This window comes from Sphaeramia orbicularis, chromosome 7 (assembly GCF_902148855.1).
Source record: "Sphaeramia orbicularis chromosome 7, fSphaOr1.1, whole genome shotgun sequence".
NCBI lineage: Eukaryota > Metazoa > Chordata > Actinopteri > Kurtiformes > Apogonidae > Sphaeramia > Sphaeramia orbicularis.
The window spans coordinates 1244015-1388193 of NC_043963.1; the positions used below are offsets into that span (position 1 = coordinate 1244015).

A 144179-nucleotide genomic window follows, 5' to 3' on the forward strand; every position below is an offset into this window, starting at 1 on the left:
AAACCGGGTGTAGTTTTCTGTAGTTTGACATTTGTCATAAATATTAACTTCAGGTGAATCAACACCAGCTCCAGTGGGTTCAAAGTGGACATACAGTGGACATACAGTGGACAGACAGTGGACCACAGTGGACAGACAGTGGACCACAGTGGACAGACAGTGGACAGACAGTGGACAACAGTGGACCACAGTGGACAGACAGTGGACAACAGTGGACCACAGTGGACAGACAGTGGACAGACAGTGGACAACAGTGGACCACAGTGGACAGACAGTGGACAGACAGTGGACCACAGTGGACAGACAGTGGACCACAGTGGACCACAGTGGACAGACAGTGGACCACAGTGGACCACAGTGGACAGACAGTGGACCACAGTGGACCACAGTGGACAGACAGTGGACAGACAGTGGACCACAGTGGACCACAGTGGACAGACAGTGGACAACAGTGGACAACAGTGGACAGACAGTGGACCACAGTGGACCACAGTGGACAGACAGTGGACAACAGTGGACCACAGTGGACAGACAGTGGACAGACAGTGGTCCTGACAAATGAGACGTGGATCAGTGAAGGGAGTGTGTGTCTGACCAGTGTTTACTAAACGTGTGTGTGTGTGTGTGTGTGTGTGTCCTCCCATGATGCACTGGGGCTGCTGACTGACGGCCTTCACACTGAGAACTGTCTTCATGTAGTTCTGGGTCCAGATCTGGTAGAAACCACTTCAGTCCTTTAGGATGAATTAGTGTCTGACACAGCGCCCCCTGGGGGATGGACTTCTGCTACTGGTCCTGCTGGTTCTACTGGTCCTACTGGTTCTACTGGTGCTACTGGTCCTACTGGTTCTACTGGTCCTGCTGGTTCTACTGGTCCTACTGGTTCTACTGGTCCTACTGGTTCTACTTTTAGGTCCAGGAGCCACAGATGCAGGCTCAGACCTTATATGGGAGTGAAAGTCCATGGAAAACTGTGAAACAACAGAGCGTGAAATCCCTCCTTTCACTTCAATCCGATGTAAATCTGTCAGAGTCGACGCTTCTGTTTGGTTTGGATTCAAAGCCCCGAGTCTGGACCGGAACGGAAAAACACACTAAGACTGGACACACGTGGTCCACATCCAGAGACAAGGACAGGACGACAGCTGATGAGGACGACGCTGGACACTGGAGTGTTTTGAATGTGTGTGTGTTTGGAGTGTGTTCAGGAAACGGCCTCAGAGTTAATGACACAGGTGTGGACTCAGACATAGTACATCCCATAATATCCATCTGTTACCAAGACCTCATTCTGCATCAGTTTGACAACATCTGATCACATCATCCACTAGAACCTCAGAGACGTGTGTTCTACTGGAGGATGATGGACAGGTCACATGTACGGTGGCATTTTAGTTAGCGCAACTGTGGCTAACGTTAGCTAGCATCCTGCATACAGTGGACTGTACCTAGAAGCCCAGGTCTAGATGTTCAAGTTTACCTAGAACCCCAGGTCCAGATGTTTAAGTTTACCTAGAAGCCCAGGTTCTTGTGAGTATAAGAATAAACCCTTTCCAAAAGGAAATCATGTCCTTATTTCCTCATGTGACTCTTCTGTTCAGATGAGTTTCATTAAATGTAGAACATGTTCCAGTTCCGTTCAGATCCAGGTTCTATTAAACCCAGAAGACGGACACTGTCTAAACCCTGGTGGGACTGGACTCAAACAGGTGAACACGACTGTAAATCCAGTCTGTTGACCTTTGACCCCTGAGGCTCCACCCCCTCTTGGTTCCACTTCACTGCTCTGTGGTGGATGTGTTCAGGTTCAGATGGAAAATCTGCCGTTTTTAGATCTTCTCCCTTTTTAGACACAAGTCCTCAACTAAATCTGTCCATCCACAGCCTCTGACCCACATCGTTACACACACACACTAACACACACACACACACACACACACACATACACACACACACACACACACACACACACACATACACACACACACAAACACACATATACACACACACACACAGTTGTGGTTAGCATGGTACAGCTTGGCTCTGAGGTAAAGTTAGCTTAGCACCAACTTTAGCTTGGCCTAGCCTAGGATGGTGGGGTCCAGCCAGGGGGCGGAGCCAGTTCGGCCCCGTCAGACCGCTCCTCTGTGTTGGTCTGGATCCAAACACTCAGAACCAGGTCCACCATGAATCCCCGTAGGACAGCTGAGTCTGCGGACGACAGACTGGAATCATCCCTTAACAGCAGCTAAGACTAGCTAGCAAACTAAAGGCACCTAACATTAGCTACCAAACTGAAGGCAGCTAACATTAGCTAGCAAACTAAAGGCACCTAACATTAGCTACCAAACTGAAGGCAGCTAACATTAGCTAGCAAACTAAAGGCACCTAACATTAGCTACCAAACTGAAGGCAGCTAACATTAGCTAGCAAACTAAAGGCAGCTAACATTAGCTACCAAACTAAAGGCACCTAACATTAGCTACCAAACTGAAGGCAGCTAACATTAGCTAGCAAACTAAAGGCAGCTAACATTACCTGCCAAACTGAAGGCAGCTAACATTAGCGACCAAACTAAAGGCAGCTAACATTAGCGACCAAACTAAAGGCAGCTAACATTAGCTACCAAACTAAAGACAGCTAACATTAGCGACCAAACTAAAGTCAGCTAACATTAGCTACCAAACTAAAGGCACCTAACATTACCTGCCAAACTGAAGGTAGCTAACATTAGCGACCAAACTAAAGGCAGCTAACATTAGCGACCAAACTAAAGGCAGCTAACATTAGCTACCAAACTAAAGGCAGCTAACATTACCTGCCAAACTGAAGGCAGCTAACATTAGCTACCAAACTAAAGGCAGCTGACATTACCTGCCAAACTGAAGGCAGCTAACATTAGCTACCAAACTAAAGGCAGCTAACATTAGCAACCAAACTAAAGGCAGTTAACATTAGCGACCAAATTAAAGGCAGTTAATATTAGCGACCAAACTAATGGCAGCTAACATTAGCTACCAAACTAAAGGAAGCTAACATTAGCTAGCAAACTAAGCTAATATTAGCTTGGAAACTAACAGTAGTTGACATTGAATGAATGAATTAATTTATTTTAGGTTTGGTTTGTACATCAATCTTTGCACTTAGTACAATAATTATAACACAATAGAATAATAATAATAAACAGAAAAACCAAAAAAGGAATATTCTAGAAGCAAAAGTTTATTTTTGTGCCTCTCCTTTTCACCTGATCCACTGCTTACATTAAATTAAATGTGTTCAGCATCGAGCATTCACAACATAAACAGGAAAAAAACAAAAAAAAAACCCAACACAAACATATCTACCATCTCAGTTCAATATTCCTAAATAATTTTAAACTGAAGGCATTTTGGTTTTAGTTTTTGTTAAACTTTATTAAACATTAGCTGAAGAGTTATGTTCTGCTACCTTTAGCTAGCAAACATAGTTCAAATTATCTAGTGAGTTATATGCAGCCAACATTAACTAGCAAAATAATAACAGTCAAATTTAGCTAACAAGCTGCATCTAACATTAGCTATGAATTAATGAATATTAGCTACTGTGTTACATTAGGCTAATGTTAGCTTAATAGTAAGTGCAGCTAATATTAGCTACAGATGCTACTGTAAACAGCTGTGGCTAACAGATCCGTTTGTCTTTAAATCAGTGGTTTATTTCCCTCCTTCAGAACTGTGAGGCTTTGGTGGTTTTGGTTCCTGAGCTTCAGTCGACACCTCATGCCGTATTTTTTCTTCTTTCACTGACTTTAACTTTTTGTTTTTGTGTAAAACAAAACGTACACATTCATCTGGATTCATCAAGGAAACAGTCACACCATTGGCCTTGTCTCTGCATCGCCACGGAGACCACAGAGGCGCTAACTACCAGCGGTTACCATGGAAACCACACAACAGATGACACGTGCAGTGATCAGACTACTAATGGACTGGAGAACCCTCAGACCAGAACCAGAACCAGAGCCAGTATTCATCTAGACCCAATAGAACCACACAGGTCTGGAATGTTGTGAACGGGTGAACGTGGTGAACGGGTGAATGTAGTGAATGTGGTGAACGGGTGAATGTGGTGAACAGGAGAACGGGTGAATGTAGTGAACGGGTGAATGTGGTGAACAGGAGAACGGGTGAATGTAGTGAACGGGTGAATGTAGTGAACGGGTGAATGTGGTGAACAGGAGAACGGGCGAATGTAGTGAACGGGTGAATGTAGTGAACGGGTGAATGTGGTGAACAGGAGAACGGGTGAATGTAGTGAACGGGTGAATGTGGTGAACAGGAGAACGGGCGAATGTAGTGAACGGGTGAATGTAGTGAACGGGTGAATGTGGTGAACAGGAGAACGGGTGAATGTAGTGAACGGGTGAATGTAGTGAACGGGTGAATGTGGTGAACAGGAGAACGGGTGAATGTAGTGAACGGGTGAATGTGGTGAACAGGAGAACGGGCGAATGTAGTGAACGGGTGAATGTAGTGAACGGGTGAATGTGGTGAACAGGAGAACGGGTGAATGTAGTGAACGGGTGAATGTGGTGAACAGGAGAACGGGCGAATGTAGTGAATGTAGTGAACGGGTGAATGTGGTGAACAGGAGAACGGGTGAATGTAGTGAACGGGTGAATGTGGTGAACAGGAGAACGGGTGAATGTAGTGAATGGGTGAATGTGGTGAACAGGAGAACGGGTGAATGTAGTGAACGGGTGAATGTAGTGAACGGGTGAACATGTGAATGTGGTGAACAGGAGAACGGGTGAATATAGTGAACAGGTGAACGGGTGAATGTAGTGAACGGGTGAACGTGTGAATGTGGTGAACAGGAGAACGGGTGAATGTTGTGAACAGGAGAACGGGTGAATGTAGTGAACGGGTGAACGTGTGAATGTGGTGAACAGGAGAACGGGTGAATGTAGTGAACAGGAGAACGTGTAAATGTGGTGAACGGGTGAATGTAGTGAACAGGTGAACGGGTGAATGTGGTGAACGGGTGAATGTGGTGAATGGGTGAATATAGTGAACAGGTGAATGGGTGAACAGGTGAATGTGGTGAACGGGTGAATGTGGTGAATGTGGTGAATGGGTGAATGTGATGAATGTGGTGAACAGGTGAATGTGGTGAATGGGTGAATGTGGTGAATGTAGTGAATGGGTGAATGTGGTGAATGTGGTGAACGAGTGAATGTGGTGAACGGCTGAACTAGTGAATGTGGTGAATGTGGTGAACGGGTGAATGTGGTGAATGTGGTGAACGGGTGAATGTGGTGAATGTGGTGAACGGGTGAATGTGGTGAACGAGTGAATGTGGTGAACGGCTGAACTAGTGAATGTGGTGAATGTGGTGAACGGGTGAATGTGGTGAATGTGGTGAACGGGTGAATGTGGTGAATGTGGTGAACGGGTGAATGTGGTGAACAGATGAATGTGGTGAACGGCTGAACGGGTGAATGTGGTGAACAGATGAATGTGGTGAACAGGTGAATGTAGTGAACAGGTGAATATGGTGAATGTGGAGAACGGGTGAATATGTCAGTAAAATATGTGGTGTTCCTATTGTCGACACTGAAGTAAAGGTCAAAGGTCAGTGTGATGTCACTGCTCTGTGTTTGTGTTTTGTTCTCAGGTTGTGGTTCTGTTTTCACTTCCTGTTGCTGACACTTTATTTCCTGCTTTTATTTCGTGGTCAAACTCTCCACCTGAGTCTCTGGTCTTCACCCTGCCCTGTTGCATGATGGGTATCTGATAACAGCCAATCACAAACAGGTCTTTCCAGTCAGACAGTGAAGCCAGGTGTGTGTGTTTGTGTAATTGTTTATTTTTTACAGTGTTTTTCTGCTGTGGAGTCGACGTTGGCCTCGGGCGTCCCCTGTGAGGCCACGCCCTAACCCCGCCCCCTCCTATGGATCCGGTCCAGAGTGTGCTTGTTCCTCATTGGTCGCTGTAATGTTGACTGAACCCTGTGTTAGTGTCAGATGTGGTCTGGATCCGGAGGTAAAACCCGGGACAGGTGTGATGGGCGTGGCTCTGGTGCTGTTTCCTGTGGTTGACTGGTTTGATTGACAGGTGGCGTTGGTGCGTTTACAGTCTGTGCAGAATGTGAACGCAGATCCTGTCAGTTTGTTCTTTAAACTCGCCTGTTTGGACTCGTCCTGGTTAGTGACACATGTAAACACTTGCACGGACTCACCGGTCCTTAAACGCCACATATGAGTGATTCAGGGACTCCAAACACTGGGGACTTTTCCACTAAATGGATGAAAGTGTCATGATTTCTGGAGCCTGTCCACATCACTAACAGAAGGTCAAAGGTCAGATGTGAATGTGTCCACTGTAAAAAAATGAATGTTCCTGATAGAGTCAGAGGAAACATGTGCATGTGAACGACAGGATTTTCATGTGTTTTTCTCACAGAGAAACAGTGGTGAGTTCACTGACACTGTCTCTGTCAGTCAGTTGTGGTTTTTCATAAAAAGCCACAACTTCCGCATCATTGACTTTGAAATGAGCTGCAACAACTTTAGAGACAAAAAAAACAACAACTTTAGAAACAACACAGGAACGAGTTTTAACGACACAAACAACACCCAACACCCCTAACCCCTTTAACCCTAACCCCCCTAACCCTAACCCCTTTAAACTTAACCCCCCTAATCCAACCCCCCTAAACCTAACCCTTTTAAACTTAACCCCCCTAACCCTAACCCCCCTAAACCTAACCCCCCAACCCAACCCCCCTAAACCTAACTCCTTTAACCCTAACCCCCTATCCCTAACCCCCTTAAACCTAACCTCTTTAACCATAACCCCCTTAAACCTAACCTCTTTAACCATAACCCCCTAACCCCCTTAAACCTAACCCCTTTAACCCTAACCCCCCTAACCCTAACCCCCCTAAACCTAACCCCTTTAACACTAACCCCCCTAACCCCCCCAAACCTAACCCCTCTAACCCTAATCACATAAGTTTCCATGTGTTCTGTGGAGTGAACCTGGTCCAGACCAGGCTAAGTTCAGGGTTTTTTTAATCTGATCCCTTATCTTAGTCTCCACAAATAGAACCACATTAACTAGACCCACAGTGGAACCACATTAACTAGACCGACAATAGAACCACATTAACTAGATACTCAATAGAACCACATTAACTAGACCCACAGTGGAACCACATTAACTAGACCCACAATGGAACCTCATTAACTAGACCCACAATAGAACCACATTAACTAGACCCACAATGGAACCTCATTAACTAGACCCACAGTGGAACCACATTAACTAGACCCACAATAGAACCACATTAACTAGACCCACAATAGGACCACATTAACTAGACCCACAGTGGAACCACATTAACTAGACCCACAATAGGACCACATTAACTAGACCCTGTAATGAGACTAGTACAAAGGCTGAACCCAAATGCAAGACCAGAACACAGATGACCAATTGAGAGTGTTTATTAAACACAATCCCGGTAGTAAAAACACAGCACAAAATAGTTAACACGTCTGTGAAGGCGTGTGATACTGGACTCTTCGTCCGGGCTGTGAGCGGAGAATATGGATGGTCAGCACGGCTGAGCCGGAGGATTCCCGTCAACACCCCGACTAGGGCAAAACAGAGGATAGTCAAAAAACAAGCCAGGTCATACACAGGAGGGCAATTCAGGAGGCAACGGGACATGAGGGAAAGGCTACTCACGGTCAAGGTCCAGGCGAGGGTCGAAACACAAGGTAACACGTTGGAGGCTGAGGTAGTCAGGGAACAGGCAGAATCAGAAGTCGAAGTACGAACCAGGTCAGAACCAGACGAGCAGGCAGACAAGGAACAGGCAGAATCGGTGGTCGGAAGGCAAAACGGGTCAAGAACGGGCAGACAGACTGACAGGTATCCAAAAACGCTGGTAAGTGAGCACACAAAGGTAGAACACAAACTGGCAAAGGAACAGGGGAAAACACAGGGTTTAAATACACAAGAGGGCGGGAAGACAATTGGACACAGGTGGAGATAATCAGGGAGGAGTCAGGTAATCAGGAGCAGGTGAAACAATCAAGGAGGGGAAGTAAAGACACCAGACATGACACAAGAGGGAAACTGAACAAAATAAAACAGGAAATGACAGAGAAAACAGAAAAGACAGACACAGTCTGGGAGCAGACATGACAGTACCCCCCCCTCTAGGGGACGGCACCGGACGGCCCAGGAACCTCCGGGTGGCGGCGATGAAAGTCCCGGATCAGGTCCGGGTCCAGGATGTAAGAGGCGGGCACCCAGGAACGCTCTTCAGGGCCGTATCCTTCCCAATCCACCAAGTATTGAAATCCTCTTCCCCGGCGACGGGCCACTAGGAGCCGGCGTACAGTGTAGGCTGGACCTCCATCAATGATCCGGGGTGGCGGTGGTGGCTGGGTGGGAGGAACTAACCGGCTCTCCTTAGCCGGTTTAACTTGACTCACGTGGAAGGTAGGATGAATCCTCATGGTCCTAGGTAGCTTCAGACGGACAGAGACAGGATTAATAATTTTTGAGATAGGAAATGGGCCCACGAACCTGGGTGCCAATTTGCGGCTCTCTACCCTCAAGGGAAGATGACGGGTTGACAGCCACACACGTTGGTCGCGCTGGTAGACCGGGGCTGGAGTCCTGTGCCGGTCTGCAGCTGCCTTGTAGACCCCCAAGGCCTTTAACAGAGCTTGTCTGGCGCGAATCCAGGTCCTCTTGCATCTCCTTATCAGCGCCAGAGCTGAGGGGACACTGGCGTCCTTCTCCAGGGCCGGGAACAGAGGAGGTTGATAACCACAAACTACATGAAAAGGAGACAGACCAGAAGAAGCGCAGGGCAGCGAGTTGTGGGCATATTCAACCCAGATCAGCTGGCGGCTCCAGGAAGCAGGGTTCTGGGAGGCCAAAACTCTAAGACCGGCCTCCAGCACCTGATTGAGCCGCTCAGTCTGACCGTTGGACTGTGGGTGATAGCCCGAGGACAGACTAACAGATGCCCCAATAAGGGAACAAAAAGCACGCCAAAAACGTGCGACAAACTGAGGACCTCTGTCCGAAACAATGTCTCTGGGAAAACCATGTAATCGACAGACATGATATAACATGGCCTCTGCTGTCTCCTTAGCAGAGGGGAGCTTAGGTAGTGGAACAAAGTGAGCCATCTTCGAAAAACGGTCTACAATGGTCAACACAGTGGTATTTCCATCAGACGGGGGCAGCCCCGTCACAAAGTCTAGTGACACATTAGACCAGGGTCTACTGGGAACAGGTAGAGGGTGTAATTGACCAACCGGAGGTTTATTGGAGGTCTTACACGCAGCACAGACGGGACAGGCAGCGACATACTCCGCCACTTCTTTCTCCAAAGCGGGCCACCAGAAACGCTGTTTAATAACGAAAACAGTCCGCTGAACTCCCGGGTGACATGTCAGCCTGGATGTGTGAGCCCAGTGGATGACCTGTGGGTGGAGGTGATCAGGGACAGACGGTCTGGCAGAACACCAGCCGGGATATCACAGTCTTGTAAAGCATCAATAACAGATTTCTCAATCTCCCACTGCACCGCCCCCACCACACAGGTCTCAGGGAGGATAGGTCCCGGTTCAGAATCAGAGTTGACGGGCATGAAGAGTCTAGACAGAGCGTCAGGTTTCACATTTTTAGAACCAGGCCGATATGACAGTGAAAAGTTGAATCGTGTAAAGAACAGAGCCCACCTGGCCTGACGGGAGTTGAGTCTCTTAGCCGACCGCAGATACTCTAGGTTTTTGTGATCCGTCCAGATCATGAATGGTATTTCGGTCCCCTCCAGCCAGTGGCGCCATTCCTCCAGGGCCACCTTGATGGCTAGCAACTCCCTGTTGCCGATGTCATAATTACTCTCCGCTTTCGACAGTCTCCTGGAGAGGAAAGCGCACGGGTGAAGCCTGTTGTCCTTTGGAGAGCGTTGCGAAATGACTGCCCCAACCCCCAGATCAGAGGCGTCCACCTCCACAACGAACTGACGAGCTGGATCCGGAACCGACAGAATGGGGGCCGAAGTGAACGCCCTCTTCAGCTTCACAAACGGTGCGTCAGCTTCGGGATTCCATCTGAAAACGGACTTGGGAGAGGTTAGAGCATGCAAAGGGGCAGCCACACTGCTGAACCCCCTAATGAACTTCCTGTAGAAATTAGCAAATCCAAGGAACCTCTGGACATCCTTACGACTGGTGGGCGTGGGCCAATCCCTGACAGCACTGACCTTGTCTGGGTCCATCTGGACACTCCCCTCCGCGATGATGAAACCCAGAAAGGAAACAGACGGGCGGTGAAACTCACACTTCTCAGCTTTTACAAACAGTTGATTCTGGAGCAGTTTTTGGAGCACCTGGCGGACATGCTGGACATGTGACCTCTCATCCGAAGAAAAAATAAGAATGTCATCCAGACACACAAATACAAAAACATTGAGCATGTCACGTAACACATCATTGACTAATGCTTGAAAAACAGCGGGGGCGTTAGTGAGACCAAACGGCATCACTAAGTACTCATAGTGTCCACTTGGGGTGTTAAAGGCAGTCTTCCACTCGTCCCCTTCTCTGATTCTCACCAAGTGATATGCGTTACGGAGGTCTAACTTGGTGAATACTTTGGCCCCGTGTAATAGTTCGAAGGCTGAAGACATGAGGGGTAACGGATATCTATTACGGATGGTAATGTCATTAAGGCCACGATAGTCAATACAAGGGCGTAGCGTCTTATCGACGAAGAAAAACCCTGCCCCAGCTGGAGATGAGGATGGTCGAATCAGGCCGGCCGCCAGGGACTCATCAATATATTTTTTCATAGCGGCCGTCTCCGGACCAGACAGAGAATACAGCCTCCCCTTAGGGGGGCAGGTACCAGGACGCAAATCAATGGCACAGTCATACGGTCTGTGAGGGGGCAGCGCAGTAGCGCGTGACTTATTAAATACCTCTTTAAGGTCGTGATAACACTCAGGTACCTTACTAAGAGCAGGAAACACTGTCTACTGCTCCTCCGGAGAAATGACAGGAGCCACAGTGACCTGGACTGGCTTGGACAGAGGGTCAGGATCCCGGACCCCCTCACGACAGGAACCACACCTCTCTCCCCAAGCTTGGACCTCCCCCGTTTGCCAGTTAATACAGGGGTTATGGAAAGAAAGCCAGGGGTGACCTAATATAAGAGGGTGAGAGTCAGAACGATAAACATGAAAACTGATTTCCTCAGAGTGACCATCTTTGAACCGGACAGTAACTGGTTGAGTCCGTTGAGTCACTCTACAGATAATGTGATTGTCTAAAGCCCGCGCCTCCAGGGGCTTCAGAACCGGGAGCAGACTGAGGTGGAGCTGCTTAGCTAATTCTTCGTCCATAAGATTAGCGTCTGACCCGGAGTCTATCAGGACTGGAAGCTGCAGAGACACAGAGTTAGAGCACACACAGACCAAGGGCTGAACACGAGAGGCGCTGGACACACAGAACGTTCTGCTCAAAAGAGAGTCCTCACCTGCCGTCATTCTAGGCTTCACTGGGCAGTTGCTGACTCGGTGCCCCTCCTGACCACAGTAAAGACACAGACCAGCCACCAGACGGCGATGACGCTCCTCTGCTGACAGACGAGTCCGACCCACTTGCATCGGTTCCACCTTCGAACCCCCGCTGGACTCAGGTACTGGGTGAGGGGGTTCTGAGTGGGGCTTACTCACAGAAGGCTGGCGGTTCCATGATGGTTCTGGCTGCCAAAACGCCGACTGGTCAGAGACCCGAATAGCTGCCTCGATGACCTCATCCAGTGAATGGAGTTCCTGCCGGAGCGCCATCTCACGACCGATAGTGCGGTTAAGACCGCTCTGGAACGCAGAGATCAAAGACTTCTCGTTCCATTCAGATTCTGCTGCCAACGAACGAAACTCACTGATATACTGCCTAATGGGGCGATCTCCCAGCCTCAGCCTCATGAGTCTTTGACCGGCCTGTGGTCCACGGATAGGATGGTCAAAAATCCTTTTTAGCTCAGCCATCAAACTCGAGGCTGACTGAGTGATGGGAGACCTTTGTTCATAGGCTGCGTTGAAAAGGCTTAAAGGAGGGCCTTCCAACAGGCTAGCAATATATGCAACCTTAGCTGACTCATTAGCAAAACGGCGGGGCTGGGAATCAAAAATGAGCTGCAGTTGCGTACAAAAATTACGGCAAGTATCAGGGTTACCTGTGTACTTAGATGGAGGTGGGATGTTGGGTTCCTCCAAGGCTTTAACGGGTGAGACAGAGTTAATATTCTCGACTGGCGGGACCGGAGCAGAAGCCTGGTTACCAGAATACTGGGAAAACTGAACGGACAGCTGATTCATCTTATCCATTAGGGAGTGCAAAATCTGTTCATGTCCCCCTAAGCGTTGCCCCTGGGACCGAACTGCCTCCCGGACCTGGTCTAGGTCTGCTGGGTTCATCTTATTGGCCAGTTTGTACTGTAATGGGACTAGTACAAAGGCTGAACCCAAATGCAAGACCAGAACACAGATGACCAATTGAGAGTGTTTATTAAACACAATCACGGTAGTAAAAACACAGCACAAAATTGTTAACACGTCTATGAAGGCGTGTGATACTGGACTCTTCGTCCGGGCTGTGAGCGGAGAATATGGATGGTCAGCACGGCCGAGCCGGAGGATTCCCGTCAACACCCCGACTAGGGCAAAACAGAGGATAGTCAAAAAACAAGCCAGGTCATACACAGGAGGGCAATTCAGGAGGCAACGGGACATGAGGGAAAGGCTACTCACGGTCAAGGTCCAGGCGAGGGTCGAAACACAAGGTAACACGTTGGAGGCTGAGGTAGTCAGGGAATAGGCAGAATCAGAAGTCGATGTACGAACCAGGTCAGAACCAGACGAGCAGGCAGACAAGGAACAGGCAGGATCGGTGGTCGGAAGGCAAAAACGGGTCAAGAACGGGCAGACAGACTGACAGGTATCCAAAAACGCTGGTAAGTGAGCACACAAAGGTAGAACACAAACTGGCAAAGGAACAGGGGAAAACACAGGGTTTAAATACACAAGAGGGAGGGAAGACAATTGGACACAGGTGGAGATAATCAGGGAGGAGTCAGGTAATCAGGAGCAGGTGAAACAATCAAGGAGGGGAAGTAAAAACACCAGACATGACACAAGAGGGAAACTGAACAAAATAAAACAGGAAATGACAGAGAAAACAGAAAAGACAGACACAGTCTGGGAGCAGACATGACAGACCCACAATGGAACCACATTAACCAGGCCCACAATAGGACCACATTAACTAGACCCACAATGGAACCTCATTAACTAGATCCACGGTCACTATGTAAACGTGTGTGATCAGTAATATAAATGAGTTTACACTCAGTACATCAGTGACAGTTTCCCTCAGACTATATATTAAATATAAATATACAAATACACACACAGTAACAGGATATTCCTTTATTGAATAAGGATCAATCAAACCAGATAAAACCATCAGCTCTTTTAAAACTGAAGTCACACAGTAACTGTAAAAGATAGAAAGAACAGAACCAAAGCATATGATAGAACAGAAGAATAAATACACATTCAAAGGAGGAATACAGCCCACATGTCTGTACACTGAAAGAAATACACTGAAAGAAATACACGTCTTTACACTGAAAGAAATACACTGAAAGAAATACACACGTCTGTACACTGAAAGAAATACACGTCTGTACACCGAAAGAAATACACATATCTGTACACTGAAAGAAATACACTGAAAGAAATACACACGTCTGTACACTGAAAGAAATACACGTCTGCACACTGAAAGAAATACACATGTTTGTACACTGAAATAAATACACGTCTGCACACTGAAAGAAATACACATGTCTGTACACTGAAAGAAATACACATGTCTGTACACTGAAAGAAATACACGTCTGTACACCGAAAGAAATACACATGTCTGTACACTGAAAGAAATACACTGAAAGAAATACACACGTCTGTACACTGAAAGAAATACACATCTGCACACTGAAAGAAATACACATGTTTGTACACTGAAAGAAATACACGTCTGCACACTGAAAGAAATACACGTCTGTACACTGAAAGAAATACACATGTCCGTACACTGAAAGAAATACAATGAAAGAAATAAACATGTCTGTATACTGAAAGAAATACACATGTCTGTACACTGAAAGAAATACAATGACAGAAATACACGTCTGTACACTGAAAGAAATACACATGTCTGTACACTGAAAGAAATACACACGTCTGTACACTGAAAGAAATACACGTCTGTACACTGAAAGAAATACACGTCCGTACACTGAAAGAAATACACTGAAAGAAATACACATGTCTGTACACTGAAAGAAATACAGGACAAATCCATACATAACAAATGAATGGATGCAGTAGTGTATACACACTGTATATACACATTTTGTAGTGTTTGTAGTTCTTGTACTTTTTGTAGTGTTTCTACTTTTTGTAGTTCTTGTACTTTTTATAGTGTTTGTTCAAGTTTTCTTCTGTTTTTTATTGGTCATTTATCTCATACTTCATCTGTTCTGCTGTGTGTGTGTGTGTGTGTGTGTGTGTGTGTGTGTGTGTGTGTGTGTGTGTGTGTGTGTGTGTGGTGCCTTCGAGGCTTGCCCGTGCACGCCCGGTTCGCGCGCTCCCTTATCGACACCTCCACTTACTTCCTGGTTTGTGTTTGTTCCACCGGTGCGTTCGGAGCGCGCGCACGGCATCGTCCCGCACAGAGGCGCGTGCCGGAGTCAGAGGGAGGACCGGGAACCTGTGAGTCCGGCTCTCACTGACCCCGGACCCGGACACGGTGCTGACTGAAGCGGTCCGGACTCTGAGGACCCGGTTCTAGACTCGGTGTGTGCGCACTGACTGAAGCGGCTCTGCCTCACACACCACCCGGATCACAGTCCACACCCGGACCCGGACCCGGACCCCCTCAGCCGCGGACCCCCTGAGGACCCAGGACCGGCCCAAGGATGTCGGACTCCGCATCCAGTTTCCTCCACATCGGGGACATAGTGTCTCTGTACGCGGAGGGTTCAGTCAACGGCTTCATCAGCACCCTGGGGTGAGTACCAAGGACTACTAGGACCAGGACTAGGACTACCAGGACCAGGACTAGGACTACCAAGTACTACCAGGACCAGGACTAGGACTACCAAGTACTACCAGGACCAGGACTAGGACTACCAGGACCAGGACTAGGACTACCAAGTACTACCAGGACCAGGACTAGGACTACCAGGACCAGGACTAGGACTACCAAGTACTACCAGGACCAGGACTAGGACTACCAGGACTACTAGGACTAGGACTAGTACTAATACTAGAACTACTAGGACTAGTACTTGTACTAACTACTACTACAAGTACTAGTAATAGTACTACTACTAGTGCTACCAGTAGTTCTAGTACTACTACAAGTACTAACTACTACTACTATGTCCAGGTGTTTTCTGTCTCCATCTCTGGTGCTCTCGTCCTCCATCCCACTGTCTCTGGGATTGTGGTCGTCTTTTGGGTCTTGTTGGACATGGACACACAGTGTGGTCTTGTTAGACATGGTCTGGTCTTGTTGGACGTGGTCTGGTCTTGTTGGACATGATCTGGTCTTGTTGGACGTGGTCTGGTCTTGTTGGACACAGTGTGGTCTTGTTGGACGTGGTCTGGTCTTGTTGGACATGGTCTGGTCTTGTTGGACACAGTGTGGTCTTGTTGGACGTGGTCTGGTCTTGTTGGACATGGTCTGGTCTTGTTGGACACAGTGTGGTCTTGTTGGACATGGTCTGGTCTTGTTGGACACAGTGTGGTCTTGTCAGACATGGTCTGGTCTTGTTGGACATGGTGTGGTCTTGTTGGACATGGTGTGGTCTTGTTGGACATGGTCTGGTCTTGTTGGACGTGGCGTGGTCTTGTTGGACATGGTCTGGTCTTGTTGGACACGGTGTGGTCTTGTTGGACATGGTCTGGTCTTGTTGGACACGGTGTGGTCTTGTTGGACATGGTCTGGTCTTGTTGGACACAGTGTGGTCTTGTTGGACATGGTCTGGTCTTGTTGGACACAGCGTGGTCTTGTTGGACATGGTCTGGTCTTGTTGGACACAGTGTGGTCTTGTTGGACATGGTCTGGTCTTGTTGGACATGGTCTGGTCTTGTTGGACACGGTGTGGTCTTGTTGGACATGGTCTGGTCTTGTTGGACACAGTGTGGTCTTGTTGGACATGGTCTGGTCTTGTTGGACACGGTGTGGTCTTGTTGGACATGGTCTGGTCTTGTTGGACACAGTGTGGTCTTGTTGGACATGGTCTGGTCTTGTTGGACACAGTGTGGTCTTGTTGGACATGGTCTGGTCTTGTTGGACACAGTGTGGTCTTGTTGGACATGGTCTGGTCTTGTTGGACATGGTGTGGTCTTGTTGGACATGGTCTGGTCTTGTTGGACACGGTGTGGTCTTGTTGGACATGGTCTGGTCTTGTTGGACACAGTGTGGTCTTGTTGGACATGGTCTGGTCTTGTTGGACTTGGTGTGGTCCACTGATCCGTCTTTGTCCTTTTCTTGCGTTCATTAAAGCGCTCTGACGTTGTCGTCCTCAGTATTTATAGATTGTGGTGGTGGATATTTCCTGGTGTGTGTGGCCTTCTTGAACCTGTCTATGTACTGGTTTTACTGTTTTTTCAATAGGACCAGTTTAGCTCTTGTCATAAACTCTGCATCAGTGTCTCCTCCGTTACTTTCATGGGTTTTTCAGACATTTCCGTCCAGTTGTTCATTCTCCATTTCAGCTCAAATGGACTTGAATCCAGTTCCGGATGTGGACACACACCTGCAGTGTCTGGGTTTGTTCCATGGAACCAGTACAAGTGGTTTCATTTCATCCTGTGAATTTATCACTGATGACATTTGAGTTTGAACCAGATGGAAGTGTTTGGACCCACAGACCCTTTAAATGACTCTGAACTGAGGGGGTCCAGTCCAAGCTCGTCCAGGAACGGACTTGGACCGTTGAGTCCCGTCCTCTTTGGGTTCGGTTTATTTCACTCATGTTCACTTTTAGTTCCATTTAATGACCTAAATGAACATTAGCATTAAATATATCATTTTAACACCAACACTTATTAGACCAGCTGGATCACAAAGACCTGACCCGTGAACCTGGACCAGGCCCTCGTGGTCTAAACAGTCTAAACTGTGAACTCATGGACTGGTGCAGATCTCTCTTGGACACTTGGTGCCACTTCCTTTTCCTGTCATAGAAGGCGCCGGCGCCGCCTCCAACGCTTCCTGAGCCCTGGTGGACTCTGCCCCGTTTGGCTCCACCCTGACCTTTACAGAGTCTGGGACCTGTAGACCCACCCAGGTCTGAGCCCACCAGGGTCTGAACCCACCCAGGTCTGAGCCCACCAGGGTCTGAGCCCACCAGGGTTTGAGCCCACCAGGGTCTGAGCCCACCAGGGTACTTTCTGTCCAGTTTCCTCGGGTGTGTGAAGTGGACCTGATGGACTTCCCACCCAGTCAGAAGGTCTGGTTCAGGTCCGGTTCAGTCCACAGTAGGAAAGTCCACATATGTGACTGAAGCACAGATGCAGGAGCTGAGGAGGTCTGGGAAGAACTGCAACCCAAGGACTACTGGGCCTTTTTCTAGATGGATTCTGGTGGTCTGGTCCTGATGGTCTGATCCTGGTGGTCTGATCCTGATTGCCTGATCCTGATCTTGGTGGTCTGATCCTGATTCTCTGATCCTGATCCTGGTGGTCTGGTCCTGGTGGTCTGACCCTTGTGGTCTGGTCCTGGTGGTCTTTCATAGTTAATACATTAAAGCAGAGGTGTCAAAGTCCTGTTAGTTCAGGATCCACATTCAGCCAAATGTGGATCAGAACCAGGAAAATAAGAACAGAATAATATATAAAATAACACTAATATATAAAATAACAGAATAATGTATAAAATAACACGATAATATATAAATAATGTCAACTTTCCACCATGTTAATATAGAGGACCAAACCTGTCACACAAATATAAAAATACTTTGGCTGATTCAGTGTTTAGTCGTTTTAGTCGATGTTTGGTTGATTCGGTTAAATGCTTTTGGTTTGTGGTTGGTTTCCAGCGCAGATCTGTTGTGTTTGTGTTTATTTATTTAGTCATTGTTTGTTTTTCGTGACATCTCTACATTTGTAGATCATCGACTGCACACTTCACCAGGTTTTCTCGGTTCCTGGTCCTGGTTTGGGGATGAGGGTGGGACTTGTTCTTTGAACCCAAACCCAGACCTGAATCAAGGCTCAGATGGATTCAGTCCCAGGTAACAGGTGTGTTTTCTGTGACCCTGGACCAACGTCTGCGTCCACCGTGGATCAAATGGATGCAGTGAGTTTAGTCCCAACGAACGCCGGCGCTTTGAGCCTGAAGGTTTTGCATAAGAAGAAGACTGTGGATCTGAGACGGGACTGGTTTACCTACAGGCAAATGACCCGGCAGGAAAACCACCAGGACCCAAACAGGACCAGGGCTAGGGTTAGGACCAAGGCTAGGACCAGGGTTAGGACCAGAGTTAGGGTTAAGGTTAGGACCAGGGCTAGGGTTAGGGTTAAGACCAGGGCTAGGGTTAGGGTTAGGACCAGGCTTAGGACCAGGGTTAGGACCAAATAATCAATAAAATGACCAGAATAATCAATAAATCCACCTAATAGGGCCAGATACTCAGGTCAGATGTTTGTTTCTTGTCATGGGATCAAAGGTCAAACTAAATAGTAGGATCCAGACCAAGATAGGGTTCAGATCAGTTTTTGTTGACCTGGGTCCAGACCAGTTTTTCAGTGTCAGTTGAAACTGGAAGCGGCTCAGGTTGAATCTGTTGATGTTTTTTCAGTTGATGGAAGTCATCAGCGTTTATTCAAATCCTGGATCCACAGTCAAATGAGAGAAGGACAACAGCACTGATTAGTACACACTCACCTGGACCTGGACCTGGACCTGGACCTGGACCTGGACCTGGACCTGGACCTGGACCTGGATCTGGATCTGCACCCGGACCTGGGTCTGGATCTGGACCGGGACCTGGGTCTGGATCTGGACCTGGATCTGGGTCTGGATCTGGGTCAGTCCCGTGAACTGGTTTCTGTGAGGTGGGTCAGGCCCGCAGCAGAAACACCTGGGACACACCTGACAGGAGAACAAAAGGACTGATTGGCTGTCGTCATAGCGATGGGATCTTCGTGGGCGGTCAAGACGTGATGTCAGACGGAAAAGAAAAGAGAGAAAGAGGGTGAAAGCAAACAAGACGGAGAAGAAAAGAGGAAAAGGAGACCAAGGATTGAAAATAGAAGATAGAAGACAAATGTTTGAGTGGTTTCAGTCCGACTCCAACTCAGACTCAAGTGGTCTCAGACTCAGACGGTCTCAGTCTCAGACTCAGATTCAGACTCAGGTGGTCTCAGACACATGTTGGACACTCCAGTCCATGTGTGGTTGGATTCCTCTGCTTCTCTGGTCCATGTCTCTGAACCACATGGACAACCCAGAGTGGATGGAGACTGGACCGGGTGGACCAGGGTTCATGTGTCTGAGGACGGTTGTGCAGCTTCAGGGGGGTCCTTCCAGACCTAATCCTGTTCAGGTCTGAACAAACCTGGACTCAGACGAAGAAATGAGTCCCATGAATGGACGTTAATCCAGTCTGTCAACGACCGAGGAGACGTTTACCTGAAGGATTTACCTACTGTCTATGAGAAGAAAGAGGGGGGAGGGGGATGGATGGATGGACGGATGGATGTGTCCATCTGTTGTGTCTTAGGGTCTGTCTGTCTGTCCATCGGTGGGTGTTGACAGTAATCCTCTGCTCTAATAACCTGTCTGTCTGTGTCTCTTCTCCGTGTCTGTGTCTGTTTTTGTCTCTTTTTTTGTCTCTGTCTGTGTCTGTGTCTTTGTCTTTTTCTCTGTCTTCGTCTCCCTCTGTGGACCTTACATAGTCACATGGATGAACAGCTGCTCCTTTATTTGGTCTTCAGTGGGTTCTGCTCCGTCTCCTTGTGTTTTCTTATTCTTTATAAATGTCCTCTCCACCTTATTGGTCCATATTCAGAGGGAAGCCTCTTGACCCGGTCACATACCTTCAACATCTCCTCCTCCTCCTCCTCCTCCTCCTCCTCCTCCTCCTCCTCCTCCTCCTCCTCCTCCTCCCCCTCCTTCTCCTCCTCCTCCTCCTCCTCCTCCTCATCCATGTTTAACTGTGTCTTTTCATGTAGATGACAGACTCATCTCTGACATGTGTGGAAACGTTCATCTGCAAAACTGCACATGAAAGAGTCACTGAGCCATTATACACTGACCAGGACATATATGGACATATATGAACAGATATGGACACATATGGACAGATATGGACATATAAGGACATATATGGACAGATAAGGGCAGATATGGAGTTTAAAATATCTACAGAATATTTCTTAACTAAAATATTTCGCCCATAGGTGTGAATGTGACAGTGTGTTTGTCTCTATATGTTCAGTCGGTGATGAACTGGTCACATGTTCAGGGTGAACCCCGCCTTCACCCATTAGTAGCTGGGATAGGCTCCAAGCGACCCCCGTGACCCTACTGAGGGTAAAGCGGGTTCAGAAAATGAATTAATGAATAAATGAATGAATGAATAAAATATTTCGGGAAAAAAAATGTGTCAGAGGGAGGTTTTGTGTCCAAAGACATGAACACCTGGAGGACAGACTGGTTCAGCAGTGGAACGGTCCTCTCCTCTGTCCGTCCTCTTCTTCTTCTTCTGTTTGTTGTGCCAGAGGTTTTGACGTCTCGTCTTTTGTCCCGTCGTCTCAGGTTGGTGGATGATCGCTGTGTGGTGGAACCGGCTGCTGGAGACCTGGACAATCCTCCAAAGAAGTTCAGAGGTAACGCCTCAACCGTTCATCACACATTTAAACCTGCAGCTTCACTTTCACAGCATCATGGGACACCAACGGTCCGACCCACGTCCACTCATCAACCAGGACGGGTCCAGTCCGGCTGCAAACGTGTCCACGGAACTGTTCTCGGTCCATTTACTCACTGGGAAGAGACACTGATGGACACCACAGACCTCCTCCTATTGAGGACCAGTGTCTGTTTTCCACTACTCGGCTCTGGTACCAGGTCCAAGTCCTGGTCCAGATGCAGTACGTTCCCTCTGTGTCGTCTGGTCTAAGTCCTGCTGAATGTTTTGGTGTGGACCTCCTGGACCGACCATGGTGTGGACGTCCTGGACCGACCATGGTGTGGATCTCCTGGACCGACCATGGTGTGGACCTCCTGGACCGACCATGGTGTGGACGTCCTGGACCGACCATGGTGTGGATCTCCTGGACCGACCATGGTGTGGACCTCCTGGACCGACCATGGTGTGGACGTCCTGGACCGACCATGGTGTGGATCTCCTGGACCGACCATGGTGTGGACCTCCTGGACCGACCATGGTGTGGACCTCCTGGACCGACCATGGTGTGGACGTCCTGGACCGACCATGGTGTGGATCTCCTGGACCGACCATGGTGTGGACCTCCTGGACCGACCATGGTGTGGACGTCCTGGACCGACCATGGTGTGGATCTCCTGGACCGACCATGGTGTGGACCTCCTGGACCGACCATGGTGTGGACGTCCTGGACCGACCATGGTGTGGATCTCCTGGACCGACCATGGTGTAGACCTCCTGGACCGACCATGGTGTGGACCTCCTGGGCCGACCATGGTGTGGTTTTCCAGTTTTCTGTCCTCATGTGGATTCCCCCACAGACATGTTTACTGTCAACATCTGCCTCTGGGTTTGGAAAAGGGCGGGGCACACACAGCTCTGACCAATCAGTGGTCTGCAGTGTTTACACAGCACCTTTTAGTATCTGTTCCCCAGTCTGGGAACCACAGCGGAAATGATACCAAAAAACTAGTACCGGGTACCGGGTACCTGGTCCTTTTACGTAACAGAAATGCAAAAAGGTCGAGTTGAGTCGAGTCGGTTCCAGGTAGTGAAAATGTATGGAAGTAAATCTGTCTCATCAGATTTTGAATTTTAAAAGCCATTGAATCTTAAGTCAAACTGCCAATCGAGTTATGTTAGGTTGGTCATGTGATGCTGATGCAGGGAGATGGTCAACACGGATGTGTGATCTTAATTTTTTGCATCTGAATATTTTTTTTTCTAAATTTATGAACATAGGTGAATTCAGAGACAAAAAATTCAGATACTTAATTTCAGTGCAAAAAAAAATTCAATGGCTTTTATAATTCAAAATCTGATGAGACAGATTTACTTCCATAGAAACGCGGTATAATGCAGGAAGTCCACGGTCCAGCTGAGACCAGACACAGACTCAGTGGATTTGATGCCAGGGTTTGGACTTAGGGCCCAGGTCCAGGTCCAGGTCCAGGTCCAGGTCCAGGTTCTCCTACATTTACTCCAGGCGTCCATGTCGTCGTCACAGTTAATAAAAGTAGATGTTCACGATGGAATCTTTTCGCCTGTTCTGCTTAAGAACATTTTCAGTGGGTGACAGAAGGTCCAAGACCAGCTAATGAATACGCAGACAGTCTCAGTTCTGTGGGTCCACATCAGACCTTCAGGATGTGGACCGCAGAAACCCAGCTTCAACCCAAAACCAGATCAAGCAGAAGATCCATGAAACTCTGCAGACAGAGACAACAAGAGGACCCTGGAAAACCCAGACGGACCAGACCGCCAGTCCACTCAGTCCACATCGGTCCACATCAGCCAGTCCACTTCAGTCCACATCAGTCAGTCCACATCAGCTGGTCCACATCAGTCCACATTAGCCGGTCCACATGGGTCCCCATGGGTCCCCATGGGTTCAGAACAGGACGTGTTGTAAATCCTCTGAAGACGTTTTCAGATTCTGATGGTACAGAAGGTTTTAAACCAGTGAAAAACAGCTGATTGGTAGAGCTGTCACTCAGACCATACATGTGCTTTCACAGACTCTATATGTTCTAGTTCTATTATTAGAGAACCATCTTAAATCCTCCTCCTAGTGTTTCTAATCCACATGTGCTGATGTAATATTTGTAGATCTGAGGTGGATTTATGTCCACTGAGGATGAGAACTATAAAGAAACAACTGTTTCATCCACTGCACTCAGCTTTTAATATAGGGAATGGAAATGGAGTCTGAGGCATGTGAAGGCACACAGATATTATGGGATGTTCTTATCATTGCTCAGTTTCCGTTTATCCGTGGTTCAGACTAAACTGTGACAGTTCAGACTGTGTTTGTTGGATTTAAACAGATCTGTAGTTCAGTTATTGATGACACAAACCAGCAGAAAACAGAGCTAAGCTAACAGAGCTAAGCTAACAGAGGGGATTAGTGGTTTTACTGGGGCTGTTTTGGTTTAAAAACAGAGCTAAGCTAACAGAGGGGATTAGTGGTTTTACTAGGGCTGTTTTGGTTTAAAAACAGAGCTAAGCTAACAGAGGGGATTAGTGGTTTTACTAGGGCTGTTTTAGTTGAAAAACAGAGCTAAGTTAACAGAGCTAAGCTAACAGAGCTAAACTAACAGAGCTAAGTTAACAGAGCTAAGATAACGGATGGGATTAGTGGTTTTACTGTAGCTGTTTTAGTCTGAAAACAGAGCTAAGCTAACAGAGCTAAACTAACAAAAGGGATTAGTAGTTTTACTGGGGCTGTTTTGGTCTAAAAACAGAACTAAGCTAACAGAGCTAAGCTAACAGGGCTAAGATAACAGAGGGGATTAGTGGTTTTACTGTGGCTGTTTTAGTCTAAAAACAGAGCTAAGCTAACAGAACTAAGCTCAAAGAACTAAGCTAACAGAGCTAAGCTAACAGGGCTGAGATAACAGAACTAAGCTAACAGAGCTAAGCTAACAAGGCTAAGCTAACAGAACTAAGCTAATAGGGCTAAGCTAACAGAGAGAATTAGTGGTTTTACTGTGGCTGTTTTAGTCTAAAAACAGAGCTAAGCTAACAGGGCTAAGCAAACAGAACTAAGCTAACAGGGCTAATCTAACAGAACTAAGCTAACAGAGCTAAGCAAAGAGAACTAAGCTAACAGAGCGAAGCTAATAGCTATAATGTAAACTATCAGACCCAGTGTTATTTTATCTGCTTTTAAAATAAACGTCTGTGAGTTTGAGTTTAAACTTGTTGACTCCATAAAACTGATGAAACTATGACCTTTAACCTTTATTCACTTACTGATCCAGTCTGTGGATCTATAGGGTCGGTTCTGTGGTGGTTCTGGTTCTGAGTGTGTTCTGGTACCAGACGGACTCCTGCTGGTCAGTTCCCAGGTCTGGTTAGTGTGAACGTGTTCTGGTTTCAGTATCTGTTGGTGAACGGGGTTGGTCTTTGGTTCATGGTCATGTGACCCAGTCTGACATTCAGCTGTTGGGACGCTGATGTTGAATAAACACTGAGTTCACATGAGTCGGCTGGTCTGGACCTGTGCCAGGCTGTAGTAGAACTTCTATTTATTCGTATTTTTCTAGTTTTAGTAGATCTTGTATTATTCATATTTGTCTGGTTTTGTTAGATCTTGTATTTCGTTGTTTTAAATGTGCTCTAGATATAAATGTGGTCTTGACCTTGTGGTGGAGGAGGATTCTGATTGGTTTCACTGAACTGATGGGTTTCAGAAGGGGGTGTGGCCTCTGCTCCGCCCCGCCCCACCCACTCCCACACTCACAGGGTCATGTATGGAGCACAAACTGGTTCATGAGTTCGTCATCATCTCAGAGGAAACACAGTCTCCGTCTGAGAGTCTGGGTCACGGTGTACCGATGGTCCAGGATCCGGTCCAGCTGGAGTCCACGTCATATTTTTATTTATGCCGCAGATATTTGAGTTTTTACCCTGAAGAGGTCACATGACTCTGGAAGGAGGTGGAATCAGGACGGATATAAATACAGATGTGTGAAGTGGGTCCAGACCATCTGCCCAGTTGAACCAGTTTAGAAGTAGACCAGGGTCCCAAGGATCCCACCCTGGTACCACAGGATGGCGTTGGTGCCACTGAAGCCACCACGCTTCCACAGCAACGCTGTCAATTATTGATGAGAATCCAACTCAGTCAGAGATGAGGAAGAGGATGAAGGTCTGATGAAGGTCTGTCCTCCTTAACAACTACGGTCCAGGATCAGGACTGGGTCTTGGATTCTAAGACACGAAAGGACCACAGCAGTCTCCTAGAGGAAGTACAGAAGAACTGATTCAAAGTGTGAACTTCCACTGCAGTGAATGAGACGGAGCTAGAGCTGAGTGGAAAATATTTCCAGCCTTATTTCTGTTCATGTTGATGTTTATGTCGTACAGAGAATGAAAACCTAAAATTCAGTGTCTCAGAAAATTAGAATATTATATAAGATCAATAAAAAAGGATATTTTAAACATAAATGTAAGTCCTCTGTAAAGTCTGATACATACATATATATATATATATATATATATATATATATATATATATATATATATATATATATATATATATATATATATATAATATTATTGTATTATATATATAATATATAATATTATATACAGTAAAACTCCTGTGTTTGTTTTCATCTCAGATTCTTTTTGTCGTTCTCTTCTGTTGGATCACTTCCTGTTGTTTCCATCATGTCATGTTTTTATGACACCCCCCCCCCCCCAAAAGGAAAGGCAAGGGCTGTTGTTTATGGTTCACTTTGTTTGATTGTTTGTTTACACTCCTACAGTAAAGCTATTGGTTCAGTTCATACCAGGTTGGGTTTATAGATGTGACCCACAATAGATATGGTTCTGTTGAAGGAAAAGTAGGTCTTTAGTTTGTGTCCCAGTAAAAACAGAACCATTGATCTGATCAGATCTGATTCAGCTGATCGATTAGCTGATCAATCAGCTGGTTGATCAGCTGATTTCACAGTGAAGTGAATCCAGATCAGAGGACGGTTCAACTGAAACACATACATCAACTCACACTGGGTTCATTCTGCTCTGACCTGTGGTTGTTGTAGTTGTTGTTGTCCTTGTTGTCATTGTTGTTGTTGTGGTGTGTCCTCTCAGATTGCCTGTTCAAGGTGTGTCCGATGAGCCGCTACTCTGCTCAGAAACAGTTCTGGAAGGCCAAACAGGCCAAACACGAGAAGGACAAGATCGCTGACGTGGTTCTGCTGCAGAAGCTCCAGGTGATGGAGACACACACACACCTGGGCCTGGACCCAGGACCTGAACCCGAACCCAGGACCTGGACTCAGGACCTGAACCCAGGGCCTGGACTCAGGACCTGGACCCAGTAGATCCCCCAGACTCTGAACATGTATCAGATTCAACTCTTCGTCTTCATGATCTTAAATATTCGTCATCGTTGTGGTGTTTTTTTCCAGCATGCGTCGAATCTGGAGCAGAAACAGAACGAGACAGAAAACAAGAAAGTCCATGGAGACGTGGTCAAATATGGGACAGTCATACAGGTAACGCCCACAGGACACGCCCACAGGACACACCCAGGTTATGATGTAACAGGAAGGACACGTTGACATTAGACACAAATGTCCTCATTATTTATGTGTGTGTGTGTGTATATATATATATATATATATATATATATATATATATATATATATATATATATATATATATACACGTGTGTATGTATGGCTTAAGAAGCTGAACCCCTGTCAGTTCAGTCCATCTGAATCAGCTGTTCATGTGTTGAACTCAGGGTCAGACAGTCCACAGAAGGAACCAGTACCATCAGCTAGTGAACTAGAACCTGCATCAGAACCACATGGAAGCTCTTATCAGGAACCATATATATATATATATAAATATATAAATATATAAATATATATATATATATATATATATATATACATTTACATATACAGTACAGGCCAAAAGTTTGGACACACCTTCTCATTCTTTGCATTTTCTTTATTTTCATGACTATTTTCATTGTAGATTCTCACTGAAGGCATCAAAACTATGAATGAACACATGTGGAATTATGTACTTAACAAAAAAGTGTGAAATAACTGAAAACATCTCTTATATTCTAGTTTCTTCAAAGTAGCCACCCTTAGCTCTGATGACTGCCTTGCACACTCTTGGCATTCTCTTGATGAGCTTCCAGAGGTAGTCACCTGAAATGGTTTCCTAACAGTCTTGAAGAAGTTCCCACAGATGCTTAGCACTTGTTGGTCCTTTTGCCTTCACTCTGCGGTCCAGCTCACCCCAAACCATCTCGGTCGGGTTCAGGTCCGGTGACTGTGGAGGCCAGGTCATCTGGCGCAGCACTCCATCACTCTCCTTCTTGGTCAAATATCCCTCACACAGCCTGGAGGTGTGTTTGGGGGTCATTGTCCTGTTGAAACATAAATGATGGTCCAACTAAACGCAGACCGGATGGAATGGCATGTCACTGCAGGATGCTGTGGTAGCCATGCTGATTCAGGTTGCCTTCAATCTTGAATAAATCCCCAACAGCATCACCAGCAAAGCACCCCCACACCATCACACCTCCCCCTCCATGCTTCACGGTGGGAACCAGGCATGTAGCATCCATCCGTTCACCTTTTCTGCGTCGCACAAAGACACGGCGGTTGGATCCAAAGATCTCAAATTTGGACTCATCAGACCAAAGCACAGATTTCCACTGGTCTAATGTCCATTCCTTGGGTTTCTTGGCCCAAATAAATCTCTTGTGTTTGTTGCCTCTCCTGAGCAGTGGTTTCCTAGCAGCTGTTTGACCATGAAGGCCTGATTCACGCAGTCTCCTCTTAACAGTTGTTGTAGAGATGTGTCTGCTGCTAGAGCTCTGTGTGGTATTCATCTGGTCTCGAATCTGAGCTGCTGTTAATTTGCGATTTCTGAGGCTGGTGACTCAGATGAACTTATCTTCAGCATCAGAGGTGACTCTTGGTCTTCCTTTCCTGGGGCGGTCCTCATGTGAGCCAGTTTCGTTGGAGCGCTTGATGGTTTTTGCGACTGCACTTGGGGACACATTCAAAGTTTTTGAAATGTTCTAGACTGACTGACCTTCATTTCTTAAAGTAATGATGGCCACTCGTTTGTCTTTACTTAGCTGATTGGTTCTCGCCATAATATGCATTCTAACAGTTGTCCAATAGGGCTGTCAGCTGTGCATCAACCTGACTTCTGCACAACACAACTGATGGTCCCAACCCCATCAATAAGGCAAGAAATTCCACTAAGTAACCCTGACAAGGCACAGCTATGAAGTGGAAACCATTTCAGGTGACTACCTCTGGAAGCTCATCAAGAGAATGCCAAGAGTGTGCAAGGCAGTCATCAGAGCTAAGGGTGGATACTTTGAAGAAACTAGAATATAAGAGATGTTTTCAGTTATTTCACACTTTTTTGTTAAGTACATAATTCCACATGTGTTCATTCATAGTTTTGATGCCTTCAGTGAGAATCTACAATGAAAATAGTCATGAAAATAAAGAAAATGCAAGGAATGAGAAGGTGTGTCCAAACTTTTGGCCTGTACTGTGTATATATATATATATATATATATATATATATATATATATATATATATATATATATATATATGTGTGTGTGTGTGTGTCTGTGTGTGTATGTGTCTGTGTGTGTGTGTGTTTGTGTGTGTGTCTATACATAGTTGGAACATCTTTTGAAACACAGTAGGATAATATCAGTAAAGTCAATATGACCATGTTTCAGCTCCATAGACACACACACACACACACACACACATACACACATACAGACACACACACACACACAGACAGACACATACACACATACAGACAGACACATACGCACATACAGACACACACACACACACACACACAGACACATACACACATACAGACACACACACACACACACACACACAGACACATACAGACACACACACGCACGTACACACACAGACACACCCAGTGGGCGTGTCATAGGTGAACATTCCTCAGTGCTGGTGTGTGTTTAAGGTGTGGACGTTCCGTGTGTTGAACTGGTTCAACACTTTAAATAAACAGTGGAAACACATTTAACATTTGTTTTAGGTTCATGAATAAAAAAAAGTACAAACTGAGACTAAGAGTCCAACTAAAGAACTAACACACACACATATGCACACACACACATATGCACACACACACACACAGACACACACACACACACACACACACACACATCATCTTTAATACCAACTGGAATCTGGGCTTTAATCTGTGGTTTAATCAACCCCCCCCCCCCCTCCCCCCTTTTACCAAACTGTCCACTGGGCCCAGTGGGCTCAGTACCATTGACGTAGAGCCTCTAAACCAGGACCAGTCCAGTGGACAGTGGACATTGGTCCAGAGGATAGTGGACACATAGAACATCAGAAGGTAGAACATCAGTAGATCCGACACCGTGTCAGATGGATGTTGATATTGTGTGTTTCAGTTGCTCCACATGAAGAGCAATAAATACCTGACGGTCAACAAACGGCTTCCTGCTCTGTTGGAGAAGAACGCCATGAGGGTAACGCTGGACGGGACGGGCAACGAAGGCTCCTGGCTCTTCATCCAGCCCTTCTGGAAACTCAGAGCCAACGGGGACAACGTGAGCAACGCAACTAACACAGCAACGCAAACACACAGCAACGCAAACACAGAACCACGCAAACACACAGCAATGCAAACACACAGCAACGCAAAAATGCAGCAACGCAAACACACAGCAACACAAACACAGAACCACGCAAACACACAGCAACGCAAACACACAGCAACACTAACACACAGCAACGCAAACACACAGCAACGCAAAAACACAGCAACACAAACACACAGCAACACAAACACACAGCAACGCAAACGCACAGCACAATACGATGCAATAACACAGCATGATAACGTATTCCACTGAAAAAGTTACAATGAGATACGTCATACAACATGACGATTCATCGTGATGTGACTCGTCGTAACTCATCGTGACTCATCTTAACTCATGGTGACTTGTCATGTTGTGACTCGTTGTGACTCATTGTGACTTGTCATGACTTGTCCCGACTCCTTGTGACTCGTCGTGACTTGTCGTGACTCGCTGTGACTCCTTGTGACTCCTTGTGACTCCTTGTGACTTGTGACAGGTTGTGACTCGTCGTGACTCGTGATTTGTTGTGACTCCTTGTGACTTGTGACATGTTGTGACTTATCGTGACTTGTGACTTGTTGTGACTCATCGTGACTCGTTATAACTTGTGACTTGTTGTGACTTGTGACTCGTCATGACTCGTTGTGACTTGTCATGACTTGTTGTGACTTGTCGGGACTTGTCGGGACTCGTTGTGACTAGTGTCTTGTTACTCCTTGTGACTCATGACTCGTGACTTGTGACTCATTGTGACTTGTCATGACTTGTTGTGACTCATCTTGACTCATGACTTGTGACTCCTTGTGACTCGCTGTGACTTGTCATGACTCGTTGTGACTCGTGACTCGTCATGACTCAGCTCATGAGCGTCTTCTTTTGCTGCAGGTGGTGGTTGGAGACAAAGTGATCCTGAACCCAGTGAATGCTGGTCAACCGCTGCACGCCTCCAACTACGAGTTGACCGACCACCCAGGATGTAAAGAGGTGACACACGCACACACGCACACGCACACACACGCACACACACACACACACACACACACACACACCTTCTGTCTTGTCCTGTTTCCGTGTGGTTTGTCCAGTTAGGACACGCCCACCTCCTCCTCAGGTTTGGACCTGGTTTAAGGAGGTGGATCACACCATGACACGGGTCAGTTGTTTTCCTGTGGGCGTGTCTTTCAGTGGTGTCGCTGCATTAGATGTGGGTTGGGGTTAGATGATGACGATGGTGATGATGATGACGATGATGGTGATGATGACGATGATGATGATGATGATGGTGATGATGGTCCAGACTCTAGCTCCTGAACTGTTCTGTGTTCTGTGTAAGTCCGTCTCGTCCAGAAGGTCGTCTAACAGGAAGTGGTTTGTTGAATTTAATTGGACAGAAAGAGTCAGGTGATGTGATGGTGGTTTTTGAAGAGTCCTCCCGGTGTCACAGAGCATCAAGGGTTCCAGTTCATGGACTAATTCGTGTCCATGTTTGACACATGTTCTCAGACTCTGGAGGCGTTTGAATCAAAGCGGGTGTTTCCTGTAGAACTGTGTCAGGTAGATCTGCACTGACTCCTGTCATCCTTCTCAAAACAAATAGAAAATATTTCCATCAGTGAACGTGTCCTTTTTTCTATATCAGGGCTGTCAAACTCATTTTGGTTCAGTTCCATATTCAGCCCAATTTGATCTCAAGCGGGCCAAACCAGTGAAATAATGACTTAATAACCTATAAAATAATGACAAATCCAAGTTTTTCTTTTTGTTTTAGTGCAAAAAAACCCAATTAAATTATGAAAATATTTACATTTTACCAAAAAAGATGTGAATACACTGAAAAACAGAAATTTCATTTGAAAAATTAGTGCAATTTTAACAATATTCTGCCTCGACTTATTATTTCTACATGTAGATTTCCACACAGTGTTCCATAAACATTTGGGAACAGGCAGAATATTGTGAAAATTTTGGAGTTTGGAACTAAAATTTGAACAATTTCTCCAATATTCCATCTGTTATTATGAACACAACTGTAGATCCCAGTGGATCCATAAATGCACCAAACATTTAGGAACAGGCAGAATATTGTTCAAACTGCACAGTTCAGGTTGTTCATCTGTGTTGTTATTTATGTATTTATTTGCATTTTATTGTGAAAGAATAGTTTTTTAAATGTAAATATTTTCACAGTATAATGTTATTTTTTCGCTTAAATTTTTTCTACATAATTTTTCACAAAGAAAATTTGTAGTTGTCATTGTTTTTTTATGGGTTCTTGTATTGTTCTTTTGACTGTAGATCACATTGGTCTGTATGTGGAACCTGAACCAAAAGGATTTGGACAGCCTGGACTGTTCAGGTTCATTTTTACACTTTCATCCTGCAGGGTCAGAATGGAACCTTTGGCGGGGGGGGCCAGATTTGGCCCCTGGGCCGCATGTTTGACACCTGTGTTCTAGATGATCCAACAGGTGATCGTAGATCAGCGGTGGCAGCTGTGGACTCAGGGGACACATGAAAGGGACGGACCGTGTCTGTCATTGACTGAGTGTCTCCCTCTGCAGGTGAACTCTGTCAACTGCAACACCAGCTGGAAGATCAACCTGTTCATGATGTTCAGCGACCACAGGGAGGAGGTCCTCAAAGGAGTGAGTCACACACGGGCTACACCTGTTCAACATGGCTGGGATCGGTCCTGGACCTGGCCCTGATCCTGGTCCTGGTCATTTTCATTTGATTTAATTTATTTATTTAGACAGGGACAATGCACATTATACATTAACCTTAAAAAGGACAGATGTAGTGGACCAGGTTCTAGCACGAGTGCTAATTTTCACCTGCATTAAAAAAAACAGACATTAATTAAAACTAAAACATTAAAAAACAGTAAAAAAATGCTTATTTATAACTCCATCTGTATAAAATATTCATTCCCATCCAACTATTCACTCTTGTGTCCCACTGTAGTCTGTCACACACTCTGAACGTGTTTACATTCCATTAGAACTACAGGTTTGGTTTGACAGCAGCTGTTTTTTCACCATGCAGGAGAATGTGTGATCGTTTGTAATTGTTCATAGTTCTGTTGGTCATGTGATCCACTGTCGCATGGCCACACATGAGAACGCTGAATTCGCAAATGCTGTTTTGTGTCTCTGAATCCTGCTCTCGCCGCATGCTGTTGATCGAGTAGTTGGAGATGTTTTTCCAGAACTCAAAGAAATAAACCTTTTTAAGGGAGGAGCAGCAGAATTATAGAGAACCTGAAACAACAGACACACAGTTGTATACATGACGACATTTTCAAAGCTTAAGATCTTATATTTGGACAAAATGGAGCAGTGATGGAATGCTTGTCCTTTCTTGTCATGGATCTTGGTCCTGGTCCTGGTCCTGGTCCTAGTCCTCATGTAAACCTGAATCCTCTTGCTGTCTCAGGGAGACGTGGTGCGTCTGTTTCACGCTGAGCAGGAGAAGTTTCTGACGTGTGACGAGTACAAAAGCAAACTGCACGTTTTCCTGCGAACGACGCTGCGACAGTCGGCCACGTCTGCCACCAGCTCCAATGCATTATGGGAGGTCGAGGTACGTGTACGGACACATGCAGTCGGAAACGGGTCTGATTGTCTGATTGGTACTGACACGTGTCCGTGTCCAGGTTGTCCATCATGACCCGTGTCGCGGGGGGGCGGGGCACTGGAACAGCCTGTACCGCTTCAAACACCTGGCCACAGGAAACTACCTGGCTGCTGAGGTAACCATGGCAACGCTGGACAACAACACCACTGTTCTCACACTGTGGTGAAGGAACGTGTGTTCCATTTTTCTGAGATCTAATGTTCACAAATGTCCGTCCTATTCAGGAGAACCCTGGTTACAAAGGAGACAACGTGGATCTGTCCTCATCGGTGAGTCCTGTATGTGGTCTGTCCTCTAGGTGGTCTGTCCTCTAGGTGGTCTGTCTTCCATGTGGTCTGTCCTCCACATACCTTTGACCCCTCTGACCTTTGACCTCTGTGCAGATGGACGGTAGCCGTAGTAACAAGCGTTCCCATGGTGAGAGGATCAAGTACAAGCTGGTGGCGGTGCCTCATGGGAACGACATTGCGTCTCTGTTCGAGCTGGACCCGACCACGCTGCAGAAAACCGACTCCTTCGTCCCACGGTACGAAGACTGAACCCAACTTCCTGTAAGTTTTCACAATAAAAGACCCGAGAGGTGATCCGTAGTCAGAGGCTTTTATTGTGAAATAATACAGTTAAAAAACAGTTACAGTTACAATACACAAACAGTAGAAGTAGTAGCAGTAGTAATAGTAGTAGTAAAGTAGTAGTAATAGTAATAGTAGTAGTAGTAGTAGGAGTAGTAGTAGTAGGAGTAGTGTTAGTAGTAGTAATAGTAGTAGTTGTAGTAGTAGTAGTAGAAGTAGTGTTAGTAGTAGTAATAGTAGTAGTAGTAGTAGTAATAGTAGTAGTAGTAGTAGTAGTAGTAGTAATAGTAGTCATAGTAGTAGTAGGAGTAGTAGTAATAGTAGTAGTACTATTAGTAGTAAAGCTCTAAATGGAACCGGACCAAGTTACATTGCAAACTCACTGATCAATTATGTACAAACTAGAACACTGAGGTCATCAAACGCAGGGTTACTAGCGACTCCCAGAAATATTACAAAGAAAATGGGGGACGCAGCCTTTACTAACTATGCACCAAAGTTATGGAATACAATTCCAAAAGACATTAGAGAAGCCAGTTCACTGAATATATTTAAAACCAAATTAAAAACATTTTTATTCTCATTAGCCTTTGAAAGGAGATAAAAATGGGGTCACAATTCAGGAACCAGGAATGTGTGGTTTTTATTTTCATTTTATTTTATTGTATTTCTGTTTTTATTTTTTATTTTATTGTATTTCAAATTTCATCTTATTTCTTGCACTTCACAAATTCTATGCATAATCAAATATTTTAATGTGCGCTGTTTTTATATTTATTTTTATTTCATTGTATTTCTCTCAAATTTCATTTTATTTCTTGATGTATAATCAAATCTTAATGTATTTTAATATTGTATTTTTTCAATCAATGTGAAGCACTTTGGGCTACAATTTCTGTATGAAAGGTGCTATACAAATAAAGTTTATTATTATTATTATTATTATTATTATTATTATTAGTAGTAGTAGTAGTAGTAGTAGTAGTAGTAGTAGTAGAAGTAGTGTTACTAGTAGTAATAGTTGTAGGAGTAGTAGTAATAGTAGTAGTAGTAGTAGTAGTATTAGTAGTAATTGTAGTCATAGTAGTAGTAGTAGAAGTCGTGTTAGTAGTAGTAATAGTAGTAGGAGTAGTAGTAGGAGTAGTAGTAATAGTAGTAGTAGTAGTATTAGGAGTAGTAGTAGTAGTAATAGTAGTTATAGTAGTAGTAGTAGGAGTAGTAGAAGTAGTGTTAGTAGTAGTAATAGTAGTAGTAATACGAGTAGTAGTAATTGTAATATTAGTAGTAGTAATAGTTGTAGTAGTAGTAGTACTATTAGTAGTAATAATAATAGTAGTAGTAGTAGTAGTAGTAGTAGAAGTAGTGTTACTAGTAGTAATAGTAGTAGTAGTAGTATTAGTAGTAGCAGTAATAGTAGTCATAGTATTAGTAGTAGTAGTAGAAGTAGTGTTACTAGTAGTAATAGTAGTAGTAGTAGTAGTAGGAGTAGTAGTAATAGTAGTAGTAGTAGTAGTAGGAGTAGTAGTAATAATAGTCATAGTAGTAGTAGGAGTAGTAGTAATAGTAGTAGTAGGAGTAGTAGTAATAGTAGTAGTAGTAGTATTAGGAGTAGTAGTAATAATAGTCATAGTAGTAGTAGGAGTAGTAGTAATAGTAGTAGTAGTAGTATTAGGAGTAGTAGTAATAATAGTCATAGTAGTAGTAGTAGTAGTAATAGTAGTAGAAGTAGTATTAGTAGTAGTGTTAGTAATAATAATAATGGACTGGCTTTATATAGCGCTTTTCTAGACACCCAAAGCGCTTTACATTATTAACCCATTATTCATTCATTCATAGTAGTAGTAGTTATAGTAGTGATAGTAGTAGTAGTAGTAGTAGTAGTAGTAATAGTGATAGTAGTAGTGGTAGTATTGTGAATACTCACTGGATGTCCTTCCAGGAACTCGTATGTCCGGCTCAGACACCTGTGCACCAACACCTGGATCCAGAGCACCAACGTCCCCATCGACATCGACGAGGAGAGACCCATCAGGCTCATGGTGAGGCCCAGGTCCAGACCCTAACCCCCAATGGGACCCGGGGTCTGGACTCAAAACCCCATCAGGACCCAGGGTCTGGACCCAAACCCATAGATTAGATTGGGTGAATTAGATCAGATAGGAGGTCCTCAGGGAAATAAAGGTTCCAGCAGCAACAGGAGTAAGAAAAAAAAGAAGAAAAAAGGAAGAAAGAAAAGTAACAACAATAATTATAGAAATAGAAAAATATAATTGAAATAAATAAATAATAACAATAGTTCTGTATATTTAGTCGCATTAATGCGTGGACTTGACGGTCCTCACATGCGTCCATATGTTTGAACCCTGTGTCTTCCCTCGTCCTTCAGTTGGGGACCTGTCCCACTAAAGAGGACAAGGAGGCCTTCGCCATCGTCTCTGTCCCAGTGATGGAGATCCGAGACCTGGACTTCGCTAATGACGCCAGCGCCATGTTGAGCACCGTGGTGGACCAGTTTAACCAGGGCTTCATCAGCCAGAACGACCGGCGGTATGCCACCATCAGGACGGACACAGATACATTTGGACATTTGGACCGTCCATGCAGTCCATGTGTCTGTACACCCCAGATCCATTTATGAAATATTCAGGTTGATCTGGTCAAACCTGGTTCTTCCCAAACACCTGACATCACCAAAACCTTCTTACCATCAGTTCTAGGAGACTGGTCTGAAGGCCCTGACGTCCATGTTCTGTAGGTTTAGTAGAAATATGGTTCAAGTCTGAACCTGGTTTCTATGGTAACGTCTGATGGGGTGATGAGGTTCCAGAGAGGGCGGGGTTTGACCATTTACGGCGTCCTCCCATTGGACATGAGCAGGACATTTTTCAGTTTCATTGTCGGGTTTAGTTAGACCTGGGCTAACGCAGGGTGTCTTCTAGACCTGTTCCTGGTGCTGTTGACGGTCTGAGGGGTTCCACCTGTCCTGATTTCTGTCCTGTCCGTCATGTCCTCAGGTTTGCCATCAAGCTGCTGGAGGACGTGGTCTTCTTCGTGGCTGACGTCACCAACAGCGGTCAGCTGGTTCTGGACGTGGTCATGACCAAAGCCAACCGAGAGAGACAGAAACTGATGAGAGAACAGAACATCCTCAAACAGGTGAGCCACACCAGGACTCCATGGACCGGCTCCCAAACCCTGGACAGAGGATTTGGTTTTTAGTTTGGCTCAAATGGACTCTATGCACAGCCTCACTACATCCTGAACCTCAGGTGGCTCCTTTATTTCCTGTGTTTCATTATTGAACACACTGATTAATCCAGGTGTGCCTGCTGCTTCTTGTTGTGACTACTGATTAATGCGCACCTGGATTAATCAGTGTGTCCAATAATGGAAGACAGGAAATAAAGGAGCCACCTGAAGTTCAGGAAGTAGTGAGGCTGTGCAGAGTCCATTTATCAGTTATTGAATTTTTACTTGTGTTGATTCCAGTTCATTTAAGAAAATGTAATCTGGACTTCTGGTTGTCGGTCCAGTTGTTTGTCCGATGTTGGCGGTCTGAGTGGGTCCACCTGTCCTGACATCTGTCTGTTTGTTCAGATTTTTGGGATCCTGAAGGCCCCCTTTAAGGACCGCGGTGGAGGGGAGGGGCCTCTGCTGTGTTTGGAGGAACTGGCCGACCAGAAGAACGCCCCCTACCAGTACATGCTCCGCCTCTGCTACCGAGTCCTCCGACACTCGCAGGAGGACTACCGCAAGAACCAGGTGAGGCCGGGAAGACCTTGACCTGGTACCTGAGGGTTTTATGCTGCGTTCCAGGCCGGTTTTTGAGCCCGTAAGTCACAACTTAAAACCACAACTCATGACTTTGTAACGCTCCAGGCAAGGCACGCTAAACTGCCCGAGTGCAAGGAACTGTAGTAGTTAGATGTAAACAAACCAGCATGGTGGACCGCACGTCAGGCTCATTTACAATCATTTCTATCTCAGAGGTGTTTGTTCTTTACTTATTTGAGGGAAACAGAGGAGTCAAAATGGCGCATAAGGCAAGAGAAGCTGTTCTACCTTTGATGTTATTTGAATATTTGGATTCGTATTTAGTATTTATTCTGTCACTCATTGGACTGAAAACTAGCTAACGCTAGAGCAGCTGCTGATTATGCAGAACATTTACAGATAAATATTGTCAGAACAATACCTTGTTTTAATAAACAATCTGCATAAACACTACATCCATGGGGGGGTGCCATTACTACGTGATGTCAGAACTCAGAACTGAGAGAACATGGACCTAGTACGAGTTCACGGGTGGAAGTCACAGGTTTGACTGAACATTCCAGTGCATTTTCACTGGTAAAGGATGGAAAAACACCAGTTACGGGTGGACTGGAACGCAGCATTAGGGTCAACACTAAGACAGACCCACCAGTCAGAGATCTGCCTCAAAGGGGTTCACCCCCTGCACCAGACACTGCGACCTCTGACCTTTGACCCTCAGTTTGAATGAGAAAAACTCACCCAAAAACAACCTTTACTGGGAAAAATGGCCCGAGTCCAGAAGTGGAGGTGGTTTTTAAAGGCTGGTACGGCTGTAGTTAGATGGAGGTAGCAATGACCTTTGACCTCATCACAAACTGTGGAACTGAACACAAAGGCTTTAAAACTGAAACACATGAACAAAAGACACTGAACGTCCAACGCACAATATCTGCAGAGCTGAACATCAAACTAAAAAAGAACTTATTGTTGGTACGGTTTTTTTTGGGGTTTTTTTTGGGTTTTTTCAGTACTTCCAGAATTCATCTGTCAGTCGTCATCGAGGCCATATTCTGCTCAAACCTATAATTTATCAAACGTCCTGTTGGTGCCAGTGAATCAGACAAACTGATCTGTTCAAATATGCCCAAACGTGTCCTAATCTGTCCAAGCATGTCCATTTTTCTTTTCTTTTCTTTTCTTTTCTTTTCTTTTCTTTTCTTTTCTTTTCTTTTCTTTTCTTTTCTTTTCTTTTCTTTCGTTCATGTCGTGTACATTGTCTTACGCCATCCAAAGTCCCAGTCCCTCTGACGTCCTGTGGCATCCGTCTGTCCACAGGAGCACATCGCCAAGCAGTTCGGCGTCATGCAGAGTCAGATCGGTTACGACATCCTGGCCGAGGACACCATCACCGCGCTGCTGCACAACAACCGCAAACTGTTGGAGAAACACATCACCAAGACCGAGGTGGAGACGTTCGTCAGCCTGGTCCGCAAGAACCGAGAGCCCAGGTGAACACGGAGGGGCGTCAGTGGGGTGGGAGGGCGGCGGGGCTTCAGTTGACTCTTGTCTGATGGTGCGTTTGTGTCGAAGCAGGTTCCTGGACTATCTGTCAGACCTGTGTGTCTCCAACAACGTGGCCATCCCTGTCACTCAGGAGCTCATCTGTAAATGTGTCCTGGACCCCAAGAACCAGGACATCCTCATCAAGACAGAGTGAGGACAGACAGGAGGGGGGGCGGGGGCAGGGCGCAGGGGGCGGGTTCACATTCATCTTCATTCTTTCTTTCATTCATTCATTTCATTCATTCTTTCATGTTTTGCTTGTTTCTGGTTTTTTGTCCCAGACGTCGCATCCCCAAAGAGGCGCCCCCTGGGGTTGGACCAGGAGAATACATGGACGACTACGGAGACGATGACGAGGTAGCACATGCACTTCTGTGTGTTTTCACCTTCAGAACATAAGAGTAACCAACTGGGTTCTACTGAGGAAGAACACGAGTTCATGTTCCGGTTGAACTGAATGAGTTTAAAGGTTGAAGTTCCCGTGGATCTGCTGTTTACACTCAGTGTTTTATCGGCCATCATTTTTAAAACATACAGTGACGTCATGTTTCTTGTTTTTGTTGGAATGTCATCGGAGATGATGTTCAGCTCAGACTTTTTTTTTTTCTTGTTCCCTATCACATGCTTTTTAGACATTTTTTTTTCCTTCAACTTCATTGAAAATATTCAGGTATACAAAACATAAATTTCAAACAAACAAACATGTCAAAGAGAAAAAGCATTTGAACAAATAAGTTTAAGAAAAAAATGCATAGATTTAAAGACACAAGGCAGAATAGACAAATAATAGTATAAAAAAACCCAATATATTTAACAAAAATAAAAAAATAAATGCATCAGAGAGTTCAGTCTATTTCAAAGAATTCTTTATGAATTGTCAAGGTTCTAGTACTTTTTTTGTTAAAGTTATATTCTAAAGATTTAATATATTTTTCAAATTCCATCAGGAAGATTTAAAAGTTTGGGCGTGTTTTGGTGTATTTATTTTTGTGTATATGAAATTTTCCAAATAAAATTATCAAATTTACAACAAATTCTAAATTACAAATGTCATGTTCAAAATATTTAATTACATTTTGAGATGTTATAATTGTTTTTTCATTACTTTTAGATATGATGTATTTTTCAATTTTAGACCCAAAATTAGAAGAGTGTTGTTCAGCTCAGACTCTTTTTTCCCCCTCAACTTTATTGAAAATATTCAGGTATATAAAACATATAAATTTTGAACAAATATCAAGATGTCAAAAAGAAAAAGCATTTGAACAAATAAATTTAAGAAAAAATGCATAGATTTAAAGACACAAGGCAGAACAGACAAATGAAAGTATAAAAAAACCCAATATATCTAACACAAATAAATAAATAAATGCATCAGAGTTCAGTCTATTTTAAAGAATTCTTTATAAATTGTCAAGGTGCTAGTACTTTTTTTGTTAAAGATAAATTCTAAAGATTTAATATATTTTTCAAATTCCATCAGGAAGATTTTAAAATTTGGGTGTGTTTTGGTATATTTATTTTTGTGTATATGAAATTTACCAAATAAAATGATCAAATTTACAACAAATTCTAAATTACGAATGTCATGTTCAAAATATGTAATCACATTTTGAGATGTTATAGTTATTTTTTCATTACTTTTAGACATATATTTTTTCAATTTTTGACCAGAAGTTAGTGTTGTTCAGCTCAGACTCATGTTGTTTCTAAAGTCACTCTGATGATGTCACTTCCTGTAGGTGTGGCTGGTCTGGACGGACAAAACCAATGAGAGGCAGGAGAAAAGCATCAGGCAGTTGGCTCAGGAGGCTCGACAGGGCAACGCCCACGACGAGAACGTCCTCACCTACTACAGGTACAGACCCCGGGTCGGTCTACCAGGGTCTGGTGGAACTGGGTTCTGTGGAGTCCACCAGTCCCAGCTGCAGCACCTGAACGAGACTAGAATCCCTGAACCTGGTCCCAAAACCTGCTGAACAGAAACAATGAGGAGGCGTCCATGTGTCCTGCAGTCCTGCCTCCTGTTCTCAGATCAGATGAACTTATTCGACATTCGTTGTCGTATCTGACATTGGTTCATCTGGCGTCACCAGGATGAGGCCCAGTCAGACGTGGAAGAGTCTTGGGCGCTGATTGCGTGTCTGGATGGGTGGGCGGTGTCTGGGTTGGGCTCGCTGTGCCTTGCGCCGCCTCCTTTTCTCTTCTTCTGTCTTTCTGCGCTCCTCAAATGTGGAACTACCAGAGTGAATTGCTCTTGGTCTTGGTTGACGTCAGTGGCTTCCGTTAGGGCGTCCCATTTTGGGACTTCTTTTTCGATCAAGCTCTTAATTTGACCAGTTAATCTCTTACATATTAGTAACTCCCAAAAAATTTTTTAGGCCCAATCTGTAAAGTTTTAGACCCCCCCCCCCCCAACGCCATCTTTAGGGTGCCCGTCAGCTGAGTGCAGAAAACCTATTTTTCAATGGAAAATCCTGCATTTATGGGTTTGTTCTGCGATATCTGCTCATGCAAATGTCATATTAGAGGTTTTGGGGAATGTTACTGTTGTTTATGAAGGTCTCAAATCATGTACAGGTCAAGGTCACATGATTTTAGACAAGGTCAAGGTCATTTGACAGTGGAAAAAAGGGTAAAATCACATGTTTTTACAGATTTCTTTATTGCCTAGTCTTATTTCACAGATCTGCACTCAGGGCTTTGACTGGAGAACATTTGATCCTAGAGTACCCATCTGGTACCCTCCCTTTTCTTCAGTTCAGCAGGTACCAGATTTCTTTTTCCAGAGAATGGTAACACATTTTCAGTGTAAATACACCAAGTCATCCTAAAGGAGTAGTGAAGAGAAGAAGGTGAAGCACCCTGGGGAAGGGAAAGACAAAAGGAGGCCCTGCAGATGAATGGGAGGAAGCGATTGGCCCTTCACTGAATGCTATTCCAGCCACTCAGCTTCCTTTGGTCAGAACAGTCCTTCAAAAGTACAGATCACTGCCAATAGAAAAGCCAGTAGAAGACAGCAAAACCAGTGCAAAAGAAATATCTCTAGAAGTTGAGGCAGTATGGAATAAAGCCAGAGTTCCAACAAGTCCCAAAAATGGGACGGCCTAGCTTCCATTTCCCAGGTGTTAGAGTTGATGCCAGTTTGGTGGAGTGAGGACTTGAGTTGGTCTTGAATCTTCTCTTTGGGGGTCTGAGATAGTTCTTAGGGTCTCAAAGGATCCGTTCTGGAGCAAGGTTCTAATAGTTTTGGATTTTTCATTATAGCTGAGTTTTATTTAGTTTTGACTTTTTTTTCTCTAATTCACTTAGTTTTAATTCATTTTCGGAGCAGGTTTGCTAGTTTTTTTATTAATTTTATTTTTTTTCTTCTAAATGCTTAGTTTTAGTTTAGTTTTAGTTTAGTTTTAGTTTAGTTGTAGTTCAGTTGTAGTTCAGTTGTAGTTTAGTTGTAGTTTAGTTGTAGTTTAGTTGTAGTTCAGTTGTAGTTTAGTTGTAGTTCAGTTGTAGTTCAGTTGTAGTTCAGTTGTAGTTTAGTTGTAGTTCAGTTGTAGTTTAGTTGTAGTTCAGTTGTAGTTTAGTTGTAGTTCAGTTGTAGTTCAGTTGTAGTTCAGTTGTAGTTCAGTGGTCTCTTTTCTCTTCTTCTCTGTGCTCCTATTCAAATCAATCCCAGACAGGACTCTGCTGCTTTAGTCTCCATGTTTCCAGGTAGAGTGGGGACCAGAAGACGACTGGAAACCACAAGTGAACACAAGTGACGGAGCAAAAAGTGTCGTATGGTGCCGCTAGCTAAAATTGCTAGAGCGAAATAAATCGATTTTGTATCAGTCCAACACTGACAAAGACAAAACGAAGGGAATTTTATCCATAATTTTTATAAGTTTTAGTTAGTTTTGTAAACACACAATACAGTTTCAGTTAGTTATCGTTTTTTTTTTCTTTTAATTATAGTTTTTATTTATTTCAGTTAACAAAAACGGGTTTTTCGATTGTAGTTTTCGTCATTTCACTAGTTTTAGTTAACAATAATAACCTTGGTCTGTAGACATGTCCTGACCACCTGAGTCCATGTCTGATGGTGTCCGTGTCTCCTCAGGTACCAGCTGAAGCTCTTCGCTCGGATGTGTCTGGACCGTCAGTATCTGGCCATCGATGAGATCTCCAAACAGCTGGACATCGAGCTCATCTTCCTGTGCATGATGGACGAGACGCTGCCCTTTGACCTGCGGGCATCCTTCTGCCGCCTCATGCTCCACGCCCACGTGGACCGAGACCCTCAAGAGCTGGTGACGCCCGTCAAGTTCGCCCGCCTGTGGACGGAGATCCCCACCTCCATCACTATCAAAGAGTGAGTCCAGAGACAGTTTGTGGTCCACCTGGAGCTCACTATGTCAAGGGTCTGTGACCTGGTGACCTTTGACCTGCTAATGCAGTGTTTTTCAACCCTGGGGTCGGGACCCCACGTGGGGTCGCCTGAAATTCAAATGGGGTCATCTGGAATTTGTAGGATTTGATAAAAAAAAAAACAAAACTTACTAATACAAAAAATATCTGGTGAGTTGACAGAGACAATCCCAATCCATAAAAGACATGACGAACTGAAGCTGAAACTGCAGCACTGTGGTTCTGTTTCTGTGTCAAATGTTCATTGTGGTCAGTTTCAGATGCTGCAGCTCTTTCATAATTCATAGTTTCAGTTCTTGTTTGTTCAGTATTAATTGTCCTCCTTGTAAATCACAGCTGGACTGACTGGACATATTCTGACCAAGGAAAATAAAATTCTCACTTTGTGCAGTAATCTACACCTGGATTTACTGCCTCTGTCCACAATAATATACATTATATAGACTAAATGTCCTCTAGTATGACAAACTATTACATGATCAAAAACAAATTAGTTTGAGCAAAAAAAAGTCTCTGTTTTGAATGTCTGGGGTCGCCAGAAATTTGTGTTGTTAAAATGGGGTCACGAGCCAAAAAAGGTTGGGAACCAATGTGCTAATGTCAGGACACTTTTAAATAAGGTTTTAGTTTATTAGTATTGTTTTTTTTTTTTTTTGTAACTTATGTTTTATTAGTTTTAAAAGAACAACAACAAAAAAAAACCACAACAACATAAATAAATAAGTCTGGGTAGCACAGTCTTATCAATTATTTTGCTTATATAATGTCCATTTTTTCCACTTTTTGTTCATTTGCGGTTCTTGTCGTCTCAATCTGTGTGTTAGTTTTTCCATTAGAAATATGTCCTCGATCGTAGATATCCATTGATCCTTTGATGGTACGTTCATCTTCCCCCAATTCCTTGTTATACACTTTTTTGCAGCTATCAACATCACCTTTACCAAATATTTATCGTATTCACGTATAGTGTCAACACCAAAGTTGCATAAATAAAGAATTTCAGGTTTCTTTGGAATTGTGTATCCTAATACTTGACATAGGACATTACAGATCATTTCCCAATATTCCGAAAGTTTTGAACATTTCCAAAAAATATGAGAATGGTCAACATCCATCTCCCCGCATTCTCTTCAACATTCCTGATGCCTCTGTAACTGTTTACTTTTAAACTTGGGTGTAATAAAAAATCTTATAAGGTTTTTCCAGGCGAATTCCCTCCATGTCCGAGAGCTAGTAGTTGTATGATGTAATTTCCACATGTTTAGCCAATCTATATCATCAATTTCTATGTCAAATTCTCTTTCCCATTTCACTTTTACATAGTAAGTTGTTTGCTCATTAGTATTAGTTTTATGATTTTTTGTTATTGTTACTGAGCTGTTGTGAGACTTTGGTGTTTTTGCCAGGAAGCTCATGTTTTTAGATCCATCCGAGGATTTCCAGGTCAAAATTTCCACCCTTGTGTCGTCCTCAGTTACGACTCCAACATGGATGACAGCAGAGACAACAAGAAGAACCGTTTCTCCAACACCATGGCCTTCATGGAGGAGTATCTCAACAACGTCCTGAACGAGGAACTGCCGTTTCACAACGAGGAGAAAAACAAGCTGACGTATGAGGTCAGAACCAGAACCTGACTTTGACCCCTGACCCCTGACCTCTGACCCGACCCTAATGTGTCCTCGTCCCCTCCAGGTGGTGAGTCTGGCGCGTCATCTCATCTACTTCGGTTTCTACAGTTTCTTTGAGCTGTTGCGACTCACCCGGACGCTGTTGGGCATCATCGACTGCAGACCCAATCCGGGTCACGCGGGACTCCTGTTCCACGATGACGGATCAGGTACCAGGTCATAAGCCCCGCCCCCTCCATGTTAACCCTCAGAGTCCATAACTAATAGAACATTTGTTGTACCAGGTTTGTATAAGTGTGGATGCCTTCATTCAGTCCAGTTTGGTTCCAGTTTTGGTTCCACTCTGTTCCTCTTACATGTTTAATTGATATCATGGTCAATAAATGATTTATTATTTTTTTTATTACTATTATTTCAAATTATACATTTACATAAACATGCACTTATACATAAGGAACCAAACAGACACAATATATACAAACAAATTATACAACAAACCTACAAACCTATTTAACCCCCACAAAAAAAACAAAACAAAAACAAAAACAAACCAAAAAAAACACAACAAGAACAACAACAAGATTAATAATGTTATCAACTCCTCTTTCCAATGCTCAGGGCTAATTAAGAATTAATATAATGTAAAATAACAACATATTTCTCCGTCAAAGGGACACAGGAGACAGCAGGACACTCCTGTTGACAGTAGAGAAAAAAGGATTCCATTGTTGATAAAACAAATTAATTTGTCCACGAACGGAAAACTGAATCTTTTCCAACTTTAAAAAGAAAGTAAATCATGCACCCATTGCACAAAGGTGGGTGGCAGAGGTTCCTTCCACTATGGCTATGGAGTCACTTTGGGCTTTGGACAACCCCAGCGCAGGAGAGGAAACTCCAAAAAGAGCCAGTAGGGGGCAATAAATGAAATATTGAACTGAATAATGAGGACTGTGTTTAAATAAAGGAACTTCACTTGTTCACTGAAGGTCAGATGTGGATAAAATGAGTTTTGGAAGTTTTATTTCTTTTCCGATGTTCAGTGTCAGGAAGTTTTTTCTCTTTATTCGTTGAACTGTTTGTGTAAAATTAACTCCTGTTAGACTTCAGACTGTTCCAGTCATCAGCTACAGTTATTTTTCTGATAATTGATCATTAACTCCTGTCACTGTCATGACGTTATCGATAATCAGTCCGATAAGATCTGTTTCTAGACATTTTGTCCTGTTTCTGACTCCAGGTAAGAACGTGAAGCGCTCCATCCACGGCATGGGTCAGATGATGTCCACCATGGTCCTCAACAGGAAGCAGTCCTTATTTGGAGGTCCAGGAGCCAGAGGGGCAGGGCTGGGGGCGGGGCTCGTGCTGGAGGGACAGAGGGGAAGTAAAGACAGCATAGAGAAGATGGACCTGACAGTGATGGACACCAAGCTGAAGATCCTGGAGATCCTTCAGGTACAGTCAGCAAACGTCTGCGATGATCTGAGTCCGATCAGTGTTTACGAAGTTTAAGGTTAATGTCTGAGTGTGAGGACGGCCCACTCCTGTCAAACACCAGACCAGTGGACCGGAAAGGGAAGTCCGAAATAAACCTAAATGGTGTTGTTTATGTGGAAAGGAAAAGGGCGGAGCCACGGTTGTATGTTTACTGTCAGGGTTTTAAATGTACGTTCCATGGATCAGGTTTTTGTCTCAGACTGTCTTTAGTCCATTTATGAACCTCCGTCACCGCGACGACCAAACATATTCAATACAACTCAAACTAAGTCTTAAAAACCTGCTGTGGGACCTGGGAGACCCTGGTCTGGTTTAGATGGACTAAACCCTGATCTGCTCCTCAGTTCATCCTCAACGTCCGTCTGGACTACCGCCTGTCCTTCCTGCTGTCCGTCTTCAAGAAGGAGTTTGTGGACGTTTACCCCATGGCCGACGCTGACGCCACCACCAACATGGAGCAAGCAGGTATGCCCCGCAACGCAACCCAATACAACGCAATATAATGCAACGCAACGCCACGCAACACAATGCAACGCAATACAACACAACACAATGCAACGCAATACAACGCAACACAATACAATGCAATGCAACACAACACAATACAGCACACAAGACAACACAAAGCAACACAATACAACGCAACACAACACAACACAATGTGACACAATACAACACAATACAATGCAACACAACACAATGCAACGCAATGCATACAACGCAATGCAACACAACACAGTACAATGCAACGCAACACAATACAATGCAATGCAACTCAATACAACACAACACAACGCATACAACACAACACAATACAATACAATGCACACAACGCAACACAATACAACACAACACAACACAATACAACGCAACACAACACAATACAACGCAATACAACGCAACGCAACACAATACAACTCAACACAACACAATACAATACAATGCAACACAACACAATACAACACAACGCAACGCAATACAACGCAACACAATACAACTCAACACAACACAATACAATACAATGCAACACAACGCAACACAATACAACGCAACGCAACACAATACAACGCAACACAACACACAGCAGGTTGACAGTCGTACTGATGTGTCGGTCACCATGGAAACAGCAGGTTGACAGTCGTACTGACATGTGCGTGTGTTGTTCGGTACTAAAGCTGAGCCGTCGTCTGTTTGTTCCTCCTCAGCCTCCATTAACCTGCTGCACATCGGAGAACAGGCCGAGGCCATGTTCGGGGTCGGGTACGTAACTCCGCCTCCTCCAGGTCAGAGGTCACGCTCCGCCCGCCGGCACCTCCTCAGGTGGTCATGTCTGTGTGTGTGTGTGTCCGCAGTAAAGGCAACAGTATCCTGGAGGTGGACGACGAAGGGGGACGGATGTTCCTGCGGGTCCTGACCCACCTGACCATGCACGACTACGCCCCCCTGGTGTCCGGAGCCCTGCAGCTGCTGTTCAGACACTTCAGCCAGAGACAGGAAGTACTGCAGACCTTCAAACAGGTACCAGCACCTGGTCTACATGGGGGGGGTTCAGGTCCGTGGTAGGCCTGGTCTCTAACCCGTCACCGACCTCCTCCCTGTTCAGGTCCAGCTGCTGATCTCGGCTCAGGATGTGGAGAACTACAAGCTGATCAAAGCGGATTTGGATCGGCTCCGGACCCTGGTGGAGAAGTCTGAGCTGTGGGTGGAGAAGAAAGGCTCTGGAGGAGGAGATGGGAAGAAGGACAAGAAAGACAAGAAGGACAAGACTGAGGTGAGGATGAGGAGGTGGAGCTGTCACCATCCAGGTCCTTTAAAAGAACCGTGAAACCTGCAGAGACCAGAACAGGCTCAGGAGTCCTGGTGGACATGGTGTTTCTGTCCACTGTGGTCCCAGGTCCTCCCTTCTGTTGACAGAGCAGTGTCATCTGCAAACGCCTTTAGTTTCCAGTGGAATCCAAACCTGTGTCCCGTCCGTGTCAGATGTACTTTGGTATTTGTTTTTGAGCTGGTAGAACTTTTGTTCACACCTTTAAGATTCTTCTACAAAGGGCTTGAAATAGTCCAGAACTTCCTGTGACAGAAACAAGAACTACCCAAACACTTCAAGACCAAACAAGGGGATTAAAACCAGGGAAAATAAACAGAAGGGGTCGGAATCGATAAAAATTTAATGATTCCGATTCCATTATCGATTTTGCTTATTGATCTGATTCCTTATCAATTCTCATTGGGTGAAGGAATAAAAGAGTACAAACGGGTGTGTTTGCATTAACTGTCTTTTATATTTCCACCTGCACAGAAAATATAACATATACAGTATGAACAAATAATAAGAACAGATGGGGGGGGGGGGGGGGGCATGCAGTGAAAGTGAAACTAAAGACACTTTACTAATTCCTCTATTGCCGCATTTCCACTACGGGGAACCGGCTCAACTCTGCTCGTCTCCCATTGTTGTGCACCTCATTTCCTTTCCCCTATCTTGGGAAACTTGTATTTGAGGGGGTACGATGTTTGTTGCCCGCACTGGAACCGGAACTGGGCCCAGATGACGGCCTGGTGTTCACTTTGGTGCTAGATTCACAAGCGCCGCTAAGTAGTGAATCAAATGAATCACATGCTGTGGACAAATGTGTTCCAGTGGACCTGGAGTCATCTGTTTGGACCTGGTGTCGTCTTTTTAGACCATTTCTGCCTCAACGCCATGTTGGCTACGTTCTGACCAGAACAAAGCAGCGTACGCGTGACGTCATCGTGCATGCGCAATAAAGGCGGAATCGTTAAGCAGGCAGGCAAATGATTCCAAGGAATCGAGCTACTGGGATCCAGTTCTCAAAAAGAACTGGTTTTCGATTCCCATCCCTAGTAAACGGTGGTCGTGGTCTGGGTGTGGGCGGGGCTTGCTGGTGTCTCAGCTGGATGAGGTCTGAATTCTGGTTCTGGTTTTGTTGGGGGTTTTGTTGCATGTTGAACCTTCCCGTGTCTCCTCCCTCTTTTTTGTTGCGTTCAAAGTCTCACACATTTTTGGATAACAGTTGAATTTGTTTACGTTTCTTATAAAGTACCTGGAGAAACCTGCATGTGCTGTGTTTTACTGTTTATATCCTCCAGGGGGCGTCGGAGGAAGCGACGCCGAAGAAGGACAAACTGGAGAAGAGCAACGAGAACTACCAGAAGGTCAAAGAGGTCAGAACCGCTTCCTTCGGCTTTCTCACTGTTTCTCACTTCCTTCGATGCTATCTCTGCACTTTTCACCTGTCAATCATTCAGTGTATGGGCGGGACTGCAGTGTTTTGTTGGGTTGGTTTCGTCGTTGCCGGTGGCGCTTGTTTAATTTTTCTTCATCAAATCTGGGAATTGTCCAGTTAAATTTTACAACCATCTGAAGGAAGTCACCAGGAGGGTTTGGACATGTGTTGACTAAAGGTTCTCCAGCCAATCAGAATGCCTTTACCTGGGTTTCTTGCCGTTCAGTTACATCCGATCTTCAAGTTTAAATTTTTTCCTCATATTTCTATTCAAATAATCCAATTTTCCAATCACTAACTTTACTAGAAAACCTGCAAAAGCTGAATTTGTTCAGTCTTTTTTCTTCCGTCCATGTCTCCTTCATTCTGTGAAACATGTTGTTGTTTATATTTAGACTCAACATTCATTCAAATAATTGATTATTGTTCCGCAGTATAATTCAGGTACTAGATAAATAGTTATGGTCCTAACGCTGAACCCTGAGGAACTCCACAGCCAACCTTCATTATTATTGTGTGTGTTCAGACTAGAAGTCGACAGGATAGTCTTTCATGTCTCGTGTCTAGTTTAAATAAGTGATATTTCAGTGTAATTTAGTGTTTGCTAATAGACTCTAAAATGGAAGTGTTTCATTTTAAGAGCATTTTTATTTTTTAGTCTGTTCAGATTTTTGTTTGAGATTTTACAATAAAAGCACTGATATTTTAAGTCTAGAAATAAAATAATTTAAATGTTTTGGAAAATTTGAAAAATATTAAAACATATTACTGAAAGATTATTTATGAAATGTTTGTATTTTTCTTTGTTTTAAATTTGAACACAACAGTTTTGTAACAGCTTTGACTTAATATTTGCATTAACTGAGTTCTCAGGCCCCTGAAAAATGTCACACTTTCTATTTTAGTTTCGTTTTTCATGAGTTTGCCTCTTGAATGTCCATATTTTCTGATTAGCACGTTTGCTTTTATTGACCTAACAGTGGTTTACATTCATCAGTAGTTTATCTTAAACCTTAAACTTTCTGATTTTATAAATGTTATAGATTTTGAGTGTTTGTGAAGCCTGAAACCTACAGTTATTTAACATGAGAAACACTAAGGGTCCTGAACATGAGCCCTGTGGAACTCCGCTGGAACACTAACGCACTGGACCATATCTGCGGTTTCACATCTGTGTGACCTGATGGACCATGTTTGTGGACACTTGAAGACTCAGTGTCCTTCACTGCAGCATCAGTGGAATGCACTGATGGGCCATTTGTCCTCTGTGTCTCAGTCCTTTTGTCCTCTGTGTCCTTTTGGGTCATTTCATCCCAAATCAACCAGATTTCAGAAAGTGCCCCGCATGACTCCTCAGAAAATTCTGAAAAAATTCACACTTGTTCACCTACCAGATAAACGAACACATCCAAAATTTTAATGTCATATCTGTAATAGTTCAGGAGATGCAGCCCTTTGAAAATTAACTTTTTTTTTTTTTTTTTTTTTTTTTTAAGTTTTGCAAATGTGCTTTTGGGCCAACTTTGAGGAGCTGTATCTCTTTAGGTATTCAAGCCACACTGCTGAAACTTATTGTCTGGGGTGAAATCCCCCTGAAAAGACCATATTTGGCATCAAAATAATTGTAGGTGCTTTCATGTTTGGTCCATGAGGCCTTGAAATTAGGCCCAAAGGCTAATTCTTCCAAATGTCCTCTCTCTTCAGGCTTGCACTGTGACAGAATGGATGAATGTAGAGACCAAATTTTTTTTGCATGGATTCTTATGGTCAAGATGCAACAATATACTGCAAAAAGACCACATTTACATGAAAAGTGTGGCTGTGAGGCAATGAATAAAATGGGTTGATTTCAGTTTTTCACAAAAATACTCTTTATTTGAGCACCCAAATTACCATGTGGCCAGTTAATGAAAATTTTTAAATTTTTACCATGTCTTCATATACGTTTCAAGATGTTGTGCACAAACTTTTAGCTTTGGGATAGAACTGGTTCTATTTTTAATATTTTTTTTTACTGCATGACTATATTTTCTTCAAATTGTATACAAATGTAGGTGTAAATGGCATTTTTAACCGTAGAATGGCATTGATTATTGCCCAAGTTCTCATAATACTTTAGATATTTGAACTAGGGTGTGGAACTGCAGGATGGTTCAGACAGAAGAATTCTAGATTTCCCAGACCTGGCTCAGGTTGATGCTTATAGTAGAGATGGATGGAGCTGGTCAGTTGACCCAATTTCACCTGGGTCAATGACAGAAATGTAGCTTTTTGGATGTGTTTGTTTATCTGGTAGGTGAACAAGTGTGAATTTTTTCAGAATTTTCTGAGGGGGTCATGTGGGGACCATTGGGTGAATTGCCATGGAATGACCTATTTGTCCTCTGTGTCTCAGTCCGTCTGTCCTCTGTGTCCTTCTGTCCTCTGTGTCCTTCTGTCCTCTGTGTCCTTCTGTCCTCTGTGTCTCACTGACTCCTGTCTTTGTGCAGATCCTGGAGCGGCTCAATAAAATGTGCAGCAGTGGCGTCTGGAAGAAACAGCAGCGTCTGCTGAAGAACATGGGAGCTCATAAAGTCATGTTGGACCTTCTGCAGGTGTCCTACGACCAGGTAGGCCTTAACCCTTTACCTCCAACATGTCCATCTGTGGTCCAACGGTCCCATGGACTACTGGGACCAGTTGTTACAAATATACACACATTTATAGAAGATTTACAGATTCAACTATCACTCAATTATACAAACCACACAAATCCAGATCCAAACAGTGAATGTGGACCAGATCAGGTCCAAACTCTGGGTTCAAGGTCCACATGAAGCCTGTGTTTTATGTCTGTGTTTCCAGAACGATGTGAAGATGCAGGAGATCATCAGATACACTCACCTGTTCCTGCAGAAGTTCTGTATGGGGAACCAGGAGAACCAGGCGCTGCTGCACAAGAACCTCAACCTGTTCCTCAACCCTGGGGTTTGTATTCTGGACCTGATGGGTCCCTTTGAGCTGGACCTGTGTTTGAGCTGGACCTCGGTCTTTAAGGGTTAAACGTCCACCTTTAACCCTTAAAGACCCAAACGTCCACCTTCAACCCTTAAAGACCTCCTTTAATCTTCACTGACGTCGTTTTTTCTGGTGGTGTCCATCATCAGTAGAAGTGAATCTGGTTTCATTCTCATTGGTTCTTGTTGTCGTTTAGTTTTTCTTCTCCAATAAACTGAAGATCATGGTCTTTATCTGAGTCTTCTGACTGCATGTGGACAGACTGGGTTCATGTAGACCTGATGTGAACAGACTGGGTTCATGTAGACCTGATGTGGACCAGTGCTAGACCTCAGTACTTCTGTGACATCCTTCTGTTTCATCAGGTTGAAGGAAATGCTGACATGTTCCATGTTCAGGTTCTCATTGGAACCAGCTGTCCACTGACACTGGACCTGTCAGGACCACCGAGGGGGTCCAAACCCTCAGACCTCTGGACCAGCTAGTATGAGTACTAGTACTCGTACTAGAACTCTTACCCGTATGAGTACTCTTACTCGTACTAGTACAAGTACTGGTACTCATACTAGTACTTGTACTCTTACTCGTACTCATACTCATACTCATACTCATTCTAGCTGGTCCAGTCTTGTCTCCGTCTGTCTTTGTGTTTGTAAATGGACTTCCTTGAACCCGCTCCAGTGTTTTGTTGAATCCAGATCCAGTCCAGATCCGGTCCACCTCCAGGAAGGCTGAGCTTGTGTTGTGTTCTTTTGCGTCTCAGCTGTTGGAGGCGGAGACTGTGCAGCACATCTTCAGTAACAACTACCAGCTGTGCACCGAGATCTCCGAGAGCGTCCTCCAACACTTCATCCACTGCCTGGCCACCCACGGACGCCACGTCCAGTACCTCAACTTCCTGCACACCATCATCAAGGCCGAGGGCAAGTACGTCAAGAAGTGTCAGGACATGATCATGACCGAGGTGAGGGCGAGGGGCGGGGGAAGGGGCGGGGGAAGGGGCGGGGCAAGTCTTCAGAGCGCCTCAGTTTGACGTAGTAATGCTAAGTGTGTGTCTGTAGTTGACCAATGCCGGCGAGGACGTGGTGGTCTTCTACAACGACAAGGCGTCCTTCAACGTGATGTTGGATCTGATGGCGGAGAGTCGGGAAGGGGTGAGCGAGAACAGCCCCCTGAGGTAAAACCCATAAAACACACCCACACCGTTAGCAAAACACACCCTCACCGTTAGCAAAACACACCCTCACCATTAGCAAAACACAGCCACACCGTTAGCAAAATACACCCTCACCGTTAGCAAAACACACCCTCACCATTAGCAAAACACAGCCACACCGTTAGCAAAACACACCCTCACCATTAGCAAAACACAGCCACACCGTTAGCAAAACACACCCTCACCATTAGCAAAACACAGCCACACTGTTAGCAAAACACACCCTCACTGTTAGCAAAACACAGCCACACCGTTAGCAAAACACACCCTCACTGTTAGCAAAACACACCCTCACCGTTAGCAAAACACACCCTTACCGTTAGCAAAACATAGCCACACCGTTAGCAAAACACACCCTCACCGTTAGCAAAACACACCTCACCGTTAGCAAAACACAGCCACACTGTTAGCAAAACATAGCCACACCGTTAGCAAAACACACCCTCACCGTTAGCAAAACACACCCTCACCGTTAGCAAAACACACCCTCACCGTTAGCAAAACATAGCCACACCGTTAGCAAAACACACCCTCACCATTAGCAAAACACAGCCACACCATTAGCAAAACACACCCTCACCATTAGCAAAACACAGCCACACCGTTAGCAAAACACGCCCTCACCATTAGCAAAACACAGCCACACTGTTAGCAAAACACACCCTCACTGTTAGCAAAACACAGCCACACCGTTAGCAAAACACACCCTCACCGTTAGCAAAACACACCTCACCGTTAGCAAAACACAGCCACACTGTTAGCAAAACACACCCACACCGTTAGCTAAACACACCTCACCGTTAGCAAAACACAGCCACACCGTTAGCAAAACACAGCCACACCATTAGCAAAACACACCTAACCGTTAGCAAAACACAGCCACACCGTTAGCAAAACACACCCACACCGTTAGCTAAACACACCTCACCGTTAGCAAAACACATCCACAGCGTTAGCAAAACACACCAACACCATTAGCAAAATACACCCACACCGTTAGGAAAACACACCAACACTGTTATACTAATAGCATAATTAGCTAACTCATTCACAAATTGACCAAAGTCTGTGGATCCGTTGAATCCAGGTGTTTCTTTTTCTAACAGGGGTCTAACTAATGTCAGAATATAGTGTGTACGTTAGTGTGTTCTTCTCCTGTGTCCGTTAGCGTGTTCTTGTCGTGTGCAGGTATCACATCTCTCTGGTGGAACTGTTGGCGGCCTGTGCTGAAGGGAAGAACGTCTACACTGAGATTAAATGTACGTCTCTGCTTCCTCTGGAGGACGTGGTCCGAGTGGTGACGCATGAGGACTGCATCACAGAGGTGGGTGTGTCCATGACTGCATCACAGAGGTGGGTGTGTCCACGGCGTCCGTCCCCTCAGTCCGTGAACGTTTTCAGGTTCATGTTGGACACAAAGCTCCTCCCTCCTGTGAAGCTCCTCCCTCCTGTTGCACATGAAGCTCCTCCCTCCTTTTGTTGATGTTTGTAATGAATGAAAACAGTTACAGGGTTGAACCTGCAGACACAGGGATGGAACCAAAGACCAGGTTTTAATGGGGGTGTGTCTGTTGTGTGTCTGTACTGTCTGTTGTTTGTCTGTTGTGTGTCTGTCCAGGTCAAAGTTGCCTATGTGAACTTCGTTAACCACTGCTACGTGGACACTGAGGTGGAGATGAAGGAGATCTACACGTCCAACCACATCTGGAAGCTGTTCGAGGACTTCACAGTGGACATGGCCCGGGTAACGCCCACGCCTCATTCTGCCGTTATGTCACCACGCCCACCGCGCCGCTAACGCCTTCTCGTCTGCAGGTGTGCAACAAACGGGACAAACGTCTGTCCGACCCCGTCCTGGAGAAGTACATCATCAACGTGGTGTTCGACACCATCAACGCCTTCTTCAGCTCACCATTCTCCGAGAACAGCACCTCCCTACAGGTGTGTGTGTGTGGGGGGGGTGTCACATGACTCTGAACAGCACCTCCCTGCAGGTGAGGGGGCGGAGCTCACATGACTGACATCACATGCACGCCGTCAAATTGGTCAGAGAGATGATGGATGAAGGTGTGGAGTTATGAAGAGTTAAGGTCAGGACGAGGAAGGAGAGGAAAGAAAGAAAGATTCACAGGACAAGTATAGGTGGAAGTCCAGATGGAAGTACTCAGCTGGTGGAAAGAAAAGGAGAAAGAAAGAGAAAAGAAAAGGTAAAATAAGTAGAAAAAATAAAGGAAAGATAAAGGGAAATTAAAAGTAAAAATAAAGGGAAAATGAAAGGAACAATAAAAGCAAAAATAAAGAGAAAAAGGACAAAATAAAGTAAAAATAAAGGACAGTAATCGATGATTTGGACAAAAATCAAATACATGAACCATCGTCACATGAAGAGAAACGGGTCAAAGGGCTGTTCAGGTTCTGGTTCTGACCCGTGGTTCTGATCCATGTTGTTGTTGTGTGTCAGACTCATCACACCATCGTCACTCAGCTGTTGCAGTCGTCTGTTCGTCTGTTGGACTGTCCATGGCTTCAGCAGCAGCACAGAGGACAAGTGGAGGCCTGCATCCGAACACTGGCACTGACAGGTAACACACAGACAGACAGGTAACAGACAGAACTACAGACAGACAGACAGACAGACAGACAGGTAACAGACAGAACTACAGACAGACAGACAGACAGACAGGTAACAGACAGAACTACAGACAGACAGACAGACAGACAGACAGACAGGTAACAGACAGAACTACAGACAGACAGACAGGTAACAGACAGAACTACAGACAGACAGACAGGTAACAAAAAGACAGGTAACACACAGACAGACAGACAGACAGGTAACAGACAGAACTACAGACAGAACTACAGACAGACAGACAGACAGGTAACAGACAGAACTACAGACAGACAGACAGGTAACAGACAGAACTACAGACAGACAGACAGGTAACAAAAAGACAGGTAACACACAGACAGACAGACAGGTAACAGACAGAACTACAGACAGACAGACAGACAGGTAACAGACAGGACTACAGACAGACAGACAGGTAACAGACAGAACTACAGACAGACAGGTAACAGACAGAACTACAGACAGACAGACAGACAGACAGGTAACAGACAGGACTACAGACAGACAGACAGGTAACAGACAGAACTACAGACAGACAGGTAACAGACAGAACTACAGACAGACAGGTAACAAAAAGACAGGTAACACACAGACAGACAGATAACAGACAAAACTACAGACAGATAGCAGACAGACAGACAGAACTACAGACAAAACTACAGACAGAACTACAGACACAGAACAGACACCGGTAACTGGTCTTAAAGTGACCCTGCTGGTCTGTTAGTTCCATGTCCGTAAGACAAAAAACACTTAAATGATCCTTTAAAACCATTCAAAATCCAAATAAAGACACTTGTAAAACCTGACCGGGGACTGAATAACAGCTGATGGACTCCGTCTGTGTCCAGCCAAGAGCCGGTCCATCTCCGTCCCTCTGGACCTGGAGGCCCAGATCAGCTCTATGTTGTCCACGTCAGCCCTGAACTCACTGTCCCGGTCCAACCCCAACTACAAGTCCTCCACTCGGTCCTCCAGACCCATCGCCTCCAGCAACCCCTGGGACTACAAGAACATCATCGAGAAACTGCAGGTAGGACCGGAAGCGGACAGAGACCAGGACCGGACCAAGACCAGGACCAGGACCAGACCAGACCAGACTGGACAAAATCGGACCGGATTAGACCCTTTCAGGACTGAATATGCGATGCGGCGCGTTACTTCTGTGTCGTCTGCTCAGAGTCGCTGATAAACTCGCTCATTGCGTGTTGTCTTGTCTGAATTTTTCGTCGGCCACCAAAGACTGAATCTCCTGGACCGACCATGGTGTAGTTTTGGGCTGTTCTCATGTGGATTAACCTACCGCTATATTTACTGTCCACTTTCACATCTGGTTTTTGTAAAACAGCGGGTCACAGAGAAAACTGTCTGACCAATCAGTGGTCTGCAGTGTTATACGTCACGTTTTAGTATCTGGTCCCCAGTCCTGGAACCTCAGTGGAGGTGATACCAAAAAAGTAGTACTGGGTACCAGATTCCAGGTCCTTTTCATTATGGAAACGCAAAAAGGCTGAGTCGAGTCGAGTAGAGCCGATACCACGCAGTGGAAACGGGGCATTAGTCTCTGAGGGTTCAAGACCAGATCCACCAGACTGGACCAGTTCAAGATCAGTTCAATTCAGTTCAGTTCAATTTAGTAATACAGTCTACTCTCGTTAAACCGCCCGCCGTTATACCGCCATTTTCGCTCACCGCCGACCAAAACCATGCACAAAAATCCCCAATGCATTATTCCATTAGCTACCGCCATTTCCGCCTATCGCCATCCGCCAGCCCAGTTCCATGCACAAACAACACTTATACCATTGATTTCCCGACCGTTATACCGCCAGCGTGATTGCCATCGAGTACACATAAATTTTAATAATGCACTGAGTAGGTCTACGGAACGGCCACCGTTCATTTATCGCAGAACACTCAGTAGGTCAGGATGTCGGGAAGAGGACGTGGGATTAAGCCAAAGCCTCAAGATGATGGGGTGTCATTTCCCAACACGGTATAATAATGCTTAAAATGTTTCCCCACTTTAAATTATCCCTTACAACATAACAGAATCAAGATTTATTTAGAAACGCAATTAGAACGGGTTAACGGAGGCAGCACAGACATCATATAGTAAAGACATGCACATTATGGACGCAACCCGTTGTAACGCCATTTTCGCTATACCGACAATTTGGCCGTGAACGGAAGTTGGCGGTATAACGAGAGTAGACTGTAGTAGTAGTCGTAGTAGTTTTATTTCAAGTACATAGAATCATCAAATAATAAAGAATCAAACAACATGGTCAAAAAATATAAATAAATAAATAAATAAATAAAATTTTTCTGTGCTCGAAAAGGAGTGTGCAGAAGTATAACTTATTGACTCCACCCTCTTTTTACAAACTAGATCGGCTTCCTTTGCTTTGTTAACACACATTTTCCTCTGTATATTTTTACAATAACACAAAACATCTATACAGACCATTCACATACACTTTTTAGCCACCTCACACACAATCAGATTTGTGTAATCAACCGTTTTTAACATAAACTATAATATTTCTATGCACTTTAAATATTTACTCCAAATACAACGATCAATAAATGTGATATCTTATCATGGTAACCAATTAACTACAATAATATCTTATTTTATGCCTGCTTCTGTAATATTCTGTGTTTTGTTATTGTAGTGGATTTGTACATCCTAAATAATAATTATTTTATTTTATTTTTTGAGGCCAATATCACAACAAGGTCACCTCACAGGGCTGCACAGAAACTGTTGAATATGTAAATAAGCAACAGTGAAATAATTAAACAATCGATAAAGCAAATGGATGAATGTCCTGGTCACCCCCCCCACACACACACATCCTTAGACCCTCCTCCTGGACAAAGAAAAAGTCCAAAAACCCAGTAGAGAAACAGAGAAACCTGAGGGAGAACCAGAGTAAAGGACAGATCCACTGTGGATGGACAGACTGGAGATGAACCAGGACTGACGGAGGTCCATGTGATGGTGGAGGTCCAGTCTGTGAGGAGACAGTGGGGCGGGGGTGCACGGGGGGGGGGTCCACCCAGACAGGTGAGGGAGGAGGTCTGGGGTCACAGGTCAGGACAGGGCACATAACGTCCGTCAAACCTGTGGACTAGGGATGTAACGATTACCGGTATAATGATAAACCGCGCTAAAATTGCAGACGGTTAGTATTACCGTTTAAATTCTAATTCTCATGATAACCGTGTTTGATTACCGCACTTTTCTGGAGAAAACACCTATATAAAGATCTGCTTTTATGTCAAATATTTGAGTATAGTTTGAATTTATTACAATTTTAATTTTCTATACCTAATATTTGGAGCCAATATTCACTTTTAAAGTCTTTGAAAAGGTTCGTTAAACATCTGTGTGTTATTTATGTTTTTTTGTCCTTTTGTATTTTTATAGTAGGTTAAAGTGAAAAAATAACAGACAGATGATATAGATGAAGTTGTGCTGAAAAAACAGATCCAAACATGGGTATAGTAAACATTTGTTTCTATAGTATATAAAGGCCAAATCAAAAGGACTGAAAAACAGACAGAATAGACTCAGACCACTAAGGGTTAATATTGGAATGTTTCTGACACAGAAGGGACAGTGGGACTGTTATTGTATTTATTTATTTATTTTTAAATACAACTTGGTTAAATTCTTTCATTGTGTGTATCAGTACTTTTCGAATATTTTGAGCACAATTTCAACAATACTGCGATAATAACGATAACTGTGATAATTTTGGTCACAATAAGCGTGATATGAAATGTTCCTATGGTTCCATCCCTGCTGTGGACGTCCATGAGTCTGTAGGTTTGGTTGTTCAGGTTTGAAGTTTACCGGTGTCAGATCCGGTGAAGCCGTGAACGCAGAATGTTCGGGTTCATGGTGAACGTGTGTTTTTTCAGGACATCATCAACACTCTGGAGGAACGTCTGAAGCCTCTGGTCAACGCCGAACTGTCAGTTCTGGTCGACGTCTTGCATCAGCCTGAGCTTCTGTTTCTGGAAGGAACCGACGCCCGTCAGCGCTGCGAGTCCGGAGGGTTCATCTCCAAGTGAGTCCAGAACAGAACCAGAACCGTCAGGACCCACAGGTTGGAACAACCTCACTAATCTAATGTGTGTGTGTGTGTGTGTGTGTGTGTGTATGTGTGCAGGCTGATCCAACACACCAAGGCCCTGATGTCCGCTGAGGAGAAGCTCTGCATTAAAGTGTTGAGGACTTTACAGGAGATGCTGATCCGGACTCTGGACTTCGATGAAAAGGTCAGAGTCTAAACCGGTCTGAAGACCATCAGTGAATCCATATGTTAGAAACTAAAGACAGAATTCTATCTGTGGACACGTTTGGGTACGTTAGACCAACAAAACACTGACACTTTTATGAAGCCGACACTGGTTCTGTAGTCCGTATGTTCTGACCGTTTGGACTCTGTCCTGGGTTCAGGTCCGGTTTGTCAGTAAAAACATGACTAACCTTCCAGCAGAGTTTTCAGGAACACCAGAGCCTGTGGAACTGACGACTGTCCGATCCTTCCAGGGCATTTCACTGCGGAAGGTTCTACTGCAGAACTACCTGTTCCCAAACAAGAAGAACAACCCCAAGACTGACCTGGCCGAGCTCGGCGCCATAGGTAGGACCCACAAAAACCACCAGAACCATGGTCCGGGTTTATCTTACTCTCATTTGTAGAATGTATTTGAAAGTCCGACTGTTACAGCATCTGTTCTTCTGACAAACGGTCTGTGGTTCAAGACCTGACGTCACAACAGACCAGGGACATCTGGACCCAGGTCTGTCCACTCAAGACCAGGGTCATCTGGACCCAGGTCTGTCCACTTAAAGGGGACTGTGGCAGATTAGGACCAGAAGGAACCACCTGGGTAGTACTTGTGATGTTTCCATGTCTGGTTAGGGGTCAAATGGAAGCCCCTCCCCCCTCCCACCAACATCTCTGACTGAGCTTATATACGTTGCCTAGGGCACTGTTAAGGGGGGGTAAACATGACAAATTTATGGAGCCCAGCACTTGGGGGGTGGGGGTCCATACAGCAGTGGACGGGGGTCCAGAGACTTAGAATAGGAGTCTTCAGTTTCACTTTCACAGACCCCCCTCTCAGCTTTCTCCTTCCACCCCATCCCCCCACCCCCACCCCCACCCCCGACGGTGTCCCAGTGCCCCCTGGGGGGCAGTACCACCCCCATTGAGAACCCCAGATCTAAACCGGTGCAGACTTGTGGTGGTTCTGTTGTTCCATGGGTTTTCTTTATGTTCTGGATGATTCTGTTGGTTTTATTACCCAGATGTTTGCTAGTGCAGATGTTAGCATACTCAGTAGGTGTGTGTTTGTTTGGTTTACTAGATCCCCCTTTGCCTCATGCCTGTGTTTTTATGATTAAACACAGCTTTATCAGTTGAATGTAGTTTCTGTCACATGTTTGTGGGTCATTATTTGACCCATGTCTAGAAGGAGGAGGAGCTTCATTCAAAACAGATGCACATGGTTGGAGGGGGCGGGGCTAGGGGCGGGTTTTTACCACAGTCAGCGCTCCTGTTGTTTGGTTGGTGTTCCAGGAGGTGAGCAGGAGCGTGACTGGGCGGCGGTGGCGTCCATTCAGTGTCGACTGGACCGAGAAGGAGGAACCAAACTGTTCACAGACCTGGTCATGAGCACCAAGAACGACAAGATCTTCCAGGAGAGCATCCAGCTGGCAATCTGTCTGCTGGAGGGGGGCAACACCGAGATCCAGGTGTGTGTGTGTGTGTGTGTGTGTGTGTGTGTGTGTGTGTGTGTGTGTGTGTGTGTGTGCGTGCGCGCGTATTGATCAGACTAGTGTAAGCCGTAACAGTCGATCGGTCCAATATTTTGTCAGATTTCACTCATTTTTAATCCAGTATCCTTCCAAACACGTTTCTATGTCCAGAACACTTTGGCGGTGACTGTTGGACAAATGTGGTACAACATGAACGAATACACAACAAACATATGGGCCAACGCACAAGTTCATGTAGAAACACAGAGGAAAACCAACAAACACTTCATAAAGTCATTCAGACCACACCCACCCAGACTACACCCACCCAGACCACACCCACCCAGACTACACCCACACAGACCACACCCACACAGACCACACCCACCCAGACTACACCCACACAGACCACACCCACACAGACCACACCCACACAGACCACACCCACACAGACAACACCCACACAGACTACACCCACACAGACTACACCCACACAGACCACACCCACACAGACCACACCCACACAGACTACACCCACACAGACCACACCCACACAGACCACACCCACACAGACTACACCCACACAGACAGCACCCACACAGACTACATCCCACCCACAGGAGTCTCTCACTCCAACTCCCAGGGTGCATTTCACCAACAGACGTCCAATCACAGACCTTCTTGTCATGTGCTCAGTGTAGAGGGACCCCAACCAGGATGTAACCACGGTGATGTTTCAGTTCTCACGTGCAACAGTGTAACAGTGTGTTGAATTGACTGCAGCTCAATTTGTCTTGTTCTGCCCGGCAACAGCAGCTGATTGGTCAGAAAAAAAAAACACGTGTTGTAAACGTTGTAAAAGTCCAGACAGTGTTTGGAGGTAGATCTGGTACCAAACCCTCCTATCACTAACCCTCCAGTGTCCAGGTGAGTATTTTCTACATACTTCACACTCCATGTTTTAAAATTATGGGATGGTTTTAGTGGACGGATCAGAATTGAAACGATCCGACACAAATGAACAGCTGCTGAATTCAGACCAAAAACAAACTGTTGAAGGTGGACGTTAACCAGGAGACGCTGAAAAATAGGAGGTCACATGACCCATCAGACCAGCTGATCCATGTGTGTTCTGCAGAACTCCTTCTATAAACTGATGATGGGAGACAACAAGTCAGAGAAGTTCTTCAAGGTTCTTCACGACAGGATGAAAGAAGCACAGACAGACATTAAAGCTACGGTGTCCGTGAACGTCGGAGAGATGTCGCACAAGGCCAACGAGAAGGAGCTGGAGAGCGGTGAGTCAGAACCTGAACCTGAACCTGAACCTGAACCTGAATCTGAACCTGTACCTGTACCTGTAAAACCAGAACCGGCTCCTGTTGAGTCTCTTTTCGTGTCCAGAATGACATGTTCATCATGTTCATGTCTTTGTGAAGGTGCTTCTGCTACACTTGTGCTTCCTGGTGCAGGAGGTCACCCACTGTTGGTCCAGGGTCAGACCATCGCCCCGGTAACAGGAGCCTCCGCCCTCCCAGTCCAGCCGGTGGTGGAGCAAAAGGAGGTGGAGACGGAGATGGGACCGGCCGTCACCATCATGAAACCCATCCTCCGCTTCCTCCAGCTGCTCTGTGAGAACCACAACCAGGACCTGCAGGTATGTGGACCACAACCAGGACCTGCAGGTCAGTAGACCACAACCAGGACCTGCAGGTCAGCAGACCACAACCAGGACCTGCAGGTCAGTAGACCACAACCAGGACCTGCAAGTCAGTAGACCACAACCAGGACCTGCAGGTCAGTAGACCAGTTGACCACAACCAGAACCTGCAGGTATGTAGACCAGTAGACCACAATCAGGACCTGCAGGTCAGTAGACCACAAGCAGGACCTGCAGGTATGTGCACCAGTAGACCACAACCAGGACCTGCAGGTATGCAGACCACAACCAGGACCTGCAGGTCAGTAGACCAGTAGACCACAACCAGGACCTACAGGTCAGTAGACCACAATCACTGACCTGCAGGTCCTGGTAGTGGTCTACGGACCTGCAAGTCAGTGACCCAGACTCTGCTCAGAGACTGGATCCATCAGTGCTTGTGGTTTCGTTGAAGGTCAATGAGTCACCTGAACACGAGGAACATGATTCTCTGGTTTTCTCGTGTGCAGAACTTCCTGCGATGTCAGAACAATAAGACCAACTACAACCTGGTCTGTGAGACGCTTCAGTTCTTGGACATCATGTGTGGAAGCACTACGGGAGGTCTGGGTCTGCTGGGCCTCTACATCAACGAGTCCAACGTCCACCTGATCATCCAGACCCTGGAGACCCTCACTGAGTACTGCCAGGGCCCCTGCCAGGAGAATCAGGTGGGTGGGGCCAACACACACACCTGACCACATGGAGGCGGGAACATGTCCCACCACACCCACTGTCATGGTCACATGTCATAGAAGCTCTTTAGTATCAACACTGGTCCACCAGGGTCTGTGTGGACCAGTGACAAGCCAGACGTCTACATTGAGGAAGACCTGGGCCTGGGGGCACTGGTCCGGTCCCTGTGGTCTTGGTACCGGTCTGGTCCCTGTGGTCTCGGTTCCAGTCCGGTCCCTGTGGTCTCGGTGCCGGTCCGGACCCTGTGTGGTCTTGGTGCCGGTCCAGAGCCTGTGTGGTCTCGGTACCGGTCTGGTCCCTGTGGGTGGTGCAGGTCCGGTCCCAGGTGTTGACGCTCATGTGTGTTTGTTTCAGACCTGCATCGTCACCCATGAGTCCAACGGCATCGACATCATCACGGCTCTGATCCTCAACGACATCAGCCCGCTGTGTCGTTACAACATGGAGATGGTTCTGCAGCTGAAGGTACATGTCCACCGGTCCTGGACTCTACCGAGACGGTCCGAAGGCCGGTTCAGAGCTGGTGCAGAGTCTCTGATCGGTTCTGTGTAGCGGATCAGGTCTTCACTGGTCTCCGGTTCCACTCCAGGCCGGTTCTTCAGACTCACTGATATGATCCATGTTTTAATCCCATGTTTTGGTCCTGAGGTCGGTGCTGCTCTGACTGTGAACGTGGTTCTACGTAGACTGTGGAGAACCTTGGACCAGGACTGACTCTGCAGAGGTTTGTCTGATGTAAACTGTCCACCTTGGTCATGTTTGTCCTCCTGGTTGCCAGGACAACGCCTCCAAGCTGCTGTTGGCGCTGATGGAGAGTCGTCACGACAGCGAGAACGCAGAGAGGATCCTGTTCAACCTCCGACCACGAGAACTGGTCAGACCACGCCCACTTGACCTCTGACCTCATGAGCAGACGTGTGCGTCTTCTTAAAACTGACTGTGTTTTCAGGTGGAGGTGATCAAGAAGGCCTACAGCCAGGACAGTGAGTGTGAGGGGGTTGAGGTGTCCCCTCGGGAGGTCGGACACAACATCTACATCCTGGCCCAGCAGGTGACCGAACACAGCCGCCTCATTGGCTGTTGTGGATCCCTCTGCGATCGGCTATTGGCTGAAAGGAGGCCCCGCCCACCTGTCAGTTAAAGTTCTATCTGTTTGTTTACAGTTGGCGAGACACAACAAAGTCCTGCAGAACTTGCTGAAGTCCCTGAAGAAGAACAAGGAAGGAGACGAGGGCATCTCCTCCATGGTAAACACCAGACACAGAACAGCAGGAGAACATGGAAGTCACACAGAGAACAGCAGCAAAACATGAAAGTCACACATAGAACAGCAGGAGAACATGGAAGTCACACATAGAACAGTAGAAGAACATGGAAGTCACACATAGAACAGCAGGAGAACATGGAAGTCACACATAGAACAGTAGAAGAACATGGAAGTCACACAGAGAACAGCAGAAGAACATGGAAGTCATACATAGAACAGCAGGAGAACATGAAAGTCACACATAGAACAGCAGAACATGGAAGTCACACATAGAACAGTAGAAGAACATGAAAGTCCTCATATAGAACAGCGGAAGAACGTGAAAGTCCAACATAGAACAGCAGAAGAACATGAAAGTCCAACATAGAACAGCAGAAGAACATGAAAGTCCAACATAGAACAGCAGATGAACATGAAAGTCCTCACACAGAACAGTAGAAGAACATAAAAGTCCAACATAGAACAACAGAAGAACATGAAAATCCTCACATAGAATAGTAGTAGTGGTGCAACTCCACCTGGACTGAATGTTCATTAGTTTCTGTTTCATAGAACTTGTAGTGGTTCCTAGCGGTTCCGTCGGTAACTTCCATTCTATCCCGTGGAAAAGGAACCTCATGTGTTCTGTGTTTTTATGCAGCTGAACCTGAACAACCGGCCTCTGTCCCAGATGTTGAAGTCCAGCGCTCCAGCCACCGTGGCCGAGCAGGACCCACTGGAGTACTATGACCAGCTGACTGCTCAGATCGAGGTACCACATCCACCTACACACAGGAAACACACAACGGATGTAGAACGGTAGAAGAACATGAAAGTCCTCACATAGAACAGTAGGAGAACAGCTAAGTCCCCACATAGAACAGTAGAAGAACATAAAAGTCCTCACATAGAACAGTAGAACATGGAAGTCCTCACATAGAACAGTAGAAGAACATGAAAATCCCCACATAGAACAGTAGATGAACATGAAAGTCCTCACATAGAACAGTTGAACATGTAAGTCCCCACATAGAACAGTAGAAGATGAAAGTCCTCACATAGAACAGTAAAAAAAGTCCTCACATAGAACAGTAGAACCTGAAAGTCCCCACATAGAACAGTAGAAGAACATGAAAGTCCCCACATAGAACAGTAGATGAACATGAAAGTCCTCACATAGAACAGTAGAAGAACATGTAAGTCCCCACATAAACAGTAGAAGATGAAAGTCCTCACATAGAACAGTAAAAAAAGTCCCCACATAGAACAGTAGAAGAACATAAAAGTCCCCACATAGAACAGCAGCAGAACATGGAAGTTGTCTTGTAGAACATCCGTGGTGAGCGTCTGAAGATTCTGATGGTGGTGATTATTTGTTCAGATCGTGCGTGAAGATCGCAGCATGGAGCAGATCGTGTTTCCGGTTCATCCCATCTGCGAGTTTCTGACCGAGGAGTCGAAGTTCCGCGTTTTCAACACCACGGAACAGGACGAGCAGGGGTCAAAGGTCACACACTTCTTTGAGCAGACGTCCTTCCTGCACGGAGAGATGGAGTGGCAGAAGAAACTACGCAGTAAGACCCGGGTCACAGTCTAGAACACACGGACTGGTCCAGAACGCATGAACTGGTCCAGAACACATGGACTGGTCCAGAACACATGGACTGGTCCAGAACGCATGAACTGGTCCAGAACACATGGACTGGTCCAGAACACATGGACTGGTCCAGAACCCATTAGAATACATGAACTGGTCCAGAACCCATTGGAACACATGTACTGGTCCAGAACCCATTAGAACACATGTACTGGTCCAGAACCCATTAGAACACATGTACTGGTCCAGAACTCATTAGAACACATGTACTGGTCCAGAACCCATTAGAACACATGAACTGGTCCAGAACCCATTAGAACACATGTACTGGTCCAGAACCCATTAGAACACATGTACTGGTCCAGAACTCATTAGAACACATGTACTGGTCCAGAACCCATTAGAACACATGTACTGGTCCAGAACCCATTAGAACACATGTACTGGTCCAGAACTCATTAGAACACATGTACTGGTCCAGAACCCATTAGAATACATGAACTGGTCCAGAACCCATTAGAACACATGTACTGGTCCAGAACCCATTAGAACACATGAACTGGTCCAGAACCCATTAGAACACATGTACTGGTCCAGAACCCATTAGAACACATGTACTGGTCCAGAACTCATTAGAACACATGTACTGGTCCAGAACTCATTAGAACACATGTACTGGTTCAGAACCCATTAGAACACATGTACTGGTCCAGAACCCATTAGAACACATGTACTGGTTCAGAACCCATTAGAACACATGTACTGGTTCAGAACCCATTAGAACACGTCTCCACATTAAACCGTCTCTGAACGTGTCCACCGTCTGGTCCTGTCCATAGTTGACCAACCTGTGGACATCGTGCATATACTGGATGGCTTTAACCTTACTTGGGTCTGATCGGTTCCTGCCGTTGTGTTCTAGGTATGCCTGTGCTGTACTGGTTCTCCAGGAGGATGACTCTGTGGGGAACCATCTCATTCAACCTGGCCGTCTTCATAAACCTGATCATCGCCTTCTTCTACCCGTATGACTCAGGACAAGGTACAGGGTTGACCCCCACCCAGCACAGTTCTCCTGTGGAACCTTGTTCTCCTGTGGAACCCTGCTCTCCTGTATAACCCTGTTCTCCTGCGGAACCCTGTTCTCCTGCAGGTGCCATCGATGACTCCCTGCTGCTCATGCTGTTCTGGATCCTCACCGGTCTGTCGGTTCTGGCCTTGTTCTCCCAGCGGTACGGCCTCCAGCCTCTGACTCTGGCTCTGATCCTCAGGTCCATCTACCACTTCGGCATCGGGAACACGCTCATCCTGCTGGGCACGCTCAATGTGAGAACACACCTGGGAGTTCATGTGGTCAGAAACATACGAGTAGAACGTGTCGGAAGAACACGCTTCACCCATGACAGTATTTGACGTCATATGAAACACCTCGTACAGGTGGACAGTTCACCACCACGTCCATCCTCATACGCCTTAGCGTTGCCATGGCAACAGGCCTATTATGATCTTTATTCTGGTGGATGAGGGCGTGTCCCCAGGTCCACAGCCCACGGCTGGAAGGGGGGGGGGGGGGGGTCAGACAGGAGGAGGAGAGAGGAGGTCAGTGTATCCTGCTGAGTCTAATCCCAGTCTGAGTCTATCTGAGCTGGACTCAGATCAGTCTGGTCCGTCCTAACTGTAGTCTTTATCTAAAGGACAGTGTCTTCGTCCTCCTCCTCCTCGTCCAGTTGGTGTCTGAGGCAGGAGGTGGTTCCACAGTAGAGGAGCTGGACACATGAAGGTTCTAGCTCCGTCCTGTCCTCCTGTTGGAGGTTCTAGAACCCCCAGACCTCCTGGTCTAGATGGACTGGGTGGAACTCAGAGCTCTTTCAGATCAGTAGGGTTGGTGTTAGTCTGGGTTAGTCCAGTCCTGTCCTGGTCTGGTTCTAAGTGCGTGGTTCCGTCTGTTTGTGTCCACAGCTCATTAATAAGGTGGTGTTTGTGGTGAGCTTCGTGGGGAACAACGGGACGTTTATTATGGGATATAAAGCCATGGTGATGGACGTGGAGTTCCTCTATCATCTGGCCTACGTCCTGACCTCCACCCTGGGACTGTTCGTCCATGAGCTGTTCTACAGCATCCTGGTAACACACACACACACACACACACACACACACACACACACATATATATATATATATATATATATATATATATATATATATATATATATATACAGATCTGATCAAAATCTTCAGACCAGTTGAAAAAAAGCTAGAATTGACCTTTTGCACATTTGGATCTTAATGAGGTTTTCAGTAGAGCTACAATATATAAAAGCCAGAAGGGGGAGTGAGACAAAAAGCATTTTGAAAAAGTCATTTCTTGAAAACAACAAGTAAACTGAAATAGGCTGTTTATCAGCTGATCAAAAGTTTAAGACCATCGCTCAAAAAATGACAAAAAACTCTCCAAACCAGAACAAAAAATGTTCTCAGTAGGACTCAGTAATGAGTAGCTCCACCGTTCTTGTTAATCACTTCATAAATTCGTTAGGCCATGCTTGATGCCAGTGTTTCCAGGAGGCTGGTGGGAACATTGCTCCAAGTGGTGAAGATGGCTTCACGAAGGGCATCAGCTGTGTGGAACTGATGGCCATTTTTATAAACTTCCCTTGCCATCCATCCCCAGATGTTCTCTATGGGATTTAAATCAGGGGAACATGCGGGATGGTCCAAAAGAGTGATGTTCTTCTCCCTGAAGAAGTCCTTGGTCAAGCGAGCATTGTGACCTGCAGCGTTGTCCTGTTTTTAAACCCAGCTGTTCCCACACAGACCAGGGCCCTCAGTCATGAGGGATGCCCGCTGCAACATCTGCACGTAACCGGCCGCCGTTTGACCACCCTGCAGCACCTGAAGCTCCAGTGTTCCACTGAATGAAAAAGCACCCCAGATCATGATGGACCCCCCTCCACTGTGCCGGGTAGAAAACATCTCAGGTGGGATCTCCTTGTCATGCCAGTAACGTTGGAAGCCATCTGGACCGTCAAGGTTCCATTTTTTCTCATCAGAGAATAAAACTTTTTTCCACCTTTCAGTGTCCCATGTTTGATGCTCCTGGCAAAGTCTAAACGGGCAGTTTTGTGGCGTTGGAGGAGACGAGGTCTTTGAATTGGTTTTTGTTTTTGAAACCTTTTCCTGCAGATGCCGTCTGATGGTTATTGCGCTGCAGTCGGCACCAGTAAGGGCCTTCATTTGGGTGGAGGACCGCCCTGTGTGTTGACGGACAGTCAATGGGATCCTCCGGCTCAGCGCAGGTGACATTTTTTTGGGTCTACCACTTGACTTTTTTGTTCCATAATGCTCAGGATCTGTCCAAAAATGTAGAATGATGGTCTTACTGCGTCCAACCTCAGCAGCAATGGCACGCTGCCAGAGGCCTCGCTTATGCAGCTGGACGATCCGACCACGTTCAAGAAGAGAAAGCTTCTGAGCTTTAGCTTCAGGAGGGCATGACCGTGTGAATGCCCGACAGAAAATGAGAATTTGGAGCAGATTTTGGCTTTTATAGCCTGTGGTCTTAAACTTTTGATCAGCTGATAAACAGCCTATTTCAGTTTACTTGTTGTTTTCAATAAATGACTTTTTCAAAGTGCTTTTTGTCTCACTCCCCCTTCTGGCTTTTATATATTGTAGCTCTACTTAAAACCTCATTAAGATCCAAATGTGCAAAAGGTAAATTCTAGCTATTTTTCAACTGGTCTGAAGATTTTGATCAGGTATATATATATATATATATATATATATATATATATACACACACATATATATGTATATTTATTTATTTATTTATACACACACACACATATATATACACACTCAGTCCCTGTGTGCTCCTCATGCTCTTCAGTCACGTTTCCTGTCCGTCAGTCATGTGTTTCCTGTCCGTCAGTCACATGTTTCCTGTCCGTCAGTCACGTGTTTCCTGTCCGTCAGTCACATGTTTCCTTTCCGTCAGTCACGTGTTTCCTGTCCGTCAGTCACATGTTTCCTGTCCGTCAGTCACATGTTTCCTGTCCATCAGTCACATGTTTCCTGTCCGTCAGTCACGTGTTTCCTGTCCATCAGTCACATGTTTCCTGTCCGTCAGTCACGTGTTTCCTGTCCGTCAGTCACATGTTTCCTTTCCGTCAGTCACGTGTTTCCTGTCCGTCAGTCACGTGTTTCCTGTCCGTCAGTCACGTGTTTCCTGTCCGTCAGTCACATGTCCGTCAGTCACGTGTTTCCTGTCCGTCAGTCACATGTTTCCTGTCCGTCAGTCACGTGTTTCCTGTCCGTCAGTCACGTGTTTTCTGTCCGTCAGCTCTTCGACCTCATCTATCGGGAGGAGACTCTGTTCAACGTCATTAAAAGTGTGACCAGGAACGGCCGCTCCATCCTGCTGACGGCGCTGCTGGCGCTCATCCTGGTCTACCTGTTCTCCATCGTGGGTTTCCTGTGTCTGAAGGAGGACTTCATCATGGAGGTGGACCCACTGCCGCAGATCGCTGCAGGTGACCTCTGACCTCTGACATTTGATTTCTGACCTGTGGTGGTTGTTGTTGTCTTGCTAACCTGTTGTTGTGTGCGTTCAGCTGCTCAGCCCAGCGAAGCCTCTCAAGATTTCCTCAAGTCGTGTTCTGCAGACGGCGTCAGCTGCACTGCGGAGACCGACACCGTTACCGTCGGGAACGGGGACGAGGGTGAGGCCCAAACACACGCATCAGCAGGTCATGAGGTCACGATGCGGAACGTTAGTCCTACATTTCCCATCATGCAGCTGGCTTAGAGTCCTCCTCACACAGGTTATTGAGGTTTTGCACATACGTCACATGATCACATGGTTTGCTGTTTATGACGCCATATTGGTGGGCACGCTTCCCTTGGTTCGTACGACGTGTTAAAGGCTGGACCTGCTAAACTCCTGTGTGCCGTTTATTCCTTCTCTTTCACCAGTATCAGTTCTGCATACAGACCGCTGGGTTCCACTGGGGCAGCGCTGGTTCTGTTCTGCCCACCGCTGTTTACAGTTATTACCACGGTTAGCCTAGCTTCTCAGTATAGTTAGCCTAGCTTCTCAGTATAGTTAGCTTAGCTTCTCAGTATAGTTAGCCTAGCTTCTCAGTATAGTTAGCCTAGCTTCTCAGTATAGTTAGCCTAACCTCTCAGTATAGTTAGCTTAGCTTCTCAGTATAGTTAGGCTAGCTTCTCAGTATAGTTAGCCTAGCTTCTCAGTATAGTTAGCCTAACCTCTCAGTACAGTTAGGCTAGCTTCTCAGTATAGTTAGGCTAGCTTCTCAGTATAGTTAGCCTAGCTTCTCAGTATAGTTAGCCTAACCTCTCAGTATAGTTAGCTTAGCTTCTCAGTATAGTTAGGCTAGCTTCTCAGTATAGTTAGCCTAGCTTCTCAGTATAGTTAGCCTAACCTCTCAGTACAGTTAGGCTAGCTTCTCAGTATAGTTAGCCTAGCTTCTCAGTATAGTTAGCTTAGCTTCTCAGTATAGTTAGCCTAGCTTCTCAGTATAGTTAGCCTAGCTTCTCAGTATAGTTAGCTTAGCTTCTCAGTATAGTTAGCCTAACTTCTCAGTATAGTTAGCCTATCCTCTCAGTACAGTTAGCCTTCCTCTCAGTACAGTTAGGCTAGCTTCTCAGTATAGTTAGCCTAACCTCTCAGTACAGTTAGCCTAACCTCTCAGTATAGTTAGCCTAGCTTCTCAGTACAGTTAGGCTAGCTTCTCAGTATAGTTAGCCTAACCTCTCAGTATAGTTAGCCTAGCTTCTCAGTATAGTTAGCCTAACCTCTCAGTATAGTTAGCCTAGCTTCTCAGTACAGTTAGGCTAGCTTCTCAGTATAGTTAGCCTAACCTCTCAGTATAGTTAGCCTAGCTTCTCAGTATAGTTAGCCTAACCTCTCAGTATAGTTAGCCTAACCTCTCAGTACAGTTAGCCTAGCTTCTCAGTATAGTTAGCCTAGCTTCTCAGTATAGTTAGCCTAACCTCTCAGTATAGTTAGCCTAACCTCTCAGTACAGTTAGCCTAGCTTCTCAGTATAGTTAGCCTAGCTTCTCAGTATAGTTAACCTAACTTCTCAGTATAGTTAGCCTAACCTCTCAGTATAGTTAGCCTGCATGCCTGTAGCCTTAGCGGTGTGTAAAAACAGAACAGTCCTCATGTGGTCCGGTGCTGCAGACCCTTTAAACCTCCAGGAGGACTTCCCCTGGACTATCACCTACAGACACAGTGGTTGTGGATCTACCTGCTCCCTTTGAGTTTCCTCAGCTGGGTGAGGCAGATGGAAGTGGGCGGAGCTACAGTGGGTGACACCGCTGAGTTCAGCTGGAGCTGGTTACAATACTCCCCCCCCCCATATGTGCCGGTCTGCTTTAACTATGGGACAGCCTTCCACATGAGGTCCAGTCACATGATGCAGATGGGAGGGGCTTTAGGACACAGACAGTTGATGGAGCGTTTCCAGTGAACATCTGGGCTGGTTCACCAGTTCAGAGCCTGCAGGTGTACGGCTGATGGGAGCCGGCTGGAGCTGGGAACACTGGTTTGACCTCCCAGTTGCTGTTGTTAGTGAACATTAAACTCATGTGTGGGGCCTTTATCACAGCAGACAGACTCACAAAGAACTAAACACACAAACACCAGTCCACAGAAAAACACCAGATAAAGCAACAGTTCGGACTTTCTGGATCCAGATAGCGTGTCTACCAATATGGCGGTGTAAACAACAATCACATGACCAGTGACGTCAGCTGACAGTCCTGAATATTCACCAGGGAAGAGGTCGAAAGTCAACTGTTGAAATCTTTTGTGTCAAGTAGGAAATTATTTCATAAATATTATTGATGTGAAAAAAACTTAGTGACACCTGTATGAACATGGGTTTGTGTGTCATTTGCGTGTCGTTTGTGTGTCATTTGTGTCTTTCCGTGTCTTTGCATGTTGTTTCCGTGTTGTTTACATGTTGTGTGTCTTTGTGTGTCGTTTGCTTGTCTTTGCATGTTTTTGCATGTCGTTTGTGTGTTTGTGTGTTGTTTGCATGTCGTTTACGTGTCTTTGTGTGTCTGTGTGTGTCGTTTGCGTGTCGTTTGTGTGTCTGTGTGTGGTTTGTGTGTGGTTTGCGTATTTCAGAGGAGCTGAACTCGGAGCGGGCCTGTGACACTCTGCTCATGTGCATCGTCACCGTGTTAAACCACGGTCTGAGGAACGGAGGAGGAGTCGGAGACGTTCTACGAAAACCCTCCAAGAACGTGAGACGAACCCGTCGCCCGACCCCGTCCCATAATGCACCTGTTGTCGTCGGTCATTAACACGTCCGTTTCCGTGTCCGCAGGAGCCGCTGTTTCCGGCCCGAGTCGTGTACGACCTGCTGTTCTACTTCATCGTCATCATCATCGTCCTCAACCTGATCTTCGGCGTCATCATCGACACGTTCGCCGACCTGAGGAGCGAGAAACAGAAGAAAGAGGAGATTCTGAAGACCACCTGCTTCATATGTGGTGGGTACCGACGCCCGCTGACGGACCAATCAGATGACAGGAAACTGACCAACCAGCAGCTGCCCTTACATGTCCATGTGTTCCAAACATTGGTATAAATGCGTTCATGTGTTTTCAGTCCACTTTCACCTCCGCTGAACTCAGGTTTGTCTGGGTTCTCCTATGAAGACCTGGAGGCGGTCCCTGAACGCCTTCGAAGCTAATGCTAATGCTAGGTGCTGTGGTTTTTATTCTGATGACGTCGCACCTCTCCGTGGACTTCCTCGTGTCATTTGAGATGTTTGGGGCTGAGGAGACGCTGCTCTGGTCACCGGTGTGGTGTCCAGCTCACATCTGCTGTTTGTTGTTTCCATGCAGGTTTGGAGAGGGACAAGTTCGACAATAAGACGGTGTCCTTCGAGGAACACATCAAACTGGAACACAACATCTGGAACTATCTATACTTCATTGTCCTGGTCCGAGAGAAGAACAAGACGGACTACACGGGACCGGAGAGCTACGTGGCCCACATGATCAAGGTACGCCTTCAGACCGAGAACAAGGGGGGACAGATTGAGTCTTTACAGGACTCATGTGTCGGTGGACACCAACAGCTCTGAAACAGGACAGTTTGGACACGTTCTAGACTCCGATTCTCAGACGCTTCTTCTCCATATAAAGAGTCACCTTCCATCATCCTGATCTTTCAGGTGTGGAATGGACCACATCCTTGAGGACCAGATCCTTGAGGACCCGATCCTTGAGGACCACATCCTTGAGGACCCGATCCTTGAGGACCAGATCCTTGAGGACCTGATCCTTGAGGACCACATCCTTGAGGACCAGATCCTTGAGGACCTGATCCTTGAGGACCACATCCTTGAGGACCACATCCTTGAGGACCAGATCCTTGGTTTGGTTTGTTTCACAGTGGTTGGGTTTAGAGCAGGTGGAGGTCAGAGGTTGAGGAGCTGGGTGGGTGATGTCACCTTTGGGGGGGGGGGGGGGGGGGGGGGACAGAATCCTGGCTCTTGTTTCATTGATCGTTCACACTGGTTTGTTTTTTTAAGGATGAGTGATTTTATCGGTTCTGCGATATATATTGATATTTGGTTTCCCCAGAAAGTATGGATTTTTCAGCTGTGAGTATGGATACGATCTGGTTCCAGTCCTCTGTGTTCCGTCGGAGTCTCTGCTCGACATCCATGTCCTCCGTTCTTTTTGCAGGAGGAGTCATCGGTTCATTCAGCCGATACTGTGGCCGTAGAACAGCTCCGTTATCGTCAGGATACTGTGGCGAACGTAAACCCAGCACCTTCAGACTTAAAGCAGATGTGTGGGAGCACTAAGGCTTAAAAAACAAGAAGGAAAGCCATGCAGCGCCATGGCAACGCCGTAGTCACCCCCCCCCCCCCAACATGTGATACGAATAAACCACCACTGTTACATTAGCATAAATGAGTGTTAGTTTCACTTTCACCTCGTCAGGCCAGCCCCCCCCCCCCCCCCCCCGAATGAATGAACAGCACACACATGCACCCCCCCCCCCAGATTGGTTCCCTTGTGGTCCTACACTGTTCAAAGGGTTAGAAGACACAGTTTGCGCTGTTTCAGTAAATCTAACTCATTTTCTCATCACATCTTTGGTTCCTTTTGTCCAGTTTTTATCAGCTGTACACTCTATGTCCAGTCACTGACCAATACTGTTTCACTGACCGCTGAAGCCACTGTGTGCCTTTAAAACCTGCCAGAAAGTGATGGAAGTCTAGCCAATCATATCGAATTGTATCGTATCATATCATTGGCCAAATATCGCGATATATATCATACGGTGAGCTGAATATGGTGTATGGTACGGTAGTGGCTCCAGCCCAGGTCTGTGGAAACACCGTCTTCAGGTCTAAGCTTTGACTGAGGATCAGTTCTTTGCGCAGATCCAGACTTTGGTAGTGGATCTGAGACCGATGGAGTCCAGGTCTGGGCCTTGAGGGACTCCGTATGCTTCTGTTCTTCTGCCTGTGCGTTTGTTTGAACTTGGACCATGGAGGACCATTAAAGGCCCCTCTGCTTCTGTTTCAGAACAATAACCTGGACTGGTTTCCACGGATGCAGGCCATGTCTCTGGTGGTAACCGACGGCGACGGAGAGCAGAACGAGATGAGGATGTTACAGGACAAACTAACGTCCACCATGAAAGTGGTGACCACGCTGACCGGTCAGCTGACAGAGCTGAAGGAGCAGGTGACTGACCGACGCTTAGAATATTTATGAAAAACCCAAACCTTCAGATCAGCTGTTTGATGGATCTGATGGTCTTTTATCGCATCACTTCCAACCTTCCTACATTTGTTTATGTTTGTTTCCGTTGGTTTGTTTCCGTTGGTTTGTTTCCGTCGGGCTCAGCTGATGACAGTTACAGATCGGACCTGAATGTTGCGTTCTTCTGCAGATGACGGAGCAGAGGAAGCGCAGGCAGAGGATGGGCTTCGTCGACGTCCAGGCCGGAGCGAGTGCCGCCGGACCGCCCAGCGCCGCCGGAGGAAACCACCAGATCTACAAGAGCTAGACTGAGCCAGAACCAGAACCAGCACTGATCCAAGACCTGGCTTTAGTTTGGATCAACGTTCACAGGGAAACAACATCCCATAATATCCTGTATCTATTTTTAATGAGTCCTGCTGCTGTTACTGTAACCACTCTGTTCACATCCATCTGTCTGTTTTCTTTCTTTCTTTCTTTCTGTCTTTCTGTCTTTTCCTGGGACGTTCTTGATGCCAAAAAAGATAAAACAGGCAAAAAACTCAGAATTATTAAACTATTAAACTATTATTTTCATTTTATATAAAAACAAAAATCAGATTCAGTTTCAGCTGAAGCTGAACCATCCTCTGACACCCCCCCCCCAAAAAAAAACAAAAAGAAAAAAACTGAAAAAAAAAAAAAAAAAACAACTCCAAATGTTTAAATAGAAAAGTTTCAGCTCCAAATCTAAATTATTTCCTGCGTATAAGAAACTTACTGATTTGTTTTCCATGTGCAGATGCTTTTGGCGTTAACAGTTTTTATCAAACATTTACTTTGAACATAATGAACGTCATTTTCGCTTCGGACGCAGTTGAAATGTAAGATGAATCTGTATCAAATAAATTGTTTTTCAGTGGGTAAAATCAGCTAGCGTTAGTGCTAATATTAGCTAACAAGCTAAGTGCACAACATCGCTCTACTGAAACAGAAACGTTTCCTTTATTTTGGACTGAAACATTTGTTAACACTAGCTAACAGCAACTAGCATAAGTTAACGTTAGCTAGCATTAGTTAACAATTCAATATAAATTCAGTTTTATTTAAATAACAATTACATTAACCAGCAAGTTAACAGCAGCTAACATTAGCTAAGAGCAGCTAAAATTGGCTAATAACAGCTAACGTTAGCTAATAGTAACTAGCAAATGCTAACATTAGCTAACACTACCAAACAAAAATAAATTACATTTTATTGTAAAAAGCAATTAAATTAACCAGCAATTTAACAGCTGCTAACATTAGCTAAGAGCAGCTAAAATTAACTAACACAGGGTGAACATTAGCGATCAGTAACTATCAAATACTAATATTACCTAACAATTAATTTCAATGTAAATAAATTCAGTTATATTTAAATAGCAGCAGTTACATTAACTAGCAAGTTAATAGCAGCTAATATTAGCTAACAGCAGCTAACATTAACTAATATTAGCTAACAGCAGCTAATGTTAGCTAACAGTTTAAAAACACTACTGTGTGAAGCTGACAGGTTCACGTTACATAAACTCTTTACAAAAATTAAACGTACATTTGTTTCTTTCAAAATCCTGCTTCTCTTTTACGTCGTCAAATTTTCACATGAACTGAATTCCGTCTAAAACCTCGTGTGAGACAAATCAGGTTCAGAAAAGTCCTTCCACTGGTTTTATATCGGATTCATGAACGCACGTTGGTCAAACGAGTCAATGGAAACAAAACGACACACGGAAGAATTTAAAAATAGTGTCAGTGGAATGTGACAAACGTGTGTTTTTCTTGTAAATGTTTTGAATTCTTGTTGTTGTTGTGGTCGAATAGTGACGTCTGTTTGAAATAGTTGAGTTCAGACACTGGAGTTTGGATGAAAATCACACATTTAAACATGTACGTGTCAGCAGTGACACATGTTCAACGTTGTAACAAAAAATAAGATTAAAAATGAGTCGAAAAAAAAAGTCCCAAATGTGTCATTTACTGCATGAAACGACAAAAGGAACGAATGAAATGGAAAAACTACAGACGCTGGACGGTTTTTATCGACACTTTCTCGTCTAGTTCAGTTTAATTCAGACGCTGCTTAAATTAAAACACACGAAACACAAAAAAGCACAAAGTTTTATGAAATACACGATAATACCGAACTAATGAAAGGATGAAGGTTACGAACTTTAATGAAAAGTTTTAAAACGACACGGTTTAGCCTCAGGATCCGCCCACCAGGGGGCGGGTCATGTGGAATGGGTGGGGTCAGGAGCAGTGAGGTCTGATGGACCCCACCAACACACACTGAGTACACATCATGTACGGGGGGGGGGGGGGGGGGTTAGGGTCAGTTACACTGTAAAAAAATAAAATAACATGATGGATGGTGTGTGCGTGTGTGTGTGTGTGTGTGTGTGTGTGTGCGTGTGTGTGTGCTTGTCTGTTTTATGTGTGTGTAGATGCTCCTCTCTCTCTAACTCTGTGAACAGCTGACCTCCATGTGCTCGTCTGTGTTTTATATTTGTGTGTGTGTGTGTTTTATGTGTGTGTGTGTTTGTGTGTATTTGTTTTATGTGTGTGTTAGTGTGTGTGTTTGTTTTATGTGTGTGTTAGTGTGTGTGTTTGTTTTATGTGTGTGTGTGTGTGTGTGCGTTCGGGTGCAGAGTTTCCAGTAGGATTTTGGAGCTTTGCTGTGGAGCCTCAGTGGAATGTCATTGTTACAGACTGTGACCCACATGGTTCTACTGCCAAGGTCGTCCTTCTCTGTTGGACGGGTGTGTGTGTGGTGTGTGTGTGTGTGTGTGTGTGTGTGTGTGTGTGTGTGTGGGGGGGGGGGGGGGGGGGGGGGGGTCTGTGGTCTTCTGTTCTGGTTGGACCCACATCCTCCAGCTGCTCCGGTCCACAGCCATCCACAGCAGCACAGGAAACGTCTGCAAACGCAGAATTTGGACCAGTATGACTGAAGTCCAGCTCCAACAGGGTCAGGGTCAGACCACCGGGTCCAGGGTCAGACCACCGGGTCCAGGGTCAGACCACCGGGTCCAGGGTCAGACCACCAGGTCCCGTTGTCTGAACTCTGGAAATGAACATTTATGTAAAAGCATCAACACAGAGACGTCCAAAGTCCAAACACATGAGGATGAAGGTGATGATGTCATTGTCGCGTGTGTGTGTTTGTGTGTGTGCGTGTGTGTTGTAATGCTTGTGTGTCTGAGTTTGATTGACAGCTGGGGGATTGTGGGGGATCGTTAACTCCTGTGGCGTCACTTTGTGGTTCAACGAAAATAAGTTTATACGAGCAGCTCCAATGTGTGTGTGTGTGTGTGTGTGTATGTGTGTGTGTGTATGTGTGTGTACATGTGATGGATTATCGGACGCTGTCAGATTTAAACAAACCTGTTGTCATGTCTGCAGAGTAGATGCAGGGGCGGGGCTTATCAGGTCCACTCTGCCAGTAGGCGGAGCCACAGAGCACATGCACATAATATGACAGGTGTTGGCGTCGGTCACTTCCAGGTCCAGCTCCTCGGGGGTCGGTCACTGTCAGTGTCCACAGATTAACGGAGGAGACGACGCCCGAGCACATCCAGCACAGGAGCAGCGATAGCATTAGCATTAGCATTAGCACACACTGAAGTGATGTTGAACGGCTCTGGGACCAACTCCAGACCTTCATCAGCACCATGAACAGGGACCAGTAGAACCATGAACCTGTATGGACCTGTTGGAAGAAGCTGGTGGACATGCTAACCGCTATGCTACTGCACCGCTAAACGTAATAAGCCGGTGGAAATGCTAACCGCTATGCTACTGCACCGCTAAACGTAATAAGCCGGTGGACATGCTAACCGCTATGCTACTGCACCGCTAAACGTAATAAGCCGGTGGACATGCTAACCGCTTTGCTACTGCACCGCTAAACGTAATAAGCCGGTGGACATGCTAACCGCTATGCTACTGCACCGCTAAACGTAATAAGCCGGTGGACATGCTAACCGCTTTGCTACTGCACCGCTAAACGTAATAAGCCGGTGGACATGCTAACTGCACCACTAAACGTAATAAGCCGGTGGAAATGCTAACCGCTATGCTACTGCACCGCTAAACGTAATAAGCCGGTGGACATGCTAACCGCTATGCTACTGCACCGCTAAACGTAATAAGTTGGTGGACATGCTAACCGCTATGCTACTGCAAAAAAAATACAACAAACAAACCCTAACCCCAGCCCTACCCTCACCTCAGAAGGGTTCTGTGGGTGGTTCTAGGGTGTTTTATTAGTTTATTGTATTTGTTTTAGGTTCTGTTATTACGGACTCCTCTGACCACCACCTGTTTGACCTTTGACCTTCAGGTTGGTGCTAAAGGTCACATAAAACCCAGACAAACCTATCACCACAGTAAAGAACCAGACATCAATAGAACACCTTCAAGAACACTGACTGTTCTCTGCTAGAACCTCACGTACTCTAGAACATGTGTCTAATGTCTACAGCCTTCCACTCCAACCCGAACCCTTTGACTCCATTTATTCAACAATATTTATGTTCTCATATCATTTACGCTACTTTCCAAAACCATGTGACCCACTGTTAGACTATTGCACTAGAACATTCTATAGTTTTTTTTTTTTTTACAAACATTCCTAGTTGTTCTTGTATATTTTATTTTGTTCTAACGTAAATACGTGTATGTTCTACTGTCATTTGTTGTGGTTATAATGTCCTGCACTAAACTGAACAGTTCGACAATAAAGAGATTCTGATTCTGATTGATGAGGGTTCTATGAAGTATTTAGAAGGGTTCTATGAAGTATTTAGAAGGGTTCTATGAGGTACTTTAGGTGTTTCTAATGGTTTTCTTTTACTTTTTTAACAAGGACCTCTGATTTTCAAAAAGTAAAACTATAGTATGTCATTTTAGAACGTCCACTTTGGACTGGTTGTGGAATATGGTTCTAAAGGGTTTTATTAAATGAGTGAGGTATTTACTAGTTCTATAAAGTATTTTAGGTGTTTTAAAACTTCGTTAAATTTTGTTTTTTTCTGAGAAACTCAGATTTTTGAAAAGTAAGACTATAGTAGGTCGTGGTAGAGCACTTTTAAATCAGATTTGGACATGGTCCAAAATTACCCTCTTTGGAGCACATAGTATAGCCTTACCATTTGAACACTGGGGGGCGCAGATGAATGTTTGGATACAGGCTAAAAACACCTTGAAACACCATTAAAAACATGTAGATGGGCATCTTTAACACTTTCAGTGCCACGGGCCGATCAGATCGGCTTTGGAGAACACTCCACATTTGTGTACAAACAAACCATCCACCCCCATTTCTTTCTCACATTTCGATGATGTTCTTTCTGTGTCCCCCTTTTGAGACCAAGCAGACGGGAATTTGAGGTCACGCGACCGAATAATATTTTTATATCTTTTTAATGTTTCTTATTCTCCGGTGTTTCATCAGAGGGAGCCCTCCATGCCGGGGGGCGGCTGTGGACTCCGGGGGCTGTGGCGCCTTCTCTCACTGGGGTCCGCTCCTTTCTGGTGGGTGGGGGTCCCAGTTGGCCCTCTCCCACTAGTTGGGATGCGGGGCTGTGTTGCTGGTGCCTGGTCGCCGGGGTCGGCGGCTGCCTCCTGGTGCGGATGGCTCCCTGAGACAGCGCCTCCTAAACTGATGTTTTACTTTTACTTGTACATTTTTGTTCTGGTCTACCCGTGCTCAGTCAGTCTTCTGAAGTATGTGTGAGCTTGTGGGTTTGCATGTATATGTGTGTGTGTGTGTGTGTGTGTGTGTGTGTGTGTGTGTGCAGGTGAGTGGGTGGGTGTGGGTGGGGGGCGGTACTGATTTTTAAACTGATATGTAAAGCACTTTGTGCTACAGTTTTTAATGTATGAAAAGTGCTATATAAATGAAGATGATTATTATTATTATTATTATTATTATTATTATTATAAATTATGCAAATTACGATCAATAATGAATCAGCTGCGTCCGGTGCGTTTTGGATCTAATCAGCAATCGGTCGGATGTTACCGAGCAGTTTCCTGCAGGATTCTTCAAATATTATAAAAACGACGCGAAATACTGAAAAACGGCCAAATTCTGTGGCACTTTTAAGGCTTATTAGCCCCTTAACTGTCTGGCACTTAAAGAGTTAATGATCTAGAGCAGTTTTGAATCACATTTGAACATGGTCCAAAATTACCCTTTTTTGATCACATACTATAGCCTTACCATTTGAACACTGGGGGGCGCTTCCACATATTTCAATAAAGGCTCAAAACAATTTTAAAAACCTCTAGAAACATGTAGATGGGCATCTTTAATTATCTGGAGAACTTTTTAATCAGATTTTAACGTGGTCCAAAATTACCCTTTTTGGAGCACATACTATAGCCTTACCACTTGAAAAACGGGGGGCGCTGACAATGTTTAAATAAAGACTCAAAACACCTTGAAACACCTCCAGAAACATTTAGATGGGTATTTTTTTTATTGATCTAGAGTACTTTTTAATGAGATTTGAACATGGTCCAAAATTACCCGTTTTGGAGCACATAGTATAGTCTTACCATCTGAACTCTGGGGGGCGCAGATGAATGTTTGGATAAAGGCTAAAAACACCTTGAAACACCTCTAGAAACATGTAGATGGGCATCGTTAATGATCTAGAGCAGTTTTTAATCAGATTTTGACATGGTCCAAAATTACCCTTGTTGGACCACATACTATAACCTTACCATATGAACACTGGGGGGCGAAGATGAATGTTTGGATTGAGGCTCAAAACACCTCTAGAAACATGTAGATGGGAATCTTTAATGATCTAGAACACTTTGTGATCAGATCTCACATGGTCCAAAATTACCCTTTTTGGAGCACATGCTATAGCCTTACCATCTGAAAACAGGGGGGCGCTGACACATTTCAATCAAGGCTCAAAACACCTTGAATCAGCTCTAGAAACATGTAGATGGGCATCTTTATTGATCTAGAGCAGTTTTTAATCAGATTTGGACATGGTCCAAAATTACCCTTGTTGGAGCACATACTATATAGCCTTACCGTTTGAACAACGGGGGGCGCCGACAAATGTTTGAATAAAGGCTCAAAACACCTTGAAACAACTCTAGAAACATGTAGATGGGCATTTTTATTGATTTTGAGCAGTTTTTGATCTGATCTGAACATGGTCCAAAATTGTCCTTTGTAGAGAACATACTATAGCGTTACCATTTGAAAAACGAGGGGCGCTGAAAATATTTGAATTAAAGGCTCAAAACACCTTGAAACACCTCCAGAAACATGTAGATGGGCATCTTTATTGATCTAGAGCAGTTTTGAATCAGATTTGGACATGGTCCAAAATTACCCTTTTTGGAGCACATACTACAGCCTTACCATTTGAACACTGGGGGGCGAAGATGAATGTTTGGATAGAGGCTAAAAACACCTTGAAACACCTCTAGAAACATGTAGATGGGCATCGTTAATGATGTAGAGCAGTTTTAAATCAGATTTTGACATGGTCCAAAATTACCCTTTTTGGAGCACATAGTATAGAATTACCATTTGAACACTGGGGGGCGCAGATGAATGTTTGGATAGAGGCTCAAAACACCTTGAAATACCTCTAGAAACATGTAGATGGGCATCTTTAATGATCTAGAGCAGTTTTAAATCACATTTGAACATGGTCCAAAATGACCCTTTTTGGAGAACATACTATAGCCTTACCATTTGAACAACGGGGGGCGCGAACAAAATGTTTGAATGAAGGCTCAAAACAAAGCAAGGCAAGTTTATTTGTATAGCACATTTCAGCAACAAGGCAATTCAAGGTGCTTCACACAGAACACTGAAATAAAAGAAACAAAAACATTTAAAACATAAAAGAAACATGTAAAAGGTGATTAAAAACAGCGAGTAATAAAACAACACATAAAATTAAAAAAATAAAATAAAATAGAATAAAATAAAAATAAAAACACACATATTAAAGTAAAAGTTGCAGTGCAGAGTTTCAAAGAGAATATAAAGTTTAAAAAGTCAAAAGCCTTTTAGTCAGCGGCAGCAGTGAACAGGTGAGTCTTTAACCTGGACTTAAAAGAACTCAGACTCTCAGCAGACCTGATATTTTCTGGTAGTTTGTTCCAGATATATGGAGCATAGAAACTGAACGCTGATTCTCCATGTTTAGTTCTGACTTTTGGAACACAGAGCAGACCTGCACCAGATGACCTAAGTGGTCTGGATGGTTCATACTGGACTAGAAGGTCTCTGATGGATTTTGGGCCTAAACCATTCAGTGCTTTATATGCTAGTAAGAGAATTTTAAAGTCTGTTCTCTGAGAGACAGGGAGCCAGTGTAGAGACCTCAGAACTGGACTGATGTCTGACTGAAAACACCTTGAAACACCTCTAGAAAATTGTACATGGGCATCTTTATTGATCTAGAGCAGTTTTTAATCAGGTCTGGACATAGTCCAAAATTACCCTTTTTTGGGCACATACTATAGCCTTTCCATTTGAACAACGGGGGGCGCCAACAAAATGTTTGAATGAAGGCTCAAAACACCTTGAAACACCTCTAGAAACATGTAGATGGGCATCTTTATTGATCTAGAGCAGTTTTTAATCAGATTTTGACACCGTCCAAAATTACCATTTGAACAAAGGGGGGCGTAGATGAACAATTGAATAAAGGCTCAAAACAACTTGAAAAACCTCTAGAAACATGTAGGTGGGAATTTTTTATTGATCTAGAGGAGTTTTCAATCACATTTGAACATGGTCAAAAATTACCCTTTTTGGAGCACATACTATAGCCTTACCATTTGAACACTGGGGGATGAAGATGAATGTTTGGACTGAGGCTCAAAACACCTTGAAAAACCTCTAGAAATATGTAGATGGGCATCTTTAATGATCTAGAGCAGTTTTTAATCAGATTTGTACATGGTCCAAAATTACTCTTGTTGGAGCACATACTATAGCCTTATCATTTGAACAACGGGGGGCACCGACAAATGTTTGAACAAAGGCTCAAAATACCTCGAAAAAACTCTAGAAACATGTAGATGGGCATTTTTTTAAATATCTAGAGCAGTTTTTAATCAGATTTGAACATGGTCCAAAATTACCCTTTTTGGGGCACATACTATAGCCTTACCATTTGAACACTGGGGGGCGCTGACGCATATTTCAATAAAGGCTTAAAACACCTTGAAAAAACTCTAGAACCATGTAGATGGGCATCTTTAATGATCTAGAACACTTTGTAATCAGATCTCACATGGTCCAAAATTACCCTTTTTGGAGCACATAGTACAGCCTTACCATTTGAACAATGAGGGGCGCTGAAAATATTTGAATAAAGGCTCAAAACACCTTGAAACACCTCCAGAAACATTTAGATGGGTATTTTTTTTATTGATCTAGAGTACTTTTTAATGAGATTTGAACATGGTCCAAAATTACCCGTTTTGGAGCACATAGTATAGTCTTACCATCTGAACTCTGGGGGGCGCAGATGAATGTTTGGATAAAGGCTAAAAACACCTTGAAACACCTCTAGAAACATGTAGATGGGCATCGTTAATGATCTAGAGCAGTTTTTAATCAGATTTTGACATGGTCCAAAATTATCCTTTTTGGAGCACATAGTATAGCCTTACCATTTGAACACTGGGGGGCGCTGACACATATTTAAATAAAGGCTCAAAACACCTTGAATCAGCTCTAGAAACATGTAGATAGGCAGCTTTATTGATCTAGAGAAGTTTTTAATCAGATTTTGACATGGTCCAAAATTACCCTTGTTGGACCACATACTATAACCTTACCATATGAACACTGGGGGGCGAAGATGAATGTTTGGATTGAGGCTCAAAACACCTATAGAAACATGTAGATGGGAATCTTTAATGATCTAGAACACTTTGTGATCAGATCTCACATGGTCCAAAATTACCCTTTTTGGAGCACATGCTATAGCCTTACCATCTGAACACAGGGGGGCGCTGACACATTTCAATCAAGGCTCAAAACACCTTGAATCAGCTCTAGAAACATGTAGATGGGCATCTTTATTGATCTAGAGCAGTTTTTAATCAGATTTGGACATGGTCCAAAATTACCCTTGTTGGAGCACATACTACATAGCCTTACCGTTTGAACAACGGGGGGCGCCGACAAATGTTTGAATAAAGGCTCAAAACACCTTGAAACAACTCTAGAAACATGTAGATGGGCATTTTTATTGATTTTGAGCAGTTTTTGATCTGATCTGAACATGGTCAAAAATTGTCCTTTGTAGAGAACATACTATAGCGTTACCATTTGAACAACGAGTGGCGCTGAAAATATTTGAATAAAGGCTCAAAACACCTTGAAACACCTCCAGAAAGTTTTAGATGGGCACTTTTTTTTTATTGATCTAGAGCACTTTTTAATGAGATTTGAACATGGTCCAAAATTACCCTTTTTGGAGCACATACTATAGCCTTACCATTTGAACACTTGGGGGCGCTGACACATATTTAAATATAGGCTCAAAACACCTTGAAACACCTCTAGAACCATGAAGATGGGCATCAGTAATGCTCTAGAACACTTTGTAATCAGATCTGACATGGTCCAAAATTACGCTTTTTGGAGCACATGCTATAGCCTTACCATTTGAACACTGGGGGGCGAAGATGAATGTTTGGATAGAGGCTAAAAACACCATGAAACACCTCTAGAAACATGTAGATGGGCATCGTTAATGATGTAGAGCAGTTTTTAATCAGATTTTGACATGGTCCAAAATTACCCTTTTTGGAGCACATAGTATAGCCTTACCATTTGAACACTGGGGGGGCACTGACAAATATTTCAATAAAGGCTCAAAACACCTTGAATCAGCTCTAGAAACGTGTAGATGGGCATTTTTTTTAAAAATCTAGAGCAGTTTTTAATCAGATTTGGACGTGGTCCAAAATTACCCGTTTTGGAGGACATAGTATAGCCTTACCATTTGAACACTGGGGGGGCGCAGATGAATGTTTGGATACAGGCTAAAAACACTTTGAAACACCTCTAGAAACATGTAGATGGGAATCTTTAATGATGTAGAGCAGTTTTTAATCAGGTTTGGACATGGTCAAAAATTACTGTTTTTGGAGCACATACATGCCCTTTGGAGCACATACATGGCCTTACCATCTGAACACTGGGGGGCGCTGACACATATTTCAATAAAGGCTCAAAACAGCTTGAATCAGCTCTAGAAACATATAGATGGGCATCTTTATTGATCATGAGCAGTTTTTAATCAGATTTGGACATCGTCCAAAATTGCCCTTTTTGGAGCAAATACTAGAACCTTACCATTTGAACACTGGGGGGTGCAGATGAATGTTTGGATAGAGGCTAAAAAAACCTTGAAACACCTCTAGAAACATGTAGATGGGCATCGTTAATGATCTAGAGCAGTTTTTAATCAGATTTGGACATGGTCCAAAATTACCCTTTTTGGAGCACATACTATAGCCTTTCCATTTGAACAACGGGGGCGCCGACAAATATTTGAATAAAGGCTCAAAACACCTTGAAACACCTCCAGAAACATGTAGATGGGCATTTTTATTGATATAGAGTACTTTTTAATGAGATTTGAACATGGTCCAAAATTACCCGTTTTGGAGCACATAGTATAGCCTTACCATTTGAACACTGGGGGGCGCAGATGAATGTTTGGATACAGGCTAAAAACACCTTGAAACACCTCTAGAAACATGTAGATGGGAATCTTTAATGATGTAGAGCAGTTTTTAATCAGATTTGGACATGGTCCAAAATTACCCTTTTTGGTAGCACATACTATAGCCTTACCATCTGAACACTGGGGGGCGCTGACACATATTTCAATAAAGGCTCAAAAAAGCTTGAATCAGTTCTAGAAACATGTAGATGGGCATCTTTATTGATCTAGAGCAGTTTCTTAATCAGATTTTGACATCGTCCAAAATTACCCTTTTTGGAGCATATACTAGAGCCTTACCACTTGAACAGTGGGGGGCGCAGATGAATGTCTGGATTGAGGCTCAAAACACCTTGAAACACCTCTAGAAACATGTAGATGGGAATCTTTATTGATCTAGAGCAGTTTTTAATCAGATTTGGACATGGTCCAAAATTACTCTTGTTGGAGCACATAGTATAGCCTTACCATTTGAACACTGGGGGGCGCTGACACATATTTCAATAAAGGCTCTAAACACCTTGAATAAGCTCTAGACACATATAGCTCTAGACACATATAGATGGGAATCTTTATTGATCTAGAGCAGTTTTCAATCAGATTTCGACATGGTCCAAAATTACCCTTTTTGGAGCACATACTAGAACCTTACCATTTGAACACTGGGGGGCACAGATGAATTTTTGGATACAGGCTAAAAACACCTTGAAACACCTCTAGAAACATGTAGATGGGAATCTTCATTGATCTAGAGCAGTTTTTAATCAGATTTGGACATGGTCCAAAATTACCCTTTTTGGAGCACATAGTATAGCCTTACCATTTGAACACTGGGGGGCGCAGATGAATGTTTGGATAGAGGCTAAAAACACCTATAAACACCTCTAGAAACATGTAAATTGTTAATGATCTAGAGCAGTTTTTAATTAGATTTTGACATGGTGCAAAATTATCCTTTTTGGAGCACATAGTATAGCCTTACCATCTGAACACTGGGGGGCGCTGACACAAATTTCAATAAAGGCTCAAAACACCTTGAATCAGCTCTAGAAACATGTAGATGGGCAGCTTTATTGATCTAGAGAAGTTTTTAATCAGATTTTGACATGGTCCAAAATTACCCTTTTTTGAGCACATACTATATAGCCTTACCATTTGAACAACGGGGGGTGCCGACAAATGTTTTAATAAAAGCTCAAAACACCTTGAAAATACTCTAGAAACATGTAGAAGGGAATTTTTATTGATTTTGAGCAGTTTTTGATCTGATCTGAACATGGTCCAAAATTGTCCTTTGTAGAGAACATACTATAGCGTTACCATTTGAACAACGAGGGGCGCTGAAAATATTTGAATAAAGGCTCAAAACACCTTGAAAAACCTCCAGAAACATGTAGATGGGAGTTTTTTATTGATCTAGAGTACTTTTTAATGAGATTTGAACATGGTCCAAAATTACCCTTTTTGGAGCACATACTATAGCCTTACCATCTGAACACTGGGGGACGCTGACACATATTTCAATAAAGGCTCGAAACAGCTTGAATCAGCTCTAGAAACATGTAGATGGGCATCTTTGTTGATCTAGAGCAGTTTTTAATCAGATTTGGACATCGTCCAAAATTACCCTTTTTGGAGCACATACTAGAGCCTTACCATTTGAACAGTGGGGGGCGCAGATGAATGTTTGGATAAAGGCTAAAAACACCTTCAAAAACACCTCTAGAAACATGTAGATTGGCATCTTTATTGATCTAGAGAAGTTTTTAATCAGATTTGGACATGGTCCAAAATTACCCTTTTTTGAGCACATACTATAGCCTTACCATTTGAACAACGGGGGGCGCCGACAAATGTTTTAATAAAAGCTCAAAACACCTTGAAAATACTCTAGAAACATGTAGATGGGAATTTTTATTGATTTTGAGTAGTTTTTGGTCTGATCTGAACATGGTCCAAAATTATCCTTTGTATAGAACATACTATAGCGTTACCATTTGAACACTGGGGGGCGCAGATGAATGTTTGGATACAAGCTAAAAACACCTTGAAACACCTCCAGAAACATGTAGATGGGCATTTTTTATTGATCTAGAGTACTTTTTAATGAAATTTGAACATGGTCCAAAATTACCCGTTTTGGAGCACATACTAGAATCTTACCATATGAACACTGGGGGGGGGGGGGGGGGTGGCAGATGAATGTTTGGATAAAGGCTAAAAACACCTTGAAACACCTCTAGAAACATGTAGATGGGCATCTTTATTGATCTAGAGCAGTTTTTAATCAGTTTTTGACATGGTCCAAAATTACCCTTTTTGGAGCACATACTATAGCCTTACCATCTGAACACAGGGGGGCGCTGACACATATTTCAATCAAGGCTCAAAACACCTTGAATAAGCTCTAGAAACATATAGATGGGCATCTTTATTGATCTAGAGCAGCTTTTAATCAGATTTGGACATGGTCCAAAATTACCCTTTTTGGAGCACATACTATAGCCTTACCATCTGAACACTGGGGGGCGCTGACACATATTTCAATCAAGGCTCAAAACACCTTGAAACACCTCCAGAAACATGTAGATGGGCATTTTTATTGATCTAGAGAACTTTTTATTCCGATTTGAACATGGTCCAAAATTACCCGTTTTGGAGCAAATAGTATAGCCTTACCATTTGACCACTGGGGGTCGCAGATGAATGTTTGGATACAGGCTAAAAACACCTTGAAACACCTCCAAAAACATGTAGATGGGCATTTTTTTTATTGATCTAGAGTACTTTTTAATTAAATTTGAACATGGTCCAAAATTACCCGTTTTGGAGCACATACTAGAATCTTACCATATGAACACTGGGGGGGGGGGCAGATGAATGTTTGGATAAAGGCTAAAAACACCTTGAAAAACCTCTAGAAACATGTAGATGGGCATCTTTATTGATCTAGAGCAGTTTTTAAACAGATTTGGACATCGTCCAAAATTACCCTTTTTGGGGCACATACTAGAGCCTTACCATTTGAACAGTGGGGGGCGCAGATGAATGATTGGATACAGGCTAAAAACACCTTGAAACACCTCTAGAAACATGTAGATGGGAATCTTTAATGATGTAGAGCAGTTTTTAATCAGATTTGGACATGGTCCAACATTACCCTTTTTGGAGCACATACTAGAGCCTTACCATTTGAACAGTGGGGGGCGCAGATGAATGTTTGGATAAAGGCTAAAAACACCTTCAAAAATACCTCTAAAACATGTAGATTGGCATCTTTATTGATCTAGAGAAGTTTTTAATCAGATTTGGACATGGTCCACAATTACCTTTTTTTGAGCACATAGTATAGCCTTACCATCTGAACACTGGGGGACGCTGACACATATTTCAATAAAGGCTCGAAACAGCTTGAATCAGCTCTAGAAACATGTAGATGGGCATCTTTGTTGATCTAGAGCAGTTTTTAATCAGATTTGGACATCGTCCAAAATTACCCTTTTTGGAGCACATACTAGAGCCTTACCATTTGAACAGTGGGGGGCGCAGATGAATGTTTGGATAAAGGCTAAAAACACCTTCAAAAACACCTCTAGAAACATGTAGATTGGCATCTTTATTGATCTAGAGAAGTTTTTAATCAGATTTGGACATGGTCCAAAATTACCCTTTTTTGAGCACATACTATAGCCTTACCATTTGAACAACGGGGGGCGCCGACAAATGTTTTAATAAAAGCTCAAAACACCTTGAAAATACTCTAGAAACATGTAGATGGGAATTTTTATTGATTTTGAGTAGTTTTTGGTCTGATCTGAACATGGTCCAAAATTATCCTTTGTATAGAACATACTATAGCGTTACCATTTGAACACTGGGGGGCGCAGATGAATGTTTGGATACAAGCTAAAAACACCTTGAAACACCTCCAGAAACATGTAGATGGGCATTTTTTATTGATCTAGAGTACTTTTTAATGAAATTTGAACATGGTCCAAAATTACCCGTTTTGGAGCACATACTAGAATCTTACCATATGAACACTGGGGGGGGGGGGGGGGGTGGCAGATGAATGTTTGGATAAAGGCTAAAAACACCTTGAAACACCTCTAGAAACATGTAGATGGGCATCTTTATTGATCTAGAGCAGTTTTTAATCAGTTTTTGACATGGTCCAAAATTACCCTTTTTGGAGCACATACTATAGCCTTACCATCTGAACACAGGGGGGCGCTGACACATATTTCAATCAAGGCTCAAAACACCTTGAATAAGCTCTAGAAACATATAGATGGGCATCTTTATTGATCTAGAGCAGCTTTTAATCAGATTTGGACATGGTCCAAAATTACCCTTTTTGGAGCACATACTATAGCCTTACCATCTGAACACTGGGGGGCACTGACACATATTTCAATAAAGGCTCAAAACACCGTGAATCAGCTCTCGAAACATGTAGATGGGCAGCTTTATTGATCTAGAGAAGTTTTTAATCAGATTTTGACATGGTCCAAAATTACCCTTTTTTGAGCACATACTATAGCCTTACCATTTGAACAACGGGGGGCGCCGACAGATGTGTAAATAAAAGCTCACAACACCTTTAAAATACTCTAGAAACATGTAGATGGGCATTTTTATTGATTTTGAGCATTTTTTGATCTGATCTGAACATGGTCCAAAATTGTCCTATGTAGAGAACATACTATAGCGTAACACCTTGAAACACCTCCAGAAACATGTAGATGGGCATTTTTTATTGATGTAGAGTACTTTTTATTGAGATTTGAACATGGTCCAAAATTACCCGTTTTGGAGCAAATAGTATAGCCTTACCATTTGAACACTGGGGGGCGCAGATGAATGTTTGGATACAGGCTAAAAACACCTTGAAACACCTCCAGAAACATGTAGATGGGCATTTTTTTTATTGATCTAGAGTACTTTTTAATGAAATTTGAACATGGTCCAAAATTACCCGTTTTGGAGCACATAGTATAGCCTTACCATTTGAACACTGGGGAGCGCAGATGAATGTTTGGATAAAGGCTAAAAACACCTTGAAACACCTCTAGAAACATGTAGATGGGCATCTTTAATGATCTAGAGCAGTTTTTAATCAGATTTGGACATGGTCCAAAATGACCCTTTTTGGAGCACATACTAGAGCCTTACCATTTGAACACTGGGGGGCGCAGATGAATGTTTGGATACAGGCTCAAAACACCTTGAAACACCTCTAGAAACATGTAGATGGGAATCTTTAATGATGTAAAGCAGTTTTTAATCAGATTTGGACATGGTCCAAAATTATCCTTTTTGGAGCACATACTATATAGCCTTACCATCTGAACACTGGGGGGCGCTGACACATATTTCAAAAAAGGCTCAAAACAGCTTGAATCAGCTCTAGAAACATGTAGATGGGCATCTTTATTGATCTAGAGCAGGTTTTAATCAGATTTGGACATGGTCCAAAATGACCCTTTTTGGAGCACATACTAGAACCTTACCATATGAACACTGGGGGGCGCAGATGAATATTTGGATAGAGGCTAAAAACACCTTGAAACACCTCTAGAAACATGTAGATGGGCATCTTTAATGATATAGAGCAGTTTTAATCAGATTTGGACATGGTCCAAAATTACCCGTTTTGGAGCACATAGTATAGCCTTACCATTTGAACACTGGGGGGCGCTGACACATATTTCAATAAAGGCTCAAAACATCTTGAAACAGCTCTAGAACCATGTAGATGGGCATCTTTAATGATGTAGAACACTTTGTAATCAGATCTCACATGGTCCAAAATTATCCTTTTTTAAGAGAACATACTATAGCTATTCATTTGAACAACGAGGGGAGCTGAAATTATTTGAATAAAGGCTCAAAACACCTTGAAACACCTCCAGAAACATTTAGATAGGCACTTTTTATTGATCTAGAGCACTTTTTAATGAGATTTGAACATGGTCCAAAATTATCCGTTTTGGAGCAATAGTATAGCCTTACCATCTGAACACTGGGGGGCGCTGACACATATTTCAATCAAGGCTCAAAACAATTTCAAAAACCTCAAGAAACATGTAGATGGGCATCTTTAATTACCTGGAGAACTTTTTAATCAGATTTGGACATGGTCCAAAATTACCCTTTTGGGAGCACATAGTATAGTCTTACCATCTGTTTTTGGAGCATATACTGTAGCCTTACAACTTGAACAACGGGGGGCGCTGACAATGTTTAAATAAAGGCTCAAAACACCTTGAAACACCTGTAGAAAAATGTACATGGGCATCTTTATTTATCTAGAGCAGTTTTTAATCAGATTTGGACATGGTCCAAAATTACCCTTTTTTGGGCACATAGTATAGCCTTATCATTTGAACACTGGGGGGCGCTGACACATATTTCAATCAAGGCTCAAAACACCTTGAAACACCTCCAGAAACATGTAGATGGGCATTTTTATTGATCTAGAGAACTTTTTATTCTGATTTGAACATGGTCCAGAATTACCCGTTTTGGAGCAAATAGTATAGCCTTACCATTTGACCACTGGGGGTCGCAGATGAATGTTTGGATACAGGCTAAAAACACCTTGAAACACCTCCAAAAACATGTAGATGGGCATTTTTTTTTATTGATCTAGAGTACTTTTTTAATTAAATTTGAACATGGTCCAAAATTACCCGTTTTGGAGCACATACTAGAATCTTACCATATGAACACTGGGGGGGGGGGGGGGGGGGGTGGGCAGATGAATGTTTGGATAAAGGCTAAAAACACCTTGAAAAACCTCTAGAAACATGTAGATGGGCATCTTTATTGATCTAGAGCAGTTTTTAATCAGATTTGGACATTGTCCAAAATTACCCTTTTTGGGGCACATACTAGAGCCTTACCATTTGAACAGTCGGGGGCGCAGATGAATGATTGGATACAGGCTAAAAACACCTTGAAACACCTCTAGAAACATGTAGATGGGAATCTTTAATGATGTAGAGCAGTTTTTAATCAGATTTGGACATGGTCCAACATTACCCTTTTTGGAGCACATACTAGAGCCTTACCATTTGAACAGTGGGGGGCGCAGATGAATGTTTGGATAAAGGCTAAAAACACCTTCAAAAATACCTCTAAAACATGTAGATTTGCATCTTTATTGATCTAGAGAAGTTTTTAATCAGATTTGGACATGGTCCAAAATTACCCTTTTTTGAGCACATAGTATAGCCTTACCATTTGAACACTGGGGGGGCGCAGATGAATGTTTGGATACAGGCTAAAAATACCTTGAAACACCTCTAGAAACATGTACATGGAAATCTTTAATGATGTAGAGCAGTTTTTAATCAGATTTGGACATGGTCCAAAATTACCCTTTTTGGAGCACATAGTATAGCCTTACCATCTGAACACTGGGGGGGCGCAGACACATCTTTCAATAAAGGCTCAAAACAGCTTGAATCAGCTCTAGAAACATATAGATGGGTATCTTTATTGATCTAGAGCAGTTTTTAATCAGATTAGGACATGGTCCAAAATTACCCTTTTTTGAGCACATAGTATAGCCTTACCATTTGAAAAATGAGGGGTGCTGAAAATATTTGAATAAAGGCTCAAAACACCTTGAAACACCTCCAGAAACATGTAGATGGGCAATTTTTTATTGATCTAGATTACTTTTTAATGAGATTTGAACATGGTCCAAAATTAACCGTTTTGGGGCACATAGTATAGCCTTACCATTTGAACACTGGGGGGCGCAGATGAATGTTTGAAAAAAGGCTAAAAACACCTTGAAACACCTCCAGAAACATGTAGATGGGCATTTTGTATTGATCTAGAGTACTTTTTAATGAGATTTGGACATGGTCCAAAATTATCCTTTTTGGAGCACATACTATATAGCCTTACCATCTGAACACTGGGGGGCGCTGACACATTTTTCAAAAAAGGCTCAAAACAGCTTGAATCAGCTCTAGAAACATGTAGATGGGCATCTTTATTGATCTAGAGCAGGTTTTAATCAGATTTGGACATGGTCCAAAATGACCCTTTTTGGAGCACATACTAGAACCTTACCATATGAACACTGGGGGGCGCAGATGAATATTTGGATAGAGGCTAAAAACACCTTGAAACACCTCTAGAAACATGTAGATGGGCATCTTTAATGATGTAGAGCAGTTTTAATCAGATTTGGACATGGTCCAAAATTACCCGTTTTGGAGCACATAGTATAGCCTTACCATTTGAACACTGGGGGGCGCTGACACATATTTCAATAAAGGCTCAAAACATCTTGAAACAGCTCTAGAACCATGTAGATGGGCATCTTTAATGATGTAGAACACTTTGTAATCAGATCTCACATGGTCCAAAATTATCCTTTTTTAAGAGAACATACTATAGCTATTCATTTGAACAACGAGGGGAGCTGAAATTATTTGAATAAAGGCTCAAAACACCTTGAAACACCTCCAGAAACATTTAGATGGGCACTTTTTATTGATCTAGAGCACTTTTTAATGAGATTTGAACATGGTCCAAAATTATCCGTTTTGGAGCAATAGTATAGCCTTACCATCTGAACACTGGGGGGCGCTGACACATATTTCAATCAAGGCTCAAAACACCTTGAATCAGCTCTAGAAACATGTAGATGGGCATCTTTATTGATCTAGAGCAGTTTTTAATCAGATTTGGACATGGTCCAGAATTACCCTTTTTGGAGCACATACTATAGCCTTACCATTTGAACAACGGGGGGCGCCGACAAATGTTTGACTAAAGGCTCAAAACAACTTGAAACACCACTAGAAACATGTAGATGGGCATCTTTATTGATCTAGAGCAGTTTTTAATCAGATTTGGACATGGTCCAAAATTACCCTTTTGGGAGCACATAGTATAGCCTTAACATTTGAACACTGGGGGGCGCTGACACATATTTAAATAAAGGCTCAAAACAATTTCAAAAACCTCAAGAAACAGGTAGATGGGCATCTTTAATTACCTGGAGAACTTTTTAATCAGATTTGGACATGGTCCAAAATTACCCTTTTGGGAGCACATAGTATAGTCTTACCATCTGTTTTTGGAGCATATACTGTAGCCTTACAACTTGAACAACGGGGGGCGCTGACAATGTTTAAATAAAGGCTCAAAACACCTTGAAACACCTGTAGAAAAATGTACATGGGCATCTTTATTTATCTAGAGCAGTTTTTAATCAGATTTGGACATGGTCCAAAATTACCCTTTTTATGGCACATAGTATAGCCTTATCATTTGAACACTGGGGGGCGCTGACACATATTTCAATAAAGGCTCAAAACAGCTTGAATCAGCTCTAGAAACATATAGATGGGTATCTTTATTGATCTAGAGCAGTTTTTAATCAGATTAGGACATGGTCCAAAATTACCCTTTTTTGAGCACATAGTATAGCCTTACCATTTGAAAAATGAGGGGTGCTGAAAATATTTGAATAAAGGCTCAAAACACCTTGAAACACCTCCAGAAACATGTAGATGGGCATTTTTATTGATCTAGAGAACTTTTTATTCTGATTTGAACATGGTCCAGAATTACCCGTTTTGGAGCAAATAGTATAGCCTTACCATTTGACCACTGGGGGTCGCAGATGAATGTTTGGATACAGGCTAAAAACACCTTGAAACACCTCCAAAAACATGTAGATGGGCATTTTTTTTTTATTGATCTAGAGTACTTTTTTAATTAAATTTGAACATGGTCCAAAATTACCCGTTTTGGAGCACATACTAGAATCTTACCATATGAACACTGGGGGGGGGGGGGGGGGGGGGGCAGATGAATGTTTGGATAAAGGCTAAAAACACCTTGAAAAACCTCTAGAAACATGTAGATGGGCATCTTTATTGATCTAGAGCAGTTTTTAATCAGATTTGGACATTGTCCAAAATTACCCTTTTTGGGGCACATACTAGAGCCTTACCATTTGAACAGTCGGGGGCGCAGATGAATGATTGGATACAGGCTAAAAACACCTTGAAACACCTCTAGAAACATGTAGATGGGAATCTTTAATGATGTAGAGCAGTTTTTAATCAGATTTGGACATGGTCCAACATTACCCTTTTTGGAGCACATACTAGAGCCTTACCATTTGAACAGTGGGGGGCGCAGATGAATGTTTGGATAAAGGCTAAAAACACCTTCAAAAATACCTCTAAAACATGTAGATTGGCATCTTTATTGATCTAGAGAAGTTTTTAATCAGATTTGGACATGGTCCAAAATTACCCTTTTTTGAGCACATAGTATAGCCTTACCATTTGAACACTGGGGGGGCGCAGATGAATGTTTGGATACAGGCTAAAAATACCTTGAAACACCTCTAGAAACATGTACATGGAAATCTTTAATGATGTAGAGCAGTTTTTAATCAGATTTGGACATGGTCCAAAATTACCCTTTTTGGAGCACATAGTATAGCCTTACCATCTGAACACTGGGGGGGCGCAGACACATCTTTCAATAAAGGCTCAAAACAGCTTGAATCAGCTCTAGAAACATATAGATGGGTATCTTTATTGATCTAGAGCAGTTTTTAATCAGATTAGGACATGGTCCAAAATTACCCTTTTTTGAGCACATAGTATAGCCTTACCATTTGAAAAATGAGGGGTGCTGAAAATATTTGAATAAAGGCTCAAAACACCTTGAAACACCTCCAGAAACATGTAGATGGGCAATTTTTTATTGATCTAGATTACTTTTTAATGAGATTTGAACATGGTCCAAAATTAACCGTTTTGGGGCACATAGTATAGCCTTACCATTTGAACACTGGGGGGCGCAGATGAATGTTTGAAAAAAGGCTAAAAACACCTTGAAACACCTCCAGAAACATGTAGATGGGCATTTTGTATTGATCTAGAGTACTTTTTAATGAGATTTGGACATGGTCCAAAATTATCCTTTTTGGAGCACATACTATATAGCCTTACCATCTGAACACTGGGGGGCGCTGACACATTTTTCAAAAAAGGCTCAAAACAGCTTGAATCAGCTCTAGAAACATGTAGATGGGCATCTTTATTGATCTAGAGCAGGTTTTAATCAGATTTGGACATGGTCCAAAATGACCCTTTTTGGAGCACATACTAGAACCTTACCATATGAACACTGGGGGGCGCAGATGAATATTTGGATAGAGGCTAAAAACACCTTGAAACACCTCTAGAAACATGTAGATGGGCATCTTTAATGATGTAGAGCAGTTTTAATCAGATTTGGACATGGTCCAAAATTACCCGTTTTGGAGCACATAGTATAGCCTTACCATTTGAACACTGGGGGGCGCTGACACATATTTCAATAAAGGCTCAAAACATCTTGAAACAGCTCTAGAACCATGTAGATGGGCATCTTTAATGATGTAGAACACTTTGTAATCAGATCTCACATGGTCCAAAATTATCCTTTTTTAAGAGAACATACTATAGCTATTCATTTGAACAACGAGGGGAGCTGAAATTATTTGAATAAAGGCTCAAAACACCTTGAAACACCTCCAGAAACATTTAGATGGGCACTTTTTATTGATCTAGAGCACTTTTTAATGAGATTTGAACATGGTCCAAAATTATCCGTTTTGGAGCAATAGTATAGCCTTACCATCTGAACACTGGGGGGCGCTGACACATATTTCAATCAAGGCTCAAAACACCTTGAATCAGCTCTAGAAACATGTAGATGGGCATCTTTATTGATCTAGAGCAGTTTTTAATCAGATTTGGACATGGTCCAGAATTACCCTTTTTGGAGCACATACTATAGCCTTACCATTTGAACAACGGGGGGCGCCGACAAATGTTTGACTAAAGGCTCAAAACAACTTGAAACACCACTAGAAACATGTAGATGGGCATCTTTATTGATCTAGAGCAGTTTTTAATCAGATTTGGACATGGTCCAAAATTACCCTTTTGGGAGCACATAGTATAGCCTTAACATTTGAACACTGGGGGGCGCTGACACATATTTAAATAAAGGCTCAAAACAATTTCAAAAACCTCAAGAAACAGGTAGATGGGCATCTTTAATTACCTGGAGAACTTTTTAATCAGATTTGGACATGGTCCAAAATTACCCTTTTGGGAGCACATAGTATAGTCTTACCATCTGTTTTTGGAGCATATACTGTAGCCTTACAACTTGAACAACGGGGGGCGCTGACAATGTTTAAATAAAGGCTCAAAACACCTTGAAACACCTGTAGAAAAATGTACATGGGCATCTTTATTTATCTAGAGCAGTTTTTAATCAGATTTGGACATGGTCCAAAATTACCCTTTTTTGGGCACATAGTATAGCCTTACCATTTGAACACTGGGGGGCACTGACACATCTTTCAATAAAGGCTCAAAACACCTTGAAACAGCTCGAGAACCATGTAGATGGGAATCTTTAATGATCTAGAGCAGTTTTTGATCAGATTTGGACATGGTCCAAAATGACCCTTTTTGGAGCACATAGTGTAGCCTTAACTTTTGAACACTGGGGGGCGCAGAGGAATGTTTGGATTGAGGCTCAAAACCCCGTGAAACACCTCTAGAAACATGTAGATGGGCATCTTTAATTATCTAGAGTAGTTCTTAATCAGATTTGGACATGTTTCAAAACTACCCTTTTTTGATCACATAATATAGCCTTACCATTTGAACACTGGGGGGCGCTTACAAATATTTCAATAAAGGCTCAAAACACATTGAAACACCTCTAGAAACATGTAGATGGGCATCTTTAACGACCTAGAGCAGTTTTCAATCACATTTGAACATGGTTCAAAATTACCCTTTTTGGAGCACATACTACAGCCTTACCATTTGAACAACGGGGGGTACCGACAAATGTTTGACTAAAGGCTCAAAACAACTTGAAACACCTCTAGAAACATGTAGATGGGCATCTTTAATGATCTAGAGCAGTTTTTAATCAGATTTGGACATGGTCCAAAATTATCCTTTTGGGAGAACATACTATAGCCTTACCATTTCAACACTGGGGGGCGCAGATGAATGTTTGGACAGAGGCTCAAAACACCTTGAAACACCTCTAGAAACATGTAGATATGAATCTTTAATGATCTAGAGGAGTTTTTAATCACATTTGGACATGGTCCAAAATGACCCTTTTTGGAGCACACACTATAGCCTTACCATTTGAACAACGGGGGGCGCCGACAAATTTTGAATAAAGGATCAAAATACCTTGAAAAAACTCTAGAAACATGTAGATGGGCATTTTTATTGATTTAGAGCAGTTTTTAATCAGATTTGGACATGGTCCAAAATTAGTCTTTTCTGAGCACATACCATTTGATAGCCTTACCATAGCCTTACCATTTGAACACTGGGGGGCGCTTACACTTATTTCAATAAGGCTCAAAACACCTTGAAACACCTCTAGAAACATGTAGATGGCCATCTTTAATTATCTGGAGAACTTTTTAATCAGATTTGAACGTGGTCAAAAAATACCCTTTTTGGAGCACATACTATAGCCTTACCACTTGAACACTGGGGGGCGCAGATGAATGTTTGAATAAAGGCTAAAAACACTTTGAAAAAACTCTGGAAACATGTAGATGGGCATCTTTAATGATCTAGAGTACTTTTTAATCGGATTTGAATATGGTCCAAAATTACGCTTTTTGGAGCACATATAGACTTACCATTTGAATACCGGGTGGCGCAGATGAATGTTTGGATAGAGGTTCAAAACACCTTGAAACACCTCCAGAAACATGCAGATGGGCATCTGTAATGATCTCGATTAGTTTCAAATCAGATTTTAACACTCTCGAAAACTTCCCTTTTTGGAGCACACACTATAGCCTTACCATTTGAACACCGGGGGAGGGGGGAGGGGGGAGGGGGGGGGGGGGTTCTGTTTCAGTCCGACAGCAGCAGCAGCAGAAGGACTTTTTAAAGTACTAGCATAAAAAAAAAAAAAAAAAAACCAGCTGAACGTAGTTTAACGTCCAGAACAGTGACCAACCAGCACCAAAGTTCATGTGGACATCTGGAGCCACACCCACTTTCACCTCTGCAAAAAAAGCAGATCATACTTTAATCTGAGCGTGTTGTTTTTCTTCATTCATTCATTCATTTTCTGAACCGCGTTATCATCCAGATCACAGGTGTCAAACATGTGGCCCAGAGGCCAAAACCAGCCCACTACACGGTCCAGTCCGGCCCATGGGATGAATGTGAAATGCAGAAATTACACTGATGATATTAACGATCATGGATGTTAGAAACATTTTAGGTCAATTCAATCTCAGGTGGGTCAGACCAGTAAAACACTATCAGAATAACCTATAAATAATGAAAAGTACACATTTTTCTCTCTGTCGTAGTGTTAAAAAAAAAAGTAAAATTACACAAAAATGTTTACATTTACAGACTAGCCTTTTACAGAAAATGTGAATAACCTGAAATTTCTGAGTAGAAGTCTGTGGAATTCGACCAGTATTCTGTCTCTTACTATATGTTTTGTGTTGTTGTAGATCCACTGTGATCTGTAATTTGCGATGCACATGTATAAATGATAAACTAAGGCATAATATTGTTCAAATTGCAGTGATTTTTCTTAAGAATTTTCAGGTTCATATCTGTTCATGTTGTGTTTAAGTACGGTTCGTAGATGTAAACATTTTCATTATGGAATTTGACTTTTTTCACTCAAAAACAGAAAAAAACTTTGGAGTTGACATCAGTTCTTATCCTTTTTTTTGTATTCTTTTCCTGGTCCGGCCCACTTTAGACCAGATTAGGCTGAATGTGGAACTGAACGAACATGAGTTTGACACCCCTTCTCCAGATGGTCGTGGGGGCGGAGCCTATCCCAGCATCAGAGATGTCCACCATAATTTGGTGACGAGTGGTGCTCTTTTCAGACATTAAACTACATTAAGCTTTTTCTTCTTTTCCTTTTTCCATTTAATGTTTTCAAATGTGCTTTTTCTGTGTTTGGGATGGTGTGCTGTCCGTGGTGCTGAAACAGCATTCCTGTGACAAATTAGGGAAACTGACCTGATCTGTTAGAAGTTCAGAGTCATAATAAGACATGAGATGAAGACGTGTGAAGTAGAAGGTTTAAGAATAAAACACAGTGTTACGCCCCGGCCTAGGGGTTCACCAGGGCGAACATAATATGCTCAACTTTTGTCCCCTCCCAGCTCCCAAGCACACACGTCAGTCAAAAACTAAAATTCACAATATTTATTATCAGTATTTTGTTCACAACTAAGGAAGGGTTAGGGGAGGGAGCAGCTAAAACAACAAACAAAATATCTGTAGAGTTTAAACTAACTGACCTAATCCAAAATAAATGCAAGAAATAAAATACAGAAAACTTACCTATCTAACCAAAACAGGAGAAAAGGTGAAAACAAAAGAGCCGACCTCCCCCACCAGAAAAAGGATCGAATTTACAAAACAAAACTATTTACAAATATATACAATCAAAGTTTTACACAAGCACACGAAGACTGACGGTCACACACACGAACACAGGGTTGGAAGCTGGTAGGAGGCAAGAGCGAGCAAGGACGGAAGTTCCAGGGCCATTTTTAAAGGGCCGGACAATCATGCTCCAGTAAAATAATAACAAAATAACCTGTAAATAATGACAACTCCAGATTTTTGTCTTTGTTTTAGTGCAAAAAAACCCCATTAAATTATGAAAATACTTTTATAAACTATCCAAAAAAAGTATGTGAATAACCTGAACAAAACAGAAATTTCTGAACAAAACTATGTGCAATTTTAACAATATTCTGCTTCAACTTATCATTTATATATGTTCATTGTAGGGATGAAACGATATGAAAATTTCATATCATGGTTATTGTGACCAAAATAATCAATTATCATTATTATCGTGGTATTGTTGAAATTGTGCTCAAAATGTTCAAAAAGTACTAATACGCACACTGAAATAATTTAACCAAGTTGTATTTTGAAAAAAACAACAACAAAATAAAATAAAATAACTGGCACAGTGTACTTTCTCTTTGCAGAAACATTCCAATATTAACCCTTAGTGGTCTGAGTCTATCTTGTCTGTTTTTCAGTCCTTTTGATTTGGCCTTTATATACTATAGAAACAAATGTTCACTATACCCATGTGTGGGATCTTTGTTTTCAGCACAACTTCATCTATATCATCTGCCTATTATTTTTTCACTTTAACCTACTATAAAAACACAAAAGGACAAAAAACACAAAAAACTAGAAGCACTCTGAGAGCGCAGACCTCCACCTAGGCCGATCAGTGGTGGATAGAGGTAAGTAGATAAAATTTGATTTGAAAAATGTATATATTTTATTGCATAAATAACACAAAGATGTTTACCAAACCTTTTCAAAGACTTTAAAAGTGAATATTAGTTCCAAATATTAGGTATAGAAAATAAAAAATTGTAATCAATTAAAACTTTACTCAAATATTTGACATAAAAGCAGATCTTTACATAGGAGTTTTCTCCCCTAAAAGTGCAGTAATTAAACGGTTATCATGATCATTAGAATTTAAACGGTAATACTAACTGTCTGCAATTTTACAGCAGTTTATCGTATTACCGGTAATCGTTACATCCCTAGTTCATTATGGATCAGATCTACAAAGACACTAAACACTGAGGAACAGGAAGAAAAGAGTTCAAACTGGACCGAATTTTCTTTAGACATTTCAGGTTGGTCATATTTGTTCAGGTTATTCACATTTTATTGTCACAGGATAGTTTGTAGATGTAAATATTTTCATAATTTAATGTTATTTTTTTGGACTAAAACAAAGACAAATCTAATGTTGTCATTATTTATAGACATAGTATAATGTTATTTTTTCCCCATCAAACCCAGTAGTAAATCTGCAGTGGTTCTTCTGTGTGGGTTCTTCTGCTGTTCTTATTGGACTGTAGATCAGATTGGTCTGGATGTGGAACCCACACTAACATGAGTTCCACAGCCTGGACTGTGGAATTTATACACTTGGCAAATTCATCCCAGGGGTCGGACTGGAACCTTTGGGGGGACGCATTTGGTCCCTGGCACGCATGTTTGAGACCTCTGCATTGAATTATGAAAATACTTCCTTTCATAAACTATCCAAACAAAAGGATGTGAATAACCTGAAAAAACGGAAATTTCTTTCTGATGCCACGAAACTGGATCCGGCTGGACCTGCTGCGGTTTGGGTTCTGGTTCCAGGTCAGACCCAGGTGGACCTGTTGGTGGTCCAGTGCTGTGTTTGTGGTCTTTTCTGGGGGGTTAGACCAGATGCCAGTGGGTCAGGGTTAGGGGGGTTAGGGGCTCAGAGGTAAATCCAGGTCCATAAATAGACTCTGTGGATGATGGGGGACGGACACAAAGACAAAGACCCCCGCAGTAAAGTACCAGTCCAGTCACTTTCCATAGATAGACCAGGGAGGGGCCGGAGCTGGACAAAGCGCCCATCCCGTCCGGACCGCAGCAGGCCTTTTATGACCGTCCGAGGTGCCGCCGCCCCACCCACCAATGGGCCGCCGCCCCTGCGGTCACATGACTCGCTGACCTTTGGCTGAAGGTTATAAAGTGTCCAGATGCTGCGCTGCCTCCTCTGTTCTCATCCTGTCCACGTCTGCGACGCATCGACTCATCAGCACAGTGAGTACAGACGGGGGTGGGGGTGGGGGGGTCTAAGCCCCACCCCCCACACTCTTCAACATCAGCCTAAACTAACTCAGTCTAATTGGACCTAAAGTGGGCTGGACCAGCAAATAATAGAAATAATAGAAGAAAAACCGATCAATAATGTAAAAGTTTATCTGTGTTTTTGAGGGAAAAAAGTCCAATTCTGTCACGAAAATGTTTACGAAGTGTACCTGAACATAACACGAACAAACTGAACATTAGTAAAAAAAAAAGTGTGTAATTTGAACAATATTCAGCCTTCGTTGATCATTTAAACCAGTGGATCTACAAACACATTTAAGAACAGACAGAACATCGATCCAGTTCCAGACTTTTATGAACACAGTTGGTCCGATTCAGTAGAAAATATGATGGTGTTTTAGGACCACATAAGAAAATAAAAACACTTGTCACTACGAGAATAAAGTCGTTATTTAACGAGAATAAAGCCGTAGTTTTAAAAAAACTCATTATTTAACGAGAGTAAAGTCGTAGTTTAAAAAAAAACTTATTTAACAAAAATAAAGTCGTAGTTTTAACAAAACTCATTATTTAATGAGAATAAAGTCAGTTTAAAAAAAACATTTAACGAGAATAAAGTTATTTAATGAGAATAAGGTAATAGTTTAAAAAAATAATTTAACGAGAAAAAAGTCATTATTTAACGAGAAAAAAGTCATTATTTAACGAGAATAAAGTCATGATTTAATAAGATTAAAGTCGTTATTTAATGAGAATAAAGTCGTACCCACTCATTGAATACTGTAGAACTGTGAACATTTAGTTCTTTCATTTGGGGTTTAGACTCAAAGGCCAAATGCTGAGTCTGTCCTCCATCAACACATCAGCATTAGTCTGAGGACTTTGAAGACAGTTCGCACACATGTGGGTTTGTTGTAAGAACTGAACTGATTTGGAGTAAATTTCCTCTTTTGTTTTGGACAAACTGCTGCAGTGTTGGTCTGTAGGACTATCAGTGGAAACAGCAGAACTACACACAGAGGGTTTGTGTTTCTGAACAAACTGTGAGGATTCGACTGTGAGTTTGAGTCCAACAGAAGGAAAGGAGCTGCTTCACTTGTTGCCTTCGCTGTAAAACCAGAAACTGTTGAATTTTCAAAATATTACAACTTTAATCTCATAAAAGTATGACTTTTTTCTTGTTAATTAATGACTTTATTCTCGTTAAATGCGTTTTTCAAAACTACGACTTTATTCTCGTTAAATAACGACTTTATTCTCGTAGTGACAAGTGTTTATATTTTCTTCCGTGGCCCTAATACGCCGTCATAATAAAAGGACCATCTGGACAGGAAAACACTTCTGGGTCATTTTACTTTTTTTAACTAAAACAAAGAGAAAAATGTGCAGTTTTCATCATTTACAGGTTTTTATAAGAGTACTGGACTGAACTGACCCACAGTGGATGGAAATGGTTCATCTGACACACTCACCTCAGGGGCCAGACCGGACCCTTAGGTGGGTCAGACCGGACCCTTAGGTGAGTCGGACTGGACCCTTAGGTAGGTTGGACTGGACCCTTTGGTGGACTGGGTTTGGTCCCCGGGCCACATGTTTGACACCCCTGGTCTAACTGGTCTGAACGTACGAGCCTGGGATCCGCTCCATTTCCTTCAGAACCATCAGGTCAGGAGGATCCTCCACAGGTCCGGTCCTGGTGGACTGAAGGGTGGGACCACTTTGAAAAGAGTCATGTGACCTGATTTCCAGGAAGTAGAATCCTTATGGTATCAACTGGATCCACTATTTAGAATCAAAGACATTCAAATACAACTCATTAAATAAAGATAAACATAAAGATGGACTGTGTTAACCCTTACAGACCCACAGGTCCACCTTTAACCCTTACAGACCCACAGGTCCACCTTTAACCCTTACAGACCCACAGGTCCACCTTTAACCCTTACAGACCCACAGGTCCACCTTTAACCCTTACAGACCCACAGGTCCCCCTTTAACCCTTACAGACCCACAGGTCCACCTTTAACCCTTACAGACCCACAGGTCCACCTTTAACCCTTACAGACCCACAGGTCCACCTTTAACCCTTACAGACCCACAGGTCCCCCTTTAACCCTTACAGACCCACAGGTCCCCCTTTAACCCTTACAGACCCACAGGTCCACCTTTAACCCTTACAGACCCACAGGTCCCCCTTTAACCCTTACAGACCCACAGGTCCCCCTTTAACCCTTACAGACCCACAGGTCCACCTTTACCCTTACAGACCCAAACTGAGGTTGGACAGATTTGAGGACAAACGTCAAACACAGCTTGGTTTGGACGGTTGTAGTGGGATGAATCCAGTCCATCTGTGGACCTGTTGAAGGGTTAAAGCCACACTCATGTAAAGGTGGTCTGTGTTCTTCAGTCTGGGTTTGACACATCGTTCAGATCCACTCCAAACATCATCACCATCATCAGCAGGGCAAAGACAGTGAGTGGAATCCAACAGAAAACGGTTGGAAATGTTTTCAGTCAAAGCCTGAATTTAGATTTGTCTTTGATCTGTTTGAAGTTTCCTGAAAATCTGCACCTGTCGCATTAAAGGTGTCCTGAACCCACCAGAGGTCAAAGGTCATAGGTCACAGGTCAGGGTGAATGTGACTGAACCCACAGTTCTGTTCAATGATTCAGATGAATTCAGTATTTACACAAACAGGAGATGGACAGGAGACCTGGGGTGGGGGTGGGGGGCTGTGGTGGAGGGGGGGGTCTCTGTTAACAGAGGAGGGGTCTCTGTTAATCCTATGGTGGAGGGGGGGTCTCTGTGGTGGTGGTGGGGGCTGTACCTCTGAGGTATGTGTCAGGGTTCAGATGTGGGGTCTGTGGGGGGGGGGGGGGGGGGGGGGGGGGGGGGGGTTGACATGGTGCTGGTGGGTGGAGGGCGGCAGGGGGGGGGGGGGAAGCTTTGTGGAGGCGTCGGTCTGAGCTGATGTGGCAGCTGTGAGCTCCGTCTGAAACCAGAGGAATGCAGCAGTCAGAGCACCGGCTGCCTCCAGGATGAGATCAGGGTCCGGTTCAGGTCTGACAATAAAAGCCACGACAGATGAAGGATCAGACGGACAATAGAGTCACACAGCAGCTGGGGGGACATGGAGGTCTGGACCAGGTCTAAACCAGGTCTGAAGGACACAGGTCCAAGAGATGGAGGTCTGAACCAGGTCTAAACCAGGTCTGAAGGACACGGGTCCAGGAGATAAAGGTCTAAAGCAGGCCTGAAGGACACGGGTCCAGGAGATGGAGGTCTAAAGCAGGCCTGAAAGACACGGGTCCAGGAGATGGAGGTCTAAAGCAGGCCTGAAAGACACGGGTCCAGGAGATGGAGGTCTAAAGCAGGCCTGAAGGACACGGGTCCAGGAGATAAAGGTCTAAAGCAGGCCTGAAGGACACGGGTCCAGGAGATGGAGGTCTAAAGCAGGCCTGAAAGACACGGGTCCAGGAGATGGAGGTCTAAAGCAGGCCTGAAAGACACGGGTCCAGGAGATGGAGGTCTAAAGCAGGCCTGAAGGACACGGGTCCAGGAGATGAAGGTCTAAAGCAGGCCTGAAAGACACAGGTCCAGGAGATGGAGGTCTAAAGCAGGCCTGAAGGACATGGGTCCAGGAGATGAAGGTCTAAAGCAGGCCTGAAGGACACGGGTCCAGGTTCAGCAGATACTCAAAGGTCTTCTAGACCTGCTGGAGGTTTTGGACACAGGTGTTGGGTCTGAGTTAGTGTCTGCGACAAACACACAAACGTGGATTTATGATTTAGTTCAACGGTCATCCATGAACGCTCATGAACGGTTCCAGTCTGACTGTGTCCCTGTTTCCTCTGAAGGTTCCGTCCTCTTCTTCATCTGCTCTTCTGTTCCTCTGAACTGGTCCTGCTCCTGCTCCAATCAGGTCAGAATCTGACTGGACTGGATCTGGACCGGGTCTGGACCCAGGCTTAAAGACCTGCTCTGGACATGGTCTTACAACCATCCCGGTTGTTCCTTGAAACATGGTCCTTTTGAGGTGGTCCTGATCAGGAACCTTTGACCATGGTGTAGAACCTCAGCAGCTCCACCCACTGGAGGATCCTGTAAAGGTCTATGAGGCCTGGATGATGGGGATGAGGGTCTGAATGTCCAGGATCTGGGACTAGAGGAGTTCAGGGATGTCAGGACGGAACCATAGTACTGTCTGAAGTGGGGGTAGTTCTGTTTGACCACCTGGAGTGTATTTAGAAGACCCCCTCCAGCGGTGGGTCTGGGGGTCCTGATGGATCCTCCAACTCCAAACGAAGCCAGTTCCAGGCCTAGTGGAGGTTCAGATGGTGGATCCCCTCGGCTGGACCTTTAGGACTGGTTTAGGGTTGGTTTAGTTCTGGTTTAGGTCTAGTTTTAGGTCTGGTTTAGGTCTAGTTTTAGGTCTAGTTTTAGGTCTGATTCAGGTCTAGTTTTAGGTCTGGTTTAGGTCTAGTTTTAGGTCTGGTTTCATGCCTGTGTTACATTTCTGATGCCTCATTGTTAAATAAATTCAATTCTAAAACCTGCTCGTCACTGGATGAAAATATAGATTTCTATATGATCAGATCACGCAGATAAAAGCCAAAAACCAGTCGACTTTCTTTACACGTCACTGAAGGTGTTTCTAAATGTTTGAACTTCCTTTTACGTGTATTATCATCTTTCAGTCACATGACCAGTTTGTTGTCTCCAGTGTTTGGTCTCAGTGTGACCGTATGTCTGTGTCTCCTGCTCAGATGTCTCGGTTCTTGGACATGTTGGAGTTTGGAGAGGCGGGCCGCTACCTTCGACTCACCAACCTGGAGCAGCTGGCCGCCAAGGCCCAGGCCTTTGATGGTAACGCTAGTGCTAATGCTAACCCTAACCCAAAGCCCAGGCATTTGATGGACATGCTAATGCTAATGCTAACCCTAACCCAAAGCCCAGGCCTTTGATGGTAATGCTAATGCTGACCTTCATCTGATGAGGTTTAAACTGTTGGATAAATACGATACTGTACAGTTAATGCTAAAAGAACAGGATGAAGGTCACCGTTTCCCATGATGCCATGCCAGGTACGAAGCGTGTGTGGATGCCAGATGAGGTGGAAGCCTACATCGAAGTGGAGATCAGAGAACTGAACGGAGACAAGACCACGGTGGAGACCAAGGACGGACGGGTGGGTTGGACCTGCGTCTTCTGATACTAATCTTCTGATACGGTCCCTGCAGTACTGGAGCAGAAGTTGAGTTTTTGTCTTTGTGGTTTCAGTTTCTGATCGTGAAGGAGGACGACCTGCAGCCCATGAACCCTCCGAAGTTCGACATGATGGAGGACATGGCCATGCTGACGCACCTGAACGAGGCGTCGGTTCTGTTCAACCTGAGGAGGAGATACAGCATGTGGATGATCTACGTGAGCACCTGCACCTGCACCCACACCTATACCTGCACCTACACCCACACCTATACCTGCACCTACACCTACACCCACACCTATACCTGCACCTGCACCTACACCTATACCTGCACCTACACCTACACCCACACCTATACCTACACCCACACCTATACCTGCACCTGCACCTACACCTATACCTGCACCTACACCTACACCTATACCTGCACCTACACCTATACCTGCACCTACACCTACACCTATACCTACACCCACACCTATACCTGCACCTGCACCTACACCTATACCTGCACCTACACCTATACCTGCACCTACACCTACACCCACACCTATACCTGCACCTACACCTACACCCACACCTATACCTGCACCTGCACCTATACCTGCACCTGCACCTACACCCACACCTATACCTGCACCTACACCTATACCTGCACCTGCACCTATACCTGCACCTACACCTGCACCTATACCTGCACCTATACCTGCACCTACACCTACACCTGCACCTGCACTCACACCTGCACCCACACCTATACCTATACCTACACCTACACCTACATCTATACCTACACCTGCACCCACACATATACCTACACCTGCACCTACACCCAGTGGCGCAGAAAGGGTTCCCTGGGGCCCCAAGCAATATATATATATATATATATATATATATATATATGCATAGCACACAACCTGCATGCATTATCTCACTCTGACAGAGACAGACAGGTGAGGGAGGGGCAATTTGGACTCAGGGGGCCCCTTCAGAGAATTTGAGACAGCTAGGTTTACTGCAACTTCTCACTGCTGCTGTGTAGAGAACTTATTCTTTAGACTGTTTGTCAAGTCTGTTGGTCCTTTGGGGGCCCCTGCTGGCTTAGGGGCCCCAAGCAGCTGCCTGCCTTGCCTAATGGCAAGCTGCATCACTGCCTACACTTATACCTGCACCTGCACCCACACCTATACCTGCACCTACACCCACACCTATACCTGCACCCACACCTATACCTGCACCTACACCCACACCTATACCTGCGCCTACACCTATACCTGCACCTGCACCTACACCTGCACCAGCACCTACACCTGCACCTATACCTGCACCTACACCTGCACCTGCACCTATACCTGCACCTATACCTGCACCTCTGTATCTGCACACTATCAATATGTGACGGTTCAGCAGGAGGTGGGCCCACTGGTCCAACAGAGCCAGAACCAAAATGGAAAATACCACTGATTCTGGAGTAAACAGTAAAGAGTAAACAGGTAAACGTAAACAGGTTTGTTTTTCTTCAATCTAACCTCCAGTAGATCCAACCCTTCCTGTTCTTCAGGTCAGAAGAATGGCTCTGGTCTTAAATAAACCCAGTAGAACTGGACCTGTGAGCGAACCCGTCCTGCTGAACCGAGTCCGGTCCATCCTGTCCTGGTCTAACCCCCCCCCCGGGTCTGTCAGACCTACTCGGGTCTCTTCTGTGTTACAGTGAACCCTTATAAATGGCTGCCTGTTTACTCCACTGAAGTGGTCACCGCCTACAAAGGCCGCCGCCGTGCAGACACACCCCCTCACATCTACGCCATTGCTGACAACGCCTACACCGACCTGCTGCAGAGTACGTGACCCCCGACCCCCCCCGACCTTTGACCTCAGTCTGATGGTTTCACTTCATGGTTTTTTCTATCTGACCTCCAGACGAGACATGAGTCCAACAGTTTGATCCATTAAATGTGAACTTTAGGACCCACATACACAACAGTGGTGTTCCTCTGACCCGGGTCTGGATCTGGATCCTGTGGTTGAAACAGAACTGAGATTAAACCATTGAGTTAATTCTGTTCAAAACAACATGAAAAAAATAAACTCAATGAATTCAATGTTAAATAAAAATCACATCTGATCCAACAGGTTTATGTTTCAACACCGACCGTTCGACGTCATCAGCTGATGTCCAACTGTTTAATGAGACGGGCTCAGGACAAATGGACAGACTGGACAAATGGACCGAATGGACAGACTAGACAAATGGACAGCTTGGACAATTGGACAGACTGCACAAATGGACAGGCTGGACAAATGGACAGACTGGACTAACTGGACAAATGGACCAACTGAACAAATGGACAGCTTGGACAAATGGACAGACTGGACCGACTGGATAAATGGACTGACTGGACAAATGGACAGAGACAGAATGGACAGACTAGACAGACTGGACAAATGGACAGACTGGACAGATTAAACAGATGGACAGACAAGACAAATGGACAGACTGGTCTGACTGAACAGACTGAACAGACTGGACAGATTGGACAGATTGGACCAAATGGACAGACTGAACAAATGGACAGGCTGGACAGATTGGACTGAATGGACAGACTGGCCAAATGGACAGACTGGACAGATTGGATAAATGGACAGACGTTCCACTCACCTGTAGAACCTCAGTTTCTGCTTCACTTGCGCTCATGAACCTTTTCTTTTCTTCTCCAGATCGTGAAAACCAGTCGATGCTCATCACGTAAGTCTGACTTTATTCTGTTGAATCAAAACCTCGTAGATGCAGGACTCAGGGTCAGAGGTCAGAGGTGAAGTTCTCCTCACTTTGATCCTGAAGATGAAACTAAAATAGCAGCAGTTGATCATTCTCTCTTCCTCCTCTTCTTATTTTTCCTCCTCCTCCTCCTCCTCCTCCTCTCCCTCCCCCTCCTCCACTTCCTCCTCTCCTTCCTCTCCCTCCTTCTCCCCCTCCTCTCCTTCCTCTCCCTCCTCCTCCTCCCTCCTCTCCCTCCTCCTCCTCCTCCCTCCTCCTCCTCTCCCTCCTTCACCTCCTCTCTTCAGTGGTGAATCAGGAGCTGGTAAAACCGTCAACACTAAGCGTGTGATCCAGTATTTCGCCATCATCGCTGCTCTGGGTGAAAACGTGAAGAAAGGAGTACGTTTCATTACATGATGTTTGGTGTGTGTGTGGAGGCGTGGTCTGTGTGGAGGCGTGGTCTGTTCTGGTCTGTTCAGACTCATGCGGTTCTGCCTGGTTCTGGGGTCTTTTTCAGGGCTCTTTGGAGGACCAGATCATCGAGGCCAACCCGGCCATGGAGGCCTTTGGAAACGCCAAAACCATCCGCAATGACAACTCGTCTCGCTTCGTGAGTTCAACACCAGTGGTGCTTAATCACCCATCCGTCACATGTTCATCTAACTGGTGTCTAATCCAACCCGTTTGGATTTCAGGGGAAGTTCATCAGGATCCACTTCGGGACGACGGGGAAGCTGGCGTCGGCCGACATTGACATCTGTGGGTTTGAACCGCTTTCACAGCGTTTTCTGAAGTCGTTGCATGTTTCTTTATCCCGGTTGATTTCCGTACACTTGACGTTCTTTAACCCTTAAACCCGTCCACACGGTGTCACAGTGACCCTGACCTTTGACCTCTGGACACACAGGGTCTCCCATTGGCTCTCACAGGTTGTTTCAGTTTCTTCTGTACATGTTTGTGGACCATACTCAGATAATTCATGTGCACAAAAACTTGGAAAACCTTCCAAACCTACGAACACACGCAGACGGTAGAACTTCCATCAGCCATTTACCTTGTCCAGACAGTCTACACACGCAGACTTGACATGACTTTGTTTTTTTTCTAAACCTTCTGATGGTTGTCTTGGACCCAACGGGACCATGGGATCCACCTGTGAACACTAACTGAACATGTGTGTGATCAGACCTTCTAGAAAAGTCCAGAGTGGTGTTCCAGCAGCCCGGAGAGAGAAGCTACCACATCTACTACCAGATCCTGTCCAATCACAAGCCAGAGCTACAAGGTAACTCCGCCCCCTCAGCTTGAACAGACCACTGAAGCCCCGCCCGTAATCAACAACAACAACAATATTAACAATAACAACAACAATAATAATAACAGTGACAACAACAATAACAACAGCGACAACAACAATAATGATAATAAGAACAACAATAATAATAACAACAGCGACAACAATAACAACAACAACAACAATCCCTGACGGTGTTCCCGTTGACCACTGACCCCTGATGGTGTTCCCGTTGACCCCTGACAGTGCTTCCACTGACCCCCGACGGTGTTCCTGCTGACTGTTGACCCCTGACGGTGTTCCTACTGAACCCTGATGGTGTTCCCATTGACCACTGATGGTGTTCCTGCTGACGTCTGCTGACCCCTGACGGTGTTCCCGCTGACCCCTGCTGACCTCTGCAGACCCCCACTAACCCCTGACAGTGTTCCCACTGACCCCTGCTGACCCCTGACGGTGTTCTCGCTGACCCGACAGTGTTCCTACTGACCCCTGCTGACCCCTGACAGTGTTCCCACTGACCCCTGCTGACCTCTGCTGACCCCCACTGACCCCCGCTGACCCCTGCCTTTGCAGATATGCTGCTGGTGACCACCAACCCCTTCGACTACCACTTCTGCTCTCAGGGAGTCACCACAGTGGAAAGCATCGACGATGGAGAAGAACTGAAGCTCACTGATGTAAGAAACTCACAGTGGCCGACTGAACACACGACCAGAGCCAGACCCATATGGGATATTAGGGGCTTATATTAATATTAGGGGCTAAAAAAACTTTTTCCAGATTATTTTAATGTCGTCTAGAACTTGTGCGTTTGTGGTAAACGGTGCACGGCAGTAGGAGGTTGAGACGCTGTTTATTAGTCTAATATTAGATTATGGTGGAATGTTGAATGCTGCCCAGTGAATGGAAGTGGGAGTGGGTGGGGCTGCACTTGGCTGGTCTGAGTGTGAGGGGGTGGGGCCAGGCACTCGGGCAGAGCGCAGCACAGACACACAGGAGCAGAGCCACAGAAAAAAGTGAATCCATCAGTTAAATATTGACTAAAGTTGATCAATCGGTGACAGGCTAACGTTGGCATTAATGGGTGGGGCTCTAAATGTCGGTACCATTAAAGGAAACTGAGTGATCGGGTGTTTTTCAGCACGCCATGGACACGCTGGGCTTCACGCCTGAGGAGAAGTACGGCTGCTACAAGATCGTGGGCGCCATCATGCACTTTGGAAACATGAAGTTCAAGAAGAAACAGAGGGAGGAGCAGGCCGAGGCCGACGGCACCGAGAGTAAGTCCGACTGTGACCTCTGACCCCGGCACCGACCCATGACGCCACCACAAACCAGCAGAAACCACTATAAACCACTATAAAAAACAGAAACCGCCACAAACCAGCAGAAACCAGCAGAAAAAAAAACAGAAACCACCATAAACCAGCAGAAACCACCATGGAATAACAATAAACCACCACAAACCACCATAAACCACTATAAACCATCATGGAATAACAATAAACAGCCAAAAGAACAGACTGGGCATGATGAAAACAGGCTCCGCCCACAGCAGGTCTAATGCACTTGTCAGATTTTTTAGGTAAATCTGATTTGTTTCTGTGTTGGTTCATATTCTACATTAAATGTGACTTCTATCAGTTTTGAGTCTGAACTGAATGTGACCCTGAAGTGACCCACATGCACTAGAGGTCCTGATGGACTACCAGACCACGCAGACACACACTGTGTTTATAGAAGGAAATATGGTTTTCCTCCGCTCCGACCAACAACTGGGACGTTTGTCGCATTTCAATGACGTAAAGATCGGATAAATGCGACCTGGATGTTCAGACCAAAGTCACATTGGAAAATATCAGATCTGGATCAGATTTAGGACCACATATGAAAGTGGTCAGGGTCAGATTTAGGACCACATATTGAAGTGGTCCGGGTCAGATTTAGGACCACATATGAAAGTAGTCTGGGTCAGATCAGTGCTGTTCAGACTGTCTGGAACAGATCAGATCCAGGTCACATATGGACACATTCACCTGCATCTGAACGGAGCCTAAAAGTAAACAAATTATGTTTCCACCACGATATGAACATGTTTGAATCAAAGGACCTATTTGTACTGGTCCTGTTTGTACTGGTCCTGTTTGAGGTGGATGAAGGGTCAGGTTCGGTGGTTAGAGGTCTGACGGACTGTGGCTGCAGTGTGCCAACGCTGTCCTTGTGCTTATGCTGTCCTTGTGCTTATGCTGTCCTTGTGCTTATGCTGTCCTTGTGCTAAGGCTGTCCTTGTGCTAAGGCTGTGCTTGTGCTAACACTGTGCTTGTGTTGTGCTGAGGTGTGGACAAGGCGGCCTACCTCATGGGCATCAGCTCCGCAGACCTGCTCAAAGGCCTCCTGAACCCTCGCGTCAAAGTCGGAAACGAGTTCATCGTTAAAGGACAGACTGTGGAGCAGGTAAGGCCATCCTCTGCCCGTCCTGTGTCTTCGACAGCGTCACCACGTCTATGCTAACTCCTGTGGTTTCAGGTCAACTACGCGGTGGCGGCTCTGGCCAAAGCCACGTACGACCGCATGTTCAAGTGGCTGGTGAGTCGCATCAACTCGTCGTTGTACACGTCTCTGCCTCGACAGTACTTCATCGGAGTCCTCGACATCGCCGGCTTCGAGATCTTTGAGGTAAAAACAGAGACACAGACCCATGAAATCCAAAAGGTTTTTAAGCACGTTAATGGACCGCTTTTGTTTCTGTGCAGTTTAATAACTTTGAGCAGCTTTGCATCAACTTCACCAATGAGAAGCTGCAGCAATACTTCAACCACCACATGTTCATCCTGGAGCAGGAGGAGTACAAGACCGAGGGCATCGAGTGGACCTTCATAGACTTTGGTTTGGATCTACAAGCCTGCATCGACCTCATAGAGCGGGTCTGCATCACCTCAGGACCTTCAGACACTTTAGTGCACATTTAGGGCCACGTCTAGAAAAACCAAAAACAGACACTTACAGCCATAGGACAGACGCACTAGGGTGGAACCGGACAGGAAAATGACAGGTCGGAATGTTTTCGGTGCGTTTTCAGTATGTTTTCAGTACGTTGTTGTTTCAGTTCATGATGATATTCACTCACCTCATTAAGACTTCAATGTAATTACTTAATTATTGTCTTTTATGTCATTTCCTTCTTGTGTCTTTTCTATGGTTGTTGTTCCATGATTTTTACTACCGGATCGTCTTTTCTTTATGTCAAACTGGATGTTATGAAAATGCACAATGATGTCAAATAAAAATGAAGAGTAATTCAACTCAAATGGATTAAAACAAAAGGTGTGGGGGAAACAGCATTGAGTTCAGATATTTATGGAACAGATGAAAGTAAAACGTATTTAAGTGGATTGGACTGGGTTGATTTCTAGTCTAAGTGTTAACAGTGCGTGCTCTGTGTCTTCAGCCCATGGGAATTCTGTCCATTATGGAGGAGGAGTGTATGTTCCCCAAAGCCACGGACCACAGCTTCAAAACCAAACTCTACGACAACCACCTGGGGAAGTCGCCCAACTTCCAGCGGCCGCGGCCCGACAAGAAACGCAAATACGAGACACACTTTGAGCTGATTCACTACGCTGGAGTGGTGGGTGGTTATTATGGGATGGTTGAGATCGAACATAAGCATCTTCTTCAACACAGAACATTTTCCTCCTTTAAATGGAAGAACTGACGTTAGATTTAGTCCAAAATATGGGCCAGTCAAAGCTGAATGGAAGAGGTTTGAGAACTGAGCCTTGGGGAACTCCTCCGACACCAGACTGTGTGTGTTTTTGTCTGTAGGTGCCGTACAACATCACAGGCTGGTTGGATAAGAATCGAGACCCGCTGAATGAGACCGTGGTGGTTCTGTTCCAGAAGTCCTCCAACAAACTGATGGCCGGACTGTTTGAGAACTACATCAGCTCTGAGATGGGTAACCAACCTTCAACTGTTAACCAATCAACCAGGCTATCGGAGTCCATCGCCTCCTTTCATACGTTCTGATGGATTTGAATCGCTCTGTAAATGGAGGCTTTTTCCGCATCAGTTTAGTGTGAAAACATGTTGGGTTTGAATAAGTTGACTGGGATGTGATCCAGGAGGATGTAGGGTTAAATACCTGTTTTTAGTCTGAAGGTATGGAAGTAAATCTGTCTCATCAGATTTTGAATTCTAAAAGCCACTGAATTTCTAGCACTGAAATTAAGTATCTGAATTTTTTGTCTCTCAATTTTACTATGTTTATAAATTTAGAATAAAAAAATTCAGATGCAAGAAATTCAGATCACACATTCGGGACACCAAGGATAAGCAATCAATTCTATCTCAAGTCGAATCGACAGCCAGCCAATCAAGTTTTCATTTGGTTGGTCATGTGACGCCAAAAAAATTCAGATACTTAATTTCAGTGCAAAAAAATTCAGTGCTTGAAATTTAGTGGCTTTTACAATTCAAAATCTGATGAGACAGATTTACTTCCATACGAAGGTCCGATGGATGTTTGGGATCAGTTAGCATCCGTTTATTGTCTGTAAACAGTTTTTCTAGAATCTTCTTCTCTGAAACCTTCAGTCAGAATGAGTTGATATTTGTTGTGGAACATCTTTGGGGTAAGGTCGACCAAGTTTGTTCAAAATATTGACATTTGAATTTTTTTTAATGACTTTTTAAAATGTTCCAAATCTCCATTGGTTTATAATGGGACACATTTCAAAGTGTTTTAAGTTGAAAACACTTGAAGATATTGATATAATTCTTATTGGTAATAGATATGAAGTCATATATGGGCTTTCATTTGGTGCGACCTTTGAGTGACCTTGAAAGGTCAAATGAAGGTCAGTGAATGTCTTTAAATCTGCCGTTGGACTCCAGGTCCTTGGTCCTGTTTGGATCGGTTCCTCATAACGTCCACACCTGTCGGACTTCCAGAGGTCACCTACACATCTAATGCATGCTTTGGCTTTTTCTTCAGCTTCTGATCCAAAGGCTAACACCAAACTCAGGAAGAAGAAAGCAGCTTCGTTCCAGACGGTTTCTCAGCTTCACAAAGTGAGTCTGATTGGACCATGGATCATGTCGAAGCTGAAGCTGAAGCTGAAGCAGGTTCTCTACCATCGCTCACCTGTGTCTGTGCTTTCATTTTCAGGAGAATCTGAACAAGCTGATGGCGAACCTTCGCAGCACTCAGCCTCACTTTGTCCGCTGCATCATCCCCAACGAGTCCAAGAATCCAGGTAAATGCACGACGGCCGCCAGCTCATCCCCACTCTACCTGCAAACATGGAGAATAAAGTTGGGGAAAGCAGCAGAGTCCAGTCTGCGATTTACATCAGTGGCGATTTCTCATAGACTGCAAGGGAAGCCCGGCTTCCCCTAAAATTACGAAAATTAAATAGTTAAATCTGTTCGGTTGTGTTGACATTTCATTGACTCCAAATGTGTTGGAACACGTTCATCTCTCAGACCAGTTGGTTCAGAATCAGTTTGATCCCAGATCAGTGGACTGGATGTTGTTCACTTCTCCTCCATTCCCGTGTCTGTGTTTTCTCATTCCATCTCTGCTCAGTGCACTTGTCCGTAGACGCTCAGCGTCCATGCACTTCAATGGGACTGAGTGGAACTGGTTTTTTCATTGACTCTAAACTGGACGCTAATTGGATAAATGACACCATGTTGTCCTGCCCCCGGACGCTCGGCGTCTCTGGGGGTGAATGGAGCTGTGGGCGGAGCTCAGCCGAGCCAGATGCTGAGCTTCCACGTGCTGATTGGAGGATGGGTCTGAGGGCTGAATCCCATTTGATTGACAGCTGTTTTCAGATCTGCTCCTTCACTGACACAGTTCAGTTTAATACCGTCACACATTCTGCTGTGAAATCACAGAAACCAAATGAACTGTTCATTTACTGACCTGGAAAGAAAACACACTCATTGTACTTCCTTGTTTCAATTTAACAGAATTTCAACGTTTTCTTGTTTAGTTGGTACAATAAGGTCACTGAGCATTTTCTTAAAAAGGAGTGGAGGGACGAATGTATGTTTAAATAACTTGACTTTTTTTTTTTTGATGTAAGCCGACAATGAGCTTCCCGTCTGAAAGACGAACAGCTGCCACTGGTTTATATGAATATGATGAGGAAGATAAAAGATATGAAAAACTAAATCTAATACTAAAACTAAACTAAAACTAAGCATTTAGAAAAAAAAAAAAAACTAATAAAAACTAGCAAACCTGCTCTAAAATCTAATTAAAACTAACTGAATTAGAGAAAAAAGTCAAAACTAAATAAAACTAAACTATAATAAAAAATCTAAAACTATTAGAACCCTGCTGGTGATGTCCTCCAGCCCAAACTGACACCCCCACCCCAAACTCCATCCACCTAAAAGCACAGACACGGCGTCATCTGTCCAAGAACGTGTGGACGTGTCCCATCAGACATGTGGTGGACTCTGTCTGATGACCTGGTCCTTGTGTGTCTTCCAGGGGTCATGGATCCTTTCCTGGTCCTCCACCAGCTCAGGTGTAACGGAGTCTTGGAGGGGATCAGGATTTGCAGGAAAGGGTTCCCAAACCGTATCCTGTACGCTGAGTTCAAGCAGCGGTGAGTCCTGACCTTTGACTTGTGGAAACCACTGGATGAGGCAGCGAGGCGTGTCCCTGTGGTTTACAAAAACACAGCCAATAAAACTGTGTGGGTCCGACTCAAAGTCCTGTTAATTATCTATACCACAGGTGTCAAACATGCGTCATGGGGGCCCAAACCGGCCTGCCAAAGGGTTGAATCTGACACCTGGGATGAATTTGTGAAATGCAAAAACTACACCGAAGATATGAACAGTCAAAGATGTTCAAATCATTTTAGGTCAATTCAATCTAAAGTGGATCAGACCAGTAAAATACGATCATAATAACCTACAAAAAATGAAAACTGTAAATTTGTCTCTTTGTTTTAGTGTAAAAAAGGTCAAATCACACCAGAATGTTTACATTTACAGACTAGTGTTTTACCAAAAATGTGAATATCTGAAATGTCTGAAGAGAAGTCTGTGGAATTTTAATTATATTCTGCCTGTTATTTAATGTTTAGTGTATTTGTAGCTCCACTGTGATCTCTAAGTTGTGATTCACATGTGTGAATAATAAACTACTGCTAACATTGCACTTATTTTACTAAAGGATTTTCAGGTTGTTCATATTTGTTCATGTTATGTTCAAGTACAATTTGTAGATGTCCACATATTCATTACGGAATTTACTTTTTACACTCAAAAGTTCTTATCCTATTATTTATATTTTACTGGTCTGGCCCATTAGGGTGTATGTACCCTGTTTTTATTTACACCTTCTGTTCATATTTACACCCCATTTATATTTACACCCTGTTTATATTTACCCCTCCGTTCCTCCATTTCTGCCTCATCCACTGCTGAAAACACCTCATATTCTGGAGGTTTTTCTTGGTCACACTCATCCTTTCATGGCTCTGGTTTTAAATCTGTCCAAATCTTTGTCAGCTACCGCATCCTGAATCCCGCCGCCATCCCTGAGGACTCGTTCGTGGACAGCAGGAAGGCGGTGGAGAAGCTGCTGGGTTCTCTGGACATCGACCACACTCAGTATAAGTTTGGACACAGTAAGGTACGCAGTCCGCCACACTGGTCCGTTCACGGTGTCACCTGTTTGTGCTCATCACTCCTCATGTTATACTTCCTGTCCTTGTTTCTTCTCCCCCCTCGTCTCCCGGTTTGTTTCTTTTCCTCGTCCCCCCTGTCTCCCGGTTGGTCCCTCGGGTCCTCCTTCAGGTGTTCTTCAAGGCCGGTCTGTTGGGGCAGCTGGAGGACATGAGGGACATCCGTCTGTCCCAGATCCTCACCACGGTCCAGGCCATGTGCAGAGGGAAGCTGATGAGGATGGAGCGACAGAAGATGATGCTTCAGAGGTGGATAAGTCCAAAGACCGAACCAGAACCAGAAGCTAAACCCAGTTCATCCAATCAAATATCAAACAAATAACACCTGTGTGTTTACGCTCTGTCTTCTGTTTTTATTTAGTTTTTTCTTTTTTACACTATTTATATTTGCACCGTTTTTATTTACACACCCTGTTTTATTTACAAACCCTGTTTTATTTACCTGTTTTTTTACACTGTTTATATTTACACCATTTTTATTTACACTGTTTTTATGTACAAACCGTTTTATTTACACCGTTTTTATTTACAGTTTTTATTTACACCCTGTTTTTATTTACACCCACGTTTATATTTACACCCTCTGTTTCTATTTACACCCCGTTTTTATTTACACTGTTTATATTTACACCACCTGTTTATATTTACCCCCCTTTTTTATATACACTGTATATATTTACACCCTATTTTTATTTACACTGTTTTTGTTTACACAGTTTTTATTTACACCGTTTTTATTTACACCCTGTGTTTATATTTACATATTTGTGTGTTTACGCTCTGTCTTCTCAGAGACGCTGTCATGGTGGTCCAGTTCAACCTCAGAGCGTTCTTCTCAGTGCGGACGTGGCCGTGGATGATGCTCTTCTATAAGCTCCGCCCCCTGCTCAGGAGCGCCCAGGTGGAGAAGGAACTGGCCGCTTTGAATGAAGACTTCTCCAAATTAAAGGACGCATTCGACAAGTGCGTCAGCAGGTTCCGGAACTTAAGATGACGCACGTCAGGGCTGATGTTGGCGCTTTTTGGTCTGAGTGTCCTGGTTCCGTTTCAGGTCGGAGGGGAAGCGCCGCGAGGCCGAGGAGCGACAGGTGGTTCTGGTTCAGGAGAAGAACGACCTGGCTCTGCAGCTTCAGGCGGTAAGTTCACCTGAGGTTAAAGCAGCAGATGGAGCTCAGGGATTGGACCGTCCACACCACTGTCTCACAGCTGACAACTGGTGGGAAAAGACTTGAAAGGCAAAAATGATCATCAATGTAAATATTTTTTAGGCAAAGTCTACATGATTAAATATTTCCTGAAAGCTGGACCTGATCTGGAACGGACTGTACAAAGTTCAAAACTGAACCATTTTTACTGAAACAAAAGTAGGAGTGTGTATTGGCAAAAATCTGGCGATACGATACAAATTACAATACTAGGATCACGATACGATATATCACAATATATCATGATACTGTCAAAAAGGCAGTTTTTTGTTTTTCTTTTTTTTAAATGATCATTTCCTTGAAGAATTGAATTAAACCAGAAGTATGTACAAATACTAAACACATTTATATTTGATCAGAACAGGATCTAATGCTACACTAACAGGCAATAGAAACGCAACATTGGTTTTTTGTGATATTAATTGGAATTTTTCATAATTTTCATCACTGAAGACCACATGTCGCCAGCTTGCGTTTGGCCAATTTCTGTTGGAATAACGCCAACCCCATTTGCGCCTATTTTCCCTACGGACGTCCATCTGCACCAAACCCACACTGACATGGTATGACCAGATGCCATCCTCTCGTAGCCCACATCGCACTGTCCTAGAGCTGATAGGCCTTTGGTGACGTCCTATTGTCTCTGCAGCGCTACGAGTCGCTGGCAGAAAACGCTAACGCAGGTGCATGACTCGTAGGTGCCCATCCTGTGCACGGGTAGGAACATGTGGTTGGCCGGGTCGTGGCCTGTCCGCCGCCGCACCTGTCTGTGCATAGCACATCGGCAAGCGTGAGATGGTGGATCTGAGAACACCAAAATGCATTGCTACCCTCGCTTTGGACATTCCAGATCTCAGCGTACCAGTGGCTCGCTCCCTCATGTTTGCTGCTCAGCGTGGCGACCGTCTGTGACAGCTGCATTTTTCCTCCAGGTTTTTATAGCCTTGGCCAGTTGAGCAATATTCATCAAAAGAACTCAAAAGTTTTCAAACAATGTCAGATCGAACCACTCCTGAAAAATCAGGGGTTGGCTCCGCCCACCACATGATTTTAGTGCCTGAGCTGAAAAATGTGGTTCCATTGTGTCAATACTCACCAGTGATTGCCAACAAATTATGTTTTCTGTACAAAGTAGTTGCATGCAATTTTACTCTATACTGTACTTTGTTGCATGTCTAATGCCCCTTAGTGTATATCACAAAATTTTCCTGAGTTAAAACTTAAATTCTGTTTTACAGACATTACAGTTTAAGATCCTGTTCAAATGTTCATATTCTATTAGTTCAGAACTAACATCATAACATTATTTTTGTGCAATCCCAACAAAGGAACTAACATTATTTAATAAAAATGTTAAAAATTAATAAATAAAATATAAACAAAAAAGAAAAACTAAAACTAAAATGAACCTCCACAAAATCTGCATTTGAATAAACACCTAAAAATATCGATACAGTACTTTTTAATATCGATACAGTTTTGTGAAATGAAATATGTGATATATTGCAGAACTGATATTTTCCTAGAGCCCTAAACAAAAGCAAACATTCACTTTATGGAAGGTTTTTAAAACCTGCCCAAAGCAGCAGCTGCAAACGCAAACCTGTCCAGGAGACAATCTGACTGACTTTGTAATCTATGACGTCGAAGACTGAAACTACGTCCACACTAGTGTTTCAGACGGAACGTCCAAACACTGACATGAAGAACTTGCACCACTGATGTGGGTCAAAGTTAGAATAGTTTTGGATTTTTCATTAAAGTTTAGTTTTATTTTAGTCTGAACTTTTTTTCTCTAATTCAGTTTGTTTTAATTAGTTTTTAGAGCAGGTTTGCTAGTTTTTATTAGTTTTTGTTTTTTCTAAATGCATAGTTTTAGTATTAATTTTAGTTTTTTTGTGTCTTATCTTTCTCGTTGTCATATTCAAATAAATCCCAGACAGGACTTTGCTGCTTTCTCCCAACTTTAGTCTTTGACTCTAAACGACAAGTGACAAGAGGTGACGGACCGTCAAGTGTCGTATGGTGCTGAATTACTTGAGTGAAATAAATCAATTTTGTATCAATCCGACATTGACAAAGACGAAAACAAAGGGAATTTTGTCTAGAATTTTTATATGTTTTAGTTAGTTTTGTAAGCACACAATACAGTTTCAGTTCGTTATTGTTTTTTCTCTTAACTATAGTTTTTATTTATTTCAGTTAACGAAAATGTTTTTTCAATTCTAGTTTTCGTCATTTCGTTAGTTTTCGTTAACAATAATTACCTTGATGTGGGTCCTCCCAAACACTGTGATCCAGGATCGTGTTGAATGAACAGAGTCCAGGATAATGACTGCTCTTCTTTGTTAAAGAGTCACATGACAGAGGCTCAACCAATCAGGAAAGTACACAGATCAGAACCACAAAGTGAATCTGAATCTGTCTGTTCTAAAAGTCTCTGTTTTACCAAATAAAATACAGTCAGAGGTTCAAAAGTCTGTTTTATGGAGGTTAGAACCTTCTCATGTGGACATTAGTTGTGGACAAGGACATAAATGTGTGATCTTGGTTCAAATTCCAGGAGCAGGACAACCTGGCGGACGCAGAGGACCGCTGCAACCAGCTGATCCAGTCCAAGATCCACCTGGATTCAAAGGTGAAGGAGATGCAGGAGCGTCTGGAGGACGAGGAGGAGGTGAGCGCCACGCTGACGTCCAAGAAGCGGCAGCTGGAGGAGGAGGTGTCGAGTCTGAAGAGAGACGTGGACGACCTGGAGATAACTCTGGCCAAAGTGGAGAAGGAGCGTCACGGAGTGGAGAACAAGGTGTGGAACCGCAGAACCACACGTGGACGCAGGTTTGCTCGACTTTCAGACCAATGCGGTAATGGCTGTTTGTCTGTCCAGGTGAAGAACCTGTCCCAGGAGATGTGCGTCCTGGACGAGTCCATAGCGTCTCTGAGCAGGGAGAAGACGGCCCTGCAGGAGGCCCACCAGCAGGCCCTGAACGACCTGCAGGCCCAGGAGGACAAGGTCAACATGTTGGCCAAGGCCAGAGCCCGGCTGGAGCAGCAAGTGGACAATGTGAGACAACACCCGACACATGACGTCCACACGGTGAAGGACAAGGACCATGTGTCCACAAAGTGTCCAACTGGTGTTTAACAAGTAGAAAATAAGTTCAATCCAAAGAAAAGTTTAAAGTTCAAGTGAAGTTTACAGTAGTTTTGGTTTCACAGTTTTCAGACCATCAAATAAAAACAACGAGGCTTTCAGATCTGAACCTGAAGCTACTTCAGATACGTTTCAGATACGTCTCAGATACGTTTCAGATATGTTTCGGATACTGTATGTCTCAGATTCAGATACATCTCAGATACGTTTCAGGTATGTCTCATACGTTTCAGATACTTTTCAAATACATCTCAGATATGTTTCAGATATGTCTCATCATCTGCAGCCGTTTCCTTTAAGAACCCTTTCCTAAACCCTGTTGAACTGAATCCACTTCCACTGAACAGGAAGTGCAGCTGGTTTTCCTTCACTGCAGTAGATCCTACATGGACTCTGTTCCTATTGTGTTGATTATTGTCCCCAGAGGACAACAGGACATGTCCAGTGTCTGAAGGACAGTCCAGTATCTGTAGGACATGTCCAGTGTCTGAAGGACAGTCCAGTATCTGTAGGACAGTCCAGTGTCTCACGCCCTCTCGGTCCTGCAGGTGGAAAGTTCCCTGGAGCAGGAGAAGAAGGTTCGGATGGATCTGGAACGAACCAAACGGAAGCTGGAGGGGGACCTGAAGCTGTCCATGGACTCTGTGAGGGACCTGGAGAACCAGAAGGAGGAGCTGGAGGAGAGACTCAAGAAGTAAAAACCACTTCCTGTTTCCATCGAATGGTTTTCAGTTCCACCTTCTGTTTGTTCAGTTGGTCTCAGATGATAAAAACCTTCATGTAAAAGTTGATACCGAATAGAGCTGCACAATATATCCTTTGAGCATTGTCATCACGATGTACGTGTGCGCAATAGTCCCATCACAGGTCCTGTAATGCAGGAGGGAAATGAACTCAACATGTTTCATCTAATTTCAAGGGTATGGGACACACACTGCACACAGCCATCCACCAATCACAATCCTTCTCAATCAGTTTGGAGCAAGGTTCTAATAGTTTTCATTATAGTTTAGTTTTATTTAGTTTGGACTTTTTTTTTTCTCTAATTCAGTTAGTTTTAATTATTTTTAGAGCAGGTTTGCTAGTTTTTATTAGTTTTCATTTTTTTCTAAATGCTTAGTTTTAGTATTAATTTTAGTTTAGTCGTCTCTTTTCTCTTCTTCTCTTTCGTCGTATTCAAATAAATCCCAGACAGGACTCTGCTGCTTTCTCCCAACTTTAGTCTCCATGTTTCCAGATAGAGTGGGGACCAGAAGACGACTGGAAACCACAAGTGAACACAAGTGACGGACCGTTAAGTGTCGTATGGTGACAGCACAGAAAACTGAGAGAGGGAAATAAATTGCTTTTGTATCAATCTGACATTGACAACGACAAAAACGAAGTGAATTTTATCCATAATTTTTATAAGTTTTAGTTAGTTTTGTAAACACACATTACAGTTTCAGTAAGTTATGATTTTTTTCTTTTAATTACAGTTTTTATTTATTTGAGTTAACAAAAATGTTTTTTCAACTCTAGTTTTCGTCATTTTGTTAGTTTTCGTTAACAATAATAACCTTGCTCCAGAATGTTTCAACTAATCGCTCGACTCGACTCTGCTCGATTCGACTTGACTCTGGTACCAGGTCCTATTCCTGGAGACCGTTTCCATTACAAGATACTACCCACTTTACAGTACCTGGTCATCATAGCAATGCGGCGCGTTACTTCTGCGTCGTCTGCTCAGAGAGTCGCTGATAAACTTGCTCTTTGCGTGTTGTCTCGTCAAATTCATGCTATATTTTTACGTCAGCCACCAAAGACTGAATCTCCTGACTGAATGGTGTAGTTTTACAGACTGTCATCATGTGGATTAACCTACCGCTACATTTACTGTAAACTTCCGCATCTGTTTTTTGTAAAACAGCGGGTCACACCGACAACTCTTTGACCAATCCGTGGTCTGCAGTGTTTACATGTCACGTTTTAGTATCTGGTCTCCAGTCCTGGAACCTTGGCGGAGGTGATACCAAAAAACTAGAAGCAGGTACCAGATTCCAGGTCCTTTTTCGTAATGGAAACGCAAAAAGGCCGAGTTGAGTCAAGCTGAGCCGGTACCTCGTAGTGGAGACACGACATAAGTGACTAATGTTCAGACTTCCCCAAGTACTTTGCGGTTGACTAGCTTGACAACTTTTGAGAACAAATGCTACCGGAAGCCATCACCAGACTATCTATGGTAGCGCATAAGTAATAAAAATAAATAAAATAAAACGGTGGCAAGACTCGGCAAAAAGGTACATTTGAGAACTTTGTGTGGTCCGCACTAAGACTAAACTTTGATGTCAAGTAGAGGGCCACAAAATATCATCCCACGGGCCACATTTGGCCTCCGGGCCATAAGTTTGAGACCCCTGTACTAAAGGAACTTCCAACTTGTGACGTCCTTTTCTGACGTGTCTGAACCAGAGTCTAAATGAGGTCACAATTTGTCTAAATAATTAAACTCATCTATCGACTCATCTTATGTTCAGGTCTGACAAACTCTTCTAGTCACAGCTCTTATGAGCAGTTTGAAGAAGGTTTCAGAGTGAAATCCAACTACAAACTGCACCGTTACTGTTCACAAAGATGATCCTGCTTCCAACTGCACCTTAAACCCTCGGGTTGTTTTGGACTTTATTTTGTGCATTAATTCAGAAACCGACTCAAATGATCCATTGGCTCTTTGTGGAGCTTCATCATCTGCATCTTTGCATTAAGCACAGTTAGCAACAGGAGGAACCTCCAACCTCAGAGATGTTCACTGAGCTACTGGATTCAAACCTTTTATCCACTTTTAGCCCAAAACTGATGAACATCTGACATAAACCCAGATACAAGTGATGGTTGGAGGAAGCCTTGGTCAACATGAGCGTTTTTTTCTTCTTCACAGAAAAGACTTTGAGATGGGTCAGCTTCAGTCCAAGATGGAGGATGAGCAGAACTTGGTCGCTCAGCTGCAGAAGAAAATCAAAGAGCTGCAGGTTGGTCTCAGTCGGACTCAGACTCAGGACTTGGGCTGTACTGGCTCTGGGCTGACGTCTGTTGTGTTTACTCAGACTCGTATCGAGGAGCTGGAGGAGGCGCTGGAGGCCGAAAGGGCGTGGAGAACCAAAGCCGAGCGTCAGAGGAACGAAATCGCCAAAGAGCTGGAGGAGCTCGGAGAGAAACTGGAGGAGGCCGGAGGAGCTTCTGCCGCTCAGATCGCACTCAACAGGTCACCACATGATTCAGTCAAACAGTTTTCAGTGTCTGACTCCACCAAACATGGATTTGTTCTGTTAACCTCTAAATGTGAACACATACATCTGTATTTTTTACTGCTGACATTTACTTCTTACCTCAAAAGGGGATGTTTGAGGGGAATTTTATTTTCCATCGTTGTTCATCTTCACAACGTCAACATGAACTTCATTCACAACAAACACAAGATGTAACAGGAGTAACTTCCACCCACGTGTCCTCCTAAAACCACCACCTGGACCTGTGTTGGTGTTCAACAGGAAGCGAGAGGCTGACTTCCTGAAGATGAGGCGAGAGCTGGAGGAGGCGGGGCTTCACCACGAGGCCACGGCGGTGACTCTGAGGAAGAAGCACTCAGACACGGTGGCGGAGCTGAGCGAGCAGATCGACAACCTGCAGAGAGCCAAGCAGAAGCTGGAGAAGGAGAAGGTGGAGTGTAGGCTGGAGGCCGACGACCTGGCAGCCAACGTGGAGCAGCTGACCAGGGCCAAGGTAAGACCCTGAGCCCACCAGGGCCAAGGTACGACCCTGAGCTCACCAGGGCCAAAACCTGCACAGATCACCATCAGAACTAACCTGAGCCCACCAGGGCCAAGGTAAGACCTGCACAGACTGCCATCAGAACTAACCTGAGCCCACCTGGGCCAAGGTAAGACCTGCAGAGACCACCATCAGAAGTCCACTGGTTTATTGGCCACATGAAAACGACATCCTGTGAAGTCGTTTTGATGTCATTGAGCTGTCGCAGTTTTCTGGTTGACTGATGTTTCAGGTTGACACCATGGGTTCAAAGTCACCCAGTGATGATGGTCTTGTCCTCCTCCTCCTCTTCCTCCTCACTCTACAGATGTTTGATATGTTCCAGCTCCCGTAGATGACGGTCCACTAATGCCACCTTTCCACTATGTGGTATCGGCTCAACTTGACTCGACTCTGCCTTTTTGCGTTTCCATTACGAAAAAGGACCTGGAATCTGGTACCTGGTACTAGTTTTTTGGTCTCACCTCCGCCGAGGTTCCAGGACTGGGGACCAGATACTAAAAGGTGATGTGTAAACACTGCAGACCACTGCTTGGTCAGAGTCGTCTCTGTGACCCGCTGTTTTACAAAAAACAGATGCAGAAGTTGACAGTAAATATAGCAGTAGGTTAATCCACATGATGACAGCCTGTAAAACTACATCATGGTTTGTCCAGGAGGTTCAGACGTAAAAATTCAGCACGAGCTTGACAAGACAACACACAACTAGCGAGTTTATCAGCGACTCTGAGCAGATGACACGGAAGTAACATGCTGCATCGCTATGATGTCCAGGTACTGTAAAGTCTGTAGTATCCTGTAATGGAAATGGTCTCCAGGAATAGGACCTGGTACCCGAGTCAAGTCGAGCCGAGCCAAGCCGAGTCGAGCCGGTTCCACGCAGTGAAAACGCAGTATAACACCTCCAGGAAGTGGTTCAGGATGCTGATCTGGATCGGTGTTGTTGTGTGCACTGTTTCCTTTCAAGCTGCTGTGCTCCAGCAGACATCCACGGTGCCTCTAAAGTATGACTTCCACTAAATGTCATGTTTTCTGTTGTGACTTCTGTTCAGGGGGCGGTGGAGAAAATGTGCAGGGTTTACGAGGACCAGCTGAACGAGAGCCGGAGTCGAGCCGACAACCTGCAAAGACAACTGACTGAAATGTCAGCTTCGAAAGCCCGGGTGGTCACCGAGGCTGGTACGACAGCGACATACACGAGTACAGATCAGATCATATGTGACACATGTGACATGTATGTAAAAGCCTGTCAAATATGCACAGATGCAAAAGACATCAAAGACAAGTTTAACTCAGACCATGGTCACATGATCTGAGGCTCACTTCACTTCACAACAGGGCTCTTAAACTCATGTTCTTTCAGGTTCCACATTCAGCCTGATTTGATCTAAACTGGGCTGGACCAGTAAAATAATAACAGAATAACCTATAAATAATGACAGCTCAAAATTTTTGTCTTTGTTTTAGTGCAAAAAACCCCAATACATTATGAAAATACTTAATTTTTTAAACTATCCAAACAAAAAAGATGTGAACCCAAAAAAACTGAAACTTCTTAAGAAAAACAAGTGCAATTTTAACAATATTCTGCCTCAACTTACCATTTCTCCATGTGCATTATGGATCAGATCTACAAAGACACTAAACACTGAGGAACAGGAAGAAAAGAGTTCAAATTGTGCTTACTTTTTTTTTTTTTATAGACATTTCAGGTTGTTCATATTTGTTCAGGTTATTCACATTTTATTGTTACAGGATAGTTTGTAAATGTAAATATTTTCATAATTTAATGTTATTTTTTGCACTAAAACAAAGACAAAAATGTGAAGTTGTCATTAGTTATAGACATAATGTAAGATTTTTTTCAAATCAAACCCAGTAGTAAATCTGCAGTCCTTCTTTTGTGTGGGTTCTTCTGCTGTTATTATTTGACTGTAGATCAGATTGGTCTGGATGTGGAACCAACACTAAAATGAGTTCCACAGCCTGGACTGTGGAATTTTTACACTTTGTAAATTCATCCCAGGGGTCGGATTGGAACCTTTGGTGGGACGCATTTGGACCCCAGGACGCATGCTTGAGACCCCTGATCTAAACTAGTGGGTCTGAACCTTTTTAAGCAAACGTCCCTTTACACAACCCGTCCAATTTTGGACTTAAAGGTCCAAGCCCAATTCTCATTTTCACCCATACCCCTCCCCCTTGGCCGCTCCCCCTTGACCCCTAAAATCTCTGTTTGGAGGGTCAAACAGCCCTCCCCCTTAGGCCCTCCCCTCTGGCTCATTGACAATCGGGACATCCCTTCCCCTTCATGTGAACAAACAAAATGTAGGGGTAGCGCTAAAGGGGAGGGGCCAAGCGGTGAATTGGGATCGGGCCTTAGATTTTGTGACGATTTAAGAACCTAGATGTTTTCAGTTTTCCTCGTACCGTTTCTTCTGCAGGAGGACACTGTCTGTGGACTCCGCCTCCTCTGATGATGTCACAGAATACTATCATAAACACTGAATTTACGCTGTGTGGTCTTTACGGTCTTCTCCTTTTTCCAGCGGAGTACAGCCGTCGTCTGGAGGAACGCGATGCGATGATCAGCCAGCTGCAGCGCTCCAAGGCGGGGCTTTGCCAGAACTCTGAAGGCCTGAAGAGGCAGCTGGAGGAGGAGAGTAAAGTAAGATCCATAACTGAGTCCATCTGTGGGTCACCCTGATCAGCACCAAGACCTGGAGGCTTTCTGACACTAACTCTGGTACCTAGAGGTTTTCTGATGATGTTAACTCTGGTACCTGTAGGTTTTATGATAATAATAATAATAATGATAATAATTTAAAAAAAAAAAATCACACTTATATAGCGCTTTTTTGGACACTCAAAGACGTTTTCTGACATTAACTCTGGTACCTGTGGGTTTTCTGGCCTTAACTCCAGTACCTGTAGGTTTTCACACCTTCCTGGTGTTCCTGTTCCAGGCCCGGGTTTCTCTGGCTCACGCGGTGCAGGCGTCCCGTCACGACTGCAGCCTCCTCAGGGAGCAGCTGGAGGAGGAGCAGGAGGCCAAGGCCGAGCTGCTGAGGGCGCTGTCCAAAGCCAACAACCAGGTGGCGCAGTGGAGGGCCAAGTACGAGACGGACGCCGTGTTGAGGATAGAGGAGCTGGAGGACGTCAAGTACGACTGCACGTCACCGCCAACAGGATCATCAGGACTAGAAAAGGACCATAAAGTCCAATTAAACACCACAAACATTAGTCATCAGTCAGCATCAATGACTGGAATAAACCATTACACAACCAGTTTACGACAGCTCAAACGAATGATATTTATGCTGCGTTCCAGGCTGGTTTTTGAGCCCGTAAGTTGTGTAACGCTTGTAACGCTACTTGTGACGTTCCAGGCAAGTCATGCCAAACTGCCAGAGCGCAAGGAATTGTGGGAGCTAGATGTAAACAAACCAGCATGGTGGACTGTACGTTATGTTGATTTACAGTCATTTCTATTGCCAAAGGTGTTTGTTCTTTGCTTATTTGAGGGAAACAGAGGAGGAAAAACAGCGCATAAGGCAAGAGAAGCTGTTCTACCTTTGATGTTATGTTATTTGTATATTTGGATTCGTATTTGGTATTAATTTATTCTTGCACTCATTAGACTGAAAATTAGCTAACAATAGAGTAGCTACTGATTATGCAGAACATTTGCAGATAAATAATGTCAGAGCAATACCTTGATTTAATAAACAATTTGCATAAACACCACATCCATGGGGGGGCACCATTGCTACGTGACGTCAGAACTCTGAACTGGGAGTATGTCGATCTAGTACGAGTTCACGGGTGGGAAGTCACAGGTTTGACTGAACCTTCCAGTGCATTTTCACCAGTAGAAGGTTGGAAAATCATGAGTTACAGGTGGACTGGAACGCAGCATTAGTCCAGAGTTATTACTGTTATTTAAGAAGGTAACATATTTGTAGCTGAAAAAAATTACGTAAAAATGAAAATAACACAAAAGACAAAAAACAAATAATGTACAAGAACGAACATGAGAGGAAACATCAAAGATGAAACAATCAAAACATGAAAGATGGAAAAAGACAAGAAAAAAATGAAGCAAGCAAAAAGATGTAAATGACGTAAGAGAAGGAACAAGATATAAACCAAGGTTATAATCGTTAACGAAAACTAATGAAATGACAAAAACTAGAATTGTAAAATTTTTGTTAACTGAAATAAATAAAAACTACAATGAAAAGAAAAAAAAAACAAAACTAACAAATTGTATTGTGTGTTTACAAAACTAACTAAAATGGATTAAAAATTATGGATAAAATTCCCTTCATTTTCATCTTTGTCAATGTCGGATTGATACAAAATCAATTTATTTCCCTCGAGCAATTTTAGCTGGTGTCATCATATGACACTTTTTGCTCCGTCACTTGTGTTCACTTGTGGTTTCCAGTCGTCTTCTGGTCCCCACTCTACCTGGAAACATGGAGACTAAAGTTGGGAGAAAGCAGCAGAGTCCTGTTTGGGATTTATTTGAATAGGACAACAGAAGAAGAGAAAACAAACGACTAAACTAAAACTAAGCATTTAGAAAATAACGAAAACTAATAAAAACTATCAAACCTGCTTTAAAAAATAATTAAAACTAACTGAATTAGAGAAAAAAAGAAAAGTCAAAACTAAATAAAACTAAATTATAATGAAAAATCCAAAACTATTAGAACCTTGACATAAACAACATGAAAAACATCCAAAAAAGACTGACACAAAAAGACAAACTAGTGAGAATCAAAACAAGAAAACCCATGACAAAAGAAAATCTGAATCACACTGATAATAATAATAATAATAATAATAATAATAATAATAATAAGGGGATGTAAGAAAATATCAGTTCTGCAATATATCACGATATTTCATTTCACGATACTGTATCGATATTAAAAAGTACTGTATCAATATTTTTAGGTATTTATTCAAATGCAGACCTGGTGGAGGTTCATTTCTGTTTTTTGTTTATATTTCACTTATTATTGAACACTGTTTTATTAAATAATGTTAGTTCCTTTGTTATGTTGTGAATAATGTTCTGATGTTAGTTCTGAACTAATAGAATCTGAACATTTGAACAGGATCTGAAACTGGAATGTCTGTAAAACAGAATTTCAGTTTGAACACAGGAACATTTTGTGATATAGCATTCAATCCTGTTGGGATCAAATAAAAATAAAAATGTGTTTAGTATTTGTGCATATTTCTGGTGTAATTCAATTTTTCCATGAAATAATCATTTTAAAAAGAAACAAAACCAATAAAAAAAAATTTCCTTTTTAACAGTATCATGATGCATCTTTATCATGGTCCTAGTATTGTGACTTGTATCGTATCTCCAGGTTCTTGCCGATACACACCCCTCATAATAATGGTTGTTCTTCTCCTAAACCTGCCTCCATGTCTGATCTCCACAGGAAGAAGCTGGTGGTTAAACTGCAGACGGTGGAAGAGGCCGTGGAGGCGTCTCAGGCCAAGTGTTCATCTCTGGACAAAACCAAGCAGCGTCTGCAGACGGAGATCGAGGACCTGGTGGTTGAACTGGAACGCTCCAACGCCACCGCTCTGGCTCTGGACAAAAAACAACGCAACTTCGATAAGGTGAGGAACGCACTGACGGTCCTGCTTATGTCAGTTCTGTCGGTGGATTTCTGCTTATTGGTCGGACCGGGTCACATGGGGGCTGATGTTTCCTCCACATCTGCAGCTGCTCAGCGAGTGGAAGCTGAGGTACGAGGAGAGTCAGGCCGAGCTGGAGGTGTCGCAGAAAGAGTCTCGCAGCCTGAGCACCGAGCTCTTCAAACTGAAGAACTGCTACGAAGAGGCTCTGGACCACCTGGAGACGGTCAAACGGGAAAACAAGAACCTCCAGGGTAAGCGTGTCCATCACAGTCCTCATACAGGAGGTCTGAACCTGAACTGCTCAAAGGGACTTAAATCCAGTATTACATTCATGAGGCCTTCACAGTCTAACTGAGGTCTGAATAACTTCATGTATCCATCTTGTAATTTCTTTATTTTGTGATTGCTAAACAAGGCTCCTCTGTTCCTTCAGTTCCAAACCCTTAAACCCACCAGTGAACATCATACAGTCTGTTTAATGTCATAAATTCCAGTGAGAACATACCTTACAAAGAAGCACATCCAGTATTTACAACAGGGCTCTCAAACTCATTTTCTTTCAGGTTCCACATTCAGCCCAATTTGATCTCCAGTGGGTCGAACCAGTAAAATAATAACAGAATAACCTATAAATAATGACAACTCCAGATTTTTGTCTTTGTTTTAGTGGAAAAAAACCCCATTAAATTATGAAAATACTTCCTTTCATAAACTATCCAAACAAAAAAGATGTGAATAACCTGAAAAACTGAAATTTCTAAAGAAAAATAAGCACAATTTTAACAATATTATGCCTCAACTTATCATTTCTACATGTGCATTGTTACGATTTCACAAGGCTTGGACCCAAATGCATGAGACCGAGACAGAATAAACTTAGAGTATTCATTTACTCAAAAAAATAAAAAGGAACAAAAACATCTTCACAACTATGGAATCAAAAACTTAACACAAAAATCTTATAAATCGAGGAATCAAAAAATCTAACAAAAAGATCTTCACAAATGTGGTATCAAAAAAATCAACAAAAGGACCTTCTCAAACGAGGTATCAAAAAAATCTAACAAAAAGAACTTCACAAATGTGGAATCAATAAACTTACAAAGCGTGACAAAGAGGCACAGAGGAACAGGAGAAGGTCGAGGGAGTTCTTGTCTTGATGTGGCATGAAAGACACACTGACAATAGACACGAGGAGAGGAGGGTATATAAAGGTAAAGAGATAATGAGCTCCAGGTGAAGACGATCTAGGGAATCAGGGAGGATGCAGACAAGACAGACACAGTGCACACAAGCCAACAAAACCCCTCACCAAAATAAAACAGGAAATGAACAAAACCAACTAACATAAATTGAGGGCAGAGTGTCACATGCATTATGGATCAGATCTACAAAGACACTAAACACTGAGGAACAGGCAGAAAAGAGTTCAAATTGTGCTGAATTTTCTTTAGACATTTCAGGTTTTTCATATTTATTCAGCTTATTCTAGGGATGTTCCGATCACATTTTTTTGCCCCCGAGTCCGAGTCATTTGATTTTGAGTATCTGCCGATACCGAGTCCCGATCCGATGAATGGCCGGCAGAGCTGTGTTGGTAAAGTAGTGACGAGAAGGCAGCTCATACCGTGGCTCCAGGTGCTCCAGGAGACGGCCAAATCCGACGTTTGTAACCACAGACAGCGGCTGGTCATCCAACGCGATAAATTCAGCTATCTTGGCTGTGATCTTTTTAGCCTTTTCGCTGTCCGCAGGCAATTTCTCTTTATTTTTCAACGTCTCTTTCAGTGTCGGCTGGTTCAGTGTCTTTGTCTGAGTTGCCACAGTGAACTCGGAGTATTGGGCAGGGTGTTTGTTTTTCAGGTGGCGTATCATATTCGTAGTGTTGAATGCGGCTCTGTCCTTTCCACCACACGAAATGCCCAATTTGCACACATTACAAGTGGCTGTTGCACTGCCTTCGCTGTCCAGATTAAAAGACCTCCAAACTGCAGACATTTTCTCTGTCCCAAGGTGACACGCTTGCCCTGCGTTAGCCTACTAACTACCGGCTCACGACTATTACGTTGTCTGAATTCCCCGCCTGATATTGATATTGTGGAACTTATTAAAATTAAAACTAAGCCATTGTCATTCCGTTTGGCAATCTCTTTGTACCTCAGGATGAATTTAAAACGTGAACATGGCCATGCTTGTTGTTTTATAAGGTTAAATCCGATTATTTTCACCCGATTCCGATCGTTTGAAAATCACGTGATCGACCCCGATTTCCGATCACGTGATCGGATCGGGACATCCCTAGCTTATTCACATTTTATTGTTACAGGATAGTTTGTAAATGTAAATATTTTCATTATTTAATGTTATTTTTTTGCACTAAAACAAAGACAAAAGTTTGAAGTTGTCATTATTTCTAGGCTTAATGTAATGTTATTTTCACATCAAACCCAGTGGTAAATCTGCAGTCATTCTTTTTTGTGGGTTCTTCTGCGGTTATTATTTGACTGTAGATCAGATTGGTCTGGAAGTGGAACCGACACTAAAATGAGTTCCACAGCCTGGACTGTGGAATTTCTGCACTTTGTAAATTCATCCCACGGGCCAGATCGGAACCTTTGGTGGGCCGCATGTTTGAGACCCCTGCTTCACGATGACCCTTAGATGTGCCTTCAGGGGGACTAAATAAGAGGATCTGTCTAAAAATGAATGATGAATATTGTGGAGTGGTGGTTTGTCTCCAGAGGAGATCATGGACCTGACGGAACAGATAAGTCAAGGAGGAAAAACCATCCATGAGCTGGAGAGGATGAAGAAGATCCTGGATGTGGAGAAGAGCGACATCCGAGCAGCTCTGGAGGACGCAGAGGTAACTGCAACCCACCAATCAAACGTCCACCTGATGATCCCATAGTCAGTTCTTTAACCAGCAGCTCTTTACCAACCAACCAGGGCACTCTGGAACACGAGGAGACCAAGATCTTAAGATGTCAGATGGAGCTGCAGCAGATGAGGACTGAGATGGAACGAAAAATTTCAGAGAAAGACGAGGAGATGGACAACCTCAGGTAGAAACCACCTTCATGGTGAAGCAACATGTTTCTGATAGAAGTCAAAGTAAAGCTGTTCATGAAGTAACCATGAACTAATGCACCATGAAATATAGGCCACAAACAAGTTTAAAACTCAACAAAGAAACACAAAGAAAGGAAAGAAGCCGTTCAAAACTCACAAACCTTCAAGAGAAAAACTGAAATCTACATCAAAACTATCAAATGATACAGAAAGAAGCTGAAAATACACCTAAAAAAACATGTGACAGTCAAGTTCACTGTTTTCTGCTCATGCATAGATTGGTAGATTTCCTCGTCTGTCAACTTTTACCAACCAATAGGCACTGTGGAATCACTAAGTCCCGCCCTATTCCAGTTTAATGTGTAGAGACAGGACACAAATAGACCAAGTAGACCTGTTCAACATGAGAAATATGATGTACTTAGTAAATATATGGGATCTGAACTAATGGTCCTTTGTCCTTTACACATATCTGTGTTCATCTGGAATAAAGTCATTCTTCAGACTCACATTAGAGACACTTTAAACATAATGAAAGGCAACATTTATGATCAAATCTGATCATGCAAAAAGTAATTTTAGATGTTTTCTACACGTACCCATGATTTTATTCATATATTCCAGTATTTTTGTGAAGCTCAGACTTTGTTAAACTTATTTTAACTAAAACACTGATGATTGAAGGTGTGTTTTCATGACAGTTTGGAACATTTTCATAAATTGGACGTCAAACTGTCAGTATTTGGGCTGAATTCTCTCGTTCTACATCAGGGCTGTCAAACTCATTTTAGTTCAGTTCCACATTCAGCTAAATTTGATCTGCAGTGAGCCGGACCAGTAAAATAATAACATAATAATGTAGAAATAATGTCAACTCCAAACTTTTCTCTATGTTTTAGAGCGAAAAAAGTACATTTGCATTATGAAAAGGTTTACATCTACAAACTATCCTTTCAAAACATGTGAATAACATGAACAAACTGAAAAAATAAGTGTCATTTTAACAATATTCTGCCTCAGTTTATCATTTGCACATGTACATTATAACTGACAGATCACAGTGGATCTACAAACACACAAAACATTTAATAACAGACAGAATATTATTAAAATTGTATTTACTTCTCTTAAGACATTTCAGGTTGTTCATATTTGTTCAGGTGACTCATTTTTTTGCGAAATTATAATTTGTTTTGATGTAAATACATAAAAATATTTGCATTTACAAAGAGAAAAATGTGGAGTTGTCATTATTTTTTATGTTATTATGATCGTATTTTACTGAATCCTGCCCACTTAAGATTGAATTGGTCCGAATGTGGAACCTGAACTAAAAGGATTGTTCATATCTTAAGTGTAATTTTGCATTTCACAAATTCATCCCGGGGCCAGACTGGACCCTTTGGTGGGCCGGATTTGGCCCCTGGACCGCATGTTTGACACCTGTGATCTACAGTGAACAAGGACAAACACAGGCCTCAGTTCCATAAAGCTGAAACTGAACTGAACGTTGTGATGTTAAACCTGTGGGTTTGTGCTATTTATAAAACACCTTAAAAAGGTACATTTAAGAGAGTCTGTAAGAATCCAGAAAACCCCCTGGAGCTGTGAGGGTTTGGTATAAAAGGATTCAAGAGATAAATGCAGAACATCTAACTCACAGGTGTCAAACATGCAGCCCAGGGGCCAAAACCGGCCCACTAAACGGTCCGATCTGGCCCCTGGGATGAATTTATGAAATGCAGAAATTACACTGAAGATATTAACGATCATGGATGTTAGAATCATTTAAGGTAAATTCAATCTCCAGTGGGTCAGACCAGTAAAATACTATCACAATAACCTATAAATAATGAAAACTACAATTTTTTTGTCTTTGTTGTAGTGTTAAAAAAAAAGTAAAATTACACAAAAATGTTTACATTTACAGACTAGCCTTTTACAAAAAATGTGAATAACCTGAAATTTCTTAATAGAAGTCTGTGGAATTGGACCAATATTCTGCCTCTTACGAAATGTTTTGTGTATTTGTAGATCCACTGTGATCTGTAAATTATGATGCACATGTATAAATGATAAACTAAGGCATAATATTGTTCAAATTGCACTGATTTTCTGAAGAATTTTCAGGTTCATATTTGTTCATGTTATGTTCAAGTACAGTTTGTTGATGTAAACATTTTCATTGTGGAATTTGACTTTTTTCACTCAAAAACAGAGAAAAAAACTTTGGAGTTGACATTCTTTATAAGTTCGTATCCTATTATTTATATTCTTTTACTGGTCCAGCCCACTTTAGATCATATTAGGCTGAATGTGGAACTGAACTAACATGAGTTGACACCCCTGATCTAACGGAGCCTTTGAGGCCCAGTGGTAATGCCAGTCCTGTCCACCAGGAGGAACCACCAGCGCTCCCTGGAGGCCATGCAGGCCAGTCTGGAGGCGGAGGCTCGCAGTCGCAGCGAGGCGGTTCGTCTCAGGAAGAAGATGGAGTCCGACCTCAACGAGATGGAGATTCAGCTCGGACACGCCAGCAAACAGGCGGCGGAGAGTCAGAGGGTCGCCAGACACCTGCAGACACAGGTGACGCCACTACAACTCCCATGATGCAACACCATCCAGTCACGCTCACACACCTGTCAGGGTTGGAGCGCTGCGTCGGTGGTTCAGACTTTGGTCGAACCTTCATCTATTCGTACTGACTTCACTTCCACAGGTGAAGGAGCAGCAGGTGGAGCTGGAGGACAAAGTCCAACTGACCAATCAGCTTCGAGAACAGATCGTCCTGTTGGAGCGACGCTGTTCGCTGATGACAGCTGAGGAGGAGGAGCTAAGAGGGATCCTGGAGCAGACTGACCGCAGCCGCAAGATGGCCGAACACGAGCTGGTGGAGGTGGCAGAAAGGGTTAACCTGCTCACCACGCAGGTAGGAAGTCACCTTCCACAGCCGCGGTCCACCAGCACTTTGACTTCAAATGATGGATTAGTGACCCATAACCTGAGACCCAGACACATCAATAGATCTATGGACTGACTGATTGATTGATTGATTGATTGATTGATTGATTGGCAGAACACAGGCTTGGTGAACCAGAAGAGGAAGCTGGAGGCAGAGGTTTCGGTGCTGTCAGGTGAGGTGGATGAGGT

General features: G+C 43.8%; 2 protein-coding genes and 2 long non-coding RNA genes across 6 annotated transcripts in view; 2 read left to right on the forward strand and 2 right to left on the reverse strand.

Moving 5' to 3' along the window:
* Positions 1-14778: 14778 nt before the first annotated feature.
* On the forward strand, positions 14779-78362 carry itpr3 (inositol 1,4,5-trisphosphate receptor, type 3). 3 transcript variants are annotated; one of them, XM_030138440.1, is made up of 60 exons: positions 14779-15157; positions 20924-20994; positions 26157-26278; positions 26477-26563; positions 29532-29690; positions 30612-30710; positions 32288-32371; positions 33162-33308; positions 33382-33477; positions 33587-33631; positions 33746-33888; positions 35874-35973; positions 36321-36481; positions 36949-37090; positions 37532-37696; positions 39026-39198; positions 39284-39403; positions 39535-39610; positions 40996-41111; positions 43350-43601; positions 45132-45276; positions 45353-45497; positions 46529-46743; positions 47130-47250; positions 47991-48045; positions 48138-48303; positions 48389-48556; positions 49897-49971; positions 52523-52642; positions 52878-53000; positions 53794-53994; positions 54092-54207; positions 55435-55570; positions 55865-55990; positions 56062-56187; positions 56708-56828; positions 57730-57911; positions 60812-60960; positions 61063-61171; positions 61446-61539; positions 62482-62657; positions 63799-63958; positions 64100-64317; positions 64830-65030; positions 65410-65520; positions 65834-65929; positions 66005-66106; positions 66219-66302; positions 66963-67073; positions 67683-67875; positions 68821-68940; positions 69052-69224; positions 69858-70022; positions 72241-72430; positions 72512-72619; positions 75057-75175; positions 75259-75424; positions 75782-75942; positions 77483-77644; positions 77853-78362. In XM_030138440.1, exons 1-60 carry the CDS (start codon positions 15066-15068, stop codon positions 77967-77969), a joined length of 8076 nt encoding a protein of 2691 aa, XP_029994300.1. In that variant the 5' UTR covers positions 14779-15065; the 3' UTR covers positions 77970-78362. The 3 variants fall into 3 exon arrangements, with proteins under 3 accessions (XP_029994300.1, XP_029994302.1, XP_029994303.1); XM_030138442.1 differs by lacking the exon at positions 49897-49971; XM_030138443.1 differs by lacking the exons at positions 14779-15157; positions 20924-20994; positions 26157-26278; ... (2 more) ...; positions 30612-30710; positions 32288-32371 and having other exon boundaries at positions 33168-33308; positions 33746-33913.
* Positions 63528-82905, reverse strand: LOC115422281 (uncharacterized). Its single transcript, XR_003935819.1, has 3 exons — positions 82893-82905; positions 70356-70371; positions 63528-63710 (listed from the first exon to the last, which is right to left on the reverse strand). It is a non-coding gene; the product is annotated as an uncharacterized LOC115422281 (long non-coding RNA).
* Positions 82906-107109: 24204 nt separating this feature from the next.
* Positions 107110-144179, forward strand: part of LOC115422238 (myosin-7B-like) — a 43891-nt gene continuing 6821 nt past the window's right edge. Inside the window, exons 1-40 of the mRNA XM_030138444.1 lie at positions 107110-107129; positions 111909-112008; positions 112227-112330; positions 112423-112566; positions 114032-114188; positions 115067-115094; positions 115415-115508; positions 115627-115719; positions 115805-115868; positions 116296-116394; positions 116980-117083; positions 117548-117686; positions 118742-118860; positions 118933-119082; positions 119160-119330; positions 119855-120034; positions 120232-120364; positions 121403-121479; positions 121577-121664; positions 122915-123032; positions 123946-124069; positions 124234-124370; positions 124914-125084; positions 125173-125257; positions 127890-128132; positions 128214-128390; positions 129029-129174; positions 131398-131488; positions 131564-131721; positions 132008-132239; positions 133340-133466; positions 134837-134955; positions 135254-135450; positions 137753-137936; positions 138043-138208; positions 140699-140823; positions 140907-141022; positions 143429-143615; positions 143749-143958; positions 144106-144179. The exon at positions 144106-144179 is cut by the window's right edge and continues 52 nt beyond it. Of these exons, the coding sequence (XP_029994304.1) occupies positions 111909-112008; positions 112227-112330; positions 112423-112566; positions 114032-114188; positions 115067-115094; positions 115415-115508; positions 115627-115719; positions 115805-115868; positions 116296-116394; positions 116980-117083; positions 117548-117686; positions 118742-118860; positions 118933-119082; positions 119160-119330; positions 119855-120034; positions 120232-120364; positions 121403-121479; positions 121577-121664; positions 122915-123032; positions 123946-124069; positions 124234-124370; positions 124914-125084; positions 125173-125257; positions 127890-128132; positions 128214-128390; positions 129029-129174; positions 131398-131488; positions 131564-131721; positions 132008-132239; positions 133340-133466; positions 134837-134955; positions 135254-135450; positions 137753-137936; positions 138043-138208; positions 140699-140823; positions 140907-141022; positions 143429-143615; positions 143749-143958; positions 144106-144179 (5231 nt within the window). The 5' untranslated portion in view covers positions 107110-107129. The remainder of the gene's footprint in view (positions 107130-111908; positions 112009-112226; positions 112331-112422; positions 112567-114031; positions 114189-115066; positions 115095-115414; positions 115509-115626; positions 115720-115804; positions 115869-116295; positions 116395-116979; positions 117084-117547; positions 117687-118741; positions 118861-118932; positions 119083-119159; positions 119331-119854; positions 120035-120231; positions 120365-121402; positions 121480-121576; positions 121665-122914; positions 123033-123945; positions 124070-124233; positions 124371-124913; positions 125085-125172; positions 125258-127889; positions 128133-128213; positions 128391-129028; positions 129175-131397; positions 131489-131563; positions 131722-132007; positions 132240-133339; positions 133467-134836; positions 134956-135253; positions 135451-137752; positions 137937-138042; positions 138209-140698; positions 140824-140906; positions 141023-143428; positions 143616-143748; positions 143959-144105) is intronic.
* Positions 118317-131914, reverse strand: LOC115422280 (uncharacterized). The gene is made up of 3 exons (XR_003935818.1): positions 131903-131914; positions 123045-123050; positions 118317-118459 (listed from the first exon to the last, which is right to left on the reverse strand). It is a non-coding gene; the product is annotated as an uncharacterized LOC115422280 (long non-coding RNA).

Bases quoted from the DNA above. Each gene is read 5' to 3' on its own strand.
- itpr3 (XM_030138440.1), top strand. From the start codon at position 15,066: ATGTCGGACTCCGCATCCAGTTTCCTCCACATCGGGGACATAGTGTCT. The intron at 36,482-36,948 runs GTATGCCACCAT...TCATGTCCTCAG, and splicing joins ATCAGCCAGAACGACCGGCG to GTTTGCCATCAAGCTGCTGG. The intron at 53,995-54,091 runs GTGAGGGCGAGG...GTGTGTCTGTAG, and splicing joins AGGACATGATCATGACCGAG to TTGACCAATGCCGGCGAGGA.